The following is a 123,772-nucleotide window of genomic DNA, read 5'->3' on the forward strand; positions in this document are numbered from 1 at the left end:
TTAATAACTAATAAAAATCTCTCTCTCGATAAAATATACCAATAAATATTGTAACATTTGATTTATACAAGTGTCCGTGCCCTAGGGCACGGGATATACCCTAGAAATAAAGTTACCTATTTAAAAAATATTTCTTAGAAATAAAATATTTAATTTGAGAAAAAAGGAAACAAAAGATATGCATGGGTTAAAAAAAGAAATTGAAATCTCTCTAATAAAATAACTAATTTAAGAAAAAATGAAATAAAAATAAATAAATAATAAGTAGAATACCAAAAATTATGGTATCCACTATATAGCAATAATAAACATTCAAAGTCGTCAACTCTAATTGACACGACTGTTCGTGCCCTTCTCGAAATTTAAAATATAGTCCTTCGTAGAGATAAAGTTACCTATTTAGAAAACAATAATCTTTTCCTTCTTAGAAATAAAAATAACTAATTTAAGAAAAAAAATAAACAAAATAAATTTCAAGGGTTAAAAAAAGAAACAAAAAAGAAACAAAAAAAACAAAAAAGAAACAAATAATAACTAATAAAAATCTCTCTCTCAATAAAATATAATAATAAATTTCGTAACATTAGATTGATACAAGTGTCCGTGCCGTAGGGCACGGGATATTATTTGTTAAATATAGTCCTTTTTTAATAAGGGATATTGTCTAGAAGCCCTTCTCAAAATTTTAAATATAGTCCTTCGTAGAAATAAAGTTACCTATTTAAAAAACAATAATCCTTTCCTTCTTAGAAATAAAATAACTAATTTAATAAAAGAAGAAACAAAATAAATTTCAGAGGCTAAAAAAAAGAAATTAAATCTCTCGCTCTCTCAATAAAATAATAACTAATTTAAGAGAAAAGAAACAAAAAAATAATAACTAATAAAAATCTCTCTCTCAATAAAATACAACAATAAATTTCGTAACATTTGATTGATACAAGTGTCCGTAACCTAGAGCATTTAATTAATAATGATAATAATAACAATAATAACAATAATAATAATAATATATAATAATAATCATAATAATAATAATAATAATAATAATCTATTATATAAAACAGAAGGAAAAACGATGACTGGGACAAACATCTTTTTTTAATAAAGGATATTGTCTAGAAGCCCTTCTCGAAATTTAAAATATAGTCCTTCGTAGAAATAAAGTTACCTATTTAAAAAACAATAATCTTTTCTTTTTTAGAAATACAAATTCTAATTTAAGAAAAGAAACTAAATAAATTTCAAGGGTTAAAAAAAGAAATTAAAATCTCTTTCTCAATAAAATAATAACTAATTTAAGAGAAAATAAACAAAAACATAATAAAAATCTCTCTCTCTCAATAAAACATAATTAACAATAAATTTCGTAACATTTGATTGATACAAGTGTCCGTACCCTAGGGCACGGGATATACCCTAGTAATAATAAAAAGACAAGATGGGTTCCCCACGTATACTCTAACAAAAACGAGAACATAATTTGCTACTTTATTTCTTATATATTTAACACTTGGATATAACAATAAGAATAAGAATTAAGGGGAGTGTCCGGTACCCCTTGGTGCAGTAATGCAGTGGTTGGACATTACTTCTTAAGTCTATGAAGTCATAAGATCGAATTTTGGTGGAAGCAGTTTGCCATCAAAATTTATCCCATGTAATTTAGGCAAAGTAAAGGTACAAGGATAGGCTTTCAGGCCCCCTAGGATGGCTCTAAAGAGCTTTATATGCCTTTTAGAGCCCAAGATGTCTTAATTGGCGGTTATAGTGTTTATCCAAATTCATGAGTGGAGAGGATCTAGACATTATATTCTTGGCTGCTAGTTAGCTCTTCTTCCATATGAGATTATTCTCACATGCCCCCTCACGTGTTGCGTGGTTAGTCTAAAGCGTATATTTTTTTAGTGGGTCGAACACGTGTGTCTTTTAAACCTATCACATATTGTCCTAGTTCTGGTACCATGTTAAGTCTGTGATCATCCATCTCAAAACCAATTGACAATGAGCGGAGAAGACCTACACATAATGTTATTGGTTGCTAGTTAGCTTTTCCCATGTTGGATTATTTTCACAAGATGCATCAATGCCATTGAAATATAATGACTCTTGGGGTCTGTTTGATAGGAGACTTTTCCAGAGAAAATAGAATTTTTTTCTCTAAAATAGGAATTTTCCTTGTGTTTGGTTGGCAAATTAGAGAAAAAGAAAATGACATCACGTGACTTCTTTTTCCCTAACTTTCCTAAAAAAAAGGGGAATCTTTTGACCCCCGTTTTATAAGAGAAAATTTTTTTCGAAAAAAGTTAGGTTGTGTTTGATATCAACTTAGAGAAAAGAAAAAAAGTAGAGAAAGTTTTACCCTAAGAAATATTTACCTCGAGAATTATTTTCTCAATAAACTTTTTCTTTTTGTCTTCTGTTTGTTTTGCTAGGGAATTTTTTCATTTTTCTCATCATTTGTATATAAGTTACTTAGATTGAAAGACACAAATCGTGATTTACATTGCCTAAACTAGAATTGATCAAAAGCTCTAATGTTTATACGAAGTTCTTATCAAAAAGGTCAAGAATTTGAAGACAATTTGAACCAAGTTTGGCATTAGTGGGTTTTTTTCTTTTGTTGAAAAGCATTCCTAGTTTAGTTCATCTAAAACTTTCATATTTATAAGCTATTATAATGGTACTCTGAATGTAACACTGAAGCTTAGTATTCAATATCAACTCAAAATAAATATTTAGAGAATGGGAGGAAGAGAAGGGAACGTCCCATCAGCTTATTGGTGAAAGAAATAAGCATGGGATAAAGAAAGTTTCAGTGGGCTCATATCACCATCTTCATTACTCCCCCTTCATTTTCATAATTTTAACCCCATTCTTTCCTAACCTCATCAGATAACTTTCTACACAGAGACTCCATACTCTACTGTATATACATATACATATATATATATATATATATAAAGAAAAAGAGATAAAAACATTAAGCCATCTGGAGGTTCTCTCATGGTGATTGATTTGATGAATCGTACCTGTTGTTAAGAGAGGAGAAGAAGAGACAAGAGAAAAAGAGAGAAGCACCAGTCTATTTGGAAGTTCTTTTATAGCGATTGATTTGATGAATCTTACCGGTTGCTAGAGAGAAGAAGAAATTACAAAAAAATTGTTTACCAAGGGATTCTTTAATCAATCAATGAAGATTGACTTCATATCACCCAAAGAGGAAGAGTCATCTGCTAGAGAGATAAAAGAACAAGATAAACACCTATTCACAAGGGTTCTCAGATAGATTGATTACATTGAGAGATTGTTTCTCTGTCTGCGACTTTGTTCCCAATCTTCTTGTTGAAAGTGGTGGAAGGGCTTAATAGTAGGTTGTCGAGAGAGGGAGATCTTTTAGGAGAAAATCTTTCTCCAATAAAAGGGGGGTCAAGGAATTCCCTGTTTAGGGGGAAATATGGGAAAAAGATGGTCACGTGAGGGCGTCTTACACTTTCCCGAAACTGCCAATCAAACACGGGAAAAAATCCATCTTTAGAAAAGAGTTTCTCTTTTCCCTGAGAAAATTGCTTATCAAACAGATCCTTAGGGTATTTTTTTTCCCTTTATAAACCCCTTTATAATATCCCATAAAAGAAAAAATTTGCACATCAAAAGAGAGAAGGACGGTAGGCAGCAAGAAGAAGAAAAAGTTAAGGTTAGCTCTTTCTTTCTCTCTCTCTCTCTCTATATGCATGACAACACTTTGCTAGCTAGTAGTACTTTTTTTCTTTTTGCATAAAAGCTAGTAGTACTTTTTCTTTTATGAATATGCTAGTAGTACTTGTATGTTGCATGTAACTTTATCTATGCCTATTTCCTGTAGCCTATATTACTTTATCAAATTCACTCACTTTCTCTCTCAAAATTGATGGTATTAATTAAAGCATAAAAGTTATATCTCTTTGTAGCCTATAACTCTCTGTGGCCTATATTTTTCTTTTTTTCATAAAAACTAGTACTAATACTAACATTAATAAATTAAAGCAAATTCACTCACTTTCTCTCTCTAGATTGATGGTATTAATTAAAGAAGACAATAGACACCACAAAAGGACACAACCAACACTTTTTTTATCATATTTTATTTCTTTATCTCTCTATCTCTCTAGGTGGTAGTATTTTCATTAATTGGATACATTAATTAGTTAAAGAACAAAGAACTTTTCCATGTATTTCTCTTTTTCTTTATCTCTTTTTATCTCTAGATTGTTTATATATATGCAACAACTCTTATATATAATAAATATGTATATATATATATATATATATATATATATAAGTATTTCATGTTTATATATGAGTGCTTATATGTAAGTCATATATATATATGCAACAAAGAATACAAACATTTTATGGTTATGTAATATTTTTTTAAAATTTTATTAGATGATCACCAATTAGACATTAGACATTTATAGATTTTATATTGTTGTTGTAGTTGTCTACGATATATAGGGAGATGCTAGAGTGCCCAGTTTTTAGCTCATTAAATTGCCCAGCTGATGTGGAATCACTAAAAGACAAGGGTTTTTCAAAGTTTGACTACGGTGGGGACCGCTTTTATTTCTAAATAAGGAAAGTTGGGCATTTTAATGGGCAAAATTGCTGGGCACTCTATCATTTCCCCGATATATAATGCTAACACCATAATTAAAGTTACGTATTGTATGTACAATGATGATTATCATTATACATACATATTTGAGTAATCGACCTAGAAGACATGCCATCATTAGTAGGAGAGCCTACATAAATCGAGATCAAGAGAGAAATAATATATTGCAAAGAATTTACTCTGAGAGTGATCGATATTGTCACGAACAACTTCGCATGAAACGAGAACCATTTCGATGCTTATGTGTACGCTTACGGGGTTATGGTTTGGTCGATAATTGGCATGTGAAAGTAGAAGAACAAGTTGCTATGTTCTTATACACAGTTGGGCACGATCAACGTAATCGCAGTTCAGTTCTTCAATTCATTCGATCGGGTGAAACAGTGAGTAGGTATTTCCACATAGTGTTGTCAACAGTTCTTAGGCTTTACAAAGATGTTGTTAAACCAGCGACAAGTGCTAACTCTCCGATGGATGGAAGCCGTCGACTAGCTTGGCATGAGTTCTTCAAGGTTAGTCTAGATTCAGAAGCGCTTCGTTCATTTACAACTAATTATATAAGTGTTTTATTCAATCATATCATATATATTTTATAGGACGTCGTCGGTGCAATTGATGGTACACATATCAGAGCAACTGTTCCTATCAAAGACCAACCTAGATATCGTAATAGAATAGCGTACATTTCCCAGAATGTTCTTGTAGCATGTGGGTTTGATATGAAATTTCATTACGTACTTGCTGGGTGGGAAGGGCCTGCTCATGACGGTCGTCTTTTGAGATGTGCAGTCTCTCGTTCTGGACGTAAATTAACAGTCCCAATTGGTACGTGGTTTTAGATTATTATATCAAATAAAAGAAACTAGTTAGGTACAAATTTATTATTTAAGTAGAATTATAATAAATTATGTTAATGTAGGTAAATATTATCTTGCTGATGCTGGATTTCCATTGGTGCCTGGGTTTCTCACACCATATCGTGGCACACGATATCATCTACAAGATCATGTTGGTCGTCGTCCTCAAAATCCTAAAGAACTATATAACTATCGTCATTCATCTTTACGTAATGTCGTCGAAAGGACTATAGGATTGTTAAAGAAAAGATTTGCATATTTGAGAAATGCACCATTCCACGATATTGATACACAAGCTAAGATTGTGATCGCATCTTGTGCTTTGCATAACTTCTTAAGAGATGGAGATCCAGATGATATAAGTAGTGACGAAGAGAATGAGAGTGATGGCGATGAACACTACAAAAAAACGTCACATTTGTAACGGCTATTTGTAACGGCTTCCATGAAAGCCGTTACAAATAACACTTTTGTAACGGTTTGTGGAAAGCCGTTATAAATCTTAGCTCATTTGTAACGGTTCCACGCTGAAAAGCCGTTACAAAAAACCTAATTGAGTCGGCGCGAAATTTGGCGCTCACAGTTGGGTTATTGTAACGCCTTTGTTAAAATAAGGTCGTTACAAAAACTGAATTAATGGCGCCACACGTTCGCGCCTAAAACGCTTGTTATAACGGCTCTTTTGTATTACGGCCGTTATAATTGTTGGAAGCCCTAAATTAGAAAACAGATCCCTCCATCATTATTTTCTCTCTCTAACTGCTACTCGTTCTCTCCGTCCTTCTCCTTCAATATGAGCTCATTCTCCTTCACTCTCTCAAACTCAGGTAAGATCTCTCTCATCTTTGTTTTTGTTCGACTTTATCTTTGAGTCTGATTCGTTCTCTCTCTCTCTCTCTCTGGTCTATCAGTCAAATCGACAACAACGAAGGAGCCAAGCAAAACCCTAAAATGAAATAACTAATTTGTGATCGAAACCCTAATTTTGCTTTTCTTTCTCATAACAGGGGGTTATTTTGATCTGGTTAGGGTTTATGAATAGTTGGGTATGTAATTTTCTTTGATCAAAACCATAAATTAGTTATTTCATTTTAGGGTTTTGCTTTAGATGTGATTAGTGTTTATGACTAATTGGGTATGTAATTTCTTGATGAAAAGGGAAGTAGCAGCGGAATCAATTTATAAGGAGGGTATGTAATTTCTTTCTCTCTCTCTGGTCTATCATTCTCACTCTCTCTGATTTGTGGTAAGATCTTCTCACATTCTTGTGTTAATCTCTAACTACTTTAGTTATTTTTTATTTCTTCAATTTCTAACCACTTTGATGTGTAAATCTATAAAAGATTTTAGGATTTATTTGATTCCAACAACAACAGAGATTCTGGTGAGGGTTTACCTTGAATCTTCCTTGATGTTTGAACTTTCAACTTAATAAGTGGTTGAAATTAGGTTTTCAATATTTCATTGATGGTTGTTTTTTTTATGGGATAATTTTGTTTTTCTTATTTCAGTTATTGGTTGAACTCTCAAGGATTTTGTTGTTGGAATATCAAATTTTCTAGTTTCTTTTTCTCATGGCTTGAATCCTGCGGTTTAAATCAAACCGACCTAAAAGGTTAAAATGCAAAATCAATCCTACTGTTGAAATTTCAGTCGACATTGTTTTCAACATCCCAAGCTTAGATATATTTACTTACGACCTTGATTTCCTAATTAGATGTTAGTGGTTATGTTTGTTGTACAGGGTATAGCCAAGAGATTGGCAAGAGCTGCTCCAAAAGGAGCTGCAAGGAAGGAGGTGAGTTATGACGAGGTAATTTTTTTTAGAAGGGTACTAGGTCGACTGCATTACTGCTCTCTCTTAATTTGGATCAGTCGGAAGATCTGCTTAACATTCACACATGAACACAACTTAATACTGGTTAAGTACTCTTATACAGTGACAACTAACAACCTTGTGATAAGATTAGATACTCCTTAATTAGGATGTTCTCCTATCTGACGCGTGATGTTTATCTCATCTGAATGATAGACTCGAACTAATTGTCACTGCATTTGAGTCGGACACAAAATTAGTTATTATCAGTTTATCACTGGTTAATGGTGGGCAATTTACATCTGGTGTATTCAACGAGAACTCTTTCTTCTTTTCAGTGTTTCAGGTTGACTGCTTTCATGCTTCAAGCAGAAGTGATCCTTCAGATGTTCCTTCTTCCGTTTTTTGTCAAGAACGGACTTAATTCATTTGAAGTGAGCAATATGTTATTGTTAGGTATTATAACCTAATCTCCTCTTTCTTTCATTTATGTTGTACGCTAAGATATAGTTTCTTGAACAATATGTTATTGTTAAGTATTATAACCTAGGTTGGTCGTGAAGTTCAAAATGTTGTAATTCTTATCTATTATGCTTATGGGTGGGAAATCCCCTTCTATGATTAATGATGCCTGTCACATTTGTATGCCTTAAATTAGCATTTTCTGTTAGGTCCAAGACTTAAGTCCTAGCATAGCTCTGGCTTGAAGTTGAAAGTATAGTTAAGTTGGATAATTTTTGTGTACAATGATGGGTCATGAAAATATCCCATCTATGTCGTTTAATTTAGCCAAGTTAGTCGGTTTCGAGTCTTTATTATAATAAAATGGTTGGTTTTCTTGATTAGGTGTCTTTTGCGGAGTTAGATGTGAAAAACGGTTAAAAACGAAGAAAAGACTCATAATGGGTATTTTGGTCATTTGGAGTCAAGGACATTCTGGTAATTTGGCCAAGGTCAGTGCGTGGTTGAAAAGTAGAGGTCGAGACGAGTTCGTAGGAGAAAACGGAAGTCAAATCGGAGTCCGGATGGAGAAATAAATCAAGGTCAAAGTTGGGTCAAATACTGTTGACCAGGTGGGACACCTTCGGGCAAGTTTCTGGCTGCGGTATGCCTGCGGAACACGTGGCGCGCAATGGAGGACGGTACATCTAGTTCCCGTGTTAGCGCTCAGCATCGAAGTAGCCCCTATAAGCTTGATCCAGTGAAGCGCGTTGTAACTTGCTTCGGTACTCCCACTGCCACGTTTTAATCGTGACCGCTTGCTCCCGCGTCATGAAGATCTAACGGCTGAGGTGTATCCCGTGTTTTATACTGATCCCGTGCAACCGAAGTCACTTAGCTCCCATGATCCCGTGGCCACGTTTTAATCTTAGCCGCTCCCTTCCGCGCAAATGAGATCCAACGGCTCCTGTGCATCTCCTCCTATAGGCCAGATCCGGTGAAGCGCGCTGCAGCTTAACTTGGTAGTCCGGATCCCACGTCTTAATCTCAGCCGCAAGCTTCCGCGTTTTCACGATCGTGTGGCTCCTGTGCATCCGTCCCTTTTATTGTTTATTCCATGCACCCGAAACAACTTAAAAGCGTGAACCCGGCCACATGGCTATTTCCCGTCACTCCAGATCCCGTGCTCCATCCATCCGACGGTTGCTGAACCAAGCGCAAGTTAATATGGTGAACTGAGAACCACATTAGCATCCGAATTCCACCCACTAAACCCTAGCCGCCCAGACTTGTCCTTTCTTCATATTTAACCCATTAATCCCCAAAATGACCCTATCTTTTAAATCTTTTTACCATTTAACCCACCAAAAACCCTAAACCACCTATAAATAAGTCCCTTTCTCCTCCATTAAAACCTAGACTTCAACAACCCTCTCAAATGGCTTCCTTATCTAATTTCTAAGCCACTTCTCTTTCTATCTTCTAACCCTAATCCCCCATTCTTTTCTTCTACTTCCTCTTACCTAATCTTTCTTCTCTACTACTAAATCCATTTCTTTTCCATTCTTTTTCCATCTTCTTCTCTACTACTATTCTTTCTTCCATTAATAGTCTTCTCCTTCTTTCTTCCATATTCGTCTATCATCTTTACCCCCTTTCATCTCTTCTTTCCAACTTCTATCTACATCTAATTTCTTCCTTTTCTTTCTTTTTCTTATTTGGGTTGCAATAAAATAGCTATTACTTGGATTTCTTGGAGTACAATTCTTGAACATAAATGGAGCAAATCTTGGACAAATTGGAGATACATGGGGATATGGAATTTGAGCATTCTTGGTGATTTCTTTCCATTAATTTCTTAGTATTTTCATTTATTTTACAATTTCAATGAATGTTATTCTAGATTTCATGTATAGTTAATTTAGCAATCTAAGGTTGTGAATGAAACCCATTTTGGATCTTTATAATACTTGTTCTTGATTAATTAAATCCTTTGATGTGCTTCAATGCCTATTGATTGTCATTTCATGTTGATTCTATAACCTTATTATCATTCATGTATTATGATTAGATATTTCATGCTTTTATTGATTTATTAGATGAGATATGCCTTTTAGATCTTGAATGATAGTGTAGGAAATTAGTTTTATATGGTAGTCAATCATACATTCTTAATTATAAATTTTTTTTATCTAGAATATCATCCGGAATCCAAATAGTTCATTATATTGGATCCCGAGTAAATACAAAAGAGATTTAAGTGATTAAGTGCTTGTTTTATAAAGTGAAATTATGTGGTGGATTTTATAACCTTAGATATCTTCTCACCTCTTTCTTAGATAGGTTTAGTTAATTTTATTTATTTTCTTATTTTTTTACAAATCAATCATCAAATCTATGAGTGGAGTGTGTGTGTATGTTAGTCTAAGTTAGCTATTGACATTTTGATTATTGGGCTAAACTCGCCGTTAATATCCGAAGTTACCTACCTATCCCTTGGGACGATACTCGATCTTATTTTCAATACTATAACTTGACCCCGTATACTTGCGGGAATAGACCTATTTTTAGGCCCATCAAGTTTTTGGCGCCGCTGTCGGGGATAGGTTTAGTAGTTAGGATATTGTTTGCTTGTTTTGTTCTTTAGTTTAGTGTTATTTGTTAACTTAGACGTTTTCTTTCTTTATTTTCGTAGTTTCGTATCTTTTTTTTTTTTCAGGTACCACTTTAAGAGAAAAGCCAAAAAAAAACAGGAACATAGGAGCGAAGGGGAACAAAAGAATCAGAAAGGAATTGGAAGGAAGAACGAAACGAGAGGAGCATCCGCTAGTATCGTATTCTATCTCTTTCTTTCTCACTTGTGTGTGATTGGTTGGATGAGTTTTGATTTGCATTGACAGCTTGTTTGTTAGTTCCTTGAGCATTGTGAGATCATGGCCCGTTCTTATAACGGTTGGCCATTCGACGTTGATGATGATGAGCTTGTTTCGAGGATTCCCCGCACTAACCGACCTGATATGACCTTAGGTGAATACCAAAGGATGTGTAGGGATGTTTCGATTAGTGAGGGGAATAGACCATTTGAGTCTGACCGATCTCGTATGACCCTAGGAGAATACCGACATATGTATAGAGATGGTCAAATTAGTGATGGATATGGTCCGACACTAAATATGTACGAGAGACCTTATAGTCCACACTATTCTGAGACCAATGATTTTAGAGGCAGGTATGATCCTAGTATGTACGGTGGGAGTTATTATCAAGAGTCTTCATTTAATTACACTTGTGTGAGCCTTATCATGAAGAGACTCTTGAAGATAGATCTCAATTAGAGTTTGAGAGTCGTCTGACTGAAATGATGTTACAACATGAACAAACGCAGATTCAAATGCAACAAGAGTTACATCAGAGGTTTGAGTCTCTAAATCATCAATTAGAATCTCTAAATCGTCCATTAGAGATGATGATGTCACAGTTATTAGCCGACGAGGAAGGGGTTTCACCGCCCCAAACTCAAGAGGGTACTAGGTCTGATGGCGAGGGTAATACGTCTAACCCTAGTACTAAGTTAAATGTCGACGAATCAACTAAGAGGGCCCAAGAGCTTGAACAAACTGATAACCTTGTTGTCTCGTTTCCTCACCATTTGTCGTCTCACCATGATAGGACTATATTAGACGTTGATGTTCAGGGTGATGGCTCTACGAGCAAGTTTGAGGATGACACGATTCCGAACTATCCAATTTTTGACACTTGTAAGGAGTCAGTCTTAGATGCAATGCTAGGAAGGCCTGATATTATAATTGATTATGAAGCTCCAGATGCCTTTGAGGATATTGATGACGTAGTAGTTAGTGACATGTTGGATAGTTTGTCAGACTATTTACCTAAGGAAACCATGGACTTTGACTTGGTCCCCGAGCATACTGCCTTACCCTTAGAGTCTAGTTCGATTTTCCACATGATCTCAAACTCGGTTGTTGATCCCTTTTGAGACATTTCAGACGTCTTTCCAAAGACGTCTATGGACATAGTGGATATTCTGTCCACTAAGCTTCCAGATGATTTTTTGCCTTCGACTGATATTTTGACTCTTCACATGTATGTCGATCCTTTTGATGATTTCTTTGTTGTCGTTCCTTCTATCTATACCTACTTAGTGGACTGTGCACCCACTAAGTTTGGGGATGGCTTGTTTTCTTTTATCGTCTCATGTGCACTTCGTATTCTTTATTTTTTTTTGAGACGATTAGCACCTGCATATAGCTTTCTTTGGGTTGACCCCCAAATATTTCGTCTTTTGCTTTATGATCGTTAGGCCGATTAATGGGTCTTGATGTTTGTGGGTATCATCTCTGGAAACCCTCCACGAGACATAACTCGTGTTCTTGTGTGAAATCAAGAGAATTAAAGGCTAATTGCATAGCTCAATGCAATCGTGTATACCCGCGTTAGTGGTAGATTTGTATGTGGTCATGTCTTTTATGTGATTCATTCTTATGATATTTGTTGATATTTTAGGAGCAATTCTTATATGCTGCATATAGGGGTTTCACATTCACAAGAAAATGAAGGGAAAAAGTTTGCGAGATGTGAAAAATGTGGATTTTTTGAGTGGTTGACAGATGTAATTGCCAAACATGAAGCAACCACCAAGCAATAATCCTTGTTGAGGGGGAAAGGCAGACACACCCCTGCTCTACATATGGATGAATTGTGTGAGGAATTTATCAACAAGTCAAAGATGCTCAAGTGCTACCATTATAACTCATCTGAACACCATGGAAGTAACTGCCCTATCTTGTTTACTAGATGTGTTAGAAATTCATGTAATGCAGCAGGAACTAGTGGCAGAGCTCATAGCCATGGAAAGAAAAAATTTCATGTACTAGAAAGTCCTGGAACAATTTTTCAGCAATCTAAATAGAAATTAGGTCAAATAAGAAAAAATTGATGAACACTTACGTTACTGCCTTATAAACCCTAGCAATATGACTCTGAAATAACTCTTAAGCTTCACACGAACCCTTCACAGTCAGAGATTTCCCAAATTGCACGAACCCTAACTCGAGATTTCCCAAATCGCACGAACCCTAAAAAAACAGAAAAACCCCAATGGTGTTTGCGGGAAATAACCCCAACAACTATTTTCCTTGAGTTTTGACCGTCCATGTGTATTGTCTTTAGACCGTCGATTTTTTTCGTCAACCTAACGGAAAGATGGCTGGTTATTTCGTAATTTCAATTCTACGTTTAGTGTAAAATAGTAATTTGTATTGAATTCAGACGGTAGTTAACTATCGTCATTAGTCAACGGGGTTAATGGTTAGTCTGTGACCCAGACTCTATAACGGACAAACACGTGACCCAAACACTAAAGCCGGTACTTATCCTAGCTCAAACACTAAATATCTCTTAATATTATCAGATACACATAAACATACCGATAACCCAAATGATCCACAGTATTAACTAGAGCTTCGAGTCGCTTGCATCGAACGTGTACGGTGTTCTTTTTCTTTACTTCTTTGATTATTCGGTGAAACTTGTTTTCATGATCTAGAAATTGATATTAGTTGAGTATGGGTACAAGATGATGTAGTTGATGAGTTTGAAGGTTCAAATTTCATCTTCAATTTGGTCAAGTTTTATTCTATATTTGCAAATCGAGTTTGCAAGCTTTGCAACTCAAGATTATATTTTGCAGAGCTTGCAAAATATGGACATGTTTGTAATCCATATTTATCCATATTTTGCAAACACGTTTGCAGATCAGAATGTTGCAAACACGTTTGCATAACAGATTGTTACAAACACGTTTACAGATCAGATTGTTGCAAACACATTTGCAGATCAGATTGTTGCAAACACGTTTGCAGAAAAACGTAAAGGAAAAAAACGTCGATTTTTCTGGGTTTTTGTTTTTAAAAAAAAAATATTGAAAGTGAGATCTTGTTAGAAAGCTAATGAAAAATCATTTCTAAATATATAATTTTTATAGAAATCCGACATCTCAAACAAAAGTTATAACGATTTAAAATTTTAAAAAAAATAAAGAATTTAGATACACAAAATGACAAAAAAGAAGGGTATATTAGTATTTGGACACTTTTTGACATGAATAATAATTTTCAAATGTTTTGTGCTTTTATACTCATTTTCAATATTATTTTGACATTTCTAGAAATTACCTCTTAAGTCTCTACTCACACCTATGATTGACTCTTCTTTTTACATACACACCTATGATTGATTTAAGAAGGGAGAGACAGAGAAAAAAAAGATGATAGATGAAGGTGCGAGGAAGATGGAGACTAGAGGGTAAGAGATAAGTTAATTTTTGGACAAAAAAATAAATATGTCCCCTAAGTCAATCGTAGTTGACTAAGCCGTTATGCCTCTTTAAACACCAAAGTAGCGGTCAAGAAAAAAATTTACTTCTATGAATTTTTCTTTTCGGATGCCTAAAATAAGAAAAATTAATATTGTCTAATAGATGAAGAAATAGCGAAAATTAAAACAGAGTTTTAAAATCTTGCATCTACTTTTTATGTTGAAAAAACCTATTGGTGTATTATACGCTTGAATGCTTCTCATATTTTTAGGTATAATAATGTAAGCAAAGGGAAAAGTCAATTGAACATATTAAAACTAGGTTTTACAAATTCAAAAAAGGATTGGTAATCATAGAATTGTCAAGGTTGGTCAGTTAATGTTTCATGTAGGGGGGAAGGATCGAGATTTAATTAGGTGAAAATTGTGAGACATTTATTAGACAAAACATATGCAGACATTTAATTGCAAATGTCGATATACCGTTCATGATATTACATCAAAAAGTATTGATTCAATATTTCAAGACATTAAGTCTACAGATAAAATATATTTTTATTCTTAATCTGATTGTTATTATTATTTTTTTAAATGTCTTCTCAAGACATTGCACAATGTTGGTAGGCATTCCAAGAATTGAGTCTTTAAGACATATTATTATTATTATTATTATTATTATTATTATTATTATTATTATTATTATTATTATTATTATTATTAAGTGGAGATGGAGTCCAACCATTGATTATAGTTCCAAACATACGACCAAAACCTCTACCAATATTTGGCTGAAATGTATGTCAACATTTGATGAAAGCGTGTGTTCTATTTCATATCTTGACCAACTCTACAAAAAAAAAAGTCTCCTCTTAATAAACGGAATCATCATTAGCCGTTAAATCTATATATTTTCTCCAATTTAGCCTTAATTAACAATTTCATTTATTTTATTTCCGATTCTTTTTAGAAACAACAAAAAAGATTGTATCATATAAAATGCGGGGAAGGCATCAAAATACACGACCTATTTATTAGATAAACCCATAATATATATCATTGACACCAATCATGTAACTAATTAAGTCAGGTCAGTTATTTTATTGATATAATTTTCGATGACAGAGTAATATTTGCAAGAACATTGTTGTTATTATTGTCGCTTTCTTTTCTTGTATTATGTCATTTGTAAACTTTCTTTACGTAATGACTGTAATCTTCTATAAATTAAAAGAATTGTTTTGAGTTTTTTTGTAGAGAAGATAACTCAAGAATACGTATCTAATAAGGAGTACCATTTTCTTTTCAATTTCACCTTATTATTAACTCAAACAACTAATTAACTCAAGGTTCTTTAAGTCAAGGGCGGACCAAAAGTCAAACACAGTGTTGGTGAGAGACCGAGGACTGTTTAGGAATTTGTTGGTGGGATATCGAGGGTTGTTTAGGAATTAACTCAATCAACTAATTATGATATTCTCTTAATTAATTACAGAAAAATTCTATTCATCCCTCTATTTAGTCCTTCCCCAACCCTCCGCCTGATGTGGCGACATATCACTGGAGTATATATCATTACCATGAGGGGGAGGGACGAAATGGAAGGATCAATAATTTTTTTGTTGTGGAACTAATTGGTGTGGTTGCCAATAAAATATGGTACTAGTATTAATAATGAAGTTTCTCTTAATTAATAAACTACTAACCACTACTCTCTTCTGATAAGTACCCACGATCAGAACCCATTCAGTAGGAGGAACAAATTATTAAGTTTCTTGTACTCTTCTTTAGTTGATACTTTCTTGGGAGCCAATTTAGTTTTTGCAACAGTTTGTAGGAAGAAAACGTCGCTAATACATTTCTAGTTCACATGTGCTAACAACTTCAACCAAGTCAAACCATACTTTTTCTTCAATAAGATATCAAGATTTTTCAGGTTCTTTTCTTGGATTTCGAACTCGTTTTTGTTTCAATCGCCATATATGAACGATTTTTTGCCTTTACCAAGAAAAAAGATGAAGAGTTATAGTAGTAGTAATGATAGTAGCATGTATGAAGAGAGAATTAATGAAGGGAAAGAAAGAGAGATGAAAATGGGTTTGTGGTGGTCATCAAGTTGGAGATTAATGAAGAGATTGAGTCCATATTTTTGTATGGTTTTTGCTCAATTTGCCTTTTCAAGCTATGCAGTTGTAAGCAAGATAATCTTTATTCAAGGAGCCAATCCTTTTGTTTTCAATTTCTATCTCTTCACTATTGCTACTTCTTTCTTAGCTCTTCTTGCTTTCTTCTTTGAAAGGTACATATGCTCTCTCTCTCAAAAAAAAAAATCCTTAATCTTAGACATTCTTCTTTCAATTCTTAATTTTATCTTCTTGAGAATTTTTACCTTTGCTCGCTAAAGAGCGGAAAATTTTTGTTTGACGGTCAATTTATTATCAACATGTCACTAGTTTAAATTCTCTCAGCATCTGTAAGTAATAGGATGCGTGAGATCGAGATGAAGTGATATGACAATCAAGATGAGTCTAAGAAAAGAGACATGTGTGTAACACGTCCACGTAAGTGACAGATCGAGAAGATGAGATTCGACGAGTTACACACATATCTCCTTTCTTGGACGCATCTGATGGTCGGATCTCTTCATATTTTATTGTAGTCTCTATCTATTCAAAAATACGAATTTTGTTATTGCATGTGTGTCAACAGAGAAGTGCAAAAAAAATGCATAATCTTCTCTTCCTAGATAAATGTTTTTATGCTATAGGGATAGATGTACTAGTGTATTTACATTTAACTTAACTTTCTAAGATTACCATATCCACAAATTGGTTTTCTATTCTATTGGCAAGGGCTAAAATGGTCTCGTGGTCCGACTCCAACCAAACATTTTGTTCCACGAAAATAGAAAAAGGAAAGATGAAATACCTCGTCTCAGGTGAAAGTACCAACTGACTTTTAGGTCATTTTCACATAAACACTAGTGTAGGTCAAGTTGAAGTCGACGTGTAAAAATGATTGGTCTTAACTAATTCTCTTTCCTATTTCTTCTATCTACCTTTATGTATGCCACATCACAATTTCTAGCTTCGATAAATCTTATAAATATAATTCATCCGAAAAAAGTGGGGTCCTAGTTAAATGGAATTAATCAAAGAACATTTACCAACTGGGGAACAAAACATTTTAATTTTTATTAAAGTGAAGATAGAGTCATCTTATTAATCAGTCATATTCTTTTAATTATTGCAGAAAAACAAGGCCTCCTATTACACTCCCTATAATAGGATGGAGCTTTCTTCTGGGATTACTAGGGTAAGTTTGCATGATCTCTTCAAGAGGGAGGTCAATATATAATTCTTTGAATTCAAATTGATTTGCTTTTTATGGTTTAAGAGGATTATAAGAAAATATATCCCGGGAAAAGAAAAAAGTTATAACTTTTTTGTGGTTGTTTTTACTCCACCGGCGCCCATTCTTTTTACTCTACCGTTCTTACATATGAGACAGTACAAGAGTACTTGGACTGGACCTAATCCATATTGAACTTAAAAAACACAGATTCAGACCAGTTTGAATACCATCGGACTCTTCAGTCCGAGACTCATAGAGAGACAAGAGAGGACTGGACTTAGAGCAAAAGGGCAGCCTTTAGAGGCATAGGGTCCTTTTTTTTTTGATGAAGGGAGGCATAGGGTCCTTGTTACTGTATACATGCCATTTATTTTAGCAATATTACGTCATGTTCCAATGATTTGATTTTTTTATATTAATATTAAAAGATGAATGTTAAGTGAAACTTTTGTAGTCTTTCATCCAAAAAAGATTATATTTTTACCCACTTTTGTGTATATATATTGTTATGTTTGTGGTCATCCAACTCAAAACCAATTGGCAATGAGTGGAGAAGACGATTTTATATTCTCAGTTGCTAGATAGCTAACATGTGTATTTTTTTGGGTGACGTGGAGTACGTGTGGTTTTTAAATCTATCATGTGTGGGCCTAGCTCTGATGTCATGTTAAGTTTGTGGTCATCCAACTCAAAACCAATTGACAATGAGTGGAGATGACCTAGACCTTATATTCTTGGTTGTTAGATACCCATTCTCCCATGTGGGACTATTCTCACATCAACCAATGAGATAAGTGGTTAAGCCGAGTTCACTTTGTTGTGAATCCCTTTTTAACGGTTTAGATTCATAGTTTTTTCAAGAGAAAAAGTAGTGAGAATCCAACCATTGGATGGAGATATATGCCAAATTCACGCTAAACTTTTTTTTTTTTTTTTTTTTGAAAGTCGTTGAACTTGTCAGTGTCCCTATCATTTTCCATATTACATGTAGTGTAATATATAATATAATAACATACAAACTTTACCTAAAACGTATTTGGTCATCATAATTTTTTGTTTTTTAATAGGTCCAAGTACATTGATAGTATTAAAATATTGTTATTGAAACCTTCTACTGCCAACCCAATCTGTATTTAAAAAGAGATCCGCGGAATTAGACAAGAAAATAGACTATATTAACAACATTATTTGTGAGAAGTATATTGTTTGTTTCTAAATTTAATTTTTTATATCTTTTTTTTTTTGATGACTTCTTTTTATATCCTGAGTAACTGCGATTGCTAACCTACTCATACTCTCACCAAATCTATTTTCTTTATGGCTCAATGACTATGATATGTTATCTTTTAGTTAATTTTGTTATCTTATTCTATTTTTCTCTTACTTTTAAATGCTTTTGGCGACCCTAATTACATAAGAGACTGATGTGACAAGTCTCGACTTTAAAATATGTGAATATAGTCCCAAATGGGAGAGGGGGCATCCATAAATTAGTTGACTAATCTTTCATCACCTACTTAATTGAAATTATTAATATATTGTTCTCGATAACTTTTATAATGCAGAGTTGCATTATACCAGAATCTGTTTGTAGCAAGCTTAACATACATCTCAACAACATCAACAACTTCCATATCAAACTTGTTTCCTGCCATTACATACATTCTCTCAGTTATTTCAAGACAAGAAAAACCTGAGCTTAATACGCTTAGGGGTTTCGGAAAATTATTTGGGACTTTAGTATCAGTCTTGGGTACATTTACTTTGATCTTTTGGAGAACGGGTCATGTTCGTTCAACGGACTCAGGCACTTTAAACATGTCTATCGGATATGGTTTCGCTGTCATTGGAATAGTATCTCTTAGCTTATGGCTCGTGTTGCTGGTAAGCTTTGTTTTAGATGTTACTTTTTTTTAACTAATCTTATTGTAACAATAGAATGATTTTATACAATTTTAGATTCTAATTAAAATTAATCGAAGAACTTTGATTCAAGGAATATCTATTAATTGAAAATTTTCCGTAAATAATCTCTCCATAAACGATCAACATTGATCTTCATTAAGTTTGTAGTCGACTAGTAGTCCAACTCAAACCAATTGAAAATGAGTGGAAAAAACCTAGACACTATATTTTTGGTTGCTAGATTGCTCTTCTTCAATGTGAGACTATTCTCACAATCTTAATTTCTGTCAATTGATTAGTTAATATTTTTTAATTGAAAGTTGTGTTCAAATTATGCAGTGTCGTGTGACAATGATGTATCCAGCAGAACTATCAATAACCGCTCTTTTATACTTCTTTGGAACAATACAAACGTTTTTTGTTGCTGTTGTAATGACAAGAGATAAAGGATTGTCGGAGTGGAAGATAGATTCAACTCTGGAGATTCAAAACTTACTCACAGGAGTAAGTATCTATTATGTTTTACTTTATATATTCTAGTCAGATACTTATTTCTCTATAAAAGTAAGTATTGAAATGTCTCAAACTTTTAGCTTGCTTCGGCCACCAAAAACTCAGAGTGAGCCCTGTATAAAACGAATAGAATTTTTAATTTTTGGCTTCCTAGTCCAAAAATCTAAACCTAAACACACATTTAGTCCACCCTAATATTAATATAGGATTTTAAGCCAAAATAATAATTATAATGGATATTTAGTCCAAATTCCTGTTCTGGGAAGGTTGGACCTTAATCCTTTTTCATTTTGGGCCTAAAACCCGTGGACCCTAGAATTTTGGTGTTATATGGTCTAGCTAGGGTGGGCTTTCACTAATATTGTTTAATTAATTAGGATGTATGCATATGGCTGTAGGGGGTTTTAAATTGTGCAGTAGGAAACCTCATATTTGCATGGTGCTCAAGAAAGAAGGGACCTCTCTTTGTTGCTGTTTTCACACCTTTGGCTTTGCTATTCACAGCACTTCTAGAGACCATATTCCTTCACACCACCATGGATATTGGATGGTAAGTCACTCACAATTTAAGTATGCCCAAGAAATTTTACTAAGAAAATTTTGTAGGTGTTATCGTTATGGTCTAATAATCGATATCTCTTTGTTCTATTTATGCAGTACGGTTGGATCGGTGATGATTGTAGGAGGTTTATACATTTTCCTATGGTCAAAATCAAAGGAGGAGAATTTTTCAGATGAATCAAAAAGTGTTGATGATAATGAAGATCAGCACAAGGGCATCACTTCTCCCCTACTCTTGAACCACCAAATCCCATGACTTCATCTATTAGTCCTCTGATTTTGCATTCATCAAAAACACCAATTTAGTTTGGTAAAACAGTATAAAAGTGTATATAAGAAGAAGGTAAACAATATGTTGGTAATTATGTGATGGTGATATATAGTATATGTATGTAATCAAACAACTTATTCAGAACTCATCCATATATATTAAATTTTGTTTTTCTCCATCAGTAACACGAAGATCTCATGTTATATGACTTACATCATTTATATTAGTATAGATCATGTCCGAAAGAAGTCTCATATCTGAGTGCTAGACGTACAAGTTACAATGATCAAGTTTAGCCAATATATATGTTGCGTTGTTGCATCTTCTACGTATCTTTTTTTTGGAAGATGACTACGATCTACGTACGTCGTGATATTTGGCATATGATACATCATAGATGTGATAAGCTCGATTACTACCCACTCAAACATTAACAACACCGGGCCTATAACCCAACAAAGACAATGGTCTGAAGTCCAACAACTTTATTGATACCTACATAATCCCAATTCAAATAACCAAAGATTCCACCTTCTCTAGGATTCGAACCTGGGACCTCTAGGGATTTCTGGAGTTTATGTCAACACCTTGGAACCACTTGGGCTACCAACTGTTGACTCTTCTACGTATCTTAGCGCCCGTGGCTTAAAAATCCTTGGGCACAATTTTGGTTTTAATAGCTGTACAAAAGTACCAAGAAGACTGTTTTCCAACTAAGTATTAGCTACGGTTCAAGAGGAGCCCAACTTCTGCTAAAAGTGCCTGCTTTTCACATGGATCCATTGGGTTGTACTCTGTAGGAGGGCCTGTACCAAACATGGAGTGCTTATAGAAGTTCTGTAAGTAAAATTATCCCTTGGACTATGCAGAATTATATTTTGGACAGAGAAAATGATTTTTAGGTCTTTTTTTTTATGAAAGTAGACTCCATGGTCTATATTTTATTCAATAATAATTTCGTAATCAATATTGGGTTTATCGATACCCAATTCAACTGAGTTACAACTTGGGAGTTGTGACCCTTATCAAGCATTGTTCGGCTCATTCTTAAAAGCAAACTTCGCTAAAGTGTGAGCTACAATATTATTTGAACGAAGACAATGTTTAAAGGAAATTGGGTGAATCAAGTCACTGAAGTGGTGGATCTCTTCGATAATTGGTCTGATTCTCCAAGGAGGAATATCCCTCCTATCCGAGCAAGCCTTAATAATTGTAGAAGCATCTCCTTCTATATAAACTTCTTGGTGTCGAAAGCCTTGTGCCAACTCTATTGCTAGTAATGCTGCCCTAGCCTTAGATTTCATTGCAGATGTAGCTTGTATAAATCTTGATTTAGCCTTGTCATCCTTAAATGAGCCGTCAAAATTTATTTTTTAAGAACCTGATAATGGCGATTCCCACACTCTTGATGGAGCGCCTTTTCATTTTGTAAACCCTCAAGATTATTTTGTTTTTCACCATGGAAGTCTCCATTCATGATTAACGCTTCTGCAATAATACTCATACTCTTCAGTTGTGTACCCTAAAAAACAAGCTTGTTTCAAGCTTTCCACATGAACCAATCAATATATAGTGTTAGACGAACCTCCACACTATCAGGCGTGTCGTTTATCCTCTCACAAATCATCTCAATAAAGCACACATTTTCATCTAACCTCAACCCTAACGACGACCTGAACCAATTTTCTTTTGCAAGCCTACACCCCTTGAAAATATGTTCAATATCTTCTTCTTGTTCCTGACATGTTAGAACACACTTTTGAGTTTTGACAAGTGGCTATTGAACCGTAAAGCTCGACTCTTCGAATGTAATTACTCTTGGAGACCAATTTGAGAGATAATTTTTTGATAAAGATTTTAGAAACAAAAGATGCCATTACAGATACTCTAATAAATTGAAAATAAATACAAGTGAGTCCAATTCAGACAAAAATAGATACAAGCGAGTCAGATTCAGACGAGATCTGATTAGTATGATATCCACAGAGACGGTGGGTGGGACTGGGGGAGCTTAAGCTCAAGATGACTTATTTAACCAAAATAAAGGGAAATGAGGACGCTTTTAAGGAACCATTATTTTTTTTCATCTTCTTTCTTATCTTTTTCAAGGAATCTGAACTTCCATCTCCATCCTAGAGTTATTCCATTTCACCATTAATAGATCAGATTAGGTTATTCTTCATCGATCTCTGTGAATTTTGATCCCCGATCACATTTCACCCACCTTATTTTGGTAGCCCCCCCCTAGGGTAGTTTTCAGCTCCGTCAAATTTAGGGTTTTTTGTGTGTGATTTTTTTTTTCTGCGGGAATATGGATTCGGAAGATGACATGCATGATGCTAATGATGTTGACTCTTTAGATGATTTTTATAGTGGTGATACTGGTATGGCTAGCGATGGTGGTGATGGAGATTATGAGTTCGATAATGATACTGATGATTCTGATGATAGTACATCACATCGTCAGCAGGTAAAATTTGGGGTTTTTGTTTCTAAAAATTGCATCTTTTGTTTTCTCAATCTTCATTTAGTTTGATTTTAGAAGTTGTTTGTTTGGATGCTGAATTGATGACAATGATCTGATCATTTCAGGATCTTTTTTATATTTAAATCTGATGAATTTCGATATTTTTGATTTAATCTGTATTATAAATTTTGGCATACCCCTTATGTTGCAGTTTTAGGGTTTAGTGAAAGAAGATCGATTGATGTATTGAACATGTTAGCTAGTGTTCTTTCTTTTTTCTTTTTAGGTAAATTGTCTAGGATTATACATGCCTGGTATGAAGTTTTGTTAAAGACATTTAGAAGTCCGGAAGAGGCTCTAGGTCGGTTGTTATTAGTTCGGACATTTGTTTTAAGTGATTACTGCAGGAGTACAAGCGAACTGACAAACTCTTCTAGATCTAATATTTGTGAAGTTTGGACTGATGAGCTGCTGGTTCTTTTTTAGTATTTAGAATAAATACATACCCATTAACGTATTATGTATGCTGGGAAAGTAAAATGTCTCCCAGGTACTGATGTGACTTTCGTAGCTTATATACATATTAATTAGTGATGTGTGGGGCTGATCCGAGAATCATGTTTCCATCACTAATGATTTTGAATGTGTGTCATGAATTGAAGAAGTGAATTCTGGTTTAATTGTGTTTTAGGAAGTTGTTCTGTGCCCGTTTCTTCTTCCCTGATCCTAGAACACATAATTGTTTTTTTTTTATGTTGATCAATGTACCACTCTGGATCTGATATCTTCAAACCGCAACTTTTAAGGTCCCCTTCTGCCTTATTTTTTTTATTCTATTATTTAGTTTTGACATGTGTTAATCTCATCTCAGCAAAATTATACCATTTTGAACGAAGCGGATATACATCAGCGCCAGGAAGAAGATATAACGAAGATATCTACCGTTCTCTCCATTCCCAGAGTCTCAGCTAGCATCCTTCTACGCCACTATAACTGGTTAGCTCTCCTCCGTTGTGTGTCAAAATAGTGATTTACCTTGTTTTTACTGTACCTCGGCAGTCTGATTTCTTAAGAAGTTCAATGTTTTTCAATTTGTGCAGGAGTGTTGGTAAAGTTCATGATGCTTGGTTTGCAGATGAGGATAAAGTTCGCAAGGCTGTAGGTGTGTTGGAGAAACCCATTGTTCAAATTCCAAGCATAAAGGAAGTGAGTAATTTCTTTAACATACTAATATGAAATTGTATGTTAAAATCCAATAATGACTTACAAAACTTGTGCTTCTGATGACAGCTGACATGCGGAATCTGTTTTGAGGCTTATCCCCGTGATAAGATGAATGCTGCTGCTTGTGGACATCACTTTTGCAGCTCGTGTTGGACAGGTTCGATTGAGTGCAATATAAGTTTGTCACCGTTCTGTTTTCTAGCAAAAGTTATATTATCTTATCGAAATATTATTTAATTAGGTTATACTAGCCAGATTTGTTTATTGAAGGGTATTATCATAGCTCTCGTTTTTCTATTTCATTCTGTTCTGTATTGGAAAGCAAGCATATGTTACCTTACTGATTTCAGTTGTTTGACTAGAGAAAATTTGCCTTATTAATTGTGACAGGATACATTAGCACTGCAATTAATGATGGACCTGGTTGTCTAATGTTGCGGTGTCCTGATCCATCATGTGGTGCTGCAGTTGGTCAAGACATGATCAATCTATTGGCTTCTGATGAAGATAAGCAGAAGTATTCTCGTTACCTTCTAAGATCTTATATCGAAGATAGCAAAAAGGTGAACTCAGGATTTGGAATCTTTTAATGTATTTATGTATCTTTACTATTATGGGGTTATGATAGGTTTGAGTCTGACTTAGTAGACCTTGTTGTCTTTCAAAGTGATATAAAACTCACTAAGAATAGAACAGTTTTCATATTCTTATCTATCAAACTACACTTCTTATCGCCCAGGTTCCTAAAATATGCTAACAAATTAAGAACCAGGGTGCGGTTTCTTAATGCGATTTTATTGACAGAAACTGAAGCCATCTCAAGTAATAGTAGAAAAATGAGGTCCTCCCGTGATCTCTTAGACTTTGTATTGTTTTGAACCAGTTTATAGGTCTTAACATATCTATTGAACGATTTGATGCTCAAATTTCATATTTTATGTCTATGCTAGATTTGGCACTACCATGTGATTACTGTGTTATTGTTTATAAAAGCTGCCTCAAGGACATTCCCAACTTTATTTCTGACTTATTTTATTGTCTATACTCTCTTTTATAGACTTTATATGGATTTGAATCAGTTTGTAGGTTTATCATTTCTATTTATCAATTTGGTGCTCAAATTTCATATTTTATGCCTATGCTAGATTTGGCACTACCATTTGATTACTGTATTGTTTTTAGAATCTGCTTCAAGGAAATTAACAACTCTATTTCTGACTTACTTTATCGTCTATACTCTCTTTTATAGACCAAATGGTGTCCCGCACCAGGGTGTGAGTTTGCTGTTGACTTCGTTGTTGGTAGTTCATGCTATGATGTTTGTTGCCACTGCACGTATAGTTTTTGTTGGAATGTAAGTTTCTTGTAGCAATTGTAAAATCTGATATAATTATCCGCTTTAGCCACTGTGCTGTAGAACTCTAAATTTTTTCTATTTCATTGAAGTGTACCGAGGAAGCGCACCGTCCAGTTGACTGTAGCACTGTGGCCAAGTGGATTTTGAAAAATAGTGCTGAGTCTGAAAACATGAATTGGTAACATTTCAGCATTTTTAGTATTATATTACAAAAAAAAAATGGCACACTACTTATACATTGCTCTACTTATACATTGCTGATGCATTGCTCAGGATATTAGCTAATTCCAAGCCTTGTCCAAAATGCAAGCGACCAATAGAGAAAAACCAGGGTTGTATGCACATTACATGCACACCTCCTTGCAAGTTCGAGTTCTGCTGGTAATGATCTTAAATTAGTGTTGTAAATATAGCTCATTAAATTGACTTTCTTCCATTCTTTCCTTCAATTAATGCACTTCTGTTTGTAGTTGAACATCCTATTTTAATAAGGAATAGCTAGCATTTTTCTTGATTTGGTTTCTTCCTAGCACATAACATGAAATCTGCACGCTTTCAGGCTGTGCCTTGGTGCTTGGGCAGAGCATGGGGAGAGGACAGGTGGCTTCTATGCCTGTAATCGTTATGAGACGGCAAAGCAAGAGGGAGCAGTAAATATTTCTATTCTTGTGTTCAGTTTTATAGTCTAAAAGAAGTGTATTGGCATGATATTTTCAGTAGGATATGAAGCAAGTATTGTCTTCAGAACTGTGATATGTTTTTCACGATTTGGCTGTTGCTTGCAGTATGATGAGACCGAGAAAAGAAGAGAAATGGCCAAGAACTCTTTGGAAAGATATACTCATTATTATGAAAGATGGGCAACTAACCAATCGGTATTCAACTTTTTTAAATCCACGTTTGTTTATTTGTGGCTGATGTCAATTTTAGTACCAAAATAAAAATGGAACGGGAGAATATGAGGAGTTTTAGGCAATTTTACCTCTTAATATAGGTGTAGCTCACTCGAGATTATTTATTTGAAATTGTGATGCTTTGGTAATTAATTTGGGCAGAAGTTTATTAAATACTGATTTAGTAGTGGGTTCTCTTACTTCAATCTGCTCCTTCTCTCTTCGTCTAACTGTAGTGAAAAAGATACGGAAAAAGAAAATGTACTAGATAGATGATTGCATATTGCTCATTGAGGTGGTATTTTCTAGGGTGCAGTTCTTTTCGAAGTTTACAAACACTTAGATAAAATTATAAATTCTTACTTGTTAGTATGTGAAACTAGAAATTGCTACTTCAATTTTGTTTTTATGTGATGTTCAAAATTTTTCATTCCTTCGATAGAATATAAACTGATGTTTAAACTCCAAAAAACTTGTTTGAAGACAAAACCTGTAGAATTTCATTTGCGACATACAACGCATTTTCGGTCCTCCAAATTTTAGGAAATATATTGTCCATTGCTCTTAAGTTCTTTTTTTGCTGACATAATTGTCTAAACCACTATTTCAATCAACGGATTTGTTTTGAATATTTTGATCTATTTCAATCAATGGATTGCAATATGTTTTTTTCGCCTCGAGGAGGCGGTTTGCTATTTCGCTTTCACAAGACTATTTTGTGCCTCAAGCAAGGAATAAAGTTTTGGTCTCGATGGAAATTTCGGTCGTTCCGGAATTGAAAACATTGCGTAGAAATATTTCTGTTAGTGTGAAAATTTTACAACTCCATGGATTTGATAGAAATAGAATCCAAGGGATTAACAAAATTTATTAATTTGAGGGGTATTAACAGTTAAACAGTTACGTGCGGAGGTAAATTGGATACTTTCTTGACAATAACTCCAAAAGATAAAATTCTTACTGATAATAGTTGACAAATTATGTTGGTTTGAGAAGATCAATTAAATAGCTTCAAATAACATAAAAATCAATTAGGCAGTTAACTCAGGGGTATATCAATCGAAAAGATTCAAATAACATAAAAATCAAGAGATCTCTATGAGAAACAAGAAGAAACTGAAGATGAAAAAGATGAAGGGACGGGCTATATTTTTACCTTTAGTTTCTCAGGGTTTTTTGTTAGATTTCTATTGTATTGGTCGAAATTTCCAACAATTTCAGTCGAAATTTCCCTTATGTCAGTGGTTATGCACGAAATAGTTGTAAGTGTGAGTTTGTGCACCTAATCTAAATTTTTGAAATATTTCACAAATTTCCACCAAAATTTGTCGAAATTTCAATCCTTGGCCTTGTGGTGTGCGGCGTAATGCGTGAAGGGGTAAACTATATTTTAAGGAAATGACATCGAATCATGTAAAAAGTACATGTTGTTCAACAACTTAAAAAATAACACTGAAAAGCAATGCCAAAATTCTAGCGACTTATTTCTTCTCAATAGTCAAGTACGTACGCCTCAAGACACCAAGCTACCGCCCCTCGAGGCGTACGCCTCGAACGTTTTAAAACACTTTCAACTAAAGAAGCCTGAGTTACTTATCAGGTCTGCCTTAATTATTATGATTTTGTTTCGTAATCCTACTGCAGTTTTTCTTAAATTTAGACTCGGTGGAAGAAAAGGGTGTAGATTGCTAATTATTGATAATGTTTTATTCTTGCTTGCAATTAATTTGTGGTTAGATATAATTGTTTGGTCCGTATATGTTGTTTTCTATTTTGTATTGTGGGATAATGCATGCAGAACTGTTGGTATCATATGTAATTAGAATCTGAATTACTAGTTCTATTCATCTACAGTCGAGGCAAAAGGCAATGGCAGATCTGCAGCAATTGCAGAATGTAAATGTAAGTGATGTTCTACTATCAATACTGCATCAATTGTCACATTATCTTTGTTATTGTATCCGGGTGAACCTCTCAAGTTACAAAATATCCTGATTTATGCTTTATGGTGCTTGCTTCTTTAAGTGCTATTGTATGCATGGTTCTTAGATAGCTCGGATGGACTGGGCAAAGAGGTGAATAGGTTGTAGTGTTGAACAACGCTACTAATAGTAAAACCAACCTTTGCACTTGAAATGAAAACGCCCAAATCATAACTTGGAGTCTGTGTATCTGTGAAATTCGTGGAGTACCAACCAGTTGCAATCAACGAACAGACAAACTGTCGTGAATTTTTGCAAATCCAGATATTCATGTTAGATACCAATTTAGGTATTCAAGAACATGATTTGCTTGTTCTGCATATAAAGATTAGATGGATGATGGATCTGGCACTTGATGATGAGATTGTTTAACAATTCTTAAGTTTACGGTTAGGGTTCTCTTAAAAGATTGAGCAAGATATCTCATTTGCGGGATCCCTCCTATAAGTGTTCCTGACCCTGTACAGCAGGGGATAGGGAGGATTGTCTCTCGCCATTTTCATATCCAACATATTTAGCTTGACTATAATCACAAGTTTGTGTATATGCAATTGCTAGGTGAGAGATTAGTCGAAAGGGAAGTGAAAGTGGTATGGGGAAGTTGAAAACTTTATATTTTATGCAGATTGAGAAGCTAAGTGACAAACAACGCCAGCCCGAATCACAGCTGAAGTTCATTACGGAGGCCTGGTTACAGGTACATCTTGTGGTCCTTGACTCATTGCACACACTTCAAGTCTATGTATCTTCTCTTTAAGTGTTCATTTTTTTCGTCTACAGATCATCGAATGCAGGCGTGTGCTGAAGTGGACATATGCTTATGGATATTATCTACCTGAGCATGAACACGCAAAGAGACAGTTCTTTGAGTACTTGCAAGGTAGAGCTTTTTTTCCGTGTCCGCTTGCCTTCTGATTTTAAGGAGGAAATAAATATTTCAGAACTTGTTATAAGCTTACATTTCTATTTATTCCTGAAGGTGAGGCTGAGTCTGGGTTGGAAAGGCTTCATCAATGTGCAGAGAAGGAATTACAAGGGTTCCTTAGCTCCGAAGGACCATCTAAAGACTTCAATGATTTCCGTACAAAGCTAGCTGGACTCACTAGGTATTTATAAGCCCAAGAGCTGAAGTCATATATGTTACTGATTCTCTCTTTTCAATCAGCAAAATTGGTGACATCTGTATGTAGTTGTGTAACAAAAACCTAAGTGCTTTTAGAGTTTTTCCATGAATGATCTAGGTTGTTAATTGCGCTTCTAGGGTAGACTGAGCAATGAGGTGCTTATCGTTGTTGGTTTGATTAGCTCATTGGACTTGACATTATAGCCCAGCTTGGTATATGGGGGGAGTTCCCTAAACTGGCGAAAAATACCTGTATAGCAACCGGGCCTTATATCAGATGTTTCATTTTGTTGTGCAGTAGTCTCTTCTTTCTTTTTTGGAAATGAATCACTTTGCAGACTAATTATAGCTTGTACATGTTAATGAAAACAGCGTGACGCGAAATTACTTTGAGAATTTGGTCCGAGCCCTGGAGAATGGGCTATCAGATGTGGACTCACAAGCTACCTGTAGCAGGACAGCGAGCTCAAAGAGTTTAGGAGGTAGTAGCAAAGGAAGAGGCGGAAGAGGAAAGGGGACGGCAACTTCCCGAACTACCAGTTCAAGTAGTCGAAGTCAAGAAGACTCTCATTGGTCATGCGAATATTGCACATACGCCAATCTCAAGGGCTCTAACACTTGCCAGATGTGCCACCAGCACCGCTAAATTCCCCTCAATACCTCCCCACCTCCTTCGAAATATGACTTTGGCCCGCTACATTCAATCTCTCTGCCCTATTAATCTTCCTGCTTCGCTTCGACATACGAAAACCCCTTATAAAGTGAGAAAATGGTATTCATTTGTCAGTGGGAAAAGAAATTCAGAATAAGGAAAGGGGGAGTGGAAAACTACCCGACCGGGATGCCCGAGTTTATTTTGCTTAAAATGGAAAAAAAAGGACAAAAAAGGTAAACACCTTCTCCTTTACTATATTATGTGTCCACTTTAAAACTATAATTCGCCATGTACATAATCTTTCCCTGTGCTTCTCCCTCATCTTTTCTGGAACTGGTTTTGTTTTGCGAAACCAGATACTAGTAGAGTCGCAAATGTGTTAGTTCATGAACTTTTCTCATCCTTATTTTTATGTTGGGTTGTACTGTCATAACTTTCGTGTCTAATGTATAAAAGTACTGGTACCTTCCGGGGGAGAAGGATGTTTCAATCGGACGTGTTTAGTGTGTTCGAATGTTTAGTTTATTCAGCATATGCTGTTTATCTTTCATTTTTCGGTATGTTCTGGAATGATGGATGTTGTATTATGGATTCCAAATCGCTTGAAAAGAGCCAGGTATTTATCTATTATGGGTTTCAAATCTCTTAAATCCTATTTTTTTGGCTGACATAATTTTCTAGACCACAATTTCGATCAATGGATTTTTTTTAATTAATTTGATTTATTTCAATCGAAGGATTAAAATATGTTTTCTCACCTCGAGGCGGTTTGAATAAAGTTTCGGTCTTGATGGAGATTTCGGTAAGTCCATAAATGAAAGCATTTTGTAGAAGTATTTCTGTTAGTGTGAAAAGTTTACGAATCCATGATTGATAGAAGGATGGGGTTTTAGTAAGATAATTTTTTGTGGAAGAAAGTTTTTGGTGAGAAAAAAATTTTGTTTGTTTCTTCTAAACACCACCCACTTTTAAAGCTTTTTATTTTTTTCTTCCTCTATTTCCCTCCCACCACCATAAATTCTGGCGAGTATTAACTTCAGTAACACCACAAAAACAAATTTTGGCGACACCACCATTAACTCTTCTCTATCTTTCTATCTCTTTCTACTCTTCTATACTTCCGGCAGGGGACACTCGCTTGCCTCGTCTTGTTCTCCCAAAACGAAGTGTTCTGGCGAAGGGACCATTCCCTTCGTCGGAACTTAGAGGGGAGAGGATGTGACAAAAGAGAGAAGAGAGATGGAAGATGATGAAGTCGCCAGTCACATCCAGTCGGCGACTTTCTGCCAGCGACTTGTAGGGTGAATTTAGTTTGAGTGTTTTTGGTTTTCCACCTTCCTCAAAAATTTTCTTTGTTTCTCGAAAACATCGACCTTGATAGAAATATGACCGAATAACAAGATTATTAAACCATCATGAAGCATGAAAATGATGTAATTAACAGATTAACGGAATCTATTACTTTGAGGGGTATTAATAATTACATAGTTACATGTGGAGGTAGACTCAACACTTCCTTGACAATGACACGATAAAATTCTTACTGATAATAATTCTGTTGGTTTGAGAAGGTATTGTCAATCACACCGTTATATCATGGGTGTCAGTAGCATAAGCAGTTATTTCGGGGTTAAATCAATTAAATAGATGTAGAAAACAATAAAAGGGATATTTTGCAAAAGGGGCAAAGTAATGTTCCAAGTGATGAGTTTGGAGCACAAATTTGAATTTTTTTGAGTTTGGAGCATTGACTAACTTTGACTTAATTTTCCATCCAAAGATAACAAAAACTAACTTTTTAACTTAACTTTCCATCCAAAGTTAACGGAGACTAACGGATGTTACTGTCAATTTTTCATCAATGTTGGTTCTAGCATCGACGACTCACATTATTTTGCATCAAATGGTCGGAATTAACTCATAGTTTACGGCAAAAACTTTTTCTTCTGTAGAAGAAGTTCACTTTTAAACCAATACAAACTCCATCAATTCATCAAATCATTAAGAAATGGCCCCAAAGTTAGTAATTAAGGTGGATGCAACCCTGACTTGCTGAGAAAATTTGTTATGATCGATGATTGAACTAGATTAGTAACTCTTATATTTTTTGATATTTTGGAAAACATAAAGATACTTAATTGATGTAAAGATTGTTATTTTTTGGACGAGCTAAGTTACTTTGATTTAAGAGTTTACTGTTGTAATTTTTTGACAAAACTTAATTCCTAGATGGATGAATGTGAACAAAGTGTTGGAAACATTATATAAATATTTCAATATTTTTGAATGCAGGTTAAGTTCATTTAATGAATTGATGAATGCTACATATGGATGAATCATGTAATTTTTTTTAGTGTTTTGTACTAAACTTCAATAGTTTATGAAAGTTTATATGAAGATAATGGAGTTTGCATTGGTTCAAAAGTGAACTTCTTCAAAAGAACAAAAAGTTTTGGTCGTAAACTATGAGCTAATTCCGACCATTTGATGCAAAATAATGTGAGTCGTCGACGCTAGAATCTAACAGTAATGAAAAATTGACAGTAACATCCGTTAGCCTCCGTTAACTTTGGATGGAAAGTTAAGTTAAAAAATTAGTTTTTATTATTGTTGGATGGAAAATTAAGTCAAAGTTAGTCAATGCTCCAAACTCAAGAAAATGAAGATTAAACAGATGAAGGAAGAGCTATGTTTTTAGTTAGTTTCTCTGGATTTCTTGTTAGACTTCTATTATGTTGGTTGGATTTCTTGTTAGACTTTTATTATGTTGGTTGAAATTTCCGACAATTTCAGTCGAAATTTTCAACGTGTCAGTGGTTATGCACGAGATATTGTAAGTGTGAGTTTGTGCACCTAATCAAAATTTCCAAACTAACACTCTGCATTAGCGTTTACTGTAGCTCGAAGATTAAGAACGAGAAGCTTTGTTGCAAATCCCTCTCCAATTCTGACTAATGCGTCCCAAATAACGCACCAACACGAAAGATTTAGAAAATGGTGTCCACAACAACTAACAAGTCATCTCGTTCATCTTTACAAGATTCAACATCAACTTAGCTAGACTTTCTAAGCGCCCATTAAAGCCAGCACCAATTACATTTTTTGCAATGCAAGATCGAGAGTGGAGATAACGATATTCTTGTAACAGGAAAAGAAAGTAATCCGTCAACGGAAACTGAAAGCGCGACAAATCCATGGAGTGTAGTGGAATCTCTGTGTCCATAAGGTAACGACCCTTGGTGGAAAGGGGTAGACAATTAACCTGGTCAACTTGTGTGAATGGGCTAATAGACGAAAGATATAAATCCGTTCTTAGTAAATGAATGGCAAAAACCACGGAGAGGCAAAATCAAAATTGACGTCGACGGTTCATATTGAGATTCAGAGGCATCAACGGCTGTGGTGGCAAGAAATGCTAATGGAGACATCATTCTCTCAAAAACACTTTCATTCCCAGATCGGCAACGCACAGTGAAGTCGAGGGTTTCAAGTTAGGGTTTCAATTAGCGGCTGATCTTCAACGGACGGGTTTTAAATTGGAAGGAGATGCAAGGGTAATAACACCGCTCATATCCGACGGTTCTGAATCAACTCTGTGGCGTCTATCAACTAATCCAGGTCGTCCGCATGTGTTAGCGAGAGATTTCCACGCGTCCATTCGGTGGTGCTCCCGAGTATGCAACCAGCTAGCCCAATAATTGCCTTCTGATGCTTTAGCCCGTTGACATTGGAACATTACGATTTAATCCCTTTGCTGTTAAATTTTTCTTTTAGTTCCTTTATTTCGTTTTTACGAGGCTTAAGAATTAATTGTAAACTCTTGTTGGTTTAATTTATGCTTTATTCTCAAAAGTAACTTTTTTTTTCGAATCAAACTTCATTAATAGGCCAAAAGGCTAATGAGAATTACATCATGAAGTTGAAAATCAAAAGACACAAATCAAAACAGACAAAAAGTCAAGTTATGCCCACTTGGGGTGCCTCTAGAGCTGCCTGATCTAACTGGTAGGTTACTTTTCTGGTGCAGTCACCACTAACCATTGTGGGTAGTTTTATAACTGTTGCTTCTTCCACTCTCTTCTCTTCTCGCCGTCAACCGTCGGCGTGCAGATCTCCAGTCTGCGCCTCTTCTTCTTCAGTCGGATTCAACTTGAGTCTTCTACTACAAATTGTTATGATGTGTCCCAAAAAACCACAACGTCTATAGTTTACGGATTGAACTTCGTGGGATGAATTTTGGGTTGTGACTGATTCCGGTCGGTGGAGAGAGTTATAAGTTGTTGAAGAAACTCTCAATGGTTGTCCATGATCAAACACTCGATCCTGACTAAATACGAAAACAACAAAAGGATCTTAAAGATCAACATAAACAGATCATAAAGACCAACAAAGAAAATAACCTTTATTTAGAAACGAAGAAAGGAATCCGGCGAAGGAATACCCTTCGGCGGAGAAATAATGAAATTCCCTCGAAGGTTTACTCTGGACAAGCGGATATGGAGAGAGAGGAGAGGTTTTTTATGAGAAAAAGAAAAAGTAAATCTCTTGTGTTCCAAGTCAAATTCAAATGAGACAACTGGATGCATAAAAAATCGATGAGGGTGTCTATAAGGAAATTGAAAAAACTTTTGTATCCAAGCCCACTCGGCTTGACTTGGGATGAAATCACTCTCTCTCTCTCTCTCTCTAACCTTGGCGGTTGGCCCTAATCGATCAAAACAGTAGAGAGAGAGAGGAAGAACACTTCATCTTCTTCAAATCAACCGTCATCTTCTTCTTCCATCATCAATCTTCAAGGTAAATCTTCTTCTTCTTCTTCTTCTTCATTTTTTTTAATTAATTCTGTGTTTGAATCGATCTTCATATAAATGTACTTCTAGAAAATGTTTAGAATATTGTGTTCATTCTTGTAATCATATCTTATTGATAATAAATTAGGTATCAGTATTATATACAAAAGAAAAGAAGAACATCTAACCACCGCATCCTTCATTTACTTATAAGGGTTTAAATGTCTGATTGAAAAACAAACATGCTAACTTGTAAAACTATTCACCCAATTTAGATTAAAAATTAGGGTTATGTTTTGGAAGTTCTATAAACCAAAGTAGATTATTATGGTCACAAACTAATTATTATGGAAGTTCTATAAAATTGATAATTGTTTTACAATTCTCTATTTGTTCAAAGTAAAAAAAAATTAACCTAATTTGTGTAGCTGAGTAACGAGCACGACGAGCTGGAAGTAGATAAACGGACTTTGTTTCACTCGGAGTTGAGCTCGAGCCCACTTACCAACTAACTTGAATCTCCAATCGTCTCTACTCACCATCCCGTGTCAGATAGGTTGTTGCACTTTCTTGGTCTGGGTTGCTATAATTTCTGTCGATGCCTTCTAAGTGCTGGATAACATCTCTAAATTAGAATTTGTACAGTTGCAAGCTCTCTATGGCAAATTTACCCAATGCCCAGAGGTTTCTCAAGTAAGTAATTGATCCAATTTGTACTTTCAGTATATTCATCTTGTTGTTCATGACAAGCTCTTTGTTGCTTTGAATGGTTCTTGAAAAGTATAAACCCTTGTGGAAGATAGCTGATTATGAAGTGTAAAACGAAGAGAGGGAAAACTGTTTTCTTTTTTTCCGTTTGGTGGGGATCCTTGAAGAATTTTATCTTGTAGTTTGATGATTTAGAGAAGTGGGGTGATCTTTTTCTGGTTATCCATGAAATATCTTGCATTTTTCGATTGTGTTTTTTATGATTCTACTTTTTCGAAAGACAAAATTTGAAGGGGAAAGATTTCTAAAGCTAATCTTTTCAAAAAAGTTGGTCATTTATGTTACTGAATTGAGAGTGTTAGTTTGAGTTCAGTCTAAAAATTTCTGAATGAAATTATAATAGGAAGAACTATTTGCATTCTGTAATCATTTTATTTGTGTCTGATTTCTAGTTTTCTGAATTTTTAACTGATATCAAGAGTTCATAATTTGTTGCTTATAATTCAGGAAAATAGGATTGGGGAAGGAAGATTACTACTTCTGGAAGCAAATAGGGAAAGCTTTACTCTGCACTTATACGATCTTTGGTGTTGCTTGGTTATACAATGAAACATCTCCACTTGGTTGGTGGACACTTAAGCCTCGACCCAAGGTAAAAAATATTTTCCATAATAAATCGTCTTCTAACCTGTTTTACTGAAGAAATATATATTAAAATTCTTCGAATCTTGGTATAGCTCTTATGCAGCAATAATTTGTTAACTTGAATAAAAAAACAAATGCTATAATGGAAATGATGTCTTTTTCGTGATGACAATTGCCACCATTACATTTTTGCCGTTATGTAGAATCATTTTTCCCGTTAAAAACATATGTGCCCATTTAGTTACTGTTAATAAACTAATACGAAAGATTTGTTATTATAGCAGTTTTTTTTTACTAATTTCGTGCATTAAATAAAATTCTAGTGACCGTATTTCCGTTATAATGATAAGAGCAATGGAGCTAACAATTTACCATAGTTTAAGCACTGATTTGAACCGCAATGATGAGATATTTTCTTCATGATGCAACAATCTACGAAACTTATCCAAACTTTATGTTCTTGCATGTGCTTAAAAATGCCCCACAGTTATAATCCAAGTCTCAACTCTCGCCGAAATGGTTAACACACTGAAAACCATTTCTTGGGCAGATACATAATTTATGTGCATTCTTGCTATGTTCTCTCTATTCGACATTTCGACTATTACACGCGGGTTCTCATTGTCATCAAGTTGTCCCATTGTGGTCTTGATATTGTCATAGAACGATTGCGTCACTGACGATGAGATTCTATCTGTAAGGAACTATGTACGACACTGATTCTATCTGTAAATGCTATGTAAGACATCTATTCAAGCAAAAGGTATAGAAGAGAGGTGTGTAAGACACATTAAGTACATGCAAGATGTGGTCGAACTGCCTGGTATGCAACTTGTAGGATTCACCTAGTCTTCCATTTTCCAAAGGAAGAATTTCATCCTTCTCTTTTTCAATTAACTGATTCTCATGTACTTATGATATTCTTGGATGCTCATAGTTTTATTAGTTTATTATTAAGAGAACAAATTGCTAAAGATCAACTTTGCATCATTTCAGGAAGAGAGAGAAATGGCTCACTTATACGAGCGAAGGAAATATCCATACCCAGGAGACGAAGAAGCAATGGAAGAGTTTGTAGCAAGTGGAGGTATGATTGGCACAACTATCACTCCAAAAGGTTTTGTTGATTCTGGAAATGACTCTGATAACTTTCAGAAGCAATTACAATCCAAGAAATTCGAACAAGAATCACTAAAACTTTGGTTAAGAATGAGGAATGAAGTCATATCTGAACTCCAAGAGAAAGGGTTTGACGTGGAGTAACTGCAGATACCCGAAAACCATTTCAAAATACTAAAATTAAGGTCTTGCATAGACAAGTCATTCGTTAATCAGTGTGATATCTTAAATCAGATAAATGATGAGACTTGAGATGACAAATACGGGTAGTTGCTTCTACAGATTATTACTTCAGCGGCTTAATCTGCTAATCCCGTTTAAGCTGAAATTTCATAGGGAACCATGTGCGATGTTGCCTGTTTCTTCAGTTTTATGTTCAATATCTGTTTCTTGTTTCACTACTACTCTAGTGTATTTTTGAAGATTTTTAATTTGAAACACTACTTGAAATTTGTTAATAGTTGGGATGAGGTTGTTTTCTATTCTACTAGTGTTTCATATTTTTCTCTTGGACAAAGCTTGTCCAGTCTCCTAGTTTATGCCCGAGTAGTCCTCTTGTCTAGTCGTCTAGGGAATGAAAAATTGCTCCTAACAACTTACGAAGTGTTCATAACAATTAAAAATAGGCTGGGTTTTGGGAAACAATAATATTTTCTTCGAGTACATTGTGAGTTTTGTCAAAGTTTTTCGTTACAAAATTTTACAAGAAAATTGTAGGTTTTGTAAAAAAATTCCGGGCAACACAATTTCTTCCTCATCTCAATGCCGACCGCCACTGTAGACCACCACCTATATTTCTCTCTTTTCTCCCTTTCTTATTCATTTTTCCTACCATCACCACTTATATTTCCTCTCTCCCATACCTTGTCTCTCCTACTCACTTTATTTATCTATTTCGACAAAGGGAAGATCCCCTTTGTCGGAATTCCGATCAACTTTGGAGGATTTCCCTTGTTTGGTGGAATTCCCCAAACGAGACTAGGATTCCAGCGGAGGAGACCCTTCTCTTCGTCGAGAATGAATAGAGAGGGAGGAGGGAGAGAAGGAGGAGGGAAAGAGAGAGAGGAGGAGAGAGAAATGACGATGAAGGGTGGCAGTGATCAAAGAAGAAGAGAGAAAGATTTGGAAAAGAAAAATATTGCTGGCAATAGTTGCGGCGGCCTTTGAGAGTGGAAAAGACTGGTTGTGGGGGTTCGGAAAATCAAGAGAGAAACTAAAAAGAAATCATAAAAATTTTACTCAAGATTTTGTACTCTAAAATTGAAATAAACAAGATGAGTGTAAAAATAAACAAAAAGATGAATGAAAAAATTTGTGTGTTTGTATATATACACAAGGATGAAATCAGTATTAGATTGAATATGATTTTGTAGAGATCATGGATTATACATAGGTATCTGTATTTTGGAACAGATCGGGAACAACAAAATATTGGACTTGTGCCTTTTATTGGATTATGAATGTATGGAACTTACATTTAGGCTTAGATATTGGCCTTTTGGGCCCATGGTTAGGTAAATAAAAGTTGGTAAAGATTAGAAGATTATAGAGGAGGGAAAATGAATTTCTTCAAATGAAAATATTGAAAAGTTACTTTTTTTTTTTTTTTTTTTTTTTTGTTGAGTATTGAAAAGTTACTTACCAACCCAAACAAGTTGGTAAGAATGGACGGTGAATAGGTCTTGAGATGGATTTATCATCGTAGTTGACGTAATTTAAATAGAGGAACACGCGAGGAAAAAAGTAGGTATTATTAGTGAAACAAAGAAAAACAATCTCTACTCGCTTAATTCAGTCGCCTTTTCGGACAGGAGGAGAGGACTCGCCCCTCATTTTTCTCTCCCTCTTTTTCTTCTTTCTGTCTTAAAAAGAATCTCATCTTCTTCTTCATCATCGTCAACTCCACCTCAAAATTGTAGTTTTTCTCTTCTCTACTACTACCGCCATCCATGGAACCTAGAACTCAATCAGGAGGTGATTTTTATTCTCTCTCTCTCTCTATACTTTCTATGCTTTTGTAGTTGCTGTTTCAATTGATTGTTATTTGTTAGTTTTCTGGTGAATTTCTCTGTAAGGATTATGATGATACGATGCGAGAAATGATTTGTTTTTTCTAGTATTTGATCACTAAATCTTATTACGATTCATTTATTAGATGCTAATTGTGTGAAAGTTAAGGTCTTTTTGTGGGAAATGAATTGTTTTCTATAGATGCTGCAAGTTTTACTTTATTTACAAGAAGATTACGCAAAGGTTTTGACGAATTCTGCTTAAACCGGAGCAGAATTTAGGTTTATTTAGCTATGATATATGTTCTCTTTCTCTTTATCTATGAGAAAATTTAGTATGTAGTTAGGTGAACTTTCTTGCTTTTTGATATATCTGTAGTTGGATAATATTAGATGATTAGATCTAGGGTTTAACTCTCGTCTCATTTTCTGCTGGGTTTGTTGCTCCAAAAATGTTTTGCCTAAAGAATGGTGTTTAGGGAGTTTAGGGTGACTGTCCTTTTCTAATCTATAAGTGATTTATGAGAAGGTTTAGTGGTAGAGTTGGGAAGTATTCTCGATTTGGCTAAGTTTGTGGTTATATGTGAAAGCTAGGGTTTCATTTTTAAATAAAATAAAAGTCCAAGTTATCTACTGGATCTAATCTGTTGGGTGATATTGAGTCCATTTTTGAAAGGTTTTTCTTATGTGAGATTCACAGACCTTCACTGTCTAGGTTTGTAATCAACCAAGTTGTTTTGTTGAGGTAGTGGTTCGTGGGAGCTTATTGTTTTGACACATTATTGAACAATCAGTAGGTTTTGGATATGATTGTGTCTAATTTTTGGAGTCCGGGCCTTAATTTCATAAAGAAAGATGCTTGTCCCATGCTTTTCCTAGACTCCAAATAGAGTCCCTTGAAACCCCATCTTAATTAGCCATAGGTTGTCTAGTTTGTTGTTGAATTGTGTTATCTATTTACTAATTGCTATTTGGGATATGAAATTTGTTGCTGAAGGTAATAATCCCCCACCAAAACCTTGGGAGCGAGCTGGCTCATCGTCTGGCCCGACACCTTTTAAACCTCCTTCAGGTGGTAGTACAAGTAATGTCGTTGAAGCTTCAGGGACTGCACAACCTGGAGAAATTGTTTCTAATGCTACCGGCAATACTGCTGTTAATACAACTGGTCTAGCCAGGCCTGTACCACCAAGGCCTTGGCAGCCAAACAACAGCTATGGCGGTAATATCAATACTTATCTCTGACACCGTTATCATTTATTGGGCTACTTCAAATACTAATAACTAGCACCTATTATATATAGACACAGACACTGAAACAACAAAAACACAATAACACATACACATATACATACAGAACACACACACACAACTACATATGTGCACATGAGTTAAATGATATTCAGATATTCAACGCAGGTTATAATTCATCTTCGAATTACGGATCGGGATATGGATCCAGCATGTATGGTGGTGGATTAGGGGGAACATATGGTGGTGGATTAGGAGGGACATATGGTGGGGGTGGCATGTATGGCAGTAGCATGTACGGTGGAGGTATGTATGGAGGTTCTAGTATGTATGGAGGTTCTAGTATGTACGGAAGTTCTGGTATGTACGGAGGTGGTTTAGGAGGTTCAATGGGCGGGTATGGGATGGGTGGCATGAATGGCATGGGTGGCATGAATGGCATGGGTGGTCCTGGTCCATATGGTGATCAAGATCCAAATAATGGTCCTGCACAACCACCAGGCTTTTGGATTTCTTTCCTTCGAGTGGTAAGCCCTACAAATTTGTTTATTGCTTTTGTAGTCTCTATGCCCAGTTACTTGGTCGTTCTTAATCCTTCGTCACTGTCCCTCTCTTTACAAGGTCCACTATTAGAGACAACCTGTCTAGTCTTTATACTACTTGTGCTGTTTAATACACTTACAAGTTACCACTACAAAGTTGTATTGATCTTGTCCTGTTTTACATATCTACAGCTCATTGTTCTTGCATATATTTAGTCGATGAAGTGCTGAAGTATTGCTTGACTAACTCTTTGTAAGCAATGTTATTTGGGCATAAATGCAAAACCATAGTTGTGATGTGATAAAAGCAACTCATTTGGATTAAAAAAAAAACTTCTATTGCAAGTATTGGCAGGTGTTTTTGGATTTCTAATTTGACTTTATTTTCTTTTCTCTCGGCAGATGCAGGGTGTAGTGATGTTTTTTGGCCGCATATCAATCCTCATAGATCAGAACACCCAGGCATTTCACATGTTCATGTCCGCGATGCTGCAGGTATTCCTCATGCTTCTATATTTAGTTTCATATCTGCCCATACGTAATGATAAATATGCTCTCTTTTGAGTGGGTGAACTTTTAATGAAACACTTGGTTCACCCATGTTGATTTCAAGTTGTTACCAAGTCAGCAGTTAGGCGAACATATGTTAGCTGAAGTTTAAGATCTCATTTGACAGAATGTTTCAGTTTATAAGAAATCGGGACTTCCCATCTTTCTTTAACACAAAACTACTTTCTGCAGCTATTTGATCGGTCTGGTGTATTATATGGCGAGCTTGCAAGATTTGTACTGAGAGTGCTTGGAATTAGAACAAAGCCTAGGAAAGTACATCCAATGGGTCTGGACGGGCTTCCTGGTCCACAGAACGGTCATGGTGGCCAAAACTACATTGATGGACCAAAGGCTGGTCCAGTTGGAGCTTGGGACAATGTTTGGGGAAAGGATGGTCATTGAGTGATGAAATTCTTGCTTGTATTGCCGATGCATCTGAATAGGGGAAAGTTTGTCAGGGGAGGAGAAGTGGTAAATGATTGAACAAGAACGTTCCTCCCCAGCTTGTACTGAAAGACCTGGGGATAATTATAGTCATCTCTCTCTCTGTTCTCTCTCTCTGTTCTCTCTCTCATGGGTGGGGAAGTGTTTATTGATTGATGCTCTCGTTGTAGCATAAACCTCTCGTTGGTTTTGTTGTATGTCGGAGGAGTAATGATGTGTTTTTAACTTGTGATGAAAGGAAGATATTCAGTTCAGAACTCAAGTCCCTTGTTGATACAACTTTTTTTTTCCTTCTTACCTTATGGCATCTGAGATCAATTTTCTAGATACACATCAATATGCATTCTTAGACCAATTGCCACAGTGAATTTTTCTTGTTTCCACTATTGGCGACTAGGAGGGCCTATTCTCAAAAGTGATGCTCCCGAATTGTTCCCTACAAGTGGGGGGACTGCTAATAATTGAGTATGAAGTTCCAAATTTAGAATTGGACCTACATTGATGGTTTTGAGCTTGAGATTCAACTTGGGTGTGTCTTGGGTGAACATGTTGCTATATATGGGCTCGTTTAGTGGTTTATCCTTTATCTTTGGTAGTTTGTTGTAATCAAGTTTCTTTGTTGAAAGATTCCCTATTTTGAGTAGATCGTATTGCCAATCTTGCATATTTTGTGGGGAATGTTTCTTGTTGCGGGACTCTTGCGTCCCTAATTATTTAAATACTTAAGGTATTTTCCGCCCAAGATCTTGGATTAGACTCGGGTTTAGGATGGAAATGTATTAAGCTCGCTTCTACCCCCATGTTTCAGGATTAAGGTATCGGTTCTACTTTCGTAGAGCTCCTTTACTCTCCAAAATCCAGGGTAGGCCTTATTGTACTTAGAGCCAAAGCAGGACTTAGGCGTCTAGGACACTTGTACGAATCCCCAAATTTGAGCTTGAGTAGTAGAGCTCTTTCGGATTCCTCCCTGGTGACTTTGATCCGTTGAGTTTTTGGTCTTTTGTTGACTTATTGACCTAGTCAACTGATGGCCCATTTGTGGATCATTAGTCCAACCAAGCCTACTCGACCTTGATAATAAATAAAATGGTCACTAATTGACTTTCCTCAATAAGTCAAGAAAAGACCAAAAGTCCAACAAGTCAATCCGTCTCAAGGTAATATGATCGCTGAGTTCGAAGAAGTCTGCCACCTAAGCCCATAATCAGGAGGTCGGCAAGATCATCTAAGATCAGTCCTGCCCTGCCTCAAATACAACCAATTTCGTCCTTGAATTTACTAGAAGAGTTGGGAGGTACTGAAGGAGATGCCCTTCGACCAAAGATGCAATGCGAACAATTTGTCAGATAGGACAATTGATGAAGAAGATCATCAAGTCCGGATGATTTAGGGATCGTAGTGTATAGCTAGAAACTAACTACGATCGTTGAATCATGAAGCGATTCGCGACTAACTTCGTCCGGATCCTACATCGGATTACACCAAAGAGTGTCAACTTTATCGGAAGATATGACTAGATGGATGTGCCATATAACCATGGGTACGACCAATAAATATGTTCAAAAGGCCTATAAGAAGTTTAGGCAAAGATAGTACAAAAGGCCCGAATAAAGGGAATTTGGGTCGGGCACCAAAAGGGAGATTTTGGACCTAAAAGAGGACCGACCATGCTTGGTCGTGTGCCCCTATAAGGGCCGGCCAGATCTGTATAATATGGGCATGCTATGGTCAACCAAGAGAAAGGGAAGGGAAAATAAGAACTACTTGTTATTTTGACTAATGCTTAAATCTTATTCAAAAGGGCTTTTGGGAAACCCAATTAGGATTTTACTCTAACTTAGAGTTCTATATAATGTCTCTTAAGACTTGAATAAGGTGTAGAGAATTCTCAAGGAGCTCTCTTATTCTACAACATCAAGTAGAATAAGAAAGAGAGAATTAATCCCAACTATCTATTTAGTCCAAGAAGAAGTTTTCTTCAATCTGACCACCATTGAAGGTTTAGCTAACAACAAGGTGGGAGATCAATGTGAGTGTTCGGTGTCCCAAGTAGAGGAGCTATAATTGGAGCTCTTGGTTTTCTCAAAAGCGACTAGAAAGGTTCGAAGGAAAATAACGATTAAGGTAATCTCTAACTTCTTAGTTCATTATTAGCTTATGCATGAGATCCCGGGGATACTAGTGTTAGACATATTAGATGTTTGAGATTCCGCTACCAATACTAGGAGACACCATAACCCAACAGGTACGCTAAGCAAGGTCGATGCTTTAATCCCCGAACATGGAAAGATAGAAGCTCGTCGCACGCTTACCAACTTCATCCTGAATCTTCCCAAAAATCTCAGTCGGCTAAGATCTCAAGTATTTAATTAACATGGGCTTCAAGAGTCTCAAATGATGAAACATCTCTTAGAGAATCTATCAACTCGACAGGATATCTACGAAGGATCCTTGAACCTAGGAACTTCTAAATATCCAAGATACGAGATAAACACAAAAAGGAAACCCTAAATCTCCAGACTACCGAAGAGTAGTCTAAATCCCGCACGGTGGATCTCAACCGCCTCAATCCACAACGTCTATCAACAGTCGGTCCAGAGCAGCCTATAGAAGGGGCATCACATCTTCTTAACAAGGTATGGTCACTTTACTTTCCACTAGGATCAGTCAATCCTCAATTCTTCAACTGCGAAAGGCAATCTGACTGTCTTGAGCGTCATATATGTTTCTGAACTCTTTACAGGTTTTCCCCCACGTTCCCAGGACCAGGAGCAGAAGCGGGGATCAAAAAAGCAGTATCATACATTCACACGCGATCCAACATCAAGTCTCTTATTTCAGACTGATAACCAGATTGATGTTTTTTAACATAAGCAGACTTGACTTAGGGAATTCGTACCAAGATAGTTTTCTTCTGAGTCCACCTGGCTACCCCAATAGTTGAAGTAAAAAAGACTTAGGCCCCCACTGGGTTTACTTACAAGAAAGTTTCCTTGGCCACCCCTAATTTTAGTTTAAACAACGGGTTTTGGACTTGCGAACAACAATTGTTGGGCTCAAGAAACTCTAGTATGTTGCTAAATTTATCGGGTACCACTCATGTAATACCGGTGGGCTCGGGCTCTGTCGTGGGCGGGGTTCGGGTAGAAGTTCGAATCCGTCACCCTGCCCATTAAATTTGGCGGGCCGGGCGGGTTGTACCTGAGCCGGGACTCAGTGCCCCGTGGTCAGTGACGGACTCGGGCCCACGAGCACAATTCCCACTTCGACCGTGAGTAGCTTGCCCAACCCCATTCCCACTCCTGGGATCTACATATCAGGTGCAAGTTTTGAATTCAACCTAAAACCCTAAACCTAAAACTCTGTTTGTGTTCTCTGTTTCTCTCCATTTTTTTTTCTAAAGAGAGCAAAAGAGATGAATCATTTAGCAGCAGCTGAAGAACGCATAGTTTCAGAGAGATTGAAACGGAAATTAAATGATGTCAATGTCGCAGCTCAAAATCATCTCTCTGTTATCACCGACCATGTCAATTTCACTCTCCAGGTTCCTCTTCTCTCTACTTTCTCTATCTAGGGTTTCAATACAGAATTTTCTTCTTCTATTCTTAATCTATTTTCTGTTTGTTTAAACAGCAAGCGTACTTCAAATGTGCGTATGATTGCTTTGATAGACGAAGGAGGCAAGAAGAGATAAATAATTGTGTTGAGAATTGCAGTATTCCGGTTATGAATGCTAACAATATGGTTGAAACAGAGATGGCCAAGTTTCAAGTAAGTTCATTTCTGTTTGTTTTTTTCTTTATGGAAATTTTAGGTATTTCATGATATGGTAAAGTTTTAGGTTTTCTTAGAACAGCATAGAATCAATTAGTTCCTTTTGTGATATAATATTATGGATTCTTGCTAGGTAAATGTGAATATCAACATCTTGAATGTCAAATAGTTGTGAAAGAACTGAATGATTTGAATTACTAAAAATAAGAAAATAATTACATTCATGATGAATTAGGTTTGCAGCAAAGCTGCTAAAAAATCCTGAAAGCTATATTGTTACAAACATTGCATCCCAAGAGACAGCAAAGTCATAATACGATTTGTAGTTTTGTACTTAGCCAACTTATCTCCCCCGAGACCAGGTGCATAGCAAAGCTTGAATCCCTTCGATGATGTTGTCCACTTTGACTATTTTGTTTTTGAAAATCGCGTTGTTTCTCGCCTTCCAAATGCCCCAGACTATAGCATGAGAGGATGCACTCCGTAATAATCTCGCTTTCTTGGGTTTCTTAATCGCTTCTTACTGGTCGAAAAAACTGAAAATGCTACGAGGCATAGTCAAGGAATCCTGAAACTGCGTAAGAAGAACTGCCAAACCTTAGCGGACACTACACAATGGATAAAAAAGATGATCTCTATTTTTCTCTACCTATTGGGACGGATTGCTCCTCATTTCCATAATTGATCTCAGTTGGAAGCTTCCCTAAGAGAGCTGCCCAAATAGAGAGTGAAACTAACTCTGGTTGGAATGCCTTTTCTCCACAACAAATCTGTGTTCCTAAGCTTATTTTCTGCTCCCTTTGTATACTTAAGATAGCACTGCTTAACAAGCTTAACAAGTCAATATGTGTCTACAGAAAATTATTTAGGGTCATCACATTTGGTATTTTACTATATAGGATATAGGATAGGATATGAACCAAAAAGAGTTTCTTTACAAGTCCATTGCCTAGATGCTTGTACGAAATTGTTCGAGTCTTGACCTTTTGGAACTAGACGCAGCCACAAGAGCTGAGTTCCGACCCGCTGAAGGGTTACTTCTGCAGGTGGAAAAGGAGTACGAGAAAAAGTAATGTTGGGAGTAAGCCGTGTAAGACTAAAGTACCGCTTGGTATAGCGGGCGTCATATACTATAGGAGGAGATATATCACATTGAGAGAAATGTCTAGATTAGAGCGAAACTTCTTGCAGGATTAGATGATGAACCTACCATTTATGCTCTTGCCAAGTTCCTACTTCATATTTAGAGGACCTTAGGCAAACAAAAATTGTGCTCCGACATTTTTAAATAAACAGTCAACACTTATGGTTTCTGACAGGGTTTCTAGTGTTTGATGAGAATTTGATCTCGAGTCTTGCCTTGATTACTTGTTAGGTATTGCCCAAGAGGACCATGACCTGAAACCTTTGTGTGTAGGTGTCTTATGTTTCCTGTTTGTATTGTAAGAAGCAGCTAAATATGTCAATGTTTGTGGCACAGTGGCACTATAACATGATTCTTCTAGATCAAGCTTGTAAGGGTAAGTTTCATAGATATGGAGTTTTGAAGGGTTATTTAGAATTTTCTGTCTTGGACTCTTCTCTCTGGAAGGAGCAACAACACAGATTAAAAGGGATGTCACATATTCAGCGTTTGGTCGGTATCTACTTTGTTAGTAAACAATAATAAGAATTAGATGCCTGTTAGTTAATTTATGAACATATAGAAATTAGAATACTCTCGTATGAAAACTTAATAAACATCATATGGAGCACCATGCTCATGATATTTCTCTCCGTATGTGCCTTATGCTGCTCATGTTGGGTTGTTTTCTGTTTAATTCCTGCTAAGACGTCTATCCATCAATTAGTTAAATGCCTGGAGTGACCTTAACCAAATTGAATGCTCGGCTACACCTAAGCACACCCAATTTAAAGTTGAAGAATTATTCTTCTGCTTAAGAACAATCCAAGCTAGAAATGTGTACTGCAGTTTAAATCGGTGGGAAGTAAATCTTCCATGCCATGGGTAAAGTGTAGAACATTCATGTAACGTGGATTAAATATTGGAAGCCCTCGGGGGTCAATTTTAGTGATGGTTATGAGCTTCTTATTACTGTATTTATATAGTAAGGTAGCAAAATATGGCATAATCCTTCTATCTTCTGTAGCGAACTTTATCAAGTTTTGGGTAACAGGAAAGGATGAACAGGTCATTGATGGTGTGCCAAGACAAATTTGAAGCGGCAAAAATCCAGCAAATTAAAACCGGAGCTATGAACGACTTGGAGTCCTGTGTTGACAACGCGATCCAAGAAAGCATCCAGCTCTTGCCTCATGTTGTTGATCGCTTGAAAACCACTCTATCTGTCGACAGATAGATCAAAACGTACCTTCTTCAAAGTCCGTTGAACTGGTTCATTTGCGGGACATATTTCTGTTGAAGCTCATTGAGGAGATGTTGGAATCTGAAGTTGTTTTTTATGTTTCGGGAAGGTAGACAAGGACAATTAGAACAAAATAATATTTATACTCGGAATTTAAAGATGGGGATTACTTTTCCGGGTGTTTTGCCCCCAATTTCTGATGAGTATAATTGTGTTTCTGTATACTTGAATTACTCCGCTATACATTTGCCTTTTTTCCACCAATTTCAATTTTGGGTATTAGTTTCTCGTAACTTACGCTCCTTAACCAAGGTAGCTTCCTTGACACACCAGACCCTTTCCCTGCAATCTTGTTTTCTTTTGCAATCTTGTTTTCTTTTTTTAATTTGTGAGGATGGGTCGAGGGAAAAGAAGGTGATCTAGTTATTGACAGTATAATATCTAGGTCTTCTACATTCATGCGTGCCACTTGATTTTGAATTTGAAGATCACAAATCTAACATGGTATCGGCCTAGGTCTATGCGTGGTAGGTTTAAAAGTCACATTTGCTCTATGACCTAAAAAAATATACGTGTTAGGAAGGGACGTGCAAGAATAATTCCACAGGAAAAAACAGTGATCCCAAGAACAAAATGTTTAGATCCACTATAGTTCAACGACAATGGATGGCCGCTTCGTCTAAGATGCTATGTTGGAATCATCTAGTTCGTCATTAAACATTTGGTACACTATGCTGCAATACTTTCTATAACGTGTAGGTGTTAGAAAAGTGAAAGCAGTAGTTTTCGTTTTGAATGGATAGAAAAGCTTATTGTATAACACGCTTTAGTAGGATAAGGTTTACATATTTGCCAAAAACATCAAAAAAGAACCAAATGAAGGTTGAAACTCTTTCCTGAGTAAACACCGTCTGATTTGAACATCTAATAAAATAAAATAGAAGGGACACAAACAGATGAGAAGACTCAAGCCTTCGGCAAGCTAGACTCCGTGATCTCGTTCTTGTTCTTCAGATCTTCAAACTTGTCGATAGCTACTTGCAGCTCGTCTGTACCTCCTACAGCTCTCATTGTATAGAAATACACTCCAAATACAAAACTTGTTAAGCCTCCAGCTACTACAAAGTTTTTAGTCTTGGGACCAAGGCTGTTGAAACTCAAAAAGCTAGACATCCTGCCGAAGAGTGACACTATGTGCTATTAAAAATTGAAAAAAAAAACACAAACAAATGAGGGGCATAATCCAAAACCCACTTTTCCATATTTAAGATAAAATAAATGGGATAATTAGCCTCAGAGATATATTACGGAAGAATTCAAGTCGTCCATGGGCATAAGAGGAAATAGTTTGCCTAAAGTTGAATTGGACTAATGCATGCATAAGTATATATACCACTCACACCCACACAAACATAAGTACACACAAACACAAACATATATATATATATATATATATATATATATATATATATATATATATATATATACCTTCTAAACAATTCCTAAAGCAAACAACTTGAATAACGTGCCTGATGGGATTGTTCGTGTCACAAGCACGGGTTAAACCGAAAAAGTTATATATAAGAGCTACTCAATCAGACATTAAATGGGACACATTTCGAGGCATTAGTGGTATTCCTCATGCTATATGGATGTCTACGTATCAATTTGAACTAAAATTATCATGTATCCTGGCATGTTTATGTTCAAAAATATGATTACCAAGATTTGAGCCTAAATATATAAAGAACTACTTAGGCATATCTCAGCTTAAAATCATTAGGTTTTGTTCTATAATAACATGATGTATTTAGATGACTGTGTAAAAGTAACAAAGATTTGGCATACTCTCAAACTAGTATAGTAGTATGGTCCTTCCTTTCTAACCCATTGATTGAAAGATCAAATACATCTTTTGGAACCCTTGAAATGGAGAGACAAGCTACCCCAAAAACACTTTCTTTTGTGGAACTGAACCCGATGGCACCTAAGGTCTTTTGACTTCAACTATTAGAGTAGTGTAATAGTCCCACATTGCTCGCAAGAGTGTCCAGAGACTGGGCTATAGGTGTATGCTCAAGCTTAGTAAGTACCGAGGCCTTTTGGGTGGGTTTGTGGTGCCTTCCCCAAGAACAAAACCCCGTACCTGTGTGAGGTGGTCAAAGCGGGGACAATATCAGCAACTGCTAAGGCTTGGGGCGTTACACGTAGTTAGGTGGACTCAGACGAAAAAATTTCTTGGTATGGGCAGATGGAGATAGAGAGGGTTACCTCACTCCCTCCATCTCCCTTTCTACTCTTTGGTTTTGCATACAAAAGAAATAGGGATCCCTCCCTCTCTTGATCTAAACAGGACACACTAAGAATGAAATAGTATGCTACTCAGCACAAGAAACCCTAAGAACAAACTAGTAATTCTGCTATAACAACAATGCATATGCTTCTTCCTAAACTGAATTAGGATTAGTTCAAAAGGCTAAGACCTAACTTAGGGGAAACGAAAACTATGTGGTGGTTCGATGTTCTTTTATATTATCATAAGACCTAATTTATCATCAATAAGAGATGATTACAAGAATAAAGAAAAGGGTTTTAACATCAAAGATTAAAACTGGAAAAGAAGAAGAAGATGATAATGATGAATTAATTAAATAGGTAGTGTCTATGTCAAATAAGAGCTAATTTCATCTGAAACATATAGTACATGGATAAAACATAAAATTGATGAAAACAAGTTAAAGAAGAAGAAGAAGATTTACCTTGAAGTTTGATGATGACAGCTGATTTGAAGTAGTAGAAGTAGTAGAAGCGTTCTTCCCCTCTTTCTCTCTCTCAATCAACTGTTTTGATCGATTAGGGCCAAGGTGGTAAGAGTGAGTGGGAGAGATTGATTCATTCCAAGTCAAGTCGAGTGGGCTTGGATAATCGGGCCCAAAAATTTCATTTTTATTACAAGCACCTTCAGCGCTTTTGTTTGTATGGATTCTTCTACGCTCGCGCTCTGAACTGCCAATCGTGATAACAAAGGGATTTCGCTTTTTTCCTAGGCTCGAATGGTTGTTCAGAAACTCTAGCTAATGTCCATGCTGATTCCAGTAGACATGAACCAGATAATTTGTTAGTTGTGGTGGACTTCGTTTTCCAAATCTTCCAGGTTCGAGTAGGTGTGTTACTTGGGGATGGATTAGTCAGAACGAGAGAGGGATTTGCAACAAAGTTTCGAGTTCTTAATCTTCGAGCAGGAATTGAGACTTGCATTATGTCACGAGATGCAACTGACTTACGAGATGCAACTGACTTACGAGATGCAACCGACTTTCGATATTACACACGACTCGATAAAAGAAGAGTTTGGCCACCAATCAACTAGACCGGGAACAGGAAGGGACGCTTATTTTATTTATTTTCGTTGACCAGCAGAAAATGAAACAGAACTAAGAGATAGTAGGTTAAGCCATGTTCAGTAATCACTAGCTTCCCTTCTAGTGGGTCTAGATCTCCTCACAAATTGCTAAAGATAAACGATCGAATATCATTAAGATTCTTAAGATGTAGAAAGGTTAAAAGGGTAAAAGAGTTGAGTCAACAAGAAACTCCTGCAATTCTGAACTTTATATCTTCCTTTCATCAACAATTTAAAACACATAATTACTCCTCCAACATACAACAGAACAAATGACAGGTTTATGCTACAAGGAGAAGATTATGAGCATCAATCAATGAACACTTCTTTGTCTTCCAACTTTCTTTTTTCATTACTTCTCCACCTATGGCTATGAGAGAGAATTGACTATTATTATCTCTAGTTCTTTCAGGGACGAATGTTCTTGTTCAATCATTTACCACTTCTCCTCCCCCCTAAGCAACTTTCCCTTATTCAGATGCATCATCAACAAAATACAAGAAAAAGAATTTCATCACTCATTGACCATCATTTCCCCAAGCATTGTCCCAAGCTCCAACAGGACCGGCCTTTGGTCCATCAATGTAGTTTTGACCACCATGTCCGTTCTGTGGACCAGGAAGCCCGTCTGGACCCATTGGATGTACTTTCCTAGGCTTCGTTCTAATTCCAAGCACTCTCAGTACAAATCTTGCTAGCTCACCATATAATACACCAGACCGATCAAATAGCTGCAGAAAGTAGCTTTTTGTTAAAGAAAGATAGGAAGTCTTGATTTCTTATCAACGAAAACATTTTGTCAAATGAGATCTTAAACTGCAACTAACATATGTTTGCCTAACTACTGACTTAGTAACAACTTGAATCAACATGGGTGAACCAAGTGTTCCGTTAAAATTCACCTACTCAATTGAGAGCATATTTATCATTACAAATGGGGAGATATGAAACTGAAAATAGAAGTATGATGAATACCTGCAGCATTGCTGACATGAACATGTGCATTGCCTGGGTGTTCTGATCTATGAGGATTGATATGCGGCCAAAAAACGTAACTACACCTTGCATCTGCCGAGAGAAATAAAATAAAGTCCATAAGAAATCCAAAAGCACCTGCCAATTCTCCCACTAGAAGTTTGTTTTTTAATCCAAATGAGTTGCTTTTATCACATCACAACTATGGTTTTGTATTTATGCCCAAATTTTATCATTTACAAAGAGTTATTCGAGCAATACTTCAGCACCTCATCAACAAAATATATGCAAGAACAATAAGCTGTGAATATAAAAAACCGGAGACGATCAATGCAACTTTGTCGTTGTAACTTGTAAGCATATTAAACAGCATAAGTAGTATAACAACTAGACAGGCTGTCTCTAATCCTGGACCATGTAAAGAGAGGGACGGTGACGAATGATTAAGAACGAAGATACAAAAAATAACTGGGCATAGAGATTATAAAAGAAATAAACAAATTTGTAGGGCTTACCACTCGAAGGAAAGAAATCCAAAACCCTGGTGGTTGTGCAGGACCATTATTTGGATCTTGATCACCATATGGACCAAGACCACCCATACCACCCATACCGCCCATACCACCCATACCACCCATGCCACCCATCCCGTACCCGCCCATTGAACCTCCTAAACCACCTCCGTACATACCAGAACTTCCATACATACTAGAACTTCCATACATACTAGAACCTCCATACATACCTCCACCGTACATGCCACCCCCACCATATGTCCCTCCTAATCCACCACCATATGTTCCTCCTAATCCACCACCATACATGCTGGAACCATATCCCGATCCGTAATTCGAAGTTGAATTATAACCTGCATTGGATATGTCAACATCAATTAACTTATGTGTTTCTGTTGTTTTAGTGTCTGTTTTCTATATATAGTAGGTGCTAATTATTAGTAACTAAGCAATAAGTGATAAACGGTGTCAGAGCGAAGTATTGGTATTACCGCCATAGCTGTTGTTTGGCTGCCAAGGCCTTGGTGGTACAGGCCTGGCTAGACCAGTTGTGTTAACAGCAGAATTGCCGTGAGCATTAGAAACAATTTCTCCAGGTCTGGCAGTCCCTGAAGCTTCAACGACGTTACTCGTGCTACCAGCTGAAGGAGGTTTAAAAGGTGCCGGACCAGATGATGAACCAGCTCGTTCCCAAGGTTTTGGTGGGGGATTATTACCTTCAACAACAAATTTCATATCCCAAATGTAGCAATCAGTAAATAGATAACATAATTGAACAGTTAGAGTGAGATGAATGTAAAAATGATATAACCATGTTAAGATACCATAAATCCATTAACTCAGACAACCTAAGGCTGATTAAGATAGGGTTTCAAGGGACTCTACTTGGAGTATAAGAAAAGCATGGGTCAATCCAATTAAGGCCCAGATTCGAACAAATGCGAAAATAAGGTTACTCGAAAAATTAGAAACACCCATAGCAAAAACCCAAGGATGAGCTGATGAAGTAACAATTATCATCTATTTCAGCTCATACCCCCCTTCCCCATATTGTAATTATTCCTCTTTCTTCAATATTAATTCAAATGATTCAGCAAAATACTGATCCGATTTAAGCAAAATTCGTCAAAACCTTTGCGTAATCTTTTTGTAAATAAAGTAAAACTTGTAACATCTATAGAAAACAATTCATTTCTCACAAAAAGACCTTAACTTTCACACAATTAGCCTCTAATAAATGAATCGTAATAGTAAGATTTAGTGATCAAATACTAGAAAAAACAAATCATTTATCACATCCTATCATCATAATCCTTGTATGAAAGATCTATAGATAATCAAGCTCAAGTAATTATAGAGAAATTCAGCAGAAAACTAAACAAACTACAATCAATTGAAACAGAAGGAGAGAGTAGAGAGAGAAAGAAAGAAGAAGGAGAAAGTAGAGAGAGAAAGTAGAGAGAGAGAAATCACCTCCTGATTGAGGTCTAGGTTCCATGGCGGTAGTAAAAAAGACACATACAATTTTGAGGTGGAGTTAACGATGAAGAAGATGAGATTCTCTTTTAAGACAGAAAAAAGAGAGAGAGAGAAATGAGGGAGTCAAGTCCTGACAGAAGAAGGAAGGAAGAGGCCGACTGAATTTTGAAGATAAGAAGAGAGTATTATAGGTTGTTTTTCAATAATACCTCCAGTGACGTCTTCCTTTTCTCGATTACGTCAACTACCACGATAAATCCATCTCAATAACTGTCCACCGTCCATTGTTACTTACTTTCAGTACACCAGTTTAGTAACTCTTCCACGTTGTTCAAAAAAATGTTTAAAAAAGTTTATGATCCAATCTTCCCAAAATATGGATATTTAGTCCCACGTTCAAAAAGATAGATTTGGGCGTGATTTGTGGGATTTATTAGCAAAAAATGGATAGAAACAAATCATAATTTCTCTCTCCTCTAAACAAATTTGGAAATTAAATTTATTCTTTCCTACTATCCGAATCAATCAGAAACCAAAATCCTAACCAAAACGAAACGCCATCACCACACATATTTCCAAATTAATTTTCTCTCTCTTCTTTACAAATTTGGAAACCGAATCAATTTTCTCTTATCTTACTATGTAATTTTTTTTTTTCGAGTCAAATCAATTTTCTCTCACTTAACTTTCAGATTTGGAAAGAGTATATTTTCTAGGATCACGTGATTTGGGGGTTAATATACAAAACATATACTATATCACTTTCTCTCACTTAACTTTCAGATTTGGAAATAGCATCTTTTTCTGGGAACATTAAAGCAGCATTTGTTTTCGTTTTTACTCATACATAAATACACATCGAATACAAATTATGAAACAAATACGTAAATTATGTGTTATTTATGACGAGAAAACCATCATTTGTCATGTATATAACGTAATTTATCAAATGTATGTGGGTCTTGTTCAACAAATTACACATAATTTCTTTTACATTACACATCGTTTACATTCTGTTACAAAAAAAACGTACAAAATCTTCTCTGGTTAAAAAATGATGCCCATCCATGTACTCTCCATTTGTAGTCTTGAGCAGGATAAACAACAGTTACACTATATTGTCGAACAGCATATCCAAATGCTTTTGCACCACCAAGAAACAACTGACCAACTTCAGTAAATATTTTATCCCAGCCATCAGGTTTTAGTTTCGATTACTTTGATTTGATGATTCTGTTTGAAATTCCATCTGTTATATCAAATCTACACACATAAATACACATACATTACACAAAAAAAAATCATATATTGTATTATAAACTACATGTACAGTTCCGTAAATTATGTATGATGTTTGTCAAATTTTGACAATATTTGAAGATTTTGAGTAGTTTGGTAAGCTTAACAAGGTTACTGTTTTGGGTGAAAAGTACGCGTAATGGTAAATAAATAATGCATAATTTATGTGCACTTATACGATGTTTTATAATTTATTATAAATTACATATAATGTATAACAAATTACGCATATTTCACATTCTCTTATAAAAACATGGTTCGGAAGATGTTTGCGTAATGTACTAGAAAGTATGAAAAGTTATTGTAAATTACCTATATTGTATATTCTGTTATGATAAACGTATGGAATAACACCTGGTTCATAAAATTATACGAAATCAAAGATCTAAGGTAAAGAAATATCAGAAAATCAAGAAGCTTAAACCTAAATTAACATACATTAATAATAACATGTACATTTCAGTAAATTATATATAATGCATGGCAAAGTACGATTGTTTACTTGGTTAAGAGGAGCTGAGCTTTATACGCTTGTCGTGGCATCTTTGCAGGTATGAAAAGGTAGAGTAATGTTGGATAAATTTTTAATATTGTATGCACATCTATAATATGTATCTGATATCAATGATAAAGTACGTATAATTTGTATTAAAAATACACATATATATTATTCAGTAATAATAACATCTTACAAGTTCGCGTAATTTACTGGAAAGTATAGAAATGTATACTAAATTAACTGTATTGTACATTTTGTTACGAGAAACAATACGGATAATCACCAGGTTCGAAAATTATACGGACAGATAGATCTTATCTGAAGAAAGATCAGAAACCACAGAAAATTAAACATAAATCTAAAAAAATATGATATGATAATCAGATGAAAACAAAACATAATCTGTTTGAACGAATCAGTAAAGAAGGATTAACCATCCATATCATAAACAGTTATGAAAATCTTAGAGAGAGAAAATAAACAGGAAAACAAAATGAATAAATCTGTTACGATTAATGTTAGAGATAAAGAATCTGTTACTTTAATCTGAGAAGCTGATGAAGGATGAATGTTTGTAAAACCTGATTAAAAGACGAATGTTTGAAAATCAATCTAATGAAGATGAAACAAGATTTCAGAATTTAATGGAGGTTTTGTTATGTAAATCGGATTTAGAGAGAGAATAAAGAGGTTTTGGTTAGTGAAAATAATGTAGCTAACAAACCTTTGCTTAGAAACGTGATTGGAGAGAGAATGTGGGAGATAAAAATGGAAGAAGATATTTATGGATTTTGAAGATAAATCAGTTGTAATATACGAGGAAGGTTAGATTTAGAAACGTGATTGGAGAGAGAATGTGGGAGATAAAAATGGAAGAAGATATTTATGCATTTTGAAGATAAATCAGTTATAATATATGAGGAAGGTTAGATTAGAAATTATGATTTAATTGGTATTCTAGGAATTTGTGTTTTCTCTCTAAATGTATACAAATGGACTAGATACCTATTTACATTATTATTTTGATTTTCAAACCCTTTAAGGAATTAGAGAGGACTAATTGTCATATTAGGACCCGTTTTTAGGACTATAAGCTCAAAAATTCAATAATTTATGTACCAGTGAAAATTAAACTGGAAATTTGTTATTGTTTAGGTTTAATGTGACCAACTCATTGTTTTGCGTCTCATCTGTCCGACCGTACGTTGTGGCCTCTAAAAATTGAAAATATTTCAACTCTTTTCAGAACTACCTTTAGAAACAAAAAATGAATTAATTCTCAAAAAACATAAGGTACGGCTTATGATAATTGAGTGAATCTATACGATTCCCTCATAGACGAAATTGTCTGTTGTTTGATCTTTGAAGGTTTAGGACTTTGAAGTTATAGTAAAAGGCCAGCGCTTTGGGGAAAGCTAAATAGTTTCCGGGGTGTGAAATTTTAAATGGAATATGTACGAATTTAAAAAAATTTCCGGGGAAATAAATTTTAAGGGGAGATAAAGAAAAACACTCCACCTCACCTCACTCTCTCTCCACCTCACCTCTCTCTCTCTCTCTAGAAACTCCGGTATGTTGAAGAACAGACCGGAACAGACCAGATCGGTCTGTGTTCTTCAACAGACCAGATCGGTCTGTTCTTCAACAGACCAGATCTGTTCTTCAACAGACCGATCTGGTCTGTTCCGGTCTGTTCTTCAACAGACCGGAACTCCGGCGAAGGGAAACCCCTTCGCCGGAGTTTCTAGAGAGAGAGAGAGTGAAAAAAAATGTTTTTTTTTCATGGTCGCCGGCCGGAAAATACCTAATCGGAGAAGATAAAGAGATGAGGTGAGGTGGAGAGAGAGAGCTGAAGTGGAAAAGTTATGTTGCTTTCCCCCTAAATAAAATTGTCAAATAAAATTGACCAATTTTTGACCAAGTCTTCACACCCCTGAAACTATTTAGCTTTCCCCAAAGCGCTGGCCATAGTAAAAATGTCTTAACAAAACTCAAGTGAGAGAGAGAGAGCGAACCAGTCGGAGAAGGCACCGCAGTTGTCACGGTTTGACTGTGGTCAAATTCTTTTGGGAGGCGCTTACAGCAATTAGGAAGGGCGCATTTAGACGCTCCCTTTGCCGTTTTGACCCCCTAAAATTCCGGCTTCATCTATGTTTTTTTTAACAGAAAGGGGAAGAAATGCATAAAACTGAATTTCTTCCTCCATTAATTCTTTTTAAGAGGTTCAAAACATCTGAAAATTCTCTCTCTCTCTCTAGGTTTTAATCCATATGCAGAAACAGAATTTCGTGAAGAAGGAGAAGGTAACTTTGATCTAACGAACTAACGGAGCTTTCTTTCTTTCAATTTGAGCTCTGGTCTTTCCGATTCTCGGTTTTGATGTTTTCATTTTTTTCTTTACCCGAAGCAAGAAAAGGATATTTGGCGGGAAAAATTGGCGGTAGATATTGAGTATTCTAGTAGAAATTAGGTTTTTTTTTGGTTGATAATGGCTGCAAGTGCAAACCCTTCTGGGAATAAAGAGAGTAATAACAATACTAGTAATGGTCACAATCCTCCTTCTAATGGATTGAAAAACAACAACCGTGGAACTGGTGATGGAAACCCTAACAAAATCAACCGGAATTCAAAGAATTCTTTTAGGTCTCCTGCTTTAAAGCATCATCCTGATCCAGGTTTAGCTTTAAACTGGACAGATGAAGAACAACTGATCTTGGAACAAGGGCTTATGAAGTAAGTAAATTATCAGAACTTCCCCTTTTTTTTTTAAGTTTTCTCTAATATTTTTTTTTTCTTAATTCAATTCTTAGGTCTTATAAAACCCTGGGTCATCTTGTTTGAATTATTTAATTTAGTTTCCATGAAAGTTTAGATATTAGGCTTTATCATAGTTCTTGTGCAATAGTGAATTAGGCATCTTATTATTGTTTCTCTATTAGAAGGTTGTGGTGGTTAGCTAAGATCACATGGTTCTTGAAATTCTTAATTTCGTATTGGATTCCATGTACCCGTTTTGGAATCTGATACTCCAATTTGGCTTACCGGAATATACAGCCTTATAAACCCAACTTCTTTGTAACCTAAACTAATTGAGTTGTTAACTTATCGATTTTATGTTGAACTAGTTACAATTTTAAATTTAATAGAAAACAAAGAAATGGCTATGATTAGGTGTATATATTCCATATACATCATAGAGAGTATTTAAATCATAGTATAAATAGTTTAAACGTACCAGACCCTAAAATAGTGTACCGAAAAGGTATACTCCTAGCGCAACCGATACTCATGGTAGCGTACTATGGTATACCAGTACCTGTACCACGTACCAGAGCGATCTGCCTCGGTGCCTCCCATGTAACATTGAATTGGACATTGGTGGACGAATATTTTAGTGGAGAATACGGTGTTGTTGCTTGTGTTCCTATTCTCTTGTATCCTAACATAGTAGATTTTGGTAGAATTCGCTTAAACTTACTATAAATCTATATAACACGGGAGATCTGTATGAGTATCAGCATCTTAAGTTATTGCGAGGTGTATGGTAGGGTGAGCGGCAAAAGGCCTAAAAAGGGACACTACGGTTCATATATATCTTCTTCTCTTATTTTTTATTTCCTTTCATCTTTACTCGCGATATTTCTGTGTTTTAGTTTTGGATCAGCTGTTGTTACATTTGAGACAAAGCATGTTAATTTAGATTCGTGTTGCGTGCCCCCTCTAACACGTTTATCTGCACTGCATGCATACACAATTCCTACATACAAAATTTCACATTGTATACCTACTGAAATGATCACAAGTGGCTTAAAGATCCCATTATTCGACGCGGCAAATAAATTAAATAAAAGTATCCATGTTGCATAGCTTAAAGTGGTTTAGAAGAAAGTAGGCAGAAATATGAAAGATAAAATCCATATCATTGACAGCTACTTTCGATATTCTTTTTTTGGGTTTGAACATTTAGTTTATGTTTGGCACTTTTTCCTTTGGTGCTGCAAAAAGAACCTTAACCATGTTTAGCTCTCTCTCTCTCTCTCTCTCTCTCTCTCTCTCTCTCTCTCTCCTCTTTGTTTGTATCATAAACTTATTCTATCATATTTAGATTCATTGTTCATTTGTGCCATCGTTTCTGCTCTATAAAAGTATAAAACCGAGTTATGAGCTTCCTGCATGAGTTTATGATAACTGATTGATGACCTTATTCACTCCTCAACCCTCCCAGGTATGCTTCTGAACCAATTATAAGTCGCTATACAAGCATTGCTTTGGAGCTACCAGAGAAGACAGCACGTGATGTGTCCCTTCGCCACAGATGGATGAACGTGAGTTTTGTAACTTGACTTCGCTTTAAACATCATATGCTTACATCCTCTTTGTGTACGCACCATTACAAGTATGTTTCTGGTAAAGTGTGAGGCTATAAAGAGACAAGTTAATCAAAAACTGATGAGAACATGAGAAAATCAAATTGCGAGTTCTAGAGATGCTAGGTAGTGCCTACCTTATTTAGAGACAGTTGAAACTTATGACATCCATTAATTGGATGAAGACAATAACGACAATAACTATCACTCGAAAAATACCAGAAATAATCCAGACATTAGTTATCCAACATTTCCTATTGTGAACTAATAGTGTTTATGTGATCTCTGTTTGTTATTCAGATCTCGTTCTAAGTATTTTGTTTTTGTTGTTGAGATTATCCTTGTTAATTCTGTCTTATTTTGATTAGAAATCTTACTTGCTGGTATTGACTTTTGTGTCCAGAAAAAAGAGAATAGCAAGAGAAGGAAAGACGATCTTAATTTAACAAGGAAAAATAAAGACAGAAAGGTAGGATGTATTAATTTTCTGTTTGTGTCCAGGCCTTGTTCTATGACCATACTCCTGCGCGGAGGAGGTTATGGTGACTGATTGCGCCAACCTCTGATGCTGATGAACTTCAGGCTGAGACAATAGTTAGCACTTAGCAGGATATTCAGCACCTTTGTACAATTATTAGAGCGGATCTTCTTATTCAGGATTTGCAGTACTTGACTTCTTATTTCAACTTCAATTTTCACAGGAAGTGCTGGACCCTTCAACGAAGTCGTCATCTCACTATGCTTTACCTATGATCCCCATGGACAATGAAGATGACATTTCTTTCGAAGGTATGAGGTCATGATTTCTTTCTTTTCTCTATTGTCTAGTTGGCTTTGACACAAACTAGAAACTTTCGGTTGGAATACATGTTATAGCTTTTTTTTTCTAAATGGTAAGTAGAAGTCTAGATGATCTTTGGATTGAGAATAGATTTTTGTTAATGTAATAGCAATTCTGACAACCTATACGACAGCCACATTCTAACCAATGATAAATGACATTATAGTACAATAATCTTAGCTTATGGTGTCTGTCAGTCTGTGGTTGTTAGTTAAAATATCTGACGATAAAATTATTTACTATTTTAGTCGTTGATATGAATAAGTGGTTCCCATTTGCAGCCATCGGTGGTGCAGCAGGACAACTGCTCAAGCAAAATGATCAGGCCTTCAATCAAATTTCCACAAATTTCGCATACTGTCAGGTAATTTATAATAGATATGGAGGTCAATTCTTTCAGATAAGAGACCACCAATACTTTTTTTGGTGCTCTTCCTTAAGAAATGAGAATTTTCTCTTAACTTCTGAAAGAGTGATGCTAAACCCTTGCCTTGGTTACCGAATAACAGTCAATCTAAGGTTTACAAGTTAAATGAAGGTTTTGCATCTAGTGTTTTGTTATCCTTATTCCTTATCCAACAGCTTTATGACATTCTTGGTCGTCTTCTGCGTTTGCACAAAACACCTGTGTATGATGTTTCTGGGTGCACTGATCTATCTGTTATGTTTGTCTTGTAGTACATGGAGAACATTAACCTATTACGCCAAATTCGGGATAACATTCTTACCATCTCGAAGGAGTACGTAACAACTCTGTTATTTATATGTTAGCCTGTTCTTTTTTTTTTTTGAGAAATCGGCTACGGTCTACGTTAGTCGTTACAAGGCATTGATACATCATGAAGATGTGATAAGCACGATAACCGCCTGAGTTAAACATTAATGAAAGAGGCTTAAAGCCCAACAGCACGAAAGAGGCCTAAAGCCCGACAAATTTATTACATTATTTATACCTTTTATACATGCGCCCATAGTGAATTGAACCCTCTGGCTTGCGTAAAAGTGCACATGTTGATGATGTCTGTGTCTGCACTCCTCACTCCGCAGTTCATCTCTCATCCTTAATTTTATTGCCGATGTGAAGTTTGTGCATCAGTGCATGTCTATCATTTTCTGTTGACATGAAATTTTTTTCTGAAACTAATGGAGGTTTATTCTTGAAATGGCTATGTAATGGAAGGAGTTGGAACTCTAATGCCCTATAGATTCACTTCGAGAGTCTAACCGTCTTTAACGTTCCATCATTTTCATCATCGGCTCGTTTTTTATTTCGCTAACATGTGATTTGTTTGCACAGCTTGAACGACAATGCGCAAGGATTAATGAAGCAGATGCCACCACTTCCGGTAACACTGAACGAAGAGCTCGCAAACTCCATCCTTACGCCATCGCTACCCACTATGCACCAATAGCAGATTCCCTCATCCTAGAAATTGAAGTTCAGCAGAGTTAACTAGTACAACCCTTCTCTCTTTTTCACTACAGGTTGATCCTCCTCCCCTCCTCTAAGCATGTCGAGGGAACAATTAAACTGAAGCAGGCCACTGATTCAAAATAATTCAGTCTTTGTGTATATATATATCCACGCACCTGCGTGTGGAGTGAAGCTTAGTTGTTGAAAGTAGTATTATTGGTAGAATAGAACAATTTAGTCTTGATTGTTTCATTTGGTGTTTTTGTTAGGTAAAATTAGCAATGGAAACACACAAAAATCATCTTATTGTGTAATGGTTTGTCTTTCTTGTTACCCATTCTCGGTAGTCTTTGCACATTACAACATAAACCGCGTAACTTGTAGACCTTTCTCGACATCCTTCTTTTCCAAACCTTGCAGCCATGTAAAGAGTGTCTTCTTATAACTTCTAATGAGTTATTAGAGATGGATATTGTTGCATCTCTTTGGCCATGCGTCCGCACCTCGTATTCAACAACCATGTGAAGGCAAGAGTTGTTGCACGGACCCTTCTATTGGAGAACATTATTGCAGTAGCGTGGTTGAGAATTTGCTGACTCGGTGTCAAATTCTATCTGGAGCCCTTTATACGAGAATGTAAACACTGTTGTAAACTGAGATGTGGATGCCCATATAGTTTTCTTATTGATGTGTTTCCCGAACAGGCACCGATCGATTTGTTCTTTATTATCTCTCGTCTTCTCGTGTGAATGACCTAAACATTAAAAAAATGCAGCAGCGGCTGTAAAAATAGAAAATCAAATTCAGCAAATTTGCAACGACAAAACAGCATTTTGCTGTTCACTTCAGATCAGCAACGGTTTCTGCTTCTGCCGCCTTAGCTATGTTTCCGCAGTCAATAAGAAGAGTTGCATGCGCAGCCCATTTGCATTGACGTTTTGGAATTTTATGAAGGAATACTATGCCTAGTCGAATCGCCCTTATATTTTCAACTTCGAAAGAGTTTTTTGACACTTTCTCAGGGTACTTCCTCTGTCACTTCTTATTTTGCACAATTAAACTTACCCGAATGAGCTTGAGATCCATAATGCATCCTCGCCCTTGTGTTTGTGGGGTTTGGGAAGGCAACTCTTGAATACCACAACACAATATGTATTTTGGAGTTTCTAGAAGGCCTGTGTGACAAGTTTGATGTCGTTCGTAGGAATATCCTTCTCATGACCCTCTTCCTCCATTTAGAAAAGTTTATAATCTTATCAAGCAAAAGGAGCAACAACAAAATATCTTTGTTGGTTCTCCCTTCGACTATTTTGCCCTTAAGGCGAAGTTTCAGGCGTCTCACCTACCAATTGCAGATGCTCCACAACAAGGAAAGAAACTCCGTCTTTATTGCGACTCTTGCAAAATGGTTGGTCACTGCAAAGAAAAATGCAACAAAAGTAAAATTTGAGACCATTGCAAGAGAAAAGGACATCACGCTGAAAGGTGCTTTAAATTATATGGATAACTTCTTCGTAAGGACGACCATCCTAGGACATTTGCTATTTCTGCTTCTTTCAGTGGGAGCTCAGATGCTGCCCCGATCCTTTTTAAGGAAGACTATGACAGGATCATGACCCTAATCAAGGGCGAGCCTCGGGGAAGACTTTATCCTTACGTATGACTCCATAACTACTTTTGATTCCTGAATTATTGATAGTAGTGCTTCTAACCACGTTTCACTTACTAAGCGCTTTTATTAGTTATCACGTCGCCTACCTGCCTTTCTATGTTCAAATACCTGATGGGAGCTTATTGTAAAATTAAGAATTGTGACACAAGTATTACAGAATCAAAGGTATTCTTTATTGATTAGAGAAGGTATAGATATAGACTTTACATGAAGAGAAAATAACATAATTAGAAATACAAGAATAGGAAATATAACTACAAAGATAGAAATATACTAATCCTAATTACAAAGAGTATCTAAGTATTTTGGAAGATTGTAGCGCCAATATCTTCTTTCCATTGTTACGTCATTACCCCCCCGCAAGTTAGAGCTGGGGAAGAAATCTGAGTCAAGCCTAACTTGGAAGTCAACCGATGGAATTGGTCAGAACCAAGAGGCTTTGTGAAAATATCAGCTACCTGATCTGCAGAGCGAACATGAGATATCTGGATAAGACCACTTTCAAGTTTCTCACGAACAAAGTGGCAATCGAGTTCGATGTGTTTTGTTCGTTCGTGAAAAACTGGATTAGCAGCGATATGCATAGCTGCCTTATTGTCACAGAATACCTGAAAAGGTTCTGGAATAGAAATCCGAAGGTCCTGAAATAGGTATTTCAACCATTGGAGTTCGGCAGTAAGGAAAGCAAGAGCACGATATTCTGCCTCAGCAGATGATCGGGAGACTGTCGGTTGTTTCTTAGATTTCCAAGACAACGGACTCGCACCAAGCATTGTGAAGTAGCCGGTGGTGGAACGACGTGTAATGGGGCAGCTGGCCCAATCAGAGTCGGCAAAACCCGAAAGTGTCAAAGAGCTAGAAGACGAAAGGAAAATCCCATGATCGAGGGTGCCCTTCAAGTATCTTAGCACTCGAGTCGCAGCATCCATATGTGTTGAACGGGGATGTTGCATAAATTGACTTAAATAATTCACTGAAAAGGCGATATCAGGCCTCGTTACAGTGACATAGAGAAGTCGACCAATGAGACGCCGAAAAGAAGTGGGATCGTCTAAAGGTGTACCATCTGTAGGTAATAATTTTAAGTGTTGTTCCATAGGAAATAAACTCGGTTTAGCTCCGAGAAGTCCAGAATCACGGATAATGTCCAAAGTGTATTTCCGTTGACAGAGGAAAATACCCTTAGGGGACCTAGATACTTCTAGGCCTAAAAAATATTGAAGTCGTCCGAGATTTTTAAGAGAAAATCGTTTCTCGAGACGTTGTCGAAGGAAGTCAATTTCCTTGTTGTCATTGCCTGTAATGATGATGTCATCTACGTAGACAAGAATATAGATAGCAGTCGGACCATTAAAATAACTGAAAAGAGAATGGTCTGACGAAGATTGAGAAAAACCCTCAGCTTTTAAACCGGATGAAAATTTAGCAAACCATTGTCTAGAGGCTTGTTTCAAACCATATAATGATTTGTTCAAGCGACAAACTCTAGTGTCACCTTTGCTACTAAAACCTGGAGGAATGGTCATATAGGCTTCTTCTTCCAAGTCTCCTTGGAGGAAAGCATTATTGACGTCTAATTGATGCAATGACCATCCTTGGATAGAGGCAAGGGATAAAAGGACTCGAACAGTTACCAATTTGGCAACTGGAGCAAATGTATCATGATAGTCGACACCTTCAACCTGGGTATATCCTTTGGCGACGAGGCGTGCCTTATAACGTTCGATAGATCCATCCGAACGATATTTAATTTTGTAAACCCACTTACAACCAATGGGTTTCTTGCCAGGTGGCAAGGAAGTCAGAGACCAAGTATTATTAGTCTCGAGAGCTGAAATCTCTTTAGTCATCGCCTCACGCCATTCTGGAGAAGCAGAAGCGGTTTTGTAAGATTTTGGTTCTTCTGTGGTGATGACGGAAGTTAGAAAAGCCTTATGAGAATTACTAAAACGATCGAAACTGATATAGTCGACCAGTGGATAAGGAGTGCTCGAAGATGTCGTTTCTGAACTAGAAAGAATATAGTCAGCCAAATAAGCAGGCGGATTCCTAACACGAATGGGTCGTGTAGGATTATCAGATTCCTTAGCGGGAGAGTCGGGTGATGAAGTGCCACTGGTGGTAAAAGGCCGAGGAGAAGCGGAAGCAGAAAAGTCTGGAGAAGATGCACTATCAGAAGAAGCTATAGGCACCTCTACATGAGATGATGAAGGTATATCCTTGCTGGGATCAGAGGGAGTCAGGGGCCTACCTGAAATAGGAGGCGTCGTCTCAATAAAAGGCAAACGAGGAGAATCAACCGAAGGCGAGGGAAAAGACTCGACTAAAGGTGGGGGTGAAAAAATATTGTGTCGCGACGGAGTCTGAAAAATGTCGGGAGAAGGCACATGGTCATCCAAAATATTCAAAGGAGTAAAAATGTGTGAGTCAGATGAAACATCAGTAACCGACTCAAAAGGAAATTTGTTTTCAAAAAAAGTTACATTTCGAGAGTCATAGAGAGTTTTAGTCTCTAGGTCATAAATGGTGTAACCCTTTTTTCCATAAGGGTACCCGATAAAAATTCCTGGTTTAGCTCGCATATCAAATTTAGTAATAGCTTTAAAATTATGAGCAAAGCACAGACACCCGAAGACACGGAGGGTCGAGTAGTCTGGTGGAGTATCATATAAAACCTCATAAGGTGACTTAAGTGATAAAGTTGGAGTTGGCATCTGATTAATTAAGTAAGTTGCCGTTTTCAAACATTCGCCCCAAAAACTGAGGGGGAGATTAGCTTGAAATCGCAAGGCACGAGCGACATCCAACAAATGTCTATGTTTGCGTTCAACGACCCCATTTTGTTGTGGAGTATGAACGCAACTGCGTTGGTGGATAATACCATTCGACTGAAACCAAGATTGTAAGTCCTTAGTGAGAAATTCAGTTCCATTGTCGGAACGAAAAGTCTAAATAGGGCAGGTAGAGCTGGTTGCCGAATCAGAAGAAACGGACTTAATAGTCTTTTTATACTGTTTAATTGTGAAATTGAAGAAATATTCTAAATATTTCTTAGTCTCAGACTTGGACTGCATAAGAAATGTCCAAGTATATCTGGAATAGTCATCAACTAAGGTGAGAAAATATCGCTTATTTGTGAGCGAAGGAACAGGAAACGGTCCCCAAATGTCAGCATGAACTAACTGGAAAGGAAAAGTACTAACTGTTGTACTTTTCTGAAAAGGCAATTTAGATTGCTTAGCCATAGGGCAAATTGTACAGTCATGCGTGGAGTCGAAGTGAATAAAATCAAATCGTTGAGATAAGTGTTTGAGGCGATTCAAACTTGGATGTCCTAGTCGGCGGTGCCAAATGTCAAGCGACTTATGTAGAGTAAGTGCATTAGAATTACGACGTAAAATATAGAGGTCGCCAATCTCATCAGCCTGTCCAATCAGGCGAGTTGTCAAAACTTCCGTAAAGACGCAGTGGGAAGGTGAAAAAGTCGCAAGACAATTTAAAGATTTACATAACTGTCGTACAGAAATCAAATTAAACTTGAAACTTGGAATATGATAAACATTTTCGATATGTAAAGAGTCAGAAAAAACTACTTTACCGATATGTTTAACGGGAAGGGTGCTCCCATCAGGAATTTGAACGTAAAGTGATGGAGGGGCAAGTTCGTACGAACTAAAACACTGTAATGAAAAGCAAACGTGGTTCGAAGCTCCACTATCGATAATCCACGAAGTAGGGTGAATGGAAAGAATAGTTCCAGAAAAAAGTGTCGTAGCCGTAGGGCTAGGGTTACCAGTATCTATACCGGGGAAAAGAATCGATCTCAATGAATGAGAAGGAAGATAAATCATAGGTCGACAAAAAGTAGTAGAAAAACTCGAGAGAATACGTTGTAAGAGTCTGCTAAAGAAAAAGTAAGTATGGAAAATAGGTTGAATAAGTGATAACTCAAGTATCATTGTCGGTAAAGTCGACAAGTAAGTCATTGTCAAAGAAATGTCAAATACTGACTGAAATAGCGACAACAAAAATAATATTGTTGTGTTTAAAATTGACAAGAAGAGCAGTGTCGAATTTTCAAAAAATTGGATGATAAGGAGGCAAAATGATGATTTCATGATGATTAATGACAAATTATACATTGTAGGAGAAAAGGTGGCCAAAATTGACATTAAATATAACAACAAAATTGTCGTCATAGGTGAATTAAGTCCAGAGATATTAAATCGGCTTATCGACGAAATAAAATTGGGAAGGGTCGGAAAGAGGTCAAAGTAGAAAAAGAACTACTTGTATATAGTAAAAGGAATAATAGAGACGGTAAATAAATGTCACAACTGCAAACAGGTGTGTATTCTACTGTCACAAAGGAATCAATTGTTTCCGACAGTGAGATAGTGTGGTTAATAGAACCGTCAGAATAATTTTCCGTCACAAAAAAATTCAGGCAGGAGCAGTGGCTGGAATATATTTCTAGCCAAAATAATAGAAAAACAGATCGATTTTAGCCAAAATCGATCGATCCCCTAAGAAGAAAGACCGGCGTCGGGTTTATATTTCTAGAGAGAGAAAGTTCGTGAAGGATTGATTGTAGAAAAGCTCTCTGCCAATGATTTTAGTGATATGGTTACCGGACTATTTTGGAGTCTTTTCGTCGAAGAATGGGTCTTTCCGGCGAAATACAAGGTCCTCTATAGTGTTCGTCGTCGGAGAAGAAGACTACTAGTAGTCAGGAACCAAAACAGATGTTTGGTTCCGGTCTTGGGCGAGTTTGTATGAAACCGGTACTGTAATAGACCGGGTTTGAATTCGGGAACCAAAAAATATATTTGTGGTTCCGGCCAAGAACGGGTTTGTGCTAAAACAGTCTGGGTGTAGGGTCGGGAACCAAAAATAAATTTTGGTTCTGGTCGCGGACGGTTGGTTGTGTTCCAGTTTAAAAGTGAACCGGAACAGGTCAGAATTTATTTCTAACCTAAAATAAGTCGAAAAATTCGAAAAAAAATCTCAAAAAATTCGAAACAATTCGAAAAAATTGGCAGAAAATCAGAAAAAGAAACGTTGATGAGATTGTGTTACTGACCTTTGAAGATGAGTGATTTATTGTAACACGAAATGAAAATCCTGGCTTTCGGAAGTGGGATGATTGATAATAGAGAAGAAAATTAATCTCTAAGAAAAGTTGATAATCGAACGATATATCTCGATAGCGAAGAAATCCTTATGCTTGTATACACAACACTTTGAGTGTAGATAAAAAAACGTAGGGATGACGAGAAGAATTACCAAATAATGATCGAAAGATTAATGAAATCCTTAGCTCGTGATACCATGTAAAATTAAGAATTGTGACACAAGTATTACAGAATCAAAGGTATTCTTTATTGATTAGAGAAGGTATAGATATAGACTTTACATGAAGAGAAAATAACATGATTAGAAATACAAGAATAGGAAATATAACTACAAAGATAGAAATATACTAATCCTAATTACAAAGAGTATCTAAGTATTTTGGAAGATTGTAGCGCCAATATCTTCTTTCCATTGTTACGTCATTACTTATACTTAGTTCGACATGTGGGTAGAGTTGTTTTTTCTAACCCTATCTTTGTAGAAAATGTCTATCATATTCCAAGTTTTCATGTTAACTTGATTTTCGTTAATCTTAAGTAAATCACAATTGTTATGTGATTTTTAACCCCACTGACTGTGCTTTTCAGGCACTATCGACACACAGCCTGATTGGTCAGGCTAACGAAGCTGACGAAGTTGGGGGACTTTACTACTTGTGTAGGACTTCTTCAAAACTTTTTTTTTAATTAGTCGATCGATGTTTGACACCGTCAACTGTGACATCTTAGCTTAGGCCCCTTATGTTTTCTTTCTAAACAGTTTAAGTTTATGACTTTTAATCCGTTAAATGAATGTAATATTTGCATTAGTTGACGACTTCTCTCCCTATACTTGGACCTTTTCAATGCAAACCAAGTCCGAGACAAAAATTTATCTTGATTACGTCTTTTTTTCAACTTTACAGTTAAACAATAACATAAATCGGTTAAAACTGTATCTTCGAATTCGATTACTCCTAAGTGCACACTGAAGTGGAGTCCCACGAGGCCACTATCACTCTCCTCAGACCAAGTTTAAAAGTCAACCTCAAACCCGTTTCTACCCCATGCAGTTCATGTTGTAGAACTAAAACAGCAGGAGTAGATCATCCAACAGCAACAAGGATGTAACCATCCCTTGATCTAACCAGAGTCCCATATCTAGCTCCATCAACAACCTTGGCACCATCAGTGCTTGTGAGAGGGTGGTTTCTTGATTGAGGCAGTTTGAGAAAGTTAGAAACCAAATTGGGCAGTTTGGTTGAAGGCGGTTTGGTGAGAGGCTTTTCCAATTTTGGAATCAATTTCCAATTTTGGCTTCAATTGGCTATGGTCGGTGGATATCCAAAGTTGGATATAGGCGGTTTGGCAATTGACACCAAAATTTAGAAACCTAAGTAATTTAGAAACCAAAGTTCCTTTTTTATGGGGTTTGATATCCTATATAAATAGGGGTCTTGAGTCTTTGTAAATCACACCAACACAAGCAACAAGAACTCTTCTTTAGAGAGCTAGAGAGAGAGCAAGAGTGAGAGAAATTTTTCATAGTTTTGAGCGGTGTTAAATTTCTCGGTCGTCGAAGATTTAGTATAGAAGGTTATTACTATACGGTACCATCTTGGGACGAACTTGCGGATTGTGTTAGTCGTCTTCATCTATCCTTCAATAAAGATTTCTTGTTCGCCCGAGGACGTAGGCTTTCAAGCCGAACCTCGTTAAATTCTGTTCGCATATTTGATTTTGACTTAGCTTTTCGATTAATCTTCATAATCGGATCAATTTCTAGGATAGGTTCGATAGCTTCCGCGACTTTTAGTTATAACAGTGCTTATCAACATAAACCCGTCATCAGGGGGACGCCATCTGACCACTGGAACTTTAGGCATCTGCAAAGGAATTTCAAGATTCCATATGTCCAGGATCTGTAACTTTTCCAAGTTCAAAGCAACTTTCTTGCTCCAGCCGAGAGCCTTTGTCTTAACCTCAAATACTATCTGTTGCAAGAGGCAAAAGGGGGTCCTGCTTTTACTCTGAAATACTCTCTTGTTCCTCTCCCCCAAACTATGGTAGATGAAAGCAACAAACATGATGGCACCAAGCTTGTCATTCATCTGCCCAAGTGTCCCTTCTCTGAGTTTGCAGCCCCATTAGAGATAGCAAACTACCCTTACAAAGGTAGAGTACACACACCTAAAGGATAAGTGCAAATCACTGTCGAACGCCTCATTACAAAGCATACATATATAGGGTTTATGTCTATTCCCCAAGCTCTTAGCCTTTCACTAGTTTTAATCCTCCTATGTATAATGACCCAAGCTATGAAACATTGCCTAGGTACAACATAACAAGACCAGACTCATATGTTTCCTTCAAGGTGTAATTACCTTTTTTTGCCACCACCCAGATGACCTTGTCATCCCCCAAACCCACCAAGAGCAGTCAGCTGGTGTGTCCATGGTCCAAAAATCTTTTCCCTTTATCAAGTTGTTCTTGACCAACCGAACCCAGAGTGTGCCTTTGTTACATGATGTCCCAAATATGTCTCATACTCATTGCAATGTCTAAGGATTCCACATCCCTTGCTCCCAAGCCACCTTCTGCCAAAGGAAGACAAACAACCTTCTAGCCCAGAGACTTGTTGCCAATCTCCATTCCCAAGCCACTAGTAATTTTGAGAAATTATTTGAGATTGGACTCCTAGAGTAATTACATTTCAATTATATTGGTACGTGGCCAGTACAATATGTAATACATGGTGAATGTAAATAAGCACTGTAACAGTCAATTGAGACATTTTGGACTCTAGTCTCTAAAGACATAACTACACATAGAATTTTACTTATATTTTAGGTAAAATTTCAAACGAGTGGGACCCATTCTATTTTTTGACTTATATTCAACCATAACCCTCATAAAATTCTAGACATTGCCAAACACCCTCTTATTCTAACCTCGATTAATCTTTGATATACTCCGTTAATACCCGTATAACATCTTCAAACGTGAATTTACCTTATATTGCTCTGTTCACTTTTTAGAAGTTTAATTCATGTAACTTAATTTCCACCAAAATTATCACGTAAAGACTGTGAAATAAAGTCACAAATATGTAGTATTTTACGTACTCTTCAATCCTGCCTACTACTTTTTAGATGAGTAAGACCGAAAATTGTCACATATTTGATCTTAGCCTGTGTTTGGAGATAGGTAAGGTCTTTCATGTCCTTTTTTCAAAACTCATGGTATTTTTATTCAGTTTTGTTTGTCAGTAATTGATTACTTCAAAATTTACGGTTCGTTTTATTCGTCGTTAGTTTGAGTTATTGTTTCTTATGAACTCTACGATTTATTTGTTTGTCACGTCTTTGACTCTCACATTTAGTTGTGTCATAATTTTGTGGTCAAATACTCTTTAACTTTTGTTCCCTGTGGCGGCTTATGCGAAATCATAACCTACGACGGTATAACATGTGCATAAATAAAAGTATTTTGGAGGAATGAAACGTAAATTCACCAAGATTACATGCACACAGACATTCGTGAACTAGTTTAAGCGTGGACGTAACCCCCAATTTGGTAAACAAAGACTTTCAACCCATGGTCCCCATCCAAATTCCAAACATAGTCGATTCGGGCATAATAAATAACGAAAAAAACCATGTTATGTCAAGTACTCAAGTCAATGGAAGTCAATAACTTAAAATTAATAGTCAAGGGCATATTCCTAGATTCAAAAAGTATGGGAGGGTACTTTGTTTCTTTAACTAGTAGCCATAACAAACAAGCAGCCAACCAAGAAAGACCAAATTATGATTGATCTGATACATAGCAGTCTTGGTACCCATATGTCAGATAACAAATTCATTACTACTATCAATTTAAGCACAAGTAAGTATGATCATTAACATTGATTAATTGAAACCTAATCTCTTAAAGCCACCAACTATTTTGGACATTTCTTAACTAATTCTCCTTATATTCACCCCCTCAACCTTACCCTTTTCTACTTAAATTCATTCAATTCATTAACACCAATGCCACCAATCTAGAGAGAGAGGGAGAGAGAGAGATTCTAGAGAGAGAGAGAGAGAAGCTAAATTGGTAAAAACAGAGTAGTCTGAGTTAATCAGTACCTTCTCTCTGCTATGGAAGAAATGGATGCTGCTTATACCTTCAATCAAGAAATGAATAACAACCCAAAACCCAAAATTCTTGAAACAATTTCATCATGGTTAGAATTAGAAGATGATCATCCTAATTTTCATCTAGATCTTCAAATGCTAGATGAACATTTCTTTCAATTTTCAACAACCAACAATAATAATAATAATAATAACAGAGATTACTCAGAAACTCTTCTTTCAAATTTACCTGAACCAGATTCTCAATTCATCCTTGATGACCTTCATGAATTTGATAATCCTCTTCTTCCTACACCACCACCACCACCACCACTAGAAAACATTGATGAACTACCACCCATCACTCAAAATTCTTACCTTCAATCACTAACCATCATACCAGAACCAGATGAATGTGATACTTTCCTCAATGTCATGGTAGATACTCCTCAATCTATAGCTGTTAATCAATTTTTTCAATCAGATGATGTGATTATCATGTCAAATTCTTCATCAAGTACTAATGAAATTGATTACAATCATCAACTACCCATGAATATAATTGAAGCAAATTCATCATCAGCAGCTACAAATATCAATAACAATACTGAATCACCATGTGGTGGTGGTGGTGGTGGTGGTGGTGGTGGTGATGATGATGATGATGAAGAAGAAGAAGTTGAAGATGAACAAAACAACAAAAAGGGTACTTTAAATTGTAAAAATTTAGTTTCAGAGAGAAATCGAAGAAAAAGACTAGGTCAACAATTACTTGCTTTACGTTCTCTAGTTCCTAACATCACCAAGGTTTGAAATTTCTTCTCTTTTTTTTCGATTATTTTGATGAAATTAAGCAAATCAAGATGAAATTAAGAAATGGGTATTGATGAATTTAGTTTAGATTTGAGTTATTAATGATGGGTAGGTTTTATTTTTTCTTCGAACAGATGGATAAGAGATCTGTATTAGTGGATGCTTTATCATATTTAAAAAGCATGCAAGAAGAAACTGCAAGACTTCAGAAGGAACTGAAAGATCAACCACATCTTCCTCGAGATGCCCATTTAAATGGTGATGATGATGATGATTTTGGGGATTCTGCCCAAAGAAAACGTATCCGTAGAAAAGTACCAATCATCTCATCTCACAAGCCCAAGCCTCAGATAATTGAGGTACTTTATTTGATTTGATTATAGAGAAATGTCTATTTATTTATTTATTGAGTTCTCTTGAAATGATTTGAAATCTTTTTCACTACGTACTTATATTTTTAAATGTCATTAACTAATAAGTAACGGTACAAATTCTTCATTAAAAAAAAAAAAAAAGTACAAATTGCTAACAACTGGTAGTCCAATTTCATCAAAAAAAAGACAACTGGTAGTCCAGTTGGTTATTGCATCTACTCCGCAATGCGGAGGTCTCAAGATCGATTCCATTGGATTGCAAGATCAGGAATATTGAACTTGAGTATAAATAAATTAGTTTCTGTAGGCTTTAAGTCATTTAATTTCAATGACGTTTAGGTTAGTAGTAATTCGACAATTACTGTTTTTATCACATCGTATCGATGTACCAGCCTTTGTAGTCTATAAAAAAAAGTAACGGTACAAATTCTTCTATTAACATACCAAGATTTTTCTAATTGAAGAGTTACTCTATTTCTTATTACTATTTTATTTTATAGTATTTGTTGTGATTTTGTTAGTGTATTTGAAAGAGTTAGTTTTTAACAATTAGACTATGATTAAGGTAGGCCTTCTATATTCACTAACCATCCATTGTTGGACGGAACAAGTTTTATATATAGATCTACCCAACTACCACAAAGTTTTGAAACGAAAAATTAAGGAAATAACGATTTAAATCTTAAATGATAGTGTTTAAGTTGAACGAACTATTGCATATCATGACATGCTAAGTTGTATGTGAGTATATTTTTGAATACATATAAATTGTAAATGGATAAAATACGAATGTAAGATGATAATAATAATAATAATAATAATAATAATAATAATAATAATAATGTACATTCTTTTCCCAAAAGAAACCTTGTTTCTTCTGCACTCTTTTCAACTACCTTAAGATTTAAGAGTGATTTAGAGAAAGATAATCTAATAAAAATTAGTATTTCTTTTATTCTTTTAAAGAAAATCTTGGATTCCTAATACTCTGTGGTTCATTTGCAAGATGGGAGAAATACTTGGCCTAAAATAATAAATATATTAGACACTAAAATTGGCTCAACAATACAATAAGAATTCTTACTCTTACAGTCACATTCCCTAAAAAAATAAGGGTATATGAAGCAACGTTAGGACTTTCAACAAAAAAAAAAAACAAAAAAAAAAGACTTTAGGAAGTGGAACCATGTGGTGGGGTCGTGGGGGCGACCCTAATGCCTCCCGATTGAACCCCTCATCACATGGGGCTCCATTTTTTAGTCTGTCTCCTTTGCAATAGTGTAACTTTTGGAATTAAAACTCCAACAACAAATCATCACCTATCAAAAGACAATCTCAAATTAAAGTTTACAAATTTCCGCTTCACTCTTTTGAAATCTTAGTTCATTCAATCGTATAAACGTTTGGAGATTTTTAAATGATTAGTTTAATTTACATATAATTTGTTGAGAGATTCTTAACCAATTAATTTAATTTATTATTATTTTAATAATCTATTATTTTATACAAAATTTCTAACAGAGAGTATTCATTGTTTTTTTTTTTTTTTTTTTTTTTTTTTGAGAATTCGACTACGATCTACGTTAGTCGTTACAAGGCATTGATGCATCATAGAGATGTAATAAGCACGACAACCGCCTAATTTAAACCGAGAATGAAAGAGGCCTAAACCCCGACAATAAAGAGGCCTAAAGCCCGACAACAAAGAGGCCTAAAGCCCGACAAATTATTACATTATTTATAGCCTACATTACATAGGATAAATCTTGATGGCAACAGCTTCCACCGAGACTCGATCCCACGACCTCATGGTCTTAAGAGGGGTGTCCAACCGTTACACCAAAGGGTGGTGGACAGTATTCATTGTTTTTAGACATAAAGGATCTCGTCAGAAATTTACTTTTCTTTGCACTAAAAAAATTTTAGACATAAAAAACTACATCAGAAATTAAGCACTGAACACTTAAAGTTCCCGTTGGCCACTTTCTCTTTGTTAGTGAGGCTGGAGTTCAAATTTTATTGTATAGGAAAATTAGGGTATGAGCATTTGATTCATTGGGTTTGGATTACAACAAACCTCGAGTCCATTGAGCACGAAATCTCTATAATTCCACCCTCAAATTTTATGATCTAACATCTACTATTGAAGTATGAGTGTTATATCAAGAATTCTAATCATTGATTTTGTATATACAGTATATTAAATGGTCTGACTTGTCCTCATTGTTTGATGTTTTAGAGCATCTCAGTGCAACCCCCAGTCTTAAAAAGGAAATTCTAAGTAATGCTAAAGTTACTTAAAATTTCTGCTTTAAAAGACGACATGTTTCTTCATCTAGATAAAAAACAGTTTATATCGTGGTCAAACTTCAAAAAATTTGTCTTTTGACAAAATTTTTTTCCAATGCGAAACTTTAACTATTGATTTAATTTAAGTGATTATCGTGCTTATCAAATCTTGATGATGTATCAATGCCTTATAATGACTAACGTAGATTATGGTCGAGTTCTCAGAAAAAAAAAATTGAATCTCTGAGACGATGTTAGCAGTAGAAATAAAGAAGTTAGATCAATAAAAATAAATCGGAGGCACAAAAATTTAAGAATTTATGTCATGCTACGTCAGAATTAGAATCTCAATTGAGACTTAACACATAAGACGAATGAAATTTATTCTGTTTTGCATCAGAGATGATCTTACTTTGTGACCGAGGGATCAAATCTAAAGATAACATCGAGATACGTAAGTCGTCGGCATAAACGGCCATTGGTTTGACATGTGTCAATATTTAGATGGTTAGTGTAATTTCGTTATCTATATGTCAGCTACATTATGGGAGTACTTTGCACGAGGAAATGGTGGGATTTAGGGTGGGGTCAGACACTTGCTTTGCTCTCTAATGGGGCTGCATGCTACAGTTAATAATTTCTAGCTTTTGTGCCTTGTCGATATGCAATAGGAGTATAGAATATTATCGTTAAAATCTTCTCACATGTTACATTATTTATTTTTTTTTCTAACTTTTTCAATAGTTTTTTTTTTGTTGAACAACTTTTTCAATAGTTAATATAATGAATATATAACTAGCAACATTATTTGAACCACATGAAATTAGGGCTAAATAGTATTAAAAATTTGGACTATTTAATTATAAAATATTCACTTCTTTTGTTAACTCTATCCCTACTTCAAAGTGAGAATAAGTAATAATCTCCAACTTCTTGAATTATGAAGGTAGGAGTAATTATAAAATCTTATTTTGTGATAATTGTCTCTTTTTTGGATAGATGTCTCATTTCTACAAACTCGTCTTTTGGTTTTGAGTTATTAGCATAATATTATAGTTAAATTCACGCACAATAGACCGACTAATCTAACAAACTTTATGTCATGTAACGAAATGTCATTGTAAGATCCAAAGAAGGCCACCACTGAAAAGACACATTTCTTTTTCATAGCATTTCACTTTTTTAAATGAAACAAAAGTATTTACATGATTAGAACTTCCTAATTATCCCTCCATATTACGCGCAATAGACCGTGTAATTTCAACAAACTTTATGTGATGCAACAAATTGTCATTGTAAGACTCAAAGAAGGCCACCAACATTTCTTTTCATATCTTTTCACCTTTTTAAATGAAAAGAAAGTATTTTCATAATTAGAACTTCCTAATTATCCCTTTATACTTCTTATTTGTAGAATTGTCATGAATTAGCATTTTTATTTATGCAGGTTGATATTGAGAAAATGGAAGAAAAGAGATTTATAGTTAAAATAACATGTAAGGTTGTCAATGCTATAGGAGGTGACGTTCTTCGGGTGATTGAATCTCTGGGCTTCGAGATAACTTACGCTTCTCTTGACCAGATTAAACCCCATCATATATTGACAACAATTTTCATCAAAGTAAGTTTACTATTATCATCTTTATTTTCATTATTTTGTTTTATTAACATATGATATTATTTACATTGGCTAGGCTGCAAGTATTTAGTTGAATTTTTTTAACAATAATTCATGGCATCAAACTGTCTATCACAGAATATCAAGTCAATAAAAGACCAAACAAATCATGTCAATATCAATAAACTAGTATAAATAGGTAAATACAAATTACAAAAGTAGGTTGAATATCCTCCTTTTAGTTTTGAACAAAATTCAAAACGAGTTAGGTAAAAGAAACAAGAATAGTGCACGTCATAATATAGTTTCTTGCTATATATTTTTGTCGTCTTGATAGTATTATACCATTATTAATAATTTCGTAGTTAATTATTATTTTTCGTTCCGGTTGATTTGGTTTTTACAAACCACGTCATTTACAAAAAAAAAAAATACAAACCAAGTCACAAGTAAAATATGTAGCGAGATTTTATAGGGCCCCCTCATTTTTGTTAAAAGACCTCCCCTTAGTGATAATTTAACAAGTAAAATGGTTTATGGGGAGGCCTTTTAACAAAATTGGGGAGGCCTTATAAAATTTCCCAAATATGTATATACTCTTTGTTTGGTTATCAATTTGCGTAAAGAATAATTAATGGTATTTTAGGGTTCCACAAAAGATCCAAGAGAGACAAAGTTTAATGATAAATTTAGATATCATGTATATCTGATCCTTACGGCTAATGTCATGACACAAATTTAAGATCTCCATAGTTCAGATAGTTTTTGACAATTTAAGGATCAAATTTTTTAATTGTAGCATTATCTGATTAAATTAATGTTTTTAAGATACAACATAGTACTATAAAACTTCTAAAAATTGTTCTATAAATTTTATAAGAATACATTAGCTTTATGATCTCTTCAATTCCACCTAATAAAAGAAAGATTATAATATTAGATTCATGAATATGGGTTAATTCTATTTTGGCCCCTTAATAATGATCAATTCACCAAAATAGCCCTTTAAGATGTTCAACTTCTAAAAAAAATTTGCCACGAAATATAATTTGTATTTATCACTTTCGAAATTACTTGACGTTTGGAAAAAAATCATTTGCTGAAACAAAAAATGTTGCCTGCGGCCCAAGCAAAATGAACAATTTGACCATCTAGACATAAGATAAAAAAAGGGTTTCTATTTATTTACCATCCATTTTTTCATTATGCAGGTGAAGAAACAAGAAAAGATGACAGAAGAAAAGCTCAAGGACAACATTATAAATTCAGCAATAAGATCAGGATTAACACTCCTTCAAAGCTCATGTTGATAGTGATGCAACTTTTAATGATGCATGTGTGTTACAAATAAAGACTTCCTGCTTTTCTCTTTTTTGAGCTATATATGTAATGCTGTTCCTAGTGGTGGTAATGGTGCTGCCGGAGGTGGTGGCGGTCGTGCTGGTGGGTAAGGAATAAAGTCGACCGGGAGTCCTTTTCCTGATAAAGACCAAATAGATTTAATTTCCATTAGTTTTATGTTTGTTTTTCCCTAAATGTTGATAGCTAGACTATGACTGACGATTGAGATCAACCTCACATGTGTGGTGGTATGAACTCACCTTTAATAAAAGTATCACATTTATGATTTATCTTAGCATCTCTAATGGGACACTAACAAACATTCTAAAAGTCTAGTTGTCAAGTGTCAAATAAAGATTCTATTTCCTAAGTGTCAATATAGAGTTACTCTAAATTCTTTTGTCTTCAGAGCATCTCCAATGCAAAACTCAAAAAGATCTCTATTCATCCTATGTGTTAAGTTCCAATTGAGATTTTCACTCCTAGATGACGTTAATAGAGATTCTTAATTGTCTCCAATGCAAAACTCAACTTATCTTATTTACTTATGTGGCATAGTTATTTTTGTAAATAAATAATTACTTATTTTAGAAAATATTGAAGACTCGATTTCTATTGGTTGAAAATCAGATATTGATGAGTTGGACAATTAGAGATATCTCAAGAGGACACTCTAGAAATAGAGGTCCTCTTGATATATCTCTATTCCATCCTCGACACGTCATCTTAGAGATACAAATAGAGTGTTGCATTAGAGAAGATTTTTAGTCAAAAACTCAAAAATCCTAGGTGGCACTCGGAGTTTCTAAGGTTGAGAGCATCTCCAATGCGACACTCAAATTAAAAAACTTAGAGTGCTACTTAGGATTTGGGTGGTTTGTGTGATCAACATCGGGTGGGCTCCGATACCAATGGTCTGAGTTCTGGCTTTCCAGGCAGCCAACGTCATATACGAGTGAACTTAAGTCCAGGACGGGGCCAACATAGAATGAATGGCACGACCCTAATGTTGTGTGGGCAAAGCCAACTTCTTGGGTTGGGGGCGCCATTAGATAACGAACCCGTAATCGCAACAATCCAATTGCAAAAGTGGAGCCATACCAATTGTGCTATATACCCCCGAGCCAAGTGGAGCATGCATGAAGGAGTCAGATGCTTCTTCTACAAGAGCTCGGGCTAGGCAGAAACTAGAATTTCATGCACATACCCACTCATGGGTACTAACGCGGGAAAGGGTGAACGCCCTTCTGGCCGGTTGAGCTTCGGGCACACTCATCACAAAATGAAAAACAAAACTGAATAAAAAGTCAAAGATTGCTTTACATACACCAACATTCAATATTGATGCAAATCTTCATCTTCAAAATGTCATTATATGATTCTTAAACTAAAAATATGCGGTCCACAACATATGTTACAGTGGTTTGACCACCCTCTTAGCCCAATGAGATCTTGGGATCGAATCTCGGTGGAAGTTTTCATCAAGATTTATACTTAAGACAATCAATAAATTAGAGGTAGGAATAGATGGACTTTAAGGCCCAGGGGATGGCCTTAAGGATTTTTATATGGCCTTTTTGGCCAAAGGTGCCGTAAGTGTTCATTCAATTCACAATGTATTGCATATTATTTTCATGATATATCAATAACATACAAATATAATGACTCTTAGAATCCAATCTAAAAAAATACGCATACCTAACACATAATATATATCAATAACATACAAATATAATGACTCTTAGTTTTTTTTTTGTTCTTTCCTCTTGTCATTTCATCTCTTATGTTTTGCAAAAGAAAAGAAAGCAAGCCGGTTGCCATGAGCAACACTATGCATCTCTTTGTGGACTTCTTTCTTTTAGTTGCAAATTCTTTGTCGACTTATGCTTGCCTAATTTAAACTAGCACATACACTTTCTTTACAAATTTCTCCTATTTCTTTCTCTCTCTCTCTCCACGACTCTGCCCCACTTTGTTCCTCCAATTTTTTCTCACTATTATTTGTCTGCAGTGAGACACTGCAGACTTGATACGAAGGTTGAAACATTATACATGGTTAACAAGAAACACTAAAACTAGCTCCTTAAACCATCACATAATCTGACGACACGAACCTGATATATGGGTCGAGCTTTGCACTCGGGTATATGGTTTGAGTAAAGTTTTTGTAGGTGGAGCCCAAACTCACCCACCAAAAATTAGCCGGTGGGCACTACCCTTCCCGAACTTTGGCCTCAATGTCAGACCATTGGACCAAGCGTTTCAAGTTGGGAGTCCGTTTGTTGGTCTGAATTCTCACCCTTACCAGTATGTGAGAAACCGTGTGTAAATAATAAAAAATTGTGTATAAAGCTTGGTTGATTACATTGATATATCAAATATTTTTTGTGGTTGATTTTTTTTCCAACAATAGTTTCAAAACTACAAAATGCAATAGATGAATTTAATGCAATATATTTCAACAAAAAAAATGCAATAGATGAGAATGAGGGATCTATCATCTCACCAAAAACAATCTTTTTATATATGTTAATATTTGATTCTATGGATAGATGAAAAAGGGCCAACTTTGAGAGTTAACCCATAAAGAGCGTCTATCTAAGCGGTTATTGGCGTCTTTTCTTTTGTGAGAAATCGACTACGATCTACGTTAGTCGTTACAAGACATTGATACATCCTGAAGATGTGATGAGCACGATAAAACTTATAATGAAAGAAGCTTAAAATCTAACTACATGAAAGAAGCCTGAAACATGACATATTTATTACATTATTTATATCTTTTAATAACCCAAGCTCAATAACCATGGATACAATTTTGCGTAGGTATCGTACCTAAGACTTCCAAGTTTTTTGGAGTTTATGTCAACACTTTAAACAACTTGGGCAACCGAGTGTTGACTCTTGGCGTCTTCCGGGAGGCAAATTTCGGAGGGTGAGTGATGAAAAAGGGCGCCAATTACTCTTTAAGAGGGCCAATTATCATGAGTGTTCCAACCGAATCATCAAACTAGGTTATTAGCCATGGTAGAGGAGAGGGCTAATAACCTAGCTTGAACAACTCTAATCTAGACTACCTACCACCACCACCACCTGAGGTCCTGAGCTATATTGGTCGGAGTAATCAGTTACTGTTTCTCTCTCTTCCTTCAGCTCACACGATGTTCTCAAGAGCATCTTCAGCCATGGCAACTTTGCAGCACGTTAGGGTTTGTTCCACTTTCTCACTCTAACTCTCAGTTATAGAATTTGAATTCCCATGGGTTAATTTGTAAAGATCACTCTTCTCTACCAATTTGATTTGAGATAAAATAGGGAGTTCAGAAACAAATGTATGACTAAGCTGATCATCAATTTGGTGGAAATTATCTAGGTTTTGTTAGCATAGTATTAAAATAATACCTTATCAGAGTTTAAGAATTAGGGATTTGTCTGAGCTTGAAATGGGTACTGAACTAATACAAAAGAACAAGAATAAAAATAGTTTATTTCTCTTAAAAGCATGAACTTGTGGACATAATTGTCTATTTTATATTCATTACGAATTTGGGTATGAATCATTTCCCTAAATTAGTACTATCTTTCGTTGCTTATTGTGCCGTCTTTGGATCTTATCCTCTGATAACATGTTAAGTAACATGCTTTCTTTAAAAGCTTCAACTTTAGATAGCTCTTTATTTTATATGTACTTGTAAATATGGGAGGGTGGCTCTCTATCTGTACTCGGTAGTATGAGTTTATATAAATGGCTGAAACGTTTGTACGCGTTGTCAAGGGAACAGTGATATTAACTAAAAACAGTTCAGTCGGGGTCCTCGTCCAGTCCAGTTGAGCTCGAGTCTAGATCACATGATTCTCATTCCTTTGGAGAAAGTTGTTTTATCAAACTTTTCCTTTTCACCTACTTCACATACCTTTGTTTATCTTTTATAATATTAAGTACGCATGGGAAGCTGCTTTTACAGAAGCACCACTACACATAGTAGGGTCGTGCATTATCACCTAGTGGGGTCGCGCATTATCAGCTTGATTTGTTAGCCAACTCCGAATTTAAATATTTGATCTTTTCAAATCCATACATAATCTAGATATGTTGTTTATCAAATTTCCAAATGAACTTCAACAATTTATATTCTTCAATAGAATTAACACATAACATTGCTATTCCAAAACAAGGGAAAAGGCTATGGAAGTTAGTTCCTCATGCCCTCATTTGGGGCATCTGGAAAGCAAGGAAACAAGTCGCTTTCGAATGGAAAAGATAAACTGCGATATTGTGAAGATATCCATTATTACTCTTGTGTTGTTTTTGGTGAAAAGAAATAATTGGCGTTTAAAAAGTTTTCTCTGATGACTTTCTGAGAGACTTCACTAACAAAGTAACAATTGGGATGCCATTTTTGCAACAATGTAAACCCTCACTTTTTTGATACCCGTTATACATAACTTAATTATTTTTAGTATGTACAATTCTTCCCTTAAAAAGCATGTAACATTTTTTGACAGTTTAAGCAGTTCATGATGGTAAAGAAATGACCATATTCGTCCAGGCCGTGGTCTACATGTGTTTTTTTTTTGCCTTTTGTCCCTGCACCTTTTATACTGAATTATGTGGAGCGACGGTTTTGTCCCTGGGACTATTTTGAAGGTATTTCCTTTTTTTTTTGTTGCTTATGTTCTGCATTTCATTGTTTTTACAGGTGAGTGAATTTTGTGGGCCACTGGGTATTAAAAGAAGCTGCTTGAACAAACATTTCTTGCGTGGGTTTGGAACCTTGTCAAGACCTTTCAAAACCTTAAGAGAAGTTGGTCATTCACGTCCAGTGGGCTTGTGTAGCATATCCAATATGGCTTCTGCTTTGCAAATTGAGCTGGTGAGTGAACTCCTTTTTCTATCTATGCAGAACTTAAATAAACGTGTTAATATGCTTACTTGCTATATGCGTGATCTTTCTTTTCCGATCTTTAGGTTCCATGCCTCAAGGATAACTACGCATATCTTTTGCATGATCTTGATACTGGTACAGTGGGCATTGTTGATCCATCAGAAGCTGTACCTGTAATAGATGCATTGAATAGGAAAGACCAGAGTCTAACATATATTCTCAACACACATCACCATTATGATCACACAGATGGGAACATGGAGTTAAAAGAAAGGTATGGTGCAAAGGTATGATGTTTCATCTTATTACAAATATTTGTTGCCTGCTGTCGGTCTCAATAAAATGTCAGTAATAAATTGGAGAGTACGTGCAGTTTTAACCTCAGCATATTACACATAGATTATTGGAGCAAGTGCGGATAGAGATAGAATTCCTGGAATTGATATAGCTCTCAAGGACGGAGACAAATGGATGTTTGCTGGTCATGAGGTTCTTGTAATGGAAACCCCTGGACATACACGAGGTCGTAATTTCACATATGTTTACGCTATATACTTTGCACGTGATGAGGATCACGTTATTTTGATTTTCTGATGTATTATATAATTTTTTCTAGAATTTATGACATGAATCCACAAAATATTTTTTCTCTATGATGTACATAATAAGTACAATATAAGCCTAGTTAACACATCCTGATTTACTCAACTCACAAAATCTTTTTTTTCTCTACGATGTACATAATAAGTACAGTATAAGCCAAGTAATATTGGATCCATTAAAAGGTAGAATCTGCAGATCACTGGCCGGACTACTTGTTTGATGTATCAATTGATATGTTCACATGTTTAACGTAGGTTTTAACATTTTCGCTATTTCTTTCTTAATTATGGAACTCATGGTTGCAGTTGTTTTACGTTGATAATTGTTCAAAATAATTAGACTCCGAATCTCTGCTTAAATCTAGTTCTCTAATGTTTTTTTAAATCTTAAATATTGAGCAGGCCATGTTAGCTACTACTTTCCAGGGTGTGGGGCGATATTTACAGGAGATACTTTGTTCAGCTTGTCCTGTGGTAAACTTTTTGAAGGAACTCCTGAACAGGTTTAACTTCTCCACTCATTACTCCACAACGTTTTTCTTCTAGTCCTGATTTGGATAATAGTCATGTTGCTCACACACATATAGTCATGTTGCTCTCCACTCATATATATATCCATTATCCCATGCTTATGTATTGGTTCATACGGGTTATTACTTACGAGATATGCGTACCAATTCACAGTAAAAGGTATCACGTAGTGAAGAATAATAGTCATGTTGCTCACATAAACTTGGCAAAGTAGGGTGTCAATATATATAGTTTTAAACATGGCGATATTATTACCTATTTTTGGTAACTCATATTGAATAGCTACAATTGGGTTTGCACTCAGAAAGAGAGCAACAGAGCATCACTTAGATCTGTATATATTCCACAAAATTCAGCATACCCAGCTGGCCAGGCATTCTTATATTTGAATGTTTGAGAACCCGTAGATATTAGTCTACATCTGTATGGGTAGAATAGTTCCGAAGATGTCTCTGTATACATACATAATTATTTTCTTTAAATAATTATATTTTAGTTTTGAAAATATGTAGATGTTTTCTTCTCTTGGAAAAATCTCGTCTTTGCCGGACAACACAAACATATACTGCGGCCATGAATACACTCTGGTATGATGTCTTTCTAATGCTCGCCATTACCTGTTTTTTTATCTCCACCCATACAACTCTGTAAATACAAACGACTCTAAGAAATTGACTCTTAAGATACTCAAACTGACAGAGTAACTCAAAGTTTGCTCTATCCATAGAGCCCAAGAATGTGGACCTTCAATCGTATGCTGCTCATGTGGGTCACCTCCGGAGTAAAGGGTTGCCAACGGTAATTATGTTTTCTTTCATGTTTGATTTCTTGATACGATATTGTTATTTTTCATAGTTTAGAATTACATGACACTCCTAGATAAATTACATAGACACTCGTCCGACTGGCTATAGCGACCCCATTTCAAGTGCACCTCCACAAAATTTGAGCCCTGCCTGTAGCTAGCAGGGTTCACATATAGAATTTCCTACGCTCCTATCATAATATTACCATTGGTATCCATCGATTAAAACTCTTTGTTTCTTTCTCAGATTCCAACTACTCTAAAGAGAGAGAAATCATGTAATCCGTTCCTGCGCACAAGCAGCATGGAAATCCGACAAACGTTAAGCATTCCATCCACTGCAACTGACGCTGAAGCCTTGGGCGTTATTCGGGCAGCAAAGGATAACTTCTAGTTTTACCCAGGGATTTCCTGTCCGTTTATGAGATATATTACTCCAATGTTATCGGAAAAGAAAAAGTTCATCGTGTACATATGTAAAATGATCCTGACGATCATAATTTAAGTTCTGTTATCAAAGTGAGTTTTTCCTTTCCATGGAGTGTTATTCCACAGAACTTCTTGTGTCAAACTTGAACGTCCACAAAACTTCTTGGGTCAAACTTGAACTTCATTTGTATAGTTTGTCATTTTTTAATCATTTCATGGAAAATTAGAGTTGTGCCCATTTGATTTTCAAAAGAATGACCTATAAAAAGAAGGGTTATTTCCCTAATGGCCCCCTACTTTGTGACCAGCTTCCCGCCTGGCCCCCTACTTTACGAGAAATACCCATATGGCCCCCTTCCGTTATAACACCGTTATTCTCTCTCTTCTATTTCTTTTCTCTCTCCTCCAGCATGTTTTCTCTCTCTGCTACCTCGTTAAAACCAACCACATCATCGTTTTCACCGGCAGGGTCGCCGGCCGGCCAAATTTCTGGCCAGCGACCTTCAAACTTTTTTTTCTTTTTCTTTCTCTCTCTCTAAAAAAAAAAAAAATTTAACAGACCAGACAAATCAAGAATAAACCAGATCAGGCGAAGGTTTCCTTTCGCCGTAGTTTAGAGAGAGAGAGGAGAGAGAATTTTAATTTTTTTTTTTTTAGATAGGAGAGAGAGAAAAGAAAAAAAAAAGTTTGAAGGTCGCCGGCCGGGAAAAAAGGCCGTCCGGCGACCCTGCCGGTGAAGACGATGATGTGGTTGGTTTTAACGAGGTGGCAGAGAGAGAAAACATGCTGGAGGAGAGAGAAAAGAAATGGAAGAGAGAGAGTAACAACGGTGTTATAACGAAAGGGGGTTATATAGGTATTTTTCGTAAAGTAGGGGGCCAGGCGGGAAGCTGGTCACAAAGTAGGGGCCCATTAGGGAAACATCCTTAAAAAGAAAAGGAATTTTTTTGGTTGAGTAGCAATTAGAGTTTTTTTTTTGTTGAACTGAGTAGCAATTAGAGTAGTGCATAGAAAGCTTAAGTAATGGGAAGAGAAAGACAACATAGAACAAACATGACAATCTTTGTGTTGCATGAATGAAAACCTTACTTTTGATTACGAGAGGGTTCCAGTTTTTCCTACCAATTGTCTAAGGAGAACAAAATACTAGTTCCGTGGCTACGGTGTTGAAGTAAATTCAGTTTCAACAACTTTTCAACAATAGGATACTTATAGCAGAATTTGACACAAGTCACTTGATCTCCGACAAGAGAGCGAAAGCTCGGAACGTTTGACACTCCCTCTTGATATTTGTATGGCTATATCTGGGCCCAGATTGAGTTCGATTATTAGGAACAACTTTCTCTATATATATATATATATATATATATATATATTTAAAATGCATCTGAGAAGAGGGAAATAGGATTCTTCCTCGAGTAAGTTCCTAACTCAGAGGATGAACGAACTTGCGATTATCTTTTCCTTGGAATCATCAACCAAATAATCTATGAATAAAGAGATCTTTACTAATCTTATTTCCGACCAATCTAAACAACAAATTAAGATATTGTAATTATTGAAAAATCCATTACTAGATCACCACTTTTGATAGTTGCATTTGTTTCTAGGAGTAGAAATGGTCCAAGGGTGGAGAATGACTACTAGATTCCACCACCACATTTTTTTTGAGATATCGACTGCGATTTACGTTAGTATATTGATATTCTGATAAGAACGATAACCACATAAGTTAAACCAATGATGAAAGAGGCAAACTTTTTACATTATTTATATCTTTAACGACCCAAGTTCAATAACGATGGATCCCATCTCCTCTGTGAATCGAACACGAGACCTCGAGAATTGAAGAGTTTATGTCAACACTATGGGCAAGCTAGTGTTGACCCCCACATCTAAACCAATAGGAACATCCTAAAGTAAAGTCCCCTAGGTTGGAGCCGCAAATTCACCGGCTTGGAGATATGAGATATCGTTACCTGCCAGAAAAGGTTCGGTCGGTATCAAACCCTCTCGTTTAATAAATTAACAAATTTCTTCCCCATCTTGTTATCTCAACTTCTCTAGGGTTTACTTCAAACTCAAAATTACAATTTTTTCTTCATCAAATTCCCCAATTCGTCGTCACTTTTCTTCATCAAAGTTGTCTGATTTCTTCTCTAATCTTCTGAATTTCCAGTGTTGTCAATGCCGCGTCCTACCAAATCGAATGCCGCTGCGGCAAAAAACCCTAGGCAACAACAACAACAGAGCGATGGAGGAAAAGATAACGCCGGGGAAGAAACTGGACAATCTCATAATCTTTGGGTTGGAAATCTCTCAAACGATACAACTGATTCAGATCTGATGGATATATTTGCTAAATATGGTGCCCTTGATAGTGTAACCACTTATTCTTCGAGGAATTTTGCCTTCATCTACTTTAAGCGCCTCGAAGATGCTCGTGCAGCAAGAGATGCTCTTCAAGGGACTGACGTACTTGGAAATCCGATCAAGATCGAGTTTGCTCGACCGGTTTGTTCTAGTTCTTCAATTCTTTTGTTTAATTTTGTACATTTTCGTTATTGTAAGTTGTGGAGTTTTGTAATTCTCATCAACCATTATCCTAAATTTTATCAAGTTGAGGTTTTTTCACAGTTCTGCATCAAACCCCATAAGAAAGAGGAAAACTCGTCTCTTTTATTTTCTACACCATCTACAGAATTAGGGGTTTTTGAAATATGATTGTCTATACCCAATGATCCTAAACTTTTGTATTCATCGATCACGGACTAGTCTCAGAAGCGAAGAACTTGATCAGTTGTTAGCTTATTTGTGATAAATTATCACATATAGTTAGTTTATAATTAAGGGGCGATGATTGGTATAATAGTTAATGAATCAGAAGCGAACAAAAACTTTTGGTTAACATACTATCTTGAATTAGTTGGGGCTACTGAATCATTTTTCTTGGTATCAATTTCGGAATATTAGTTTTTTAAGCAGCGGATCACAAAAAGCAATATTTGGTGACGAACCTGAGTGCCGAACTAGCTGCTAGTACTATTCGTAAGGTGTGATTGACGCTAGTATAGTTGTAAATTTTGGAAGTGAAAATACAGACACTTTTTTGGTATTATTTGAGAAACAACAGTCACAGACTATGTTCAGATTCAGAAATTGATATTATCCGTTTACAGAACCGTGGATCTATGGGTATTGATTATAATGGTAAAATAAAAACGACTAGGGCTGGACTGAACATTATAAATTCTATTCTGTCTTATCGGTTACTTCCTCTCGTATCTATACGTTCAATGGTCAATACCATACCCTCCCTTCTCTCAGGTCAGAGAAGATCGTTGGCTAAGAATCGAATCACATCTTCAAAGGGTTTATGTCATCTATAATAGTGGTCTTCTAAAACTGCTTAAGTCAGTAGCCTGCCAGTAACTTGGGATGAACAACTTGATCCGCACCTGTCTAATGTTGCAGCTATAGTTAAAGTTTGGTGCACTCAAATCTTTTCACTGGAACAGTAGTTTAGGGTATAAAGTTTCCGAAGTGATAACAATCATCATTTTCAGTTTCGCTGTCTGCTAATATTCGTGCGAGGCAATTTTAGGCCGAGCTGTATACGTAACCTGTTGTCGAAGGCTCCACTGTGCTTGGGCGCACCTCCTTTCGAAGTTAAACCCTTTCTCGACAATCACAAAGAACCGTTTGTCCTTAAATTAATAAATTTTGAGAATACTATGGTATTTGCATAATAGTATTTAATAGACTAGTTCACGCTGCATCATTTATATTAATATATTCGACAGTGTATATATATATATATATATATATATCGATGAAGATTTAAGCAAACTAGAACAAGAACTTATCGAGTGTGTAAAAACGCATATTAAGGACTTGATTATACTTAATGGGGTGACCCACGCAGTCAACTTCGCCTTGGTTCGTATATTGTAGAGTCCTTCTCGTCTTTTTCCCATGGCAAGTGGCGACCTTGTTACGTACTGGGTTGAGCAAACTAGCACGGTATTTCCAGTTGATCAAGCTAATTAACCTTTTTCCCATTCGATTGAGCAAACTAGAAAGATGTACATTATTGGTGAAGATTGAAGCAAACTAGAACGAGAACTTATCGAGTGTGTTGAAACGCATATTAAGGACTTGATTATAGTTATGTTTTTGTGTGACAGTAGGACTATTGGAAAATAGGGCATCGAATAATGAGATAACTCGCAAATGCTCAATTATGAGTAATCAAATTACAGTTGGCCACTGTTAAGCGTTTTGAGTTCCTGTTCCCATCCCGCCTGTTCCTTATACACGTTACCTGGTGCAGGTTTACATAGAGGAATTGGAAGTCAGTGATGGGATCATATCATGACTTTACATTCATGAATAGCTTTAAGTTTTCTACTGCCCTCTTTCTTTTGTTCCGTTATTGACAAGAGAGAAAAACTTGGGTTTTGTACGAAATCAGATATCTTCTCAATTGATAAAATAAGGGGCTGCAGATGCTTGCTAATACTTAGTGGTAGTTTTTGAAATGACATATTTTTGAAAAATGCTCGAAATATTTTCTTCGAACTGTACATACAGGGAACTTCCTTTAGATCGTAAATGTTGGCAACGTACTTTAGAAAGAGTTAGTTTGTGAATTTAGTATTTAAGAATCGCGTATAGTGATCGTTGATACGAAGGATAGATGGGCTAACATTTGGGATCAATCATTTCTTCTAGAGACTTCAAATATTTGATCTGAAACACTTTCTAAATTATTGAATCTTAGTGCCACTGCTTGAAATTATAATCTTGGTTATCAGAATGACAGGTCTATTGTCATGGTCGTGGACATTGTAATCTTTTTAAGTGGGTTGACAATCACAATGAAATGGCCCATTTTATGCGTGGTACTGTTGAACCTTGTGAGTCATTAGGTTGCGAGTGTTAGATTTGTATATGCTTAACTGAGGACAGAAATAGAAGTGGAGATTAGTACTTCATGTGGACTCTGTGGAAACACATTAACATTAAACTATGCTTGTTAACAGATGTTCCATGTTACGCTCATTCAAGGAAAAGGCATGTAGTTGGGTATCTAGTTCATAGTAAGAACTTGTCTGCCTTATAAGTTAACCTGCAGATGTGTGGCATGTGTGACCCACACTCCCTTTGTAATTTTCCCCAAGATCAATCATTTTTAAGTTGTTGGTACCTTTAAACCGATTCAAAAGATATAGGATTACATAGATGCCCTTAGGTGAGTGCCATTGAATTGAGGGAAAATTAAAGTTTGGTGAATTGGGCACCTCCCAAATCTTGTCCCACTTTAACGGCTAGGCCCCTTGGCTGAGGTAGTGTAAATATTGAGTAGGCGAGGCGGCTAAGCGAGCAATTCCCGAATCCTAATATTGCTAGGCACACACTTGACTATGCATGTTCTTTAACATCTCACAAGTTTTGCTTGGAGAAAGTAAACAATTGAAAAATGTAAACTCATTTACTTTCGAGGACCCAAATCTTGTTTTTGACTTCTCACTGTAGTTTCTCATTCTCCAATGAATGTCAATATATTATTTGGAATGCTTACGTTGGACATTTTCGCATTGACATCTAATTTGTATGGGTATGATTGCCACTTAACGGTGGCATGATATTCAAGGTGTCAGCCGCGTTCAGTGGAAAAGGCCAAAATAGGAACACAAGTTTGTAAATACTTTTCATCTTGTTTTTGACTAAGGTCTGATCTGTAAATTCTGAGGCTTTAATTAGCACAATGTCATCCTGGTTTTTTGTTTCAGAGACGAAGGTCTGCTCTCGCATATTCTGCCTTTTAAGAATCCTGTCTATCTTTTTATTAGCTTTCCCCCTTTTTAATTCAATAAATTTTTTTAAAACAAAACATCTTGTTTTGTCCTCTATTTTCATTTTTACTTTCGAATCTACCATTATTACATCATGGGAGTATCCGTGCATTGTAGTCATTAGGCCCTGTCTTCTTCGACTGGCGTATTACCTCGCCTTGCCTGGCCCTCATATGATACAGATAGTTATGTACCTTTTTTCATTAAACATGAATACTTGCATTTTTAGCTAGTAGCGTAAGGTTACATAAGGAAGTTTCATGGGTTTCCTGTTCTAGTCATGCTTGTGATGATTTGAGTAGGACTAGAAAAATGCTTGAAACAAAGCTACAAATGCATCTTTGTCACTTCGGCATGCAATAATCCTTACCAAAGTTTGGACCTGTGCTGTTTGTGTTGTTTTAACATTTGGTTGCTAGAAAAGTGAACCTTCTGAGGGCTTCAATTTGTTTTAATTAGCACAAAATGCTACTTTATATGAATTAGCTGCTAATCGAGATACAAAAACATGCAACTATTCCCTTTGTTTGTTAACAAGTTCTTATGGATTTAATTCTGCAGGCTAGACCAGGTAAACATCTATGGGTAGGTGGAATTAGTTCATCTGTTTCGAAGGAACAGCTGGAGGAAGAGTTTTCGAAATTTGGGAAAATTGAGGAATTTAAATTCCTCAGAGATCGGAACACTGCACTTGTTGATTATCAACGATTAGAAGATGCTACTGCAGCTTTGAAGAGTATGAACGGAAAGCGCCTAGGGGGTGAGCAGATACGTGTAGACTTTTTGAGGTCACAACCTTCAAGAAGAGTGAGTTGCTGATTTCTAATTTATGCCTTCTTTCCAAATTTGTTGTATTTAATTTTCAGTGATTTTCCATGCCTCCCTTGTGGGTGTTCTCTCAGCATTTACTTGTCCAAGATCTGTACTTTTAGGTCTCTGAGGCTAAGTAAGCAGTTGGAGTTTTGACCTTCTCCTTCTCCACTTTTTTCTTTATCCTCTAGAATCTGAAAAGTCGGTCATATTTATATGATTTGGGGACTATAAAAGAAATAGAAACGGGTTAGTAGGGGACTCTGACAGGGATTTGTAGTAGCTGATAGAGACTTCCAACTGCCTAGATTGAGAACAGAAGAGAAACAGACGAAATTTAGCGGTCAGATGATCAAAATCTTTGATGTAACTCTATCTCCTTCTATGTTCTAGATGTTGATATGATCTTGTCTATTCTGCTTTCTATGGGAGTTACTAATTGATTTTAAAGATACCTGCTTAAATAGAGGCAGTCACACTTTTAGTGATAAATAATGATACCCATGGTTTCATTTTACAGGAAAATTGGTCCGACTTCCAAGACGCAAGGGATGGACAATTTAATAACAGAAGGAACACGGGTCCTCCAACGGTAATTGTCTTATCTTGGTTTGATATATTATGATGTGTATAGCCTATTTAACTTAGTACATTTACAATTTTACAAGAAAAAAGCTGCTCTATGCATCATATGTACGCAACCTATCATGATTTCACCAATTATAATTTCATCAAATCAGGAATTACCTCAATCATTTTACCCAGTGGTGGACGAACTCGAATGTGTTTATCAGTTACGTGCTAAATAATTTTTTTTTGGTGGGCAGCCATATCAACATCCTGGTGGAGGTGGGAGGAGAGGGCAACAACCAAGCAACGTATTATGGATAGGGTATCCTCCTTCTGTTCGTATTGATGAGCAGATGCTACATAATGCCATGATTCTTTTCGGTGAAATAGAAAGAATTAAAACTTACCCATCACGACATTATTCTTTTGTGGAGTTCAGAAGTATTGATGAAGCTCGCCGCGCCAAAGAAGGCCTTCAAGGCCGACTGTTCAATGATCCTAGGATTCAGATACTATTTTCAAGTAGTGGACTTGCACCCGGGAAAGAAAGTCCTGTTTCTTTTCAACCAGGCATTAGAGGGACTAGATCAGACATGTTCTTTAACGAGGCACCTTTGTTACCCATGGACTTTTTTGGGCAAAACCACGCACTGGGGCAAAACAATTTGCTGATGAGGCCTTTTGGTGGCCTCCAAGGTGGGTTTGATCCGATTGTCGACTTGGCGGGGCTCCTTCGGAATTTCTCGGAGTCTAACCCTAGCAACATCATGCATCCAGATAGACGATTTTCTTCTCCAGCAACTGGGAATCGACCGCTACCCATCCTGCCGGCCATGCCAGGTAACTGGGACGGGCCTGACATAAACAACCCCTCTAGAAGGGGACCTAAAAGGTCAAGGATTGGTGGTTCACCCATTGATGAACGAGGTATTTTAGGGCCATTCCGGAACCCACAAGATCTAAGTCGCCATAGTCCACTTGTGCGGGGTTCACATGGACAGGGAACCCCAGAGGATGCCGGTGAAGATCATATTTGGGTTGGTGTAATTGCGAAAGGAGGATCTCCTGTTTGCCGAGCTCGTTGTGTTCCTATTGGGAAGGGGTTAGATTTTGAGCTGTAAGTATATTCATGCTCAAATGTTACTTTTTGTTGTTTAATTGCTGACAAAGTACTGTGTTATATATCCATTTTGTTTTGGTGTTTGATTTGCTGTTTTTGCAGTCCTGAAGTTGTAAATTGCTCAGCAAGAACAGGTCTGGAGATGCTTGCAAAGCACTACGAAGAGTCTAGTGGTTTTGACATTGTTTTCTTCTTGCCTGACAGTGAAGATGATTTTGATTCTTATACTGAATTTCTCGGTTACATGGGTTCAAAGAATCGTGCTGGGGTTGCGAAGTTGGATGACGGGACCACATTATTTTTGGTGCCCCCATCAGAATTCTTAACAGATGTTCTTCATGTCTCGGGTCCTCCACGCCTTTACGGAGTGGTTCTTAAGAATCTTAATCTACCACCACAGCAGATGCCAACTGGTGCACCCATGATACCTGATCAATCACAACCACCTCCTATTCCTCCATCGCCATTTGTTGATAGACAGAACTTTCCTCAACATAATTATAATAGTTTACTTCCTCAGAAGGACAATCAAGCTTTTCAGATGGATTACAATAATAGATTATATCGTGAAGATTCTACTCATCAACCACCAAAGCAGATCTTGCAAAATGTCCGAGAATCTCCTCCAGTACATTCTTCTCAAGAATATTCAAGAAATAATACTGCATCATCAATTGGTCAGTCTGGATTTTCTCTTACTCCTGAGCTTCTCGCAACATTGGCTTCTATAATACCGAACACCACACAGTCTTCGGTTACAACAAGCGCACAATTACCGACATCGTCATCTGCACAAAGGGCAGCATATTTTCCTCCATCTATTGCTGCAAGAGAGGAGCAAGCAGGTCAGCGATCACCACAATTAGGGGCAGGGCATCAATTTCGTGATCAGCCACCATCTTTGCCTCAATATTCAGCTTATGGTAGTCTGACCAATAGGTCTGAGAATCCCGTACAATCTGTACAAGATCGCGTAGTCAACATCCCACAACAGGGTAATGCAGGCTTCTCTGGAGCAACCAGTAATTTTACCAACCCAACAACCCTGGGGAGTCGTCAATTTGTCCCTCAGCAGGGTGGAAGCTCTTCTAGAACATCGAATCATATTGTTAACCCACCTCAGGGGGGTCAACATTTTGTCCCTCAGCAGCAGCAGCAGCAAAATCTGGTCAATCAACATTATCAATATGACCCCTCTCACAATTCTCAGAGGAGTTATGGGGGTTCACTGGTTTTTGAACAACCCCAGCCTACAGTCTCTACTATTACTTCATCTACTCAGGTCTATTGTGCAAATAATATAATTAAACTAGAGTTGGTTTCCTGCACCTTCAAATTCGGGTTCAGATAACTGACTGTTGTGTTTCTCTATTAGGTACAGCAACTACAATCTGCTCTTGCTAATGCTGGTCAGGTGTCAAATGATGGTGATGTAGATAAGAATCAACGCTACCAATCTACTCTACAGTTTGCTGCGAATTTACTACTTCAGATTCAACAGCAACAGCAACAAGGAAATAATCAAGCTGGTCAAGGATCGGGAAATCATCAATGAAAACTGCTATCATCTCGGGTAAGTTTCTGTCCTTTCCTTTCCACATTTTTATGAAGCTTTTTTTTTTTTTTTTTTTTTTGAAAATTCGCTTATGATATCTTTTGATTGAAAATTCGCTTTCTTTTTCATGAATTGTCTTATTAGCAAGTTGATTCGCTTATGATATCTTTTGATTGAATAGAAATATTACCTTTAGTAGACAAATAAAAAAATATTAACATGATATTTATTTAGAAATTGTGTTGCTATTTAGTGTCTAAGTGTCGATCAAGAATCCTTTCTCGAGATATCGTTGAAATTGAGATGGAGATAAGTCACTGCTCATTCTGTATCAGTTAATTCTATGACCTTTTTCTACATACCTACTCCACTATGAACATAGTTATCCCTTTTGAATAATGAACTAGCTTTTTTTTGGCATCCTCCTTGCACGTGGAAACGAAGTAGTCTGTTTATCTATGGTTATGTGAGGAACACATCCACCACTTTGCACATCACTGTTTTTCCCCAACGCCTTGCTTATTTTCGTTATAATTGGATAAAGCTTCACATGTGTTTCCTGAATTTACGGTCATGGAATTTTCTATTTAATTAGTAATTTGGATGCTGGATTAAGAGAAGTTTACTACTACTTCTTTTTCCCTTTCCGTCACTGTGGGTAATATACTAATATCTGTGCTTAAGTTCTTCTGTTTGGCATGTTATTGCGTGCGACTAAAAATATTGTGATGTGCTTGTCTGAATTCTGAACTTTGTCAAGTTAAACTGATTAATGTAATACTAGTATAATAAACTGGGATATGGTGTTTTAGTTTCTCTGGTTGAATGTTTAGGAAGAAGACTGAATTCGTCTGAAACCGAAGTAAGATCTTATTACTAACGGGACTTGAACATAACCTTCAGTATCTATTAAGTAAAGTTTACCAAGAAAAATTCTTAGGATGAGTTTGGAAATAGTAATATCGAAAACAGAGAGGAAAGGAAGATATATGTTTTATTTTTCCAATTGGAAAAGTAATTACAGAAACACTATCACGTGCTTTGGGATTATCCCTTCCATCCGACTAAATATAATTTCTATTCGTTTTTCATCCTTTCTTTGTAGCAAGGCTGTCGCTATTGTTTTCTTACTCGGAGCAAAGTTGGCTTAACAAAACAGACACCTGATCTTACTTCACGCTGCTAACTAATGTTACTAAGCGCAGTTAGATTCTTCCTTATGACATACAATTGCTGTGGTTCCAGCTGTAGAACAGATTTGAATATACGTCACGTGTCATTACCTGCCCGTGCAAAATTTTTGATGTCTAAATATTTATAAAGTATGATGTTTTCACACCTGATCCAAAACCCGAATGGGAAGGAAAAAATGAGTTTATGCAAGACAATTGAAAGATACTTGGAGTAAAAAGCCTAACAAAGATCGCCAGGAATGTTTGCGTGAACACAGTGCCAAAATTTGTATGCATCCACTTCTCAGTTCCGTTTTGGAGACGCCGAGTTATTCCTAAGATTAATTCCTGAACGTGTAATTTCTACTTGGCTGATATCCTTTTAGTTTAAGATGCTGTCTCAGAAATATTGTAGCACATCCATGCTATTGCAAAGCAGCTTGCGAGTTCAGACTTCAATCCCGAGCACTCGACTAGAGTGGGATTCCGTACATTTAGTTAGCATTCCTTTCCAACGAGAGAGAGAGATTAATATGTGGTATTTTTTTTTTTTGGAAATGAACTACAAGAGTCATCATTACAAAGCATTGATCCATCATGAAGTGATAATACAAAAGATGCATCAAGATTCATGAATTAAATAGTTGCCTGAATTGAGCCCTAAAGGCTGTATACACCTGCCTTAAAAGTCGTTCCTAAGGTGCCGAAAGCCCAACTTATCTAGTTCTACTTCATTTATATCCAAGTTCAATAAATCCCGAATTTATGCTTCCATGGGATCGAACGTGGGACCTCTGTGTTGCGAAGTGGGTGTTGAACCACTACAACAAGAGGTGGTGGACGTGGTATGTCTTGTTACTTTCACGAGGGATCTTAAATTTCAGATCAACTTGTCATTGTAGTTCACAAAATTACGCGTAATCTAGAAGGAAATGTTGTGGGTATAAACGAGTAACAACCAAAGATGAAGGTTAATGCGCTTTCTTTTCTTTTGCTTTACTTAATCATGTGTTGACTTTTTTCAATCAACAGTATGTAGGTCGACAGTGATTGCTAGAGCAAAGAACCTGCTAAAACCAGCTGAGTGCCAGAGAGAGCCAGGAGCTCCACAATCTCCAGCGTGAAGAGCGGGTAGGGGAGTGGTAGTAAAATACAGGGTCTTAGGCTGGTTTCATTTCCCAGGCGTCGCCACGAGCAATCTTGTAATTCTCCTTAAGTACAATTGAATTACGAAGGCTATCTTATTCTCTATTAAAAATCTTTCTTTAGGGCGTTTTGGCTTGAGTTATAGTATCAAACAAATAAAATATTTTATAAATTGGTGTACACTGAGTGTATTTGTTTGAACATCCGTCTCACAAGACAATTTTGGTTTTCTAGATATTGGTTTCTAGTTGTCGAATATTATGGTCGAATATGCCTAGTCATAGAGGAATTATTGCACATTGAACATCTCCGTTTCATAGGTTTACAGAAAATTCGTTTAATTAGCAAAAAGTTGAAAGCGAATATGTTTTTTTTTGTTGAAAAAAAGCGAATATGTTGATACACATAAAACGACAACAAAATATCGGAGAAGACATATGAAACATATTATGTTGTTTTCCGAAGGCATGAAAGAGGAGAAAGCAAAAACTTAGAAGTCATTGTTGGTATATTATGTAGATATACTGTTTGCAGAGAAGAGATAAATCTTACACCTAAGATATGTTCGTTTACGATAGGTTTATCTGTAAAAATGTTTTACAAAGAAATATAATTGTTTCGGGAGAGGGAAAATTCCATTCCGTGTACAGAATAAATATCTTATGATGAAAAATAAATGATATCTACCACATCTGCACCCACGGCCTATTTTGACAAAATACATCATGACAGTATGACATTACATCACACTCAGATGCATAATTACATCAAAAACTGAAGGATGAGTTGAGTGCAATGTAATGTTAAAGACGCACCCAAAACTGAAATATTGAAACAACATCACATTTGAAGGCCTACCAACGGGTTACACTGTAAAGCTCCTAAAGATGCTACGAAAAGCTATGATGTTTGCCCCATGAACTCCTTGATTCTTCGTATTCCACTGCATAATTTAAAGGAATCCCGATTATATGCCCGATTGACATGATATATAATTCTTTGAAAGTTTTTCAATGCAAATAATATCCATTTTTGTTTAGTCGAAAATTACCTCTTAGGAAATGAAGGGAGTATTTCTTCAACAACTTTGACGAGAACTGAACCACCCATATCTACCTCGGAAGTCTGCATTTCTTCGTCATCTGCAAACATGATAATGAACATTTCATCAAGAGAAGGTATCAAAAATATAACAAATAGCGTAATGGCAGAACATACAAAGATTTCAAATCAGTAATTATAATCTACGAGAACGAATGGCAATTACAACACATTTCACATTCAACATGAACTCATAAATGAAAATCGTAGTCCAAAGATACCTGAGCAATCTTTTGGACTTGACAAACCCCCTCTGAGATATGATCTTTTACTCTCTTTGAGATCTACACCTTCTATATGTAAAAACTCGTCCATTAAATGACCGATGAGTCGATGGGCAACCAAGCTTGTCTCGTCACAGATTTCTTGAATAGCAAGGTACTTGTTTGAGCATGTAGCTTGCGGCTCATAAGAAACTAACATATCCTGGCAAGAGGGGTTAGAAGAACCCAATTCATAAGGGTCTCCTGGACCAGGACCAGTAATCTGCTCAGGCTTAGATTCCTCCGGTGAATTGATCATTAAACTCCTATCAAACATTAAAGGTAGTAAGGAACCATTTCCGTCGCTAGTTGGCGAGTAATCTCCAATACTTTCATCGTCATTGTCAATGGAGGTACCTATTCGATACTCCAGCTGATGATCATCATAATCATCATTATTATTTTTGAAACTATCATAATTATATTTATCACCACCACCATCACCATCATACTCATCACTCTCAAGCATATCGTCCAGATATGCATCACTGAATTCTTCATCAATGTTTTGGTCTGAAATGCAGTCCCACACAATCTGCTTCATCTGACTACTAACACATAATACACTTTCTACCTCTTCTTCTACTTCTTCCTTCGAGAAATGTCTAGCTTCCACATTAAGAGAGCTGCTCCTGGTAATGATAGCAATAGTTTCAAGTAACAGGTTTGGGACGACAGCCATATCACCACATTCAAAGAGGTACTCGATCAGCATTTTCTGGACGGCTGGTCGGAAATGTAACTTGCTGATTTCAGCCTTTGGGTCAAGTAAATTTTCCAACTCCTTCATTTCTAAGTTTGTGGTCTTCTTATACTTGAGATGCCATATAGCTTTTAGAATTTCATTCTGCAATGCTTCTATCTCTGGTGAGAAACAGCAAAATTCTGGCAAGGTTATATCAGATTTCTTCTTTTTTAGTTTTAAAGACAAAACAGCTACTGCCATTGCTTTAGCCAATGGATTCTGCAGTTCATCGCCTTCTTTGATTTTAGAAAGAAAGCTAAAGCATTTTCTCTTCACGAATCCGACCAAGCGAGATCGATTCCACCCGGATTTTGCATGACGTAACTGAGGGGTATAATCTAGGATACCATTGAGCTTCCTTCTCATCGCATACAAAGTTTCAGTAGACATATCCTCGAGACCCTCCAGTAGCTTCGTTGCAGCATGGTAATGAGAATCAAGAACAGGGTCTACTAGTTTTACATGAGTCTCGCGAAAATTACCTGGGTCCTTGAGAAGTTGTTCTAAAGCTGTTAAGAATCTCATATGGTCCTCCTGATTTGGGTTTGATAGTTTCTCGTTGAGATACTCCTTGATGATCATTTTCATCTTCAGACGGGTTTTCTCAAACGCTACTGAGCCTCCACTAGCAATATTAGCTAGATTGGAAAGACCAGTGTTAGTCATCTTGTCAAGAATGGAAGGAAGAACTGTAGCAACTTCTGACAGTGACGTATCGGTGTCTAAGAGATGCATATAATCTTGAACTACATAACTCTCTCTTTCAGCACTAGATATACCAAAGCCTCTCTCAATAGAGGTTCTTACAATCTCATAGGAAACCTGAGAAACCAAGGTTTAATAAAAAAAAATAAGAGCGTAAAAGGAAACACCAAGAGGCTAGATCAAATTCAGTTTTATGTTCAACATAATGAGATATATCAGTTGAAACTTGAAACTTTGCTAACCCAACATATGTTTTACCCCAGGGCATGCAAGGGATCATCAAGTTGAATTCACACAGACCCATGCCCCCTGAAAACAATCCCGTTCTCTAAACTTACTTAAGATTACTACGAAAAACCGAGATGCAGTTCTTTTATGTAAGGTATGCAGGTACATGTGTGTTGTTTGTCGGAACACATGATTAATTGTACTAGCTTATGATCCTACGAAGATAGTTACGAAAGTATGTTGAGATGACTTACATCATCTTCCCTTAGCAAAGATTCCGGCATATACCTGTTTCAAAAGAAAATAATTTCTAAATCACACATAACTTCACATAAAGGTGACAAAATATACGATTTATTTGGGATGCAATTGCTCTCCTACAAAATTTAACTGTTATTACAAGATGTTCTCTCTCTCTCTCTCTCTCTCTCTCTCTCTCTCTCTCTCTCTCTCTCTCTCTCTCTCTCTCTCTCAATTTGATCTAAAATGTAACAATAATAAATTAAAGTTACGCCTTATTTACAGGGACATCTATGAGCATGATTCATACTTGGAATTAGTCAGAACAGATAAAGGGGCATCTACGAGTTTTTTGTCATCAATACAAATCGAACATGAAGAAAAATCACAAAAGTAACATTCTATAACAATATTAACAAACATCCGAGTCATATCCATGTCATAACATATTAACACTGAACCACAAAAAACTCAAACGGAGAATTGGCCCAATTCGTAGACGAACTAAAGGATATGGCCTGGACTATATCTTACAATAAATATGCAAATTGTACGATGGATATCAAAAAGGGAAATCTGCACCTCCATTCTTCCACTGACTTGGTTGATGTCAAATATCAAGAGAGTTTGCACTAAATGTAACTCACAAAATCTTGTAACTAATTGCACGATTCTTCTAATAGGGAAGAGTGTAGAAGTAATCCACATAAAGCAATTAGAAAAGATTTATACTATAAAGCATGAAGTAAAGAATAAATGAGCGAGGAAACATAGGAACAACTTCTAAGCAGTTATGAATGAAGAGCAAATGCTAGAAAGAGGAGTTCAAATATCAAAGCGCGAAAATAAAATCACTCCCTTTGACCAATTTTCCCCATCCCCTTTCAAACAAAGACCTATTGATCTTCTTGTGAAAAAGAGCTTGTCAATATGAAATCATTATAGAGTCGACAAGAATACATGTGATCGAATTCCAATTACTTCAACTAACTACTTAATGGAGCATAAACTTATTACATGTGATCGAATTCCAATTACTTCAATAAATAAAATTTCACAAAGAGTTTATCACTTACACATCTTTCAAAAACTCGGGTTTTTTCAACCTTTTTGTGTTTGATCTTGATGCTTTCGAAAGTCCCATTAACCACCTGCAAAGAATTGTTTGTCACTGGAATATCAAAGATAGAATATTTAAAAAGAGTATCTCATTTAGTATGAGTCAGACTATGCAAATTTGCAAGCACAAAACTACATTATTCTTATGTAATTTCTCACCTCATTTTCGATTTGCGCTGCTCTTCTTGATGTTGAATGTTGGACCATATTGACACACAGTCCTCAAGTAAAAACTTCATTTTTTCCGTCGAACTGGAGAGAAATTGAATCAAAAACAGAATTCAAATACCCATTAAACCATTTAAACAACAAACTCGAAAACTAAGAGAATCGAAAGAAAACAAATTTGGGTAACTAAAATCAGAAAACTTGTAATGTTATATTAAATCAACTAAAAGAGTTTTAAAATTTCTAGTTCTTAACTTTGGTTTCAGACACAGACAAGTATTTCATCAAACCCCCATTAACATAATAAGTGAAACTGGTTTCAAAAATCAACTAGAAGATTGAAAATTGAGGGTTCTATATTGAAGAAGAAGACATTTTACTTGTAACAACTACAACGAATCAATTTGTGGACAAAACTCCAAACTTAGTGAAATCCACAGAAGAAGAATTGAACTCACCTCTGAGTCTCGCTTGACATTTTCGACAGGGCAAAATCTCCCCTGAACCTTTGACTGAAGAACTCGTAGAGAGAGAGAGAGAGAGAGAGAGAGGGTTTTGGAGTGCTGTCCCTGTGGCCGCTGGATGTTTAAGAGAAAGGGCTCCCAATTTTGGGAGCCTGCTATCATTAGTTCCTACCAGGACTCTCAAATCAAAATTTTTAATTATTGTAATTAAAATTCATTAGTATTTTTTTTTTATTTTGTTTGTGTGTAAAATTCATACGTAATTAAAATAACTAAAATAAAATTTGGGTTTTTTGAACTTACCCACTCAATATTAATTAGTAATTGAGTTTACCCCCTTCAGTAATTAGTAATTGAGGTTACTCCCTTGAGTTTAGAATTTGTGGCAAAACTAATAAGGAAATGTTTGGCATGAGATAACAAAATCATAAATTAAATAATGTACAAACAAAATCCATCTTTGCTAATCATATTACCGGCGAAATAAAACAATGAAGTAAGGTGGAATAACTACGAGTAATCATATTGAAGGATAATTGCTCTTGGTAGTCACATTTATTTCACGTACGCCAAATACAACCTCTGTGTCTTTGTCAAAAATAGTAAATCTAAGGGGGTAAGTTCAATTACCCATTATTGAGGTGGGTCGTTTTTGAAGTATTTTTAAAGTCTTTTTACTCGTGAATAGCAAGTTGTGAGGTAGTCGTTTTTGAAGTATTTTTACTCATCAACTCTAACTCTATTTACGTTCGTGCATTTTCAGCATTTTGGCGTTGAACGTCTATATTTCTGCTTTGCAACGTTATGGTCTCTTTCAGAAGTTTATCTCTAGTCTCAAGGTCCACATTTCTCTCTTTCCAAAACTCATATACCGGTGCATAATTTTCATCACTTTTGACTTTATTTTTTTTTCTTGCTTTTCTTCCAAGTGGTCTTTGTTGGGTATTATAGAGGGTGATCCTTCGTCTTGGTCGAAAGGAAATTTTCTTTTGTTTGATGAAGATTGAAATAAGTTTGATGACCATTTGAGGTGGTCTTTCAAAATTTTATAACAATTATCGAACTTAAAAGCTTTGCCGACATTGTTTTGTTTAAACAATTCGTTTGCAGAGTTTAACTGCAAAATAAAATGTTCATAATGTTTTAAAAAAATAAAAAATAAAGACACGAGGTTAAAAATGTAATATCATGAGTAATTACTTGATCATTATAATTTTCTACGCTTTTTGGATTTCTTTGTAACAACGTCAAACAACCACAAAATTTCGAGCATTGCTTGTTAATTTTGCTCCAACGCCATTAAAGACCATTCAAAGCACAATTTGAAGTGTTCGGCAATTTTGTTCCAAAAAGTACCTCATTTTTTTTTATCATTTCCAGTAATCGCATCGGTAGCGATATGTAAATAACCATTAACGAACACAATATCATCTACTTGAGTATAACGCTTAGCTGAAACTGATGGATTCGACGCTTCATTAAAATCAAAAGTTTCTTCGACCTCATCATTCGGTAATTCAACTTGATGACAATTATTTAACAAATCTTAAAACTATCGTTATCATCAAATTCGGGGTTTGGATTAGCCATTGAAGTGAATGGAGAAGATGGATTGATAGAGAGAAGATAAAGTAACAGGGATAAAGAGAGAAGATGGTTTGAGACGAAGATAAAATGGGGTGGGTCCCCTATTTATAGGGTATCCACCCCATACTACCGTTGGGAACTCCCAACGAGACTAATTTGGGTTGGGATCTCTGGTCGGGGAGCTCCTAGTCCCTGGGCTCCTCGGTTGGAGCCCCAAAGGGCTAAGGCTCCCAAATTGGAATTTGGGATCCTCATCTCCTACATTTTGGAATTGCTTTAAGAGCAAGTCAAATGTTGGGGTTGTGGCTCGTAATTTTAGGATCCCCTGAACAACTCCGGACTCCCAACAGGGGTTTTCAAATCCAAATTATATATTTGTGTGATTTACGTGTGTGAGATTTTGGTTTCAATTTAAGACCATAAAATTATTGGCTCTAAATTAAAATTTTCAAGTTTTACCAAAATTTTAGAGGGGTTCGAAAGGGGGAGTTTGAATTGACAAGAAAAAAAATTACATTAAGAAAAACAGATGAAAAGAAAAAAAAAGTGGATCTTCGTTGTTGGGAGTCCCCAACTAGCCGTTGGGAACTCTCAGCGTCAGCAATGATAAAATTGGGTTGGGCGCTCCTCAGGGTGCACTTTGAGTTGTACATGTGAATTCGAGTTTCTCAGTTATTTGACATTAGATCCACCAATGAGATGAGTTATTTTCCGTACTAGTAAGATGAACTTACTACAAAATCTATCTCTATTTAAAATGCATCTACGACATAGTATCAGAGGCAGAACCAAGATTTCAGATCGAACGGTAATTGGATTATGAAGCTGATTTTATGATAACTAGGGTATATCCCGTGCCCTAAGGCACAGACACTTGTATCAATCAAATGCTACGAAATTTATTGTTATATTTTATTGAGAGAGAGATTTTTATTAGTTATTATTTTTTTGTTTATTTTCTCTTAATTTAGTTATTATTTTATTGAGAGAGAGAGAGAGAGATTTTAATTTCTTTTTTAACCCTTGAAATTTATTTTGTTTCTTTTTTTCTTAAATTAGAATTTTTATTTCTAAGAAGGAAATGATTATTGTTTTTTAAATAGGTAACTTTATCTCTACGAAGGACTATATTTTAAATTTTGAGAAGGGCTTATAGACTATATTTTAAGAAAGGATGTTATTTAGAGCGACGTTGAAAAGCGAGGTGAAAAGCGCACGACACCTGGCGAAATCACGTGCACTTCTAAAATTATAAAGTATTTACAGTTAGGTACTCAATTTCACCGTGTTTAGGTTTAGGTCCCCATATAAAATCTGATCTTAACCGTTGAGGAGGCCAACGGTCCAGATTATATCTCTATTAAACCCAGTTTCTTCATTTGAGGTTTTCTCAATTAATTCTCAGAGATGAAAAGACAAACCGTTCATGGCGTCTATTGGATCTCCTTCCTGTTTAATTTGTCAACTCTTGTGAAATATTTCCAAGAAAAAGATGAGTTTGTTATATAGAGTTCAGTTATGGAATCTCTGAAACAATCTTTCAAATCTTTGAGTTTATTATCACAACAAAAAGATCAAAACTTTGAGAAACAACCCATACTCTAAGATCAAGATATGGTCATCAAATCTCCTGATGATTCTGATAGGAAAGATGATTTCATTGTTAAGACCCAAGATGGGAATCAAAACTCTGAGACTAGTACCAGTAATGGTTATGATAATAATCAAAGAGAATTACAGATGGGTTTAGGATTTAATAATAATAACAATAATGTTGTAAACCTAATATGGAGAGAATCAAGATATGAATTTTAAAAAGATGGAAATGCAGGTATAATTGAAGCAATTGATGAGTTTAAGTTTCAAACAGGGGAGTTTTCATTAGATATGGATTTGGAAATGGATGAACTTGTTCTTAAAAGTACATGAACTTTATCTTTAGTTGATGAAAGTCCTAAAGAAAACCCTAAAGTTTCTTTTCACTGATCTCCTCCTCGGCCACTAAATTTTGTTGAGATAGCACCAGAACCAGTTAGAAGAAGAAATAAAGAAGTATCCAATTAAGAAGAAGATCAACAACAAAAGAACACCCACAATCGAGAGAGAGAAGAGAGCTATCGTTTGGGCGTGGAAGGGTTTCTATTTAATACAGATGTAATCTGGACCGTTGGCCTCCTCAACTGTTCAGATCAGATTTTATACGGGGACCTAAAACTAAACACGGTGAAATTGAGTACCTAACTGTAAATTCTTTATGATTTTAGAATTGCATGTGATTTCGCCAGTGCTCCGGTGTCGTGCTCCGATTGATTCGCTTTTCACATCGCTTTTCAACCTCGCTCCAAACAGCGTTTCTCTTTATTATATACATTGTGAAATTGGGATTCTAATGGGTAAGAATTTGTTCTTAATATACAAATTGAGAGAAGTACTAAATTATGGAGATTATCACTCAAATACATAATTTTTATGATAATTTGAATTCCTAACCCTTGAAAACCTAACACGCCCTTATGAATGGAAAAAAGAAATTGAGTCCAGCTAAGAGCACCCCATGAAAAGACTGTTAGCACCCAACCTCTATTGGCACATGGAACAAACTAGGCACAGCCGTATAGGCCGCCCGAACCCGACCCCTTTTATCCAGTTTCCTCCAACATTCCACTAATTTTATGAACCTTTTTCTTTGTTGCAAGCATCAAGATGAACCTTAACTTTTTTGTTAGTCATTCTTTCACCACTTCCACCTTTTTCCAATTAAACCTATCTAGTATTTATATTGGGAATGAGGTTAAAAACACATTCAAATTGAGTGGGTAGAAAAAATATTTGTCCAACCCTACCATGAAAGGTGCGTGCTAAGTTAGGTTGTTTCTCAACAAAAAAAACGTTGCTCTAAATAAAATTAGTATGAAATATCAACATATTGTGAATGAAGTGGATAGAAAAACTTATTTTTCTTAGTCATGATATTTGAGGCTACCTAATTCTACTCACCATGGCTGGTTTAGTTTTAAGTTTACCAATAGTTATACTGATTGAGGTCTTTCCGTTGTTGCTCTAGTATTTAGGAGTTTAGTGAACATCTTCTTAAATTATTGATTGTGAAAGAAAATAATCATAAAAGTCAAATAGGTAGTCGACGTAGTTCAACAAAAAAAAAATAGGTAGTGGACCGCGTTACATAAATGTTTTAAGATTTTGCATCTTACACAAACAGGGTCTCCCCTTCCCCTGTCCAAGTGAAATGAGAAAAGATGAAAAGAAGAGTGGCAGAGGCCTAGTTTACGCCCCCAGTTCAAGTGAAAGTAAAAAAAAGAAACGTACATTCTGTCATCCTTCTCTAAGTGGTCTGCCGCCCGCCAACAGAGGTAGGGGACTTGGAAGAACTACGTGTATAGGTCAAGCCAACTGACTGAGTCAAACTATACGGGCTGAGGTATGTAAAGTCTATAGTACCGGCTGGAAAGATTATTGATTTACTACCTTCATTATGTTGTCCCTGCAGGTGTTAATACCTCTAGATATAGAGATAGAGATGACCCCCAAGCGGAAAGTCAAAAATAAGAAACCAAATACTATATATTAAAATGTGATCTATATTCTCTATATTACTACATTAAAGGAATCAAATTTGTTTGTGATCTTCTGCCATATCAAGAAGAGTGATACGTTATAATAAATCAATGAGACATCATTAAATTAGTTCCTCTCTTGTATAAAAGAATCAAAGAAAGAATTGAGACCCAAAAAAGAAAATAGAAACTTCATAGATCTACAACAAATAGAAAACAAACTCTCTGTACTTCCATTAATTACAGAACAACATTAGTATCTAGGGAGATACTTTGACATTCGAGAACCGTATTCTGAGGAAGAGTGGATTGGCGTTGTTAGAGGAACTGTTGAGAACTCTGTATCTGAGTTTTCCGGTTGCTGCTGCTGCATGTTTCCTCGAGAGAAGGGACTTGCGTTGCTGCTTTGATAATCAAGAAATGAATTTCCTCTCGTAGAAGTAGAAACGGGACTGCTGGTTCTATAATCAGGTACTGTTCCTGTCGTGCTTGAAGTATTCCCGTCTGTATTGCCCTTTGAACTGGTGGTGGCCATGAGTTCTCGTCTCTCCCTTCCTCAGTTCGGGCTCCCAAATAAGAACCAGGGAGGATGGGACTTACCGGTAGGAGAACAATGTGTCGGGGCCTAGTCACAACACATTGGACTTGCTCTACGAAACTTATTTCACCGGGGAAGAGAAAAGGAAGATTTAAAAGGTGGCCTTTTATAACGGTTAATAGTGCGTCCTTCACATACAAAATCTCCCACAAATGCGCCTTGAATTTAGGAGTCCCAACCCCGATACATTAGAGCATCTCCAATGCAACACTCAATCTTAGAAACTCTGAGTGCCACATATTATTTTTAGAGTTTTTTCTTAAAAACTCTCTCCAATGCAACACTCTATTTGGATCTCTAAGATGACGTGTCGAGGGTGGAATAGAGATATCTCAAAAGGACACTCTAGAAATAGAGTGTCCTCTTGAGATATCTCTAATTGTCCAACTCATCAATATTTGATTTTCAACCAATAGAAATCGAGTCTTCTATATTTTCTAAATAACTAATTATTTATTTACAAAAATAACTATGTCACATAAGTAAATAAGACTAGTTTAGAGTTTTGTATTGGAGACACAAAAAAATTGAGGATCTCTATTGTCGCCACCTATAAGTGAGAATCTCAATTGGAACTTGACACATAGGATGAATAGAGATTTTTTTGAGTTTTGCATTGGAGATGCTCTTAGACTTGCTCTAAGAAACTTACTTCACCGGGAAGAGAACCGGAAAATTTGAAGTTGCCCTTTGTAACTGTTAATAGTGCCTCCTTCATCACGTACAAAATCTCCCACAAATTTTTCCTGATTGAGGCGCCTATAAAACTCCCCAAGAGAATTAAATATTAAATAAAAGGCCGTCGAGGTCAACCCAGATGACCATTTTGGTAAACTTAAGCCCATTTTACCAAATCAAACATTAGACTTTAGACCTAGTTTTTCCAACCAACACTGAGTCTCAAACAAAGACCCTTAAACAATTATATGACTTTCATAAATCCTTGGTCAACACGTGAACTTCAAAACTCTAACATTATAAATACTTGAGACTTCCAACAACAATCTCAACATAAATCTCCCTTACAAAGAAGAAACCAATAAAAGCTTTCTTCTCCAATTCAATCTCATCAATTTTCAAGTCTAGTGTTTTTTATTCTTTTTTCCAATATGGGTTCCAAACAGTTTTTCACCATTTTGTTAACTTTTTTGGTGGGAATCATGATTTTGAGTCAAGGTGGAATCGAAGCAACTAGAATTTTGTCGGAAGATTTTGCTTCTCCAAATAACTTGGTTGAGTACCCAACCGTTTATAGAAAGACGAAAATAACTTTCGGGTGTTGGCTCGGTATGTTGGTCTCAGGACCGAGCCCAAGAGGGCCCGGGAACTAAGTGTAAATAGTTTAGCTAAAGATGCCCAACTTACGGAAAACAAGGAGAGGCTCGTAAGAAGGCAGATGATGAAATATAAATTTTCTACTGTATGGTAATCTAATGTATGTAAACATTGATATTCTTTGGGATGATGTTAATAGAACAATATGTACGCCATATGGTAGAACTTCTTGGAATTGTAAGTTCTTTGAGAAATAACTAACAACAACTCTGGCTTTCATAGAATTTGTACAACAATCCACAAGAAACTCAGAGTTTAAAACTCATAGGTCAATACCTAGTAATATTTATGGTTTGGCATGATCAAGTGAAAAGCAAATAGTGTATTGGTAATGCTTCTCCAAATTTGGAAGAGCTGTATTCAACCAATCTACACAACACATGACAATCTTTTTTGTCATGTCATAACTTGACAATCATATATTTATGTCGTTGAGTTATTTTAGGTAAATTCTTACCTTTCTTTTTAAAAATTCTTTAAAAGATGAGATATAATGTTAAAAAATCAAAATAACTACCCACTTCTTACAAATTGTCACACTAATTCTCTCTCTCATCCCTCTTTCTCTCTTCAAACGACTAAAAAGAAACATTTAAAGTTTAACATGGTTCTTTGATTTTTTTTTTTACAAGATTATCTTTTTCTCTCTCTCCTTTATCTCCCCTCTCTTCAAACAATTCAATGACATCTCCACTATTATTCTTCTTGAAATTACAAGTATCATTTTTACTACTTGAAGATTTCAAAATGACCAAAGTAGATGGTCATAACTTCGGGTGACATACTTATAGAAAAATCTGTTTCTTACAGACATGTCTTTTACCAGATTAACAAGTTTCTGCATCCAAACCTTCAGTTCATTATAAGCCAAATAACCCATCACTTGAACCCCTACATTAGTTACGGACTTCTAGTTTGGGTAACTAAGATAAAGAACTAGTAGTTTTCTATTAATCAACTAAAAGTTATCTTTTTTTACTTCTAGTTTTTTACTTTGGTTTCAACCACAAACAAGTATTTCATCAAACCCCCATTAACATAATAGGAGAAACTTGTTTTTTAAACTCATTCGGTGCTGTGGTTAGAATTGAGAACTAATAGGTGATTGAAGAAGAAGAAGAAGAAGAACTCACCGGTGAGTTTCACTTGACATTTCGACATAGCAAAATCTCCCCTGAACTTTTGGCTGAATTCGTAGAGAGAGAGAGAGAGAGAGAGAGAGAGAGGGGGTTTTAGTGTGATGTCCCTTTGGCCGTTGGATGTTTAAGAGTAGGGGTTCCCACTTTTGGGAGCCTATGATTTTTCCAACTCTAATATCGGAGACTCTTAAATCTAATTTTTTAACTTTTCGAGTGTTGTAATTAAAATTCATATAGAACGACTAAAATAAAACAAAATAATAAACTAAAATTAAAACAATCCCATTTAAAAAGTCTCTACTTTAATTTCACATGGATAGAAAGTTGTAATGGAGTTATTTTTTAAGTATCTTTGCTCATTAACTGTAACCCTATTTGCATCCAGCATTTTGCCGTTGAACATCTATATTTTTACTTTGCAACGTTATGGTCTCTTTCAGAAGTTTATCTCTAGTATCAAGATTCACATTTCTCTCTTTCCAAAACTCAGATGCCAGTGCAGAACTTTCACCACTTTTGACTTTATTTTTTTATTGTTTTTCTTCTAAGTGGTCTTTGTTAGGTAATTATAAAGGGCGATCCTTCGTCTTGGTCGAAAGAAGGTTTTTTTTTTGTTTGATGAAGATTAAGATAAGTTTGATGACCATTTGGGATGATTTTTCAAAATTTTATAACAATGACCAAACTTAAAAAGCTTTGCCGTTATTATTTTATTTAAACAATTCATGTGCAGAATTTAACGGCAAAATAAAAAAAAATATAAAAGTTCATAATACTTTCAAAAATAAGAAATAAAGACACGAGCTAAAAAAAATGTAATAATCAGTAATATCAAGAATAATTACTTGATCATTATCATTTTCTCCTTTTTTGGGTTTCTTTGTAACAACGTTGAATAATCACAAAACTTCGATCATTGCTTGTTAATCTCGCTCCAATGACATTTAAGACCATTCGAAGCACAATTTTATTTTGTCCGTTCGTTGAAGTGTTCGGTAATTTTGTTAAAAACAAGTACCTCCATTTTTTTAATCATTTCCAATAATTGTATTGGTGACGATATGTAGATAACCATTAATGAGCACAATACCATCTATTTGAATTTGGGATCCTCATCTCCTACTCCATGGAGGTGCTCTAAGAGCAAGTCTAATGTATGGGTCGTGGCTCCAATTTTGGGAACTCTGGAATTTTAGGATCCCTTGAATTTTTTCGACTTCAGGCTCCTAACAGGAGCTCTCAAATCCAAATTATATGCGTTTCTGAGATTTTGGTTTCAATTTTTAATCAGGAAATTATTGGCTCTAAATTAAAATTTAAAATTTTACCAAATTTTTGGAGCGTTTCGAAAGGAGGGAATTTGAAATTGACAAGAAAAATATTACGTTAAAAAGAACAGATTTAAAGAAAATAAACAAAAATAAAATAGAGTGGATCTCCATTGTTGAGGTCCCTAACTAACCGTTGGGGACTCCCAACGGTAACAAAATGGATTGGGTGCTCCTCAGTTCGTGCTCCCGAAAAGGAGTAAGGGAGAATGGGGCTCCTCGGTTGGAGAGCAATGGGTTGGGGCTCCCAACCCCAACACATTGGACTTGCTCTAAGAGCAAGTCCAACCCCAGCCGGGCTGAGGCCAATAATTCAAATTATTGGCCTCAGCCCCCCGCTCCAAGCCCAGCCGCTTGGAGCGGAGGCTGGGGTCGGCCATTCAGTCGCCCCTAACATTAGAGGCGACTGAATGGAGGCCCCAAGTGACCGTTGGGGCCTCCAACGGTCACTTGGGGATCCCCCCTAGCCGTTGGATTTGCTCCAACGGCTAGAAATGGATCCAACCCCTATAAATAGGGGTTGGATCCATTTCATCTCTCACCCTCTTCATCACTTTCTTTCTCTTCATCTCTTGCAACTTCCTCTCCATTTCTATCTCTCTTTCTTTCAATTTTTTTTTGATCTTTTCATTTGTTCACCCATGGATCCATTAGACATCAACGAATTCGATAACCAAAGTTATATGGAAATGTTGTCCCCTAATTCTACTTACCCGTCGGCTCAATTAGGAGTTGATGATTATGAAGTATGTGAGGATTCTTGTGTGCAAGGAGGGACGTCTTCGACAAAGATAACTAAACGGGAACCGTATAAGTCGGATGAAGATATTTTACTTACTAATTGTTATTTGAAAATAACATTTGATGCGGTTGTCGGAAATAGCCAAAAATATAAAGTATTTTGGCAAAAAATATCGGATGAATATAATGCGAGTGCAAAGTTTCAACGCACACTTAGAAGTTGTAAATCTCGTTTCAGTGAGATAAGCTCGGAATGTCAAAGTTTTATATCGACTTTGAGGATAATAAATAAAGTTCCAAAAAGCGGAGAAAACGATTATGACCGGGTAATTGTTTCTAACTTTTTAATTTCTTTTTTCTATCTTTTCACTTCATTCATAATATATACTTATATATATATTTTGTTTATTTTAGTTACAAAGAGCTATCGAAATGTATAAAAAAAATCATCAAGGTAAAGGGTTTAGGTTCCTACATGTTTACAAAATTTTGATGACACACAACAAGTGGATGGCAGACATGCCAGGAGAGTCAACATCCGGTAAAAGAGATTCTAATACCAATCCATCGGAAGAAAGACCAATTGGCCGTAAACAAGCCAAAGCAAATGCAAGAGTTGGCGAACCATCCACACATTCTACCGCTTCAAAAACTCCCAGTGAGGGATATTGGGAAAAAAGAGACGAAGATTCCCAACAAAGATCAATAACTTTGAGTGAAGCAGTACGGGTTCAACAAGAGACCCTAAAGGTGCAACAAGATTTTCTACGGGTGCAAACGGACTTGGCGAACCGACAATATGCGATGGATTTAATGAAGATTGATATTAGGTCTCTCGACGAACATGCTCAACAAATGCTTTTAGCGGCGCGAGAGGCTTTGTTCAACGGTGCACCACGAGACCCAAGAAACCCCTTCTAGTTATTTTTAATTAATTTTTCTAGTGTTGTTTAGTCGTATTTAAGTAGTTTTAAATTTTTAATCAATTATTAGTTGTAATCGATGTTTTTTTAATTGAATTTTATTAGTAAATTGGGAAATTTCTAATTCAAATTTTCGGCCTCAAGAGAGGCTGGGGTTGGAGCCAGGGGCGGGGCTAGTAAGGGGCATGTGGGGGCATGCGCCCCCACAAGCTCCTAGACCTCCCCTTAACACTACTCTTAAAAAAATGAAGGTTACCTTTAATTTTATTTTATTTTGTAAAAAACCCACAGTTTAGTTTTTTTTTTTTTGTTGAGATCACCATTTTATTTTTTTATATTTTTTTTTTTTTGAAACCAAGGGAACAAATTCCATTAAAGAGAAATCTACTTCTCATATGGCCACCACAAATAATAAGCAATGATAATTCAAGTCCATGAAAAACTAGTGTAAAACTCATCTCAATACAATCTCATTATATTTACTTCAAATGATACATAACAATTTTTTGTAATTTAGTTTCGTGGTAAACTGAATCGGTTGAGTAACACGATTTTTTTCTAATCATGTTTTTTCTGAAATAAAATTATTTTCTTGCATAACATTTACATTTCTTTTAATGTGTTAAATTAATTGCCTAGCTTGATTGTTTACATAAGTAAAAGTGTAACCAATAAATTACAATCAAATAAAATGTAAACATTTATGTAGAGTTTTTTTTTTAAAGTGCCCCCAGAGAAGAAAATTCCTGGCTTCGCCACTGGTTGGAGCTGAATTTTAGAGGTTGAGCTGAGGCCAATAATTTTAGGTGAAAAAATGGTTTTTTCGGCCTAAGACAGGCTGGGATTGGACTTGCTCTAAAGAACTTACTTCACTGGGAAGAGAATAGGAAGGTTTGAAGGTGCCCTTTATAACTGTTAATAGTGCCTCCTTCACATACAAAATCTCCCACAAATTTGCATGGAGGGAGGCGCCCATAAAAGTCCTTAAGAGAATTAAATAAAAATAAAAGCCCAATGAGGTCAACCCACATGACCATTTTGGTAAACTTAAGCCCATTTTACCAAATCAAACATTAGACTTTAGACCTAGTTTTTTCAACCAACACTCAGTCTCAAACAAAGACCCTTGGTCAACACGTGAACTTAAAAACTCTAACGTTATAAATACTAGGAGTTTCAACTGCTATCTCAACATAAATCTCCCTTACAAAGAAAAAACCAATATCTTCTCCAATTCCCTATTTCCATCTCATCAATTTTCAAGTCTAGTGTATTTTGCTTTTTTTTTTTTCCAATATGGGTTCCAAACAGCTTTTCACCCTTTTGTTAATTTTTATGGTCGGAAACATGATTTTGAGTCAGTGTGGAATCGAAGCAACTAGAATTTTGTCGAAAGATTTTGCTTCTCCAAATAACTTGGTTGAGTACCCAACGGTTTACGCAAAGACGAAAATAGCCTTCGAGTGTTGGCTCGGCATGTTGGTCTCTGGACCGAGCCCAAGAGGGCCTGGGAACTAAGTGTAAATAGTTTAGCTAAAGAGGCCCAACTTACGAAAACAAGGAGAAGTTCGTAAGAAGGCAGATGATGAAATATAAATTTTATATTGTATGGTAAACTAATGTACGTAAACATTGATATTCTTTGGGATGATGTTAATAGAACAATTTGTACGACTTATGGTAGAACTTCTTGAAATTCTGAGTTATTTGAAAAATTACTAACAACTCTCGCTTTCTTAAAAGGGTTATTTCCCAAATGGCCCCCAACTTTGTGACCAGCTTCCTGCCTGGCCCCCTACTTTAGCAATAATTCCCGTATGACCCCATTTTTCCGTTATCTTTAACATTCCGTTACTCTCTCTCCTCCATCTCATTTTCTCTCTGCCACATCATCTTAGCACGACACATCATCATCTTCTCCGGCAGGGTCGCCGGCCGGCGACCTTCAAAAATATTAAAAAAGAAACAATTTTCTTTTATTTTCTCTCTCTTCTCTCTCTCTAATTTTTTTTATCATCTCTCTCTCTCTACACACTCCGACGAAGGGAAACCCTTCGCCGGAGTAAGTCTGTTCAAGAACAGACCTTCAAGAGGTCTGTTCTTGAACGGACCGTGATCTGTTCAAAAGGACAGACCGGGATCTGTTCAAGGTACTCCGGCGAAGGGTTTTCCCTTCGCCGGAGTGTGTAGAGAGAGAGAGAGAGGAGAAAGGGGAAGAGAGAGAGAGGAAGAAGATGAGAGAGAGAGGAAGAAGATGAGAGAGAGAGGAAGAAGAAGAGAGAGAAAATAGGAGAGAGAGAGAGGAAGAAGAAGAGATAAGAAAAAAAAAATTTGTTTGAAGGTCGCCGGCCGGCGACCTCTGCCGGAGAAGGTGATGAGGTGGCGTAACAGATGATGTGACGTGACATGGCAGAGAGAGAAAAAGAGATGGAGGAGAGAGAGTAACGGTGTTATAACGGAAGGGGCCATATGGGTATTTCTCGTAAAGTAGGGGGTCGATCACTGATCCAATTTGAGTACCTCTACGGGATAGACCTCAACAGAGAACTGAAGAGTAACGGCAGCAAGTGATTGAGTTCAGTAGTTCCTCATATAAAATTATTGACTCTAGAGATATGGTAATATGGAGAAGACAAAATTGTTTGAAGCACCGACAGAACCGGAAGCGCCTCTTGTTTCAAAGAGAGGAGGACGGGTTATTCACATTTCATTTGATGGTCAGAGGCGAATTGAAAGCTAAGCAGTGGTAATTCTACTGAAGGGGTCATATGGGTATTTCTCGTAAAGTAGGGGGCCAGGCGAGAAGCTGGTCACAAAGTAGGGGGCCATTAGGGAAATAACCCTTCTTAAAATTCTACGACAATCCACGAGAACATACTGGAAATTAACAAATAGGAGTAAGGTAGAAATTGTACTGAGGACTCAGCTGAAAAAGATGTCGTTTGACTGTAATCCTTTTCACTTAAGGCTAGAGTGTCCACAAAATATAATTTGTTTAAGCGAGACTTAACTCTATTGAGATATAATATAATCGTGAATTTAACAAACACTAATATCAGTAAAAACAGAATAACTAACTAATATTTGTTAAATAATGGGGTGACTACATAATCACTTTCTCTCTGAAATAACAGATGTAATCTGTTTAAGTGACTTGCTTATGAAAATTGGTTTATTATTTTAACACAAATTTTAATACTTTTCGACTACCCAACTTTTAGAATTAAACATGAAGAAACTTAAAAAAAAATTGAAATAAAAAACTTTGGAACAATAATCTAAATTAATGAGAAAGTCGTCACAAAATAAATATCTTTCTTGTGAATTAATAAATGAAGCGATAATAAATTCCTAAAATATTCACTAGTTCCCAAATGGAATAAACTTAAACCTTTCTTAAAAAATAAGCTTAAAACTCATATTTATGGTTTGGTTAGACCAGTTGAGAAACAAAGAGTGAATAGGTAATGCTTCTCCAAACTTCGAAAAGTTGTATTCGACCAATCTACATAACAAATGACAGTCTGTTTTGTCATGTTATAACTTGACAATCTTATATCTATGTCGTTGAGTTATTTTAAGTAAATCTTGACCTTTCTTTTTAAAAATTCTTTAGAAGATATAAGGTTAAAAATCAAAATAATTACTCACTTCCTACATGTTGTCACACTATTTCTCTCTCTCATCCCTTTTTCTCTCTGTCGTCCCTCTTTCTCTCTGTCGTCCCTCTTTCTCTCTTCAAATTGCTAAAAAGAAACATTCAAAGTTTAATACGATTCTCCGATTTTTTTTTACAGGATTCTCTCTTTCATCATCCCTCTTTTCAAACAATTCAATGAAATTTCCACTATTATTCTTCTTGAAACTACAAGTATCATTTTTACTACTTGAAAATCTCCAAATGACCAAAGTATAAGGTCATAACATCTCGTAACATGCTTATAAAAAAATCTGTGCCTTACGGACATGTCCTATACGACTATACCATAGTTACAATACAAAGCAAGTTAAAATATAAAACTAACTAATAAATAAAATAAATATATATGGTTAGTTTCAATTTGGCCCCCAATTTGTGACCAAATGGAAAATTTACCCAAAGTTCTAATTTAATCTCAAAGATAATATTTTCGTTAGTCAAACTTAACATTCAATGTTATTTTCTTATTTACCCTAATTTCAAAAATATTTCCTTCTTTGTACTTTGTCTCGTTCTGACTCGCCAACGACCTCCAACTTAATTATTTTGTCTTCTTCTTCCTCTCTCCTTCATTACCACTACTCTCTCTTTCTAAGATAGTGGTGGTGATACAATTGACTATTAAGTTTAACTAACGAAAATGTAGTCTTAGGAATAAAATTAAGATAGTCGACAAATATGAGAGTCCTATGAAACATTTGAGAACCAAATTGCAATGCTGGCCAAACATGAAAGCCAAACTATTATTTTGGTCCAGAAGTGTTCAAATTAATCCATAAAATGTATGTTTCGGTCTTTGAGACATACATGTGTTACCGTATATCTATATCGGAAACCCTCATCCCCTACTTATGGCGCAGGGAAAAGGACTATTTTAGTCCAACCCTTAGACGAGTCGGAAATTCAAAGTCAACCTTTCAAATAGAGTTAATTCCTATATGGCCCCCTACTTTGTGACCAGCTTCCTTTATGGCCCCCTTTTTTTCGTAAATTCAAATATGACCCCCTATTTTCAAGTATATGTCAATACTACCCTTCTTAATTCTAAATTTAAAACATTTAAAAAAACTTATTTCCACCTCACCCCTCTCTCTCCACCTCATCTCTCCACCTCATCTCTCTCTACAACTCACCCCTCTCTTTCTCTCTCCAATTCACCTCTCTCTCTTTCCAACTCACTCCTCTCTCTCTCCAACTCACCTTCATCTTCTCCGATTAAAGTCGTCGGCCGGAAAATTTTCCGGCCGGCGACCTCCGATAAAAAAAAAAAAATTTCCTCTCATCTCTCTCTCTAAAAACTCCGGCGAAGGGGGTTTCCCTTCGCCGGAGCCGTGAACAGACCAGATCTGGTCTGTTCACGGCAGACCTTTGAAGGTCATCAGAACCAACCCATACAAAAATAAGATGTAAAATCAAAAGTAAGAGAAGAGAGGAAGAATCAAAAGAGGGGTAACCTCGTCAGAACCAGAAACCCAGATTGGGTTTTCATGAAAATTTCTAGAATAAGGGATAGCATCTTCTCTCTCCAACCAAGCCTCACAATTCTCAACATCTCTACTGTGGGTACTCTTTTGTTGGCTGTTACTGTTGTTCCTCTCAAAACCTAATTCAGGAAGATCTTCTCTGGATTCAGATTTAAAGGACTCACCACCCATGGAAGAAAAGTAGAAGGATTTAATCCAGGTATGAACCATGGCTGCATTTTTAGCCATATCAAGACGACCAAGAAACCCAATCTCGACAATAACCACAAGGGCAATAAGTATAGGAATTAGATTCGACCATTTCTTCTGTTTATTGATGTTGTTTATAGTTGATATTGATGATCAAAGGACTGCGATCTGGTACTAAGAAGACCATCAAATGAATTTCCACTCAAATTGAAGTAATTTAACTCAGTTAAGAATTTGATTTGAGGTGGAATTGAACCAGAAAGATTTCTATGAGAGAGATCAAGTGAAATAATATCATGGGTTTTTGTATGACATTCAATTCCTGACCATGAACACCAAAAAGGGTTGGATGAATTTGTTAGTAGTGATATTGAAGTGGCATTCCAATCACTAAGAGAAGATAAAGGGTCTTTGAGAGAGGTTTTTAGAGAGAGAAGTTGGAGTGATTTTGGAGTTGGAGTTGGTGTTGATGAAGAAACTGGAATTTGGGAAATGAAGATGAAGAAGAGATGAAGAAGAAGAAGATGAAGAAGGAGAAGAGAAGAATTGAGATGTTTCATGGTTTTTTGAGGTGGTGGAATTGTGGGAATGAAGAATGACATTTGAAATTTGAAGAAAGGAATTTAATGGTGGAGAAATTTTGATGGTTTGAATTGCTTTTTGGGAGTGCTTGGCGCAAAGGGTGTTTCATGATGATTGCTGGTTATTGGTTTGGTGGGCATGAAATTTTAGAGAGAGAAAGAGATTTTAGAGAGAGAAACACAAGGCAAAGTTAAAGAACAGTGCATAGTGCTTCTTATACCATCTCCAGTACAAGTAAGTTCGAAGATTTAAGCATAATTCAAGGTCTGCCGTGAACAGACCAGATCTGGTCTGTTCACGGCTCCGGCGAAGGGAAACCCCCTTCGCCGGAGCTTTTAGAGAGAGAGAGAGATGAGAGGATTTTTTTTTTTTTTTTTTTTTTTTAAGGTCGCCGGCCGGAAAATTTTCCGGCCGGCGACCTTAATCATAGAAGATGAAGGTGAGTTGGAGAGAGAGGGAGAGGTGAGTTGGAAGAGAGAGAGGTGAGTTGGAAAGAGAGAGAGGTGAATTGGAGAGAGAGAGAGGGGTGAGTTGTAGAGAAAGATGAGGTGGAGAGAGAGAGAGGGGTGAGGTGGAAATAATGTTTTTTAAATGTTTTAAATTTATAATTAAGAAGGGTAGTAATGACATTTACTTGAAAATAGGGGGTCATATTTGAATTTACGAAAAAAATGGGGTCATAAAGGAAGCTGGTCACAAAGTAGGGGGCCATATAGGAATTAACTCTTTCAAATATACGACTCACATCCACATTCATGTTAATGTTAATTTAACATTATTGCCTTTTACTCTCTTTAGGTTGAATTTGACCAAAAACACCTTTCAATTCTTAGTTTGTCAATCACTGACCCAAGGGTAGTAGGTACAGTGGTCAACTTGGGTCCATTTCAAAATCAAAATACTGTATCTAACAACCTTCAAACCTAGACTACATAGTTCATGACTCTTGACTTCCAAAAACCTTGGTCACCAAGTTGGAAGCCCACAAACCCCACCAACAGACGAACTGATAGACTTTCTGTTATTTTCTAGGTATTGTTAGGTATATATGAGTTAACTAGGACCTTTATGAGAAATGGGCCCGTCTATGGTGAGTCCGTGAAGGCAAATTTGCCATGCTATATAGATTACAGGTTGGGGTGGCAACGGTGAATCACCGGCTAAGGTGATGCAGTGGTAAGACATCGATTTACTGAAAGCCACGTGTAATGATCATTAATAGGTATTTTGTGATCATGCACAATATCTTCTGACATGATTTTATCTTTTGATAATAACAGTTTGAATATGAACAACGAATCTTAGACATTACATGACCTTCTGCACCAGTT

The 123,772-nt window shown here is 36.0% G+C and overlaps 13 protein-coding genes and 1 long non-coding RNA gene across 25 annotated transcripts; 11 read left to right on the top strand and 3 right to left on the bottom strand.

Moving 5' to 3' along the window:
- The first annotated feature begins 4,719 nt into the window (after positions 1–4,719).
- Positions 4,720–5,938, top strand: LOC147539483 (uncharacterized). Its single transcript, XM_086643129.1, has 3 exons — positions 4,720–5,169; positions 5,254–5,482; positions 5,577–5,938. The coding sequence occupies exons 1-3, from the start codon at positions 4,720–4,722 to the stop codon at positions 5,936–5,938; spliced, it is 1,041 nt and encodes a 346-aa protein (XP_086499255.1).
- A 337-nt stretch (positions 5,939–6,275) lies between these two features.
- LOC147539484 (uncharacterized) lies at positions 6,276–7,316 on the top strand. Its single transcript, XR_015224856.1, has 4 exons — positions 6,276–6,341; positions 6,522–6,560; positions 6,673–7,129; positions 7,259–7,316. It is a non-coding gene; the product is annotated as an uncharacterized LOC147539484 (long non-coding RNA).
- Positions 7,317–15,796: 8,480 nt separating this feature from the next.
- On the top strand, positions 15,797–20,889 carry LOC147539485 (WAT1-related protein At1g11460-like). The gene is made up of 6 exons (XM_086641064.1): positions 15,797–16,403; positions 17,357–17,419; positions 19,024–19,342; positions 19,703–19,867; positions 20,275–20,426; positions 20,534–20,889. Exons 1-6 carry the CDS (start codon positions 16,087–16,089, stop codon positions 20,691–20,693), a joined length of 1,176 nt encoding a protein of 391 aa, XP_086497190.1. The 5' UTR covers positions 15,797–16,086; the 3' UTR covers positions 20,694–20,889.
- Positions 20,890–22,305: 1,416 nt separating this feature from the next.
- Positions 22,306–30,959, top strand: LOC147539486 (putative E3 ubiquitin-protein ligase ARI8). The gene is made up of 15 exons (XM_086644434.1): positions 22,306–23,178; positions 24,047–24,171; positions 24,276–24,381; positions 24,466–24,556; positions 24,790–24,962; positions 25,649–25,753; positions 25,846–25,934; positions 26,030–26,137; positions 26,316–26,406; positions 26,542–26,631; positions 28,504–28,551; positions 29,257–29,328; positions 29,412–29,511; positions 29,611–29,737; positions 30,127–30,959. Exons 1-15 carry the CDS (start codon positions 23,020–23,022, stop codon positions 30,398–30,400), a joined length of 1,758 nt encoding a protein of 585 aa, XP_086500560.1. The 5' UTR covers positions 22,306–23,019; the 3' UTR covers positions 30,401–30,959.
- Positions 30,960–35,045: 4,086 nt separating this feature from the next.
- Positions 35,046–38,156, top strand: LOC147539487 (homeobox prospero protein). 3 transcript variants are annotated; one of them, XM_086644416.1, is made up of 5 exons: positions 35,046–35,206; positions 35,628–35,755; positions 35,834–35,892; positions 36,415–36,559; positions 37,549–38,156. In XM_086644416.1, exons 3-5 carry the CDS (start codon positions 35,858–35,860, stop codon positions 37,813–37,815), a joined length of 447 nt encoding a protein of 148 aa, XP_086500542.1. In that variant the 5' UTR covers positions 35,046–35,206; positions 35,628–35,755; positions 35,834–35,857; the 3' UTR covers positions 37,816–38,156. The 3 variants fall into 3 exon arrangements, with proteins under 3 accessions (XP_086500542.1, XP_086500541.1, XP_086500543.1); XM_086644417.1 differs by having other exon boundaries at positions 35,098–35,206; positions 35,845–35,892; XM_086644415.1 differs by having other exon boundaries at positions 35,628–35,892.
- Positions 38,157–39,295: 1,139 nt separating this feature from the next.
- Positions 39,296–42,731, top strand: LOC147539488 (peroxisomal membrane protein 13-like). Its single transcript, XM_086644300.1, has 5 exons — positions 39,296–39,645; positions 40,678–40,902; positions 41,100–41,458; positions 41,876–41,968; positions 42,215–42,731. The coding sequence occupies exons 1-5, from the start codon at positions 39,621–39,623 to the stop codon at positions 42,425–42,427; spliced, it is 915 nt and encodes a 304-aa protein (XP_086500426.1). The 5' UTR covers positions 39,296–39,620; the 3' UTR covers positions 42,428–42,731.
- A 3,000-nt stretch (positions 42,732–45,731) lies between these two features.
- LOC147539489 (DUF842-domain containing protein) lies at positions 45,732–48,873 on the top strand. The gene is made up of 3 exons (XM_086644193.1): positions 45,732–46,013; positions 46,103–46,240; positions 48,421–48,873. The coding sequence occupies exons 1-3, from the start codon at positions 45,885–45,887 to the stop codon at positions 48,601–48,603; spliced, it is 450 nt and encodes a 149-aa protein (XP_086500319.1). The 5' UTR covers positions 45,732–45,884; the 3' UTR covers positions 48,604–48,873.
- Positions 48,874–49,398: 525 nt separating this feature from the next.
- On the bottom strand, positions 49,399–51,472 carry LOC147539490 (cytochrome oxidase assembly protein). 2 transcript variants are annotated; one of them, XM_086641000.1, is made up of 2 exons: positions 51,369–51,472; positions 49,399–49,806 (listed from the first exon to the last, which is right to left on the bottom strand). In XM_086641000.1, the coding sequence occupies exon 2, from the start codon at positions 49,780–49,782 to the stop codon at positions 49,576–49,578; it is 207 nt and encodes a 68-aa protein (XP_086497126.1). In that variant the 5' UTR covers positions 49,783–49,806; positions 51,369–51,472; the 3' UTR covers positions 49,399–49,575. The 2 variants fall into 2 exon arrangements, with proteins under 2 accessions (XP_086497126.1, XP_086497127.1); XM_086641001.1 differs by having other exon boundaries at positions 49,399–49,783; positions 51,369–51,459.
- Positions 51,473–52,203: 731 nt separating this feature from the next.
- Positions 52,204–55,154, bottom strand: LOC147539491 (peroxisomal membrane protein 13-like). Its single transcript, XM_086640999.1, has 5 exons — positions 54,976–55,154; positions 53,994–54,218; positions 53,503–53,855; positions 52,988–53,080; positions 52,204–52,743 (listed from the first exon to the last, which is right to left on the bottom strand). Exons 1-5 carry the CDS (start codon positions 54,998–55,000, stop codon positions 52,531–52,533), a joined length of 909 nt encoding a protein of 302 aa, XP_086497125.1. The 5' UTR covers positions 55,001–55,154; the 3' UTR covers positions 52,204–52,530.
- Positions 55,155–58,969: 3,815 nt separating this feature from the next.
- On the top strand, positions 58,970–63,734 carry LOC147539492 (uncharacterized). The gene is made up of 8 exons (XM_086642746.1): positions 58,970–59,082; positions 59,187–59,512; positions 61,005–61,104; positions 61,550–61,615; positions 61,848–61,935; positions 62,269–62,351; positions 62,666–62,727; positions 63,285–63,734. Exons 2-8 carry the CDS (start codon positions 59,268–59,270, stop codon positions 63,397–63,399), a joined length of 759 nt encoding a protein of 252 aa, XP_086498872.1. The 5' UTR covers positions 58,970–59,082; positions 59,187–59,267; the 3' UTR covers positions 63,400–63,734.
- A 10,367-nt stretch (positions 63,735–74,101) lies between these two features.
- Positions 74,102–81,033, top strand: LOC147539493 (uncharacterized). Its single transcript, XM_086641129.1, has 4 exons — positions 74,102–75,115; positions 75,256–75,480; positions 79,232–79,405; positions 80,614–81,033. Exons 1-4 carry the CDS (start codon positions 74,333–74,335, stop codon positions 80,710–80,712), a joined length of 1,281 nt encoding a protein of 426 aa, XP_086497255.1. The 5' UTR covers positions 74,102–74,332; the 3' UTR covers positions 80,713–81,033.
- Positions 81,034–83,571: 2,538 nt separating this feature from the next.
- LOC147539494 (putative hydroxyacylglutathione hydrolase 2, chloroplastic) lies at positions 83,572–88,219 on the top strand. Of its 2 annotated transcripts, none has more exons than XM_086641131.1 (8): positions 83,572–83,952; positions 85,444–85,617; positions 85,713–85,916; positions 86,029–86,152; positions 86,634–86,734; positions 87,275–87,349; positions 87,462–87,560; positions 87,815–88,219. In XM_086641131.1, exons 1-8 carry the CDS (start codon positions 83,905–83,907, stop codon positions 87,959–87,961), a joined length of 972 nt encoding a protein of 323 aa, XP_086497257.1. In that variant the 5' UTR covers positions 83,572–83,904; the 3' UTR covers positions 87,962–88,219. The 2 variants fall into 2 exon arrangements, with proteins under 2 accessions (XP_086497257.1, XP_086497258.1); XM_086641132.1 differs by having other exon boundaries at positions 83,743–83,952; positions 87,490–87,560.
- A 1,567-nt stretch (positions 88,220–89,786) lies between these two features.
- On the top strand, positions 89,787–100,533 carry FPA (RNA binding protein). Of its 8 annotated transcripts, none has more exons than XM_086644301.1 (8): positions 89,787–89,987; positions 90,176–90,510; positions 94,416–94,661; positions 95,185–95,256; positions 95,492–96,351; positions 96,457–97,636; positions 97,730–97,927; positions 100,114–100,533. In XM_086644301.1, the coding sequence occupies exons 2-7, from the start codon at positions 90,184–90,186 to the stop codon at positions 97,907–97,909; spliced, it is 2,865 nt and encodes a 954-aa protein (XP_086500427.1). In that variant the 5' UTR covers positions 89,787–89,987; positions 90,176–90,183; the 3' UTR covers positions 97,910–97,927; positions 100,114–100,533. The 8 variants fall into 8 exon arrangements, with proteins under 8 accessions (XP_086500427.1, XP_086500428.1, XP_086500430.1 ...); XM_086644302.1 differs by having other exon boundaries at positions 89,797–89,992; XM_086644304.1 differs by having other exon boundaries at positions 89,805–89,992; positions 100,121–100,533.
- Positions 100,534–100,775: 242 nt separating this feature from the next.
- Positions 100,776–105,534, bottom strand: LOC147539496 (DNA double-strand break repair protein). Its single transcript, XM_086644310.1, has 7 exons — positions 105,255–105,534; positions 104,788–104,880; positions 104,586–104,660; positions 103,524–103,557; positions 101,550–103,158; positions 101,279–101,369; positions 100,776–101,170 (listed from the first exon to the last, which is right to left on the bottom strand). Exons 1-7 carry the CDS (start codon positions 105,272–105,274, stop codon positions 101,128–101,130), a joined length of 1,965 nt encoding a protein of 654 aa, XP_086500436.1. The 5' UTR covers positions 105,275–105,534; the 3' UTR covers positions 100,776–101,127.
- Between the last annotated feature and the right edge of the window lie 18,238 nt (positions 105,535–123,772).

The sequence above is a fragment of the Eschscholzia californica genome, unplaced genomic scaffold, assembly GCF_041429995.1.
Source record: "Eschscholzia californica isolate CP2 unplaced genomic scaffold, dmEscCali1.0.p SCAF_5, whole genome shotgun sequence".
Classification (NCBI taxonomy): domain Eukaryota; kingdom Viridiplantae; phylum Streptophyta; class Magnoliopsida; order Ranunculales; family Papaveraceae; genus Eschscholzia; species Eschscholzia californica.

Excerpts from the sequence above, each read along its gene's own strand:
- LOC147539483 (XM_086643129.1), top strand. The coding sequence starts at position 4,720 with ATGATTATCATTATACATACATATTTGAGTAATCGACCTAGAAGACAT. Across the intron at positions 5,170-5,253 it reads CTTGGCATGAGTTCTTCAAG|GACGTCGTCGGTGCAATTGA; the intron begins GTTAGTCTAGAT and ends TATATTTTATAG. Across the intron at positions 5,483-5,576 it reads TAAATTAACAGTCCCAATTG|GTAAATATTATCTTGCTGAT; the intron begins GTACGTGGTTTT and ends ATGTTAATGTAG.
- LOC147539485 (XM_086641064.1), top strand. The coding sequence starts at position 16,087 with ATGAACGATTTTTTGCCTTTACCAAGAAAAAAGATGAAGAGTTATAGT. Across the intron at positions 17,420-19,023 it reads TTTCTTCTGGGATTACTAGG|AGTTGCATTATACCAGAATC; the intron begins GTAAGTTTGCAT and ends TTTATAATGCAG. Across the intron at positions 19,868-20,274 it reads TTCAAAACTTACTCACAGGA|GGGGTTTTAAATTGTGCAGT; the intron begins GTAAGTATCTAT and ends ATATGGCTGTAG.
- LOC147539486 (XM_086644434.1), top strand. The coding sequence starts at position 23,020 with ATGGATTCGGAAGATGACATGCATGATGCTAATGATGTTGACTCTTTA. Across the intron at positions 23,179-24,046 it reads GTACATCACATCGTCAGCAG|CAAAATTATACCATTTTGAA; the intron begins GTAAAATTTGGG and ends ATCTCATCTCAG. Across the intron at positions 25,935-26,029 it reads GAGTCTGAAAACATGAATTG|GATATTAGCTAATTCCAAGC; the intron begins GTAACATTTCAG and ends TGCATTGCTCAG.
- LOC147539487 (XM_086644415.1), top strand. The coding sequence starts at position 35,858 with ATGGCAAATTTACCCAATGCCCAGAGGTTTCTCAA. Across the intron at positions 35,893-36,414 it reads AATGCCCAGAGGTTTCTCAA|GAAAATAGGATTGGGGAAGG; the intron begins GTAAGTAATTGA and ends CTTATAATTCAG. Across the intron at positions 36,560-37,548 it reads CACTTAAGCCTCGACCCAAG|GAAGAGAGAGAAATGGCTCA; the intron begins GTAAAAAATATT and ends GCATCATTTCAG.
- LOC147539488 (XM_086644300.1), top strand. The coding sequence starts at position 39,621 with ATGGAACCTAGAACTCAATCAGGAG. Across the intron at positions 39,646-40,677 it reads ACCTAGAACTCAATCAGGAG|GTAATAATCCCCCACCAAAA; the intron begins GTGATTTTTATT and ends TTGTTGCTGAAG. Across the intron at positions 41,969-42,214 it reads TCATGTCCGCGATGCTGCAG|CTATTTGATCGGTCTGGTGT; the intron begins GTATTCCTCATG and ends TACTTTCTGCAG.
- LOC147539489 (XM_086644193.1), top strand. The coding sequence starts at position 45,885 with ATGAATCATTTAGCAGCAGCTGAAGAACGCATAGTTTCAGAGAGATTG. Across the intron at positions 46,014-46,102 it reads ATGTCAATTTCACTCTCCAG|CAAGCGTACTTCAAATGTGC; the intron begins GTTCCTCTTCTC and ends TTGTTTAAACAG. Across the intron at positions 46,241-48,420 it reads CAGAGATGGCCAAGTTTCAA|GAAAGGATGAACAGGTCATT; the intron begins GTAAGTTCATTT and ends TTTGGGTAACAG.
- LOC147539490 (XM_086641000.1), bottom strand. The coding sequence starts at position 49,782 with ATGTCTAGCTTTTTGAGTTTCAACAGCCTTGGTCCCAAGACTAAAAAC.
- LOC147539491 (XM_086640999.1), bottom strand. The coding sequence starts at position 55,000 with ATGGAACCTAGACCTCAATCAGGAG. Across the intron at positions 53,856-53,993 it reads GCCAAACAACAGCTATGGCG|GTTATAATTCAACTTCGAAT; the intron begins GTAATACCAATA and ends TATCCAATGCAG. Across the intron at positions 53,081-53,502 it reads GGATTTCTTTCCTTCGAGTG|ATGCAAGGTGTAGTTACGTT; the intron begins GTAAGCCCTACA and ends TTCTCTCGGCAG.
- LOC147539492 (XM_086642746.1), top strand. The coding sequence starts at position 59,268 with ATGGCTGCAAGTGCAAACCCTTCTGGGAATAAAGAGAGTAATAACAAT. Across the intron at positions 62,352-62,665 it reads CAAATTTCGCATACTGTCAG|TACATGGAGAACATTAACCT; the intron begins GTAATTTATAAT and ends TTTGTCTTGTAG. Across the intron at positions 62,728-63,284 it reads ATTCTTACCATCTCGAAGGA|CTTGAACGACAATGCGCAAG; the intron begins GTACGTAACAAC and ends TTGTTTGCACAG.
- LOC147539493 (XM_086641129.1), top strand. The coding sequence starts at position 74,333 with ATGGAAGAAATGGATGCTGCTTATACCTTCAATCAAGAAATGAATAAC. Across the intron at positions 75,116-75,255 it reads TAGTTCCTAACATCACCAAG|ATGGATAAGAGATCTGTATT; the intron begins GTTTGAAATTTC and ends TTCTTCGAACAG. Across the intron at positions 75,481-79,231 it reads CCAAGCCTCAGATAATTGAG|GTTGATATTGAGAAAATGGA; the intron begins GTACTTTATTTG and ends TTATTTATGCAG.
- LOC147539494 (XM_086641131.1), top strand. The coding sequence starts at position 83,905 with ATGTTCTCAAGAGCATCTTCAGCCATGGCAACTTTGCAGCACGTTAGG. Across the intron at positions 86,735-87,274 it reads TTGAAGGAACTCCTGAACAG|ATGTTTTCTTCTCTTGGAAA; the intron begins GTTTAACTTCTC and ends GAAAATATGTAG. Across the intron at positions 87,350-87,461 it reads GCGGCCATGAATACACTCTG|AGTAACTCAAAGTTTGCTCT; the intron begins GTATGATGTCTT and ends TCAAACTGACAG.
- FPA (XM_086644301.1), top strand. The coding sequence starts at position 90,184 with ATGCCGCGTCCTACCAAATCGAATGCCGCTGCGGCAAAAAACCCTAGG. Across the intron at positions 94,662-95,184 it reads GGTCACAACCTTCAAGAAGA|GAAAATTGGTCCGACTTCCA; the intron begins GTGAGTTGCTGA and ends TTCATTTTACAG. Across the intron at positions 97,637-97,729 it reads CTATTACTTCATCTACTCAG|GTACAGCAACTACAATCTGC; the intron begins GTCTATTGTGCA and ends TTTCTCTATTAG.
- LOC147539496 (XM_086644310.1), bottom strand. The coding sequence starts at position 105,274 with ATGTCAAGCGAGACTCAGAG. Across the intron at positions 104,881-105,254 it reads ATGTCAAGCGAGACTCAGAG|TTCGACGGAAAAAATGAAGT; the intron begins GTGAGTTCAATT and ends ATTTCTCTCCAG. Across the intron at positions 103,558-104,585 it reads CCCGAGTTTTTGAAAGATGT|GTATATGCCGGAATCTTTGC; the intron begins GTAAGTGATAAA and ends CTTTTGAAACAG.